Genomic DNA, 144,179 nt, shown 5'->3' on the forward strand with positions numbered 1-144,179 from the left:
CTGGTCTGGATCTCCAGAGAGGTTCTGCTGTGGATCTCCAGCGAAGTTCTGGTTAGGATCTCCAGCCAGGTTCTGTGTCCATGTTCTCTTGCTAGGTTCTCCAGGTTCTCCAGCCAGGTTCTGTAGCCATGTTCCCTCGCTAGGTTCTCCAGCCAGGTTCTGTCCATGTTCTCCAGCCAGGTTCAGTCACCAGGTTCTAGTCAGGTTCTCTTGCCAATTTCTGAAGTCAGGTTCAGTCCAGGATCTTTTGCCATGTTCTCTCCAGCGAAGTTCTTCTGTCTCTAGATTCTGTGTAGGTTCTGTGTCTAGGTTCTGAGTTCTAAGTTCTGTCTCTTGCTGTCTTATTACATCTGTATTTATACCAGTTGATTCAATCCTATCAATCTCTATTACAAAGGTTAGGGCGTTTCTTATCTCCATTCCAGGGAGTAAAGATTATGTAGCTTAAGCATGATTGTTCATAGTTAAAGTGATTAATTACCCGCCTGGCACTTAGTTAAGAGGTTTTATTCCTGCCCTAACTTCAGGGGAAAATCCCTACCTGGGGAAACACCCTTTCTCAGAGACCTTGGTTAAAACACATAGTGCCAAGAAGGTGAGCAAACATATTAAGAACAGTATGCCATATATGCCAGGTCCCTTGAAACAGCAAGCATAGACCGGCTCCCGGCAACTATATAGGCTAGAGGCCTGGTGCATGGGTGGGGCTGGCTGGTTTGCCCTGAAGGGTGTCCTGGATCAGAGTGGGGGTCCCCACTGGGGTGCCTGGCCAGCCTGGATGAGGGGATGATGGCTGTTTGCAGCTGGTCACACACCCTTCAGGGTGGGGGTCCCCACTGGGGTGCCTGGCCTATCTGGGTGAAGGGCTAAGGGCTGTTTTCAGGCTGACTGAAGCTCCCAACTGCTCCTTTTTTTCTTTTTTCTTTTTTTCATTCTGGGCCAGCTTTAGCTCTGGCTCCAGCTCTGAGGCTTCTGCTTCTGAAAGCAGGTATCTGGTTTGTTTCAGTTCTATAATCAAAACTCTGTATCAACTCCAGCTCTGAGATCCCGGGCTCACTGAAAGCAGGTTTCTGGGGTTTTGTTTAGCTTCTATATTTGTTACAATGTTTCTTAAACTGCAAACTCAGAGGCCGGCAAGGCAGGCGGGGAATGTTGGAGTCCTCCGTCACTGAAGCAAGCAAGCCTCATGTTAGTTTCAAGCTGCCTGGCTGCCAGCTGCCATCTTGGCTGGCAGTTAATTTGCATATCTTGCTGATTAGCCAATGGGAAGGGTAGCGGTCGTACGCTAATTACCATGTTTTTCTTTTATTAGATAGGACTAGAAGCCTGATGCATGAAATTCATGCAAGAGTAGACTTTCCTTCCCCTGGCTGCTGACACCGGGTTCCCTCTGGCACCTGGGACCTGGGCTTTCCCCTAGCCACCAGCAGGCACCCAGGACCCAGCTTTGTTTGGAAGGATGGAAGGACTTCCAGAAGGACATCTGGTCTAATTAGCACATTACGCTTTTATTATTATAGATGTTCATTTAGTGTGGGAGTGTTCTACATAGGAGATTTAAGAATAAATGTGAAATGAATTAGTAGTAAAATAAAAAACACCTTTTCTTTTCTGATGTTTTGTAAGCTTTATCGTTAAGCATTCAGTATTACACTTTCAGACAATATTATATTTTTTAGTCATTTTTAAGGTAGGTGTAAAGATTATTCAGATCATGTACTGGATATAGGTAATGTTCATGTCATGAATGGGATTGAATTTCAAAATTTATAGATTGGTGGTTATATCTAGAACAAATTTTGACATAGAAACCATGTTATGCAGGTTCCTTTTGCAGGCCAGCTATAACAATTTAATTATTTTAAAAAAATATATATTTTTAGTGCTCACTTAGGCAGCACATATACTAAAAATATATTTTTTTTATTGATTTCAGACAGAAAGGGAGAGGGAGAGAGAGATAGAAACATCAATGATAAGAGGGAATCATTGATCGACTGCCTCCTGCACATCCCACAATGGGGACTGAGCCTGCCACCTGGGCATGTGCCCTGACTGGGAATTGAACCGTGACCTCCTAGTTCATAGGTTGACACTCAACCACTGAGCCATGCTGGCCGGGCAACTTAATTCTTAATATAACTGAACTGTTTGTTGTACTAATGATGCAATGTAATTTGACTACCCTTTATACTGTTTTCTATGAGAAAATGTTCCAAGTCAGGCTGCCAGCATTTATCTCTCCCATTTCAGGACTGAAACCATAGCAGACCCCTAGAGGGAAAGATGAGTCCCTTGTTCCAATGTCTTTCCTCCTGAGTGGGCTCTTGGTGCAGGGAAAAGAATTCTGGTGTCCAAGTGCTGCTAGGGCAGACTTTAGAAAGGGAAGAATGGAAGGCTATCAGTTGGTGGAGTAGACCAAGAAGAGAAGGGCCTAGTGCACCAGTAATGGAGACACTGGACATGGGACACTGCTTGGTGGGCCATAAGCTTAAGGTGAGGAGGGGGCTTTGGGTGGCTGTGACTCCCAAGAGAAGCAGGAAGAATTTCAGTGGAGCAGTTACAGTGACAGGACCAGAACAGGAGACAGACCCTGACAGCAAAGTGGGAATGACATTGCTTATTTCTGTGCTCTGAGTATCTGTATTCACAAGAAGGGACTGCTGGCCTTCCTGGGGACTGGGTGGGCTCCATGATCTGAGCCTCAAGCTAATGAGGCTAACTATTGTTTTTATTCCCTCTATAGAAGAGCAGGTTGGTTTCATCAAAGAAAATGTTTTTGTTTTATAGCTATAAACTTTATTCTTGGATAGTTCTGTTAGTTGCATGCTGCTTACTAAGGACAGCATTGGAATGAGTGGATAGGTCACTATCACTGCAGAAAGAATCCATATCACTTGCCTTTCTTCTTATTACATTTTTTATCCTGTATAATAAAAGCCTATTATGCTAAGTGTCTGGTCATCCAGTTGTCCATTCAACCAATCAAAGTGTAATATGCTAATGATATGCTAAGGCCACTCAACTGCTTACTATTATGTGCATTGACCACCAGAGGGCAGACAGACAACTGGTCAATCAGTCGCTATGATGTGCACTGACCACCAGGGGGCAGATGCTCCAACTGTTAGGTTAGCTTGCTGCTGGGGTCCGACCCATGGGGACTGAGCGAGATGGCCGGACACTCCCTGGAGCCCTCCCGTGTCCCTCCTGGAGCCCCGATTGTGCACTGGTGGGATCCCTCAGCCTGGCCTGTGCCCTCTCACAATCTGGGCTGAGGGGACGCCCCTCCTCCCGAGTGCACAAATTTTGTGCACAGGATTTCTAGTTCTTATATATGAGAATCAGGTGGAAATTTATTTTGTATAAACTACAGGAAGGACCAAAAAACTTAATAACCTATTTGGATAGTTTTCTTTGGAAATTTAGGGAATTTAAATATTGGAAATGTTATCAGTAAATGTCCAGTGTTAAAATTTACATACATAGAAATATGAAAATCTGTGATAAAAATGTGTATATGCCCTTTTAAAATTAAGCTTAAAAAAATTGAGCAGAGCTATTTGTAGTGCCTGCTTGTTGTTTTTTAAAAACCAGTTCTATATATCAATCACATAGGTGTTTGATTTTTTTTTTTTTTTTTTTTTTTTTTTTTTTTTTTTTTTTTTTTGTTAATCCTCACCCAAGGATATTTTTTCCATCAATTTTCTAGAGAGAATGGAAGGAGGGGGAGGAGAGACAAAGAGAGAGAGAAACATTGATGTGAGAGAGAGACATCAACTGGTTGTCTCCTGCATGTGCCCTCACCAGGGCCAGGGATCGAGCCTGCAACTCAGGTATGTGTCCTTGACTGGGATCAAACCCATGACCCTTCAGTCCTCAGGTCGACACTCTAACCACTGAGCAAAACAGCCAGGGTGGTGTTTGATTTTTAAATTAAAATCTTCTGAGGCCTGGCTATAGGCTTCTCTGGGACCCTGAGGGTCTTTCAGAAATTCCTTGTTTTCTACTTTGTTTTTCTTCCTCCTTTCCTTCCTCACAAGTTGCCAGGCTTGGTTTAGAAAAGGAGCCATTTGTCTTCATTGGTTTCTGTCTTTACATTTTATAGCTTTCATTTTAAGGTTCCTGGCAGGTGGAAGGTGTGGAGGGCCAAAGTGAATCGATCTCATCCTTTAGCTATTTGACTCCAGGGCCAGAAATTAATCTTGGTTCACACATCCGCCATGGGGTCTATGTAATAGTCCCCGTGTGCAGAGGCCCACTGCTTCAGAGGTCTGACTGCTGTTCAGGGAGTGGACATGGTTTCAGGTTGGATTATGGAAAACTAGTCAGGCTCTGGCTTCTGTGTGACCACCCGGGGAGAAGACTAGGTGGAAAGGAGATCCACACTAGGATTTCTGTCAGTACATCAAATTAGCTACCGAGTAATCCCACATCGAAATGCATTAATTTTCAGTGCAGAGGCTGCAGAGGAATGTTTGTCTTTTTACTCACAAGGTTAGCTTTGGTTTCTGTTTTTCCATGGACTTTTGTGGTCCTGGGCAGTCTGTCATCCATATTTCAATTTATTTTTTTATTTTTTTTTAGTAAGGGGAATGGCAATATTTTCAACATGCTTAAAAGATGGATGAAAATTAGATCATAAAGACCTGTGAAATATTTGATATCAAAATTTGGACCAATATGTTATTTCTGCCTTTCTGATCTCTCCTTAATCTTTCCTTCTAAGCTAATGATGTTTATCTTCAGATGGCCATTGGAAATGCTCCTAGGCCCATTGTTGTTACTGTCAGAACAGGTAGGAAAAAGATTTCCTCCAAGCATGTTGCACATGTTTTAAATAATGAAACCTAGGGAAATATATTCAGGTAAGCAATTTGGAGAGGAAGACATTTCTCTGAAGATGAACATGCTCCAATTTTAACGCTAAATTTTGAGAGCAAAAGAACTATAGCAAATAGGACATAGCATGATAGGATGTACTAGTGAGTCCACTCCTTATAAATACTTGTGTTTAAGACATTTTTGCTGAATAAAATAAAAACCTTATAAGTTTCAAGTCTGATGCAAAACAGGGTGAAAGCTTGTGCTTTATTTACCTTAGCATTGAAATAAGACTATGTTTGCTTTGGGAGTTTAGTGAAGAACAGCAAATTTAGAATATTTTTCAGAAATCTAATTTTATTACTTTCAAGGTAGATTTAACAGCTACTAGGATAAAAGGTACGAATAGTAAAAATTTAGTTTTAATGAACATAACTTTTAAGTAACGTATAACAACACTTCTCTACACAAATAGGTCTGAAGTATTTTTATAGTTTATTTTCTTAGTTGTACATACCTCATATAAACTTGTGCATATTGTTACTGGTTATATCTTTCTTAGTGGGGGAAAAATCAACTGTATTCTTAGCTTTTGCCAAATTGTCAAGAATCCCAGGTTGTGTCCATATAATAACTTTTGCTGGATGTTAATTCTCAAAAGTAGAGCTGCTTGAAAATGATACTCTGAAAGATTACATAAAATTTAAAATTTACTTAAAATATTAAAAATGCTTTCAGATTTTGTGCCAGAGAACAATCATTACCATATTCATGAATTATCTATTTGTTTGTATCTCAATTCCAAGTGTTAAACGTTAATTTGTGTTATGCTTTATTCACATATGTAAGTATTTTAATAAGTGATTTCAACTGATTTTCTAGTATGAATGGTAGAGTTTATAAAGTACAAATATACTTATGGAAATTTTAGGACATTTCCTTTTTTAAAAATAACTACCAGTGACTGTATTGGAGGCAAGAAGCTTTGGTTGGCAAAAAATGAAAAAGTTGTTTGGCTTTAACAACAGAAAACAATTCCCAATGATAAAATTTGCTGTGTTCAACTATACACTGGTCAAAGATATAGTGTGTATCAAGGTTCATATAATTAATAGAAGAGCATTTCTTTTTAAAATAATGATACCTCCCCATAAGCTGGTTTTCTTCTTAATAAAATGTGTACCTAGTATTTATTTATAAAGCTTTCTGGTTTATATGGAAGCTGCATAGGGATGTATCCTCCTTTAGCTGTTCATCCCTTTTAACTGTTGTCACTTCATATTTTATGCATGTGTGTTTATCCTTGGGATAAACTTGAGGATCTTTTTTCCATTGCTTTTCAATGGAAGGAAAGAAAGGAGGGGAGAGAGAGAGAGAAACAAAACAAAACACATCAATGTGAGAGAGACACATTGACTGGTTGCCTCCCGCACACACTCAGACTGGGGTCAGGAAGCAAACTGCAACCCAGGTATGTGTCCTTGACTAGGAATTGAACCCAAGATGCTTTGGTGCATGGACTGACACTCTAACCACTTAGCAACACTGGTCAGGGCTTTACATTGTTTAAAAAATGTTTTTCCCCCAAGATAATTAGGGAAAATTGATGATCATATTATACCTGAATTTTGGGAAGGTGTTTGACCTAAACACAATAATATTTTGGTGGACAGATATAGACATGACAATACAATCAGATGACTCATAGCTTGTTGAGTGAGGGAAGTCATGGAGCAGTGAATAATGAGTCCAGGTGTACACGGCACGTGCTAGTAACATCTGCCATAGGTTCTTAGTGACCTCAGTACTGTCCTGTTAAACATTTTAATGACTGATTCAGATGATTATACAGAGAGGTATATTTGTCAGATTTCTAGACAACAAGAAACTAGAAGGGATAGGGTGTGCGCTAAGGTAGAAAAGAAACTGGCATTCTAGAAGTTCTTGACAGACTAAAGGGCAGATTCCAAAACTATAACATTTAGCAAGGATGACCATAAAGAAATTTAGATTCAGTAACCTAGTTGCTTGAGTATATGTCTGAGCAATGTATAAGACGAAGAATTTGGGAATGTAGTGGAAAAGAAGTGTAATTAGCAATATGATATGGCCACTGGAAAGTCTAATGATCACTTACATTACATTATTAGGCATAATTTAGTGTTGGGTCCACAAGTCACGAACATAGTTCACTCTTATAACCCCAGAGTCTAGAACACACGATACTTATGGTGGGTGCTCAATGAATTTTTGCTGATTGAATGAATATTCTATAGGACAAGAGAGTCCTTGAGAAAGGAGACTCTTGGTGGGGATGTGGGGAAGAAAGTTATAGATAATGGAAGAACTTTCTGGTGGAAGAGGGATTAAACTTGTCATATATGTTTGAGGACCAATTAAGGTACAGGAAGGAAGACAGATTTCTAATTAAGGCAAGTTTTATTTCTTAAAACCATTTTGAAATAAATATAGACTTATAGAGGTTGCAGAAATAATACAAAGAAGCTTTTTAAGAAGCAAAATTATACAAGTGAGGAATAAGATCACTTTGGAAGATATAGGGAGAGCCCTACCACTTGATATTTGCAAGTTTCGAGTTAACTATTGCTTTTCCATATCTCTGATTTTTGTCTGACATTCTCCTCAAGGCCATTGCTTAAACCTGAAGTTGTAAGCTTGATGCCCATGACAGGCAGGTAACAAGTGAGCTGAATATCAGGAAACACCTGACTCCCCTGGCCCCTCTGTCTTTTGTTTTGCTCCTTTCCATGTAGGCACTAATAGAGGCACCACTTCCTGTCCTCCAGCTCTGCTATAGGAAAAGCGGACAGGGAGAGCACAGGCTGAAGTGTCAACCGATGCTTAGCCTCAGTGTTGCAGGAGTCACTTTTGCTCATTGTTACCTTGTAGGAATATGGTTCCAAAGTTGCTCCTTTCTTTTTATGAACAGCCAAAACCTTGATTGTTTTTTTTTTAAGTATGTTTTTTATTGATTTCAGAGAGGGGAGAGCAGAGGGAGAGAGAGGTAGAAACATCAATAATGAGAGAGAATCATTGATCATTTGCCTCCTGCACGCACCCCTACTAGGGATTGAGCCCACAACCTGGGCCTATGCCCTGACCGGGAATCCAACCAGCAACCTCTTGGTGCAGGGTCGATGCTCAACCACTAAGCCACACCAGCCAGGCATTGATTGTGGTGTTTTTTGTTTGTTTGTTTTTTAAAGTGGACACTCCTATTTTTTAAAATATTAACACCAAATTAAAAAAAAATAACATGTGTAAGGCCAAATAAAGTACCAGTTTGTGACCGGTGTCATTAAACCCACAGTTCTCCCAAGTAATCAAAATTCAAGGCAAAAGAATGCTGCCACCCCCCATTGCTAGAATTTTATGAAATGCTTGATTAGGGGTTAACTAATTAATTTATTGAGCTATCATGAATTTCCTTGTTACTTTGGTATGTAGGTGAGGTTGATTTGAACTATCATAAAAAGGGACAGTTTAGGTCTAGGGTCGGCAAGCCTTTTCTTACAGGATCTTAGGTCTTCATCACAGCTACTCAACCTGCAGCTCAGTGTGGAAGCAGCCTGGCTGTTCCAGTAAAACCTCACTGATAAAACGGGCAGGTGGTCTGTGGGCCACAGTTTTCAGACCCTGGTAAATATACAAACCCAAACCTTTTCTGCTGCAAAAGTCATTTAATGGGGCAATTATTTCTTTTACATTGAGATAAAATATACCCAAAATAGTGCAGTGTGCGAAGTGTACTGATCCTAATTGTAGAGCTCAGTGATTCTTGATATGTGCAATTTATATCAAGATGTAAAACAAGATCTAGATATAGAACATTCATAGCAGCACCCCAAAAGTTTTCTTCATGCCCTTCCCCAGCCTGAGTCCTCCTCCTGTCAGATCAGAAAAAGTTATTAGGAAAATTTCTTAAAGTTGACATGCTAAGAATATCACATTCTTTTGCGATTGCTTTTATAGAGCAACATGGAATCTATGGTTTTAGTAAATGAGGCATTCAATGTAAAATAAAACTATTAAATGAAAACATTTAAAACTGTATTGTCATTAGAGTATGCAGAGGGGGGCAACAGTAGGTTTACAATTGTTCATATGGAAAATAATACAACAATCCTATATAATAAAAGCATAATATGCTAAGTGTTTGGTGGTCCATTCAACCAATCAAAGCGTAATATGCTAATGATATGCTAAAGCCACTCAACTGCTCGCTATGATGTGCACTGACCACCAGGGGGCAGACGCTCCAACTGGTAGGTTAGCTTGCTGCTGAGGTCCGGCCAATCGGGACTGAGTGAGAAGGACTGGACATGCCCCGGAGCCCTCCCATGCTGGCCAATCTCCCGCGTCCCTCCCCAGCCCTGATCATGCACTGGTGGGGTCCCTCAGCCTGGCCTGTGCCCTCTTGCAATCCAGGACCCCTTAGGGGATGTCAGAGAGCCGGTTTCAGCCCGATCCCACAGACCAGGCTGAGGGACCCCAGTGATGCACGAATTTGTGCACCGGGCCTCTAGTTACTAAATAACAATACAAGAATAAACTCTGTATTTCATGTACTCAGAAATGTAAACCTACTTTTGGCCCACCCTGTATATAAAGTAATTAAAGCCATGGGTGATTGCTTTGAGAAGCTATGAAGAAGAAGAAGGAGGAGGAGGAGGAGGAGGAGGAGGAGGAGGAGGAGGAGGAGAGAAGAAGACTTGGAGAATAGGGAGATTTAAGTAGCATATAAGTAAAGCCTGCAAAGGTGAGCAGTGGAAGCAAAGAAACTTGAGTATTACCAGGAATGCCTAATATGTTAAGCCACATGAGATTGGGGATCACATCTGCCTTTCATTTCTGGCACTCCATACATTATTTCCTAAACGTAGTTAAATGTTGTCAGGAGGTCAGGAAAGCTACAAATGCCTTTGGCGATGGCAACTGGGTGCTTGGGGATGTGCGCCTGCAGGATGGCAGGCAGTGAATGAAGAAGTGAATGGGGCGTGAGAAAGTGAAGGCAGCAACTGAAGGCTTCTCTTCCCAAACATTTGGCTGAGAAGAGAGATGTGGTCGTAGTCAGAGAGAAATACATTGTTAGGATTTTTTTTTTTATTTTAAGATGAAAAAAATGAGTATATTTATATGTTAAAGGGGAAGAATCAAAGGAGAAAGAAAAAGTGTGAAGTTAGAGGAGAAGGGAGACTGAATGGAGCAAGACCCCTCAAAGAAGCAGCAGTGGATGCCCTCCAGAGCAGGGATAGATTTGCTTTGGAAAGAGAAAAGCAAGAAGGGAGCGGGACCTCGGTGCTCACAGAGACATTCCTGGTGGAGGAGAGACTTAGGAAGAGCTCATCTGGGGCCCCTATTATTCTTTATTTTAATAGGCTTCCCTATGGAAAGCTACTCTCGGAAGGAGAGGACACTGTGTAGAAAAGTATATACTTCAGAAAAGCTCAAAATACCTAACAAAAAACCCAAATAATTTATTTCCTAAAAGGTGGGTGGATTGAAAAGAAATTTGAGCAAAAACCAAGCAGCTCTACTATAAATATAACTATATAACTATAACTGTAACTGTAACTATAACTGTAAAATAAATATATAGGTCACAAAAGTAGAAGAGGAGGCTAATTATTTCTCCCAAGTAATCAAAAGGAATAGCAACAACTTTTGGAGAAGAGTAAAAAAGAAATTAAGAAGAAAATGACATGTAATTGCAAAAATATGAACATTTACAAACCTTTTAATCACATAAGGTGGAAAAAAATGACCAGAGGGAGTGTTCTCCTTTATTAGAAGGATAGCAGGAGGGAAAAGGCACGTCAAAAATCAGGGGAGCAGAGATTATGAATAGTCAATAGTTTAAAAGGTAGAGTAAGTTTGGTGAGAAGAATGAGTAATATATTAGAATGTGAAGACCAGAATGGAATGGGAGAGGATTCAATGAAGTTCAGTTTCAATAAACAGCATCCAGTTAAATCCTCAGGGCCTGGTGACTGCATCCATGGTAACAGTAATATTGTCTAATGCCCCGGGAACATCATCAGATGGCATTCTGGATGACTCATGTAGGCTGGGGACAGTGCTTAAGAATAAGGCACCAGACAGTGCCTGTGTTTAACAACAGACACACAAATAGGATGCATGACCTTGAAAATTAAATAATTTCAAACTTGCTAAGTGAAAAAAAATACTTGAAAGAATTATTAGGAAAATAGATTTTAAAATATTTTGTTTGAGGAGAACATTGGAGAGAAGTAAGAAAAAACCTTCTCTTGTAACAGTAGCAAGTCTGGGAGAGCTAATAGGAGTAATGTGAATGGAATTAACCAAGAGTTTGATTTTGTGATGGAAACAGACTTTGCATTTGCTACCGATGGCTGAATCCTCTGGGAGGATTTTATGATCAGTGTTTTACATGGTCTGGTGTAAACTCATTCACTCATTCATTCATTCATTCATTCATTCACTCATTCAATACCCATTGGCTTGTCCTTCAGCAGTAGATTGTAAAGATGTCTCCTTGATTTAGAGCTGTTAGTTTGACTAGGGACTTGGGATTGCTAGTTGGTTCACCAGCCAAGGTTCAGAGGTGAAGGCCAGTCAGTTGGGCCGCAGGTGCTGGTGGTGCAGCTGATCTCTCCGGGCTCTCCTGTGCCTCCCATGCTCTGCTTGGTGACCACGAGACTCTGCAGGCCACACATTTCCTTTCTGGCTGGCTTTTCGTTAGGTGGTCCCACCAACAGTAAGCACATGACAGACAGGAACTAGGGAAGGAAGAAGGGATTTGCTCCTCTGGTTAGCTTCTCATCCCTGACAGTGATGGCACAGCCTGTATGACTTTATCGTGCAACTCAGAGGTCAGAGCTCTGTCAGCTGGTGCCCCCACTTTGGAGGTTTGAGCCCGGCTCTGAGGGGTCCCGCCAAGGTGCCAGGGCACAGGTGCCAGCAGAGCAGCATCCACGCCTCAGGTCTGACTCCCAGCTCCACAGGCTGCACCTACCAGCTTCTCTCTTCTAACCATCCCTTGCCTTTGTTTCCCATCCCTAAGGACGGTCGCTGCTTCCTGTGCTCATCATCTCTGTGAGGTCTCAGCATCCCCCTTTTGCTCGGTCACCTCTTCGCTATCTGGTTAAGCAATTGTTTTTATCAAATCTCTGTCAATTGGTGCGGGTTTGGTCCCCCGATACAACAGGCAGCCAGAATTGCAGCTCCTGCACACAGGGAATGAGACCCAGGTGCGTGTCCAGCAACCCCAAGCTCAGGTGACATTCACTAACCCCATCAGCCTGACATAGGAACTTTTCCATGTGATGATTATCAGATTGCGTGGTTCACTCACATGGGGATGGGAAGGTTATGGGAAAATGAGTATTTACCTCCTCCTGGTCACGAAGGACCCTTGCTCCTTCATTCTTCTGTTCCTGGGCCTCTTCAAGGCATCCTATTTATTCCTCTGTTTTCTGCTTGATTCCTGGTTGCACTTTCTCTCTAGTCCTTCTAGAAGCCATTGTCATCATTTCAGTCACCCTCTCACCAGGACCTTCTACTCACTTACCCTTTTGTCCTCCTGCCATGCCACACAGAAGAACCTAAGCCTGTGCCATTCCATCGGTCTCCTCCCAGTCCCTAGCTAGTAAGTGCCAGGAGGGAATTCACAGCCACTGAGTGTCCAGTGGCAGCTGGGCCCTAAGTGATGCCTGGAGGACATCCTCCATCTTCATTTCCTCTTGGGCTATTTTATATTCTAATCTTTGTTACTCTGCTGCATGCTGACCGTACCCTGCTATCTACTGACCCTCTCACTGGGAGGGAGGCCTCTCCTATCTTTTCTCACACCAGGTTGAATATGGAGCAAGCCCAAGGTCTCTTTCCACCTCCACACCTGCCAGCAGCTTTTCTTACCTGACTTGAAAACATTTTCCTCTTCGTGAGAGGCTAAATCTTCCACTATCCCTTATTTCTTATCACTTTCTACAATTTACTTTTTCTTTCCTCCTCCCTCCACCCCCAAATATAATATAGGTCTCTTAAATGCAATGAATGACTTCAACTGGGGCCTGATGCCTGCTTGCTAGCCCTCATCTGTGGTTTTCTGACACCGCTCTTTTTAAAGAGAATTTTATGTCTGAGTTTGTTTTTTCTTAAACTGGTTTTGAGGAAGAGAGGAACGAAAGGTCTGGCTATTTCTAATACTTTCACTGGAGTTTGGTGTTTCTTTTGTATTTTCTAATAACCAAATTGCCTTGTTGGCACTGTGTAAGGAGGGAGTGTGTGTGTGTGTGTGTGTGTGTGTGTGTGTGTGTGTGGTGAAAGGTAGGAAGGAGTGAAGAAGAAATGAAAAAGTCCCACCTTCCCATGTGCAAGGTGCTTTTGTGTGATAGAAATTAATGAGTGGCTATGAGATTTATTTCCTGAGCTGTGGTGTGTTTACATGCACAAGACTTGTGGAAGATCCCTGTTTATTTGCAATTAGTGTAGATTATCTTGAGCTACAGGGGCCCTGGTTGCTTTCCTGAGGAAAGCTTTAGGAAGTATAAAATGCTGTCTTAGTGGGCTCACTTCCAGGCATGTTTTGCATTTTCAGTGGATTGCTCTCTATCTCTTTTTAAATCCTCATCCATAGAGTGAGGATATTTTTTCCATTGATTTTTAGAGAGTAGAAAGGAGAGGCGAGAGGGAGAGAAACATCCACATGAGAGAGACACATCGAGTGGTTGCCTCCTGCTCGCACCCTGACTGGGGCTGGGGGTTGAACCTGCGACCGAGGTACGTGCCCTTGACCAGGAATTGAACCCATGACCCTTTGGTCTGTGGGCTGAAGCTCTAACCACTGAGAAACCGGCCAGGGTGACTGCTCTCATTTTTGGCAGGGTTTGCTGTGGTGGCAAATGCTTCAGCAAGGGTTTTCCATCTGGGGAGGACTTTCCATCCAGGGATGTTCTTGGCCGCCAGATTCTAGTTTCCTGCTAAAGAAGGGATGCATGTTGGCTTGGACTAGGGGGCAGGGATTCAATAGCAGCAAATTCCTTTCTGAAGTCAGCCAGTTACCTTTATGCCCTTGAACATGGAGCTCTTTGGACCTGCAGGCCCAGTAGGCTATTACTTTGGTGATATGACCCAGAGGGTAGGGACAGTTTGCGCTGTGGTGTGAGCACAGCAGTGAACAGCAGTGGTGGTAAAAAGCCTGAACATCCTGCCTGTCTCCCTGATTGGCCCTATGCATCCCACACGGAACCAGGGACCACTGGTGACTGACAAGGGCTGACCTCCAGAGCCCAGGGTCCTACAGTGCTGCTGTAGGACCAGGGCTGCTCTGTGGGGACAGTGCCCAGGCCTAGCACATGCTGCACATGGGTCACTCTTTATAATGAACAGTGATACAAACACTAACCTAGCATCATGACAAAGTCTGATCTCTAATCTCATATCCTCTTATGAAGGGACAATACATAATTGGGAATATATCATCTCTAAGTAACAAAAGGAAAATAAAAATAGAATAAGAATTAGCCTCTAGTAAGTGAACTGAGCTTGTCTACAACATCTAACAAGACAAAATAGCATCTGTACAATAGATGAGTGGGTAAAAAAGAAGCTGTGGTACATACAAACAATGAAATAGTACTCTGCCATAAAAAAGAATGAGATCTGATGAGAGAATGGATGGACCTAGAGGGTATTACACTAAGTAAAATAAGTCAAAGACAAATACCATATCATTTCACTTATATGTGGAATCTAAAGAACAAAATAAATGAATAGACAAAATAGAAACAGACACACAGATACAGAGAGAAGACTGATGGATGCCAGAGGGGAGGACCGTTGAGGGGCTAGGTGAAAAAGGAGAAGAGATTAAGTACAGATTGGTAGTTACAAAACAGTCATGCGGATATGAAGTACAGCATCGGGGATATAGTCAACAATATTGTAATAACTACATATGGTGCCAGGTGGGTACTGGGAATATCGGGGAAACACTTGTAAAGTATATATGATTGTCTAACTGCTGTGCTGTATAACTGAAACTAATACAAAATAATGGTGAATGCAAACTGTACTTAAAAATAAAATTTAAAAAATTTAATAAAAAGAATAGCGTCTGCAAGTTGACTTTTAAAAATGAGCCTGGTGAGGACACCAGCACCGGAGTTACAGATTTCCAGAGCATCTTAAGCATTTGTCATCTAGAAACAAACAGATCGCCAAGCAGCAACTGAGATCTCTTCATTTTGAAAATGCTTTAATAAGTGTCAACCACACTGTTTTGCAAAATGTAAAGGTACTATACAAATTCTTAATACAAAAAGAATAAATTAAAAGCAGATTTCTTTTTAATTCTGCAACTTTGTCTACAACATACATCTTTTTCATTGATTACAGTTGAACAGAATCCAGTAAAATCGTTTTACATGCTCTACAGTCAGTTTCAGGAGCAACCTAATCCTTTTCTCCCCCATTATTAAACTAGAGTCCATTTTACACAACTTGTAATAAACTATTGACATTGTGTATGAAAAACTTTACACCTAGTTAACTAAGCAGTAACTGGTCATCTGATAGCACCTGGATCGGGTTTGCTATGTTTAGAACTAAACTAATACTGAATGAAAACAGATTGGAATTTTAACTTCTCCAACAGTCACCTCCATATAATAAAATAAAAAATTCACCTGGCTAGCAACAGTCTGATATAGGTGTTTTCACCAGTCTTCTGGCTAAACAGGTAGTTTCTTATACATGTCCACAGTATCCAATGGGGCTTTATATCAGACCAGGCTTTATGGTCCATCTTTTGTTTTAAAGAAATAGGGATCTATAAAGAGCTTGCAAGTGCTTGTGTACAGTAACTCCATTGTTTCCCACCACATTGATCATTCATTAATCATGTCAGTCTCAAAGGACTAATACTTTATGTACACTTCGTAGTAACTGAACGCAGCTAAACAGTAAAACCTGTTTTACTTAATCTCTGTCTTTACTACCAGACTATTGTGATGTTGGTCTGAATTACAATCCCTCTCCTGCTCCATTTCTTTCTGCCCCCAGAATGCAGAACCCAGGTGTTTAGAAAGAATTTTCATCTCTCATTCCCTGTAACCCAACTGGGCTAAAAGCTTGACCCGATTGACTTCAGACTTGATGCTCCATTACTGTACATGTTATAGAACCTTGTCACCTTTTCTATTTCCCTTTTGACTGACTGCTCCTGTTGTACATAGTCCAGTTTGATTATTCACGAATCAGTTTTGGGAGAAAGAAAAATGGCCTGATGTATAATGTTTCCAAGTGGGGAGGGAAAAAATCTGCTCTTTGTAGCTTTGACCATCAGAATAAGGGCAACGAAAATATACCCCCCCATCAATCCCCAGAATCATTTCAACATTATAACCAGTTTTATGTATCCTACAGGGTTTACCCCTAAAGTGTTCTGTGAATAGTAATCCCTTCCGGTAGCTGCTATCACCAACCTAGCTGTGCACAGGGCCTCGCAGACCAGGCCCTGAATCATCCGGATGGCCCAGCGGCTGTGAATCCACATGCTTTGCCCACTGCAGCAGAGGGTGCACCAGGTTATTTTGTTTCATGTCCATCCATACCCTCCTGGTCTGGTGGAGTCTATTGTTATTCTTGGATTACATATACATAAAGAACAAAGATTTTTCTTTTTTGCTAAAGCCAACTTCAGTCCTGTTCTCCCACAAAACTACTCCCACCCTGGCTCCTGTCTCTGGCTGCCCCAATGCCTTTCCGGTAAGTCATTACAAGTGAGGAAAAAATATCCCCCCGCCCCCCCCCACTTGTGCCAATAAGCACAGCATACCACCTCTGTGGAGACCGTGTTTGTGCCATTTTGAATACCCAACTAAGAGTGTGCACTTGTTATTATTATAAAAGTAGTTTTGAGGCCTTTGAAGATTGATGGCTTTCCAGTTGTGTTTTAAGCATAGCTCAAAGCACATGTAAACGTGCAGCTCCCACACCACAACGTTTTTTGCTCTTCTTCCTTCTTTTGGTGCCTGCAGGCAAATGTGCTACATCAGGTGGCTGACGCTGTTGTAGGCATGTGGGCCCCTTGGGAGCTGATATTTTTTTCAACCCTGCTCTGCCTTAGTAGACACATGAGTAAAATCTTTCTACCTAAGGACATAGTTGGGTTTTTGAATAAGAGACACATTGGTAACTGAAGTTGGAGCTGAGCTCTTTGCCACACAAGTGCTAACAAACATAAAATGAGCCACAACAGTTAAACACTTGAATGAATTGCAATGTGCTTTTCCCTTGGTTTCCCGTAAAAAATATAATGAAACACCTTGTGCAAAACAAAACAAAACAAAAAAAAACCAGGATCATTTTACTGGTTGTTTTAATGAGAGAGAACCTCTTTTGGCATCATCACCTTATGTTTCCTACAAATCCCAAAAGGAAAGCAGCTGTGTCCTGGGCTTGGGCACCGACCAGGGCTGATAGCACACTCCGCTGCTCCCCACAGGTCTGTCCTCAGCGTCCAGACTCACGGAGATCCGACTTTCGCATCACATCACTGAGATTTCCAGGCTCTCCAGAGAGAGAAGGTGGACGTTAGGGAGAGGCATAAAGAGGGGAAACAGTTTACAAATGGTTGACTTGGACTTGGGTGTTGTAGCAGTTTAGAATTTGAAAGAGATTTTGTTACACAAAGAATGTCTTCCTCTTGGCCCCTCTCATTTTTGTGTTTTAATTTTTTAAATCTTTGGCAGCATAGAACTGATTGTGATCCTCTGATACATCTCTGATGTGTTGAGCGTCCTGTTTCATTCCTCCCCGCTCCCCCAAGAGCCACTGCCCAAGGAATATTTCAGGTGTTAAGAACCTTCCCACCAGGCGGCCTGTTCCTGAAGTGCCTGGCTGGTGCCTCCTGGCGGCAGGCTGGGCACAGCTTAGCAGACTTTCTGGGCCACCGGCAGTATCTCCTTCCCTGTCCTCTGTAACACTTGTCCACAGGAATTCGAGGCCAGCCAGCTTCCCTGATGGTTCCTGGCCTGGGGGCTGTCATGGCAGGGGGAAGCCATCAAGGTACCATTAAGGACAGGTGCCTGGCTCTCTGTAGGCAAGAGAGCCAGGGGACACACAGTGGGACCGGAACCTTCCATAATGTCTCCTCAGTCAGGTTTTTGAGTTGTGAGGGGATGCGGAGACAGGAGGAAAAAGTGCTGAGGGCCAAAGCTGGTGCAGGGTGACGGTGTGTCTGGGTAAGGCAAATGAGAGGCAGTGAGGTGATCTCAGAATGGCGTTGAGGCGGTCAGATTGAGGCCGGCTGGTTCACACGAGGGTCCCCGGCTTGGCTTTCTCCTGGCCGTACCACTGGACGTCAGCTAGTTCTGGATACAGGGGGGAATCCAGGAAACAGCTGTCACTGTAGCTCCTGCAGGGAATCCAAAGAGAGCAGACGGTGAGTGGGGAGTGGCGTTTACCAGCCTGCCTTCACAAGCGCATGCTGATTTTGTAGGGTTTCATACTGAGCAGTAGTCTGCCCTGTCCACAAAGAGCTAGGCCTGATGCAGTGCTGAGTAGACATAAAGGGGACCTAACACTCGACATCTGTGAAGGAGGATAGTGGAGCTAACGCTTACTTATGCAGTTGGCCTACATGCTGGAGTCGCCCGGGAAATCTCAAAAACCTCAGTTCTGGGCTTCACCCCAGAGGTGCTGGTTTAATTGGTCTGCGGTGCACTGGGTGTGCTAGGTATGGGGGCTTTCAGAGACCCCACGTGATCCCCCTGTGCAGCAAGGCGAGAGCCCCTGCGGCTGGGTTTCTCAGGTTTCCTTTCCCACAGAACAGCTGTGTTGGGTAGTCCTCCCTGGGCCCCAAGGGCTAACCAGATTTTATTGTCCTAGGAGAGCATTTAAAATGTTAGATTTCCCCATAGTGAAACTGGAGTCATATTTTAAACTGAGTTTTTAAAAATGTTGAACCATGCTTACTATTTCAAATAACATGTTTTGTGATTAGAAAAAAGGTATATTGAAAATATCTAAGAAAGTATATAGAAAACAAGAGACTTTTAAAAAGTCTTTCAGGTAGGCAGCACTATGTAGGTTGAGTAGAATGAATTTTTACATATCAAGAAGCGATCACAGAGCTACGTCTACGTATGTTGAAGCCGGTAATCACCACTAGGGATCATGTTCAGGAAAAAGAGCCCCTCTCTAGTGACCCTAAACTAGCTCTTTCAGGGTAAGATAAAGGTCAGACATCATCTGGGTGAAGGTGGGAATGAGCTGGAGTTTGCCCGTAGGCCCTGCCTTCTGGGCCGCAGTCCCAGATGTTGGCGTGGCTAACCTGGTGCTCTGTCCCACAGCTGTGATGTAGCCTGGAGTGTCTTCTGTGCTCATTTTTGTGTTTTTTGCTTTTTACTCATAGTGTGATTTCATTTGTGCTGAATCCTGAAGGGATGAAGCCTCTAGGCCTTTGACCACAGCCTTCAGTTTTGGAAAGAATGTTCCTGTGAAGGACATTGGGCTGTGACTGTGAGTTAGTAGGTCTGTGTCTTGTTAAGGGTGGATTTTCAAGTTTGACCTCCCAGGAGCATATGCCAGTGAGGGAGTTGGAATATCTCTTTAGAAACACCATCGGACTTTCCATAAATGTTAGAAGATTCTCTCCTCTGCTGCTGATTTCCCCGTACCTAGTGCTAGGGTTAGGGTTGGGATGGGTGACAGGAAGAGCCCCCAATCCAATGTGGTTCAAAGAAAAGCAAGTTTAAAGAGCATCTTAAACATGGCCTCAAGAACCAGTTTATGATTGAGAATGATCAGTCATCGTCACTTTTCTGTTTGATTTGCTGACTTCTCTAGGAACAAATAGATGAAGACATTCTGGATTTTGTAAATGTTTCTCATCTGTCTTTTTTAAAAAAACCATGAAAGCTGGGAAATCCCAAGGCATCTATAAGTATACTGTGGGTATACTGTCTTAATGAGAGTCTTGTGCCAGGAACCCCGGTTAATGCTGTTGAAATGTGGCTTCAGAAGCAAAGTAACAAAATCTCTTAATTAGGTCCTAGCCATGGATATCTTAACTAAAGAAATGGAGCATTTGCATGGTCCATGCCTGACTCCATTATAGCCTCCCTGCAAAATTCCTCTTTGCCCTGACAAAACAGACTTGTGCCATTGTGCCTGCGAATTGAGAAACTTTTTGTGGCAAAAGGTGGTTGGACCCCATAGTGGACATTGGCTGTTCCTTGGGGTGAGTGAGGAGGCTGGCGCCCCGGTGGAGTCCCTCTGTACCTTTATATGGTCCTGGTGGCGCTCTCCAGCGGGTGTCACCCCATACCCTCACCCTGGGGTGAGTAAGTGACTCAGGTGGCCCAATGAAGAGTCCTCCAGCCACAGTCACTGGTTCACAGGCTGAAAGCTGCAAGGCCAAGCAGCTTTCACACCATGAAGATGTCAGTTTCCTCCTAAGAATGCAGTTACAGGAGCAGGAAGTGGACATGCAGATGGAAAGAGAACTAGCAAGTCCTGGCTCCTCCTTTGCCCCAAGTCATGAGCCATACCTCACTAGTTTATCAAAGAAGAGTTGGATCCAAGCCATATTTCTGGAAGTTGTAATAAAGTAAGGTTAAAACTTTTCATTAATATTTGTGGAGAAGACACTTAAGATTTTTTTATTTGCCTAAATTCCAAGTAGCCTTCCCCATCTTTTTTTTTCCCCTTCTGATAAGAATTACTTCCCTTAAGTTTACATTTGAAAGGAACAGCCCAGATGAGAACTCCTGGAGAAGACCAAGTAGAACATTTATATCTCAAAGGCACTGGAAAAAGTGTTTTCTGAATCCACATCTTTTACAGTATCTGTCAGCCTTTTGAGATGAATAGGGGAGGTTTGGGGATTGGTAACAAGGATAGGTGGGCTCTGAATTGCTTTGAGTGCTGCATTTCTACTCTTGTAAAGACTAGATTTGGAGGACAAGTACAGTTTTTGATTCCTCAAGAATTGGGTTGTGACTTAAATGAATAAAGCCAAAAAGATCTCAAAAATTTACTCAGTTGAATTTTGGTGTTTTTTTTTTAACAGTCTGATGGGAGTGGTGGAACCCAAAGGAGGTATCTCACAGCTTCAAGGACGAGAAACACAGGCTCTGGTCCCGTGAACCTTTTGAGTTCTCTTTTACCCCATTTGCGAGGGCCGTGGGTAAGTTCCTCTGGGTCCTGAGTTCAGCTCTCTTTGCGTTGAATTATCGGTCTAATTGGCTTCCCAATATAGGCCTAATGGGTTAGTCTGGACTGACACGAAGCTCTAACAGAGCACCAATCACTAGCCCTTGGTTAGTCCGCAGTTCACACTGGTTCAGGCTGCAGTTTTACTTTGGGAGCTGCTGCTGGTGCACACCTAACGCTTTCTCTTGGCCAGTCCGCAGTACCATCTCTCTGGCTACTGGCGGTTTCTGTCAATGTGCACATGAGGTAAAGGAGTAATAGTTCTATGGTTAATGGGAATCTCAGAAGCCAAAGCCGCAAAACTGATGGGCACAAGTTGAGCACTTAAAGCTGTTAGAGGGCTTCCCAACTAACTCCAAGACTCATACGAGGATAAGGTGGTCATGGAACAGGCTAGACTGACACTGGATCACCTGCAACCTCAAGAACATGTTCAGGCATTGAGGTCTTAATTTGGCTCTGAGAGACCAATGCTTAACTAAAGAAATGGAATCTTTAAGATTCTGCCAGAAACCTTATTTTTGGCCATCTGTTTTTTCTATAAACTAGTGACTTTTGTATTATCATAATTGTCTCAAAACCAAAATTTTAAAATTAAAATTTCTGTTGTATGTTTATGTATATATATATTGAAAATAGGTAATGTTTTTCTATTTCTGGGTAGCATTACCAAAATTAGTTTGTAAATAAGCTCTATTTAACTGGCTTAAAGGAAAATAAGCACTTATCAAATTAAGTATTCTAAATGATCAGAAATATAGAAACTTAACCCAGATGTTTTTCAAAGTTTATGCAATCTAGGATAAATATTTAGTAAATAAAAGCTAGTTTAAGTGTGTCGGTTCAATTAAAATAGGTATGTATTCAGAGTTACCAGCTTTACTATAATGCAGAAATACAACTTATATCCTGGTCAAATAAGTTTGGTTATCTCTGTTACACAATTTGTCAGCAAGGAAAATAACAAGATTTGGTTCACTATTTAATATCTTGAGAAATTTTCTTGATTAATCTAAACACAATTGTTAAAAACAAGTGAACAAATATGACCACGAGCTGGTCATGGTCTGTATGTTTCTCACTGGGTAGAAGCTTTTCCCTGTTGCTTTTTTTTTGTAGCAAAGAAATTACTTGAAAACATCATCCCTCCCTGGGGTGCCCCTACTGCTTTGCACAGTGACCTGAGAACTCATTTTGCTGGCCAGGCAATCCAAGAACTCTGCGGAGCCCCTTCTCTGCTCCACAGAGGCTGCATTGCCCATATCGCCCTCAGTCTTCAGGACTAGCAGAAAGGCTGAATGTGGCATCATTAAAACCCAATTATGAAAATGTTGTGAGCCTTGGAAATTCCCTGGACCAAGGTGCTGTCACTGTTCTAGAGAATCTAAGGGTCCTTCCTTAACTTTTGAAAAACATAAGCTTGCTCCCTGTGAAACAGTAACCTGCAGACCCATATAGCTGCCTCATTCCCCATACCCTGACCATCACATTGCCCAATGTGATCTATTAAAATATTGCTAGCTCCCGATTTTCTATTTCCAATAACATCTCTCAAAAGTTAAAGAAGCCTATGCTGAACAAGAATACAGCCTGACCTCTGATTCCTCTCATGACCTATTTCCTAGAGCAGCGGTTGCCAACCTTTCGGAACTCACAGACCACTGGTTGGTGACCGCTGTCCTAGAGAATATGTCTACTGAAAAAGACATAAACTTAAAGGACTCCCTCTTCCTTTGTTGGAAAGACCTTTCCTGGTACTGCTCACCAATTCCTGTGCAGCTAAACGTGAAGGCATCTGTCCCTATTTAAGAGTCACAGGACCGCCGAAACCGGTTTGGCTCAGTGGATAGAGCGTCGGCCTGCGGACTGAAGGGTCCCGGGTTCGATTCAGGTCAAGGGCATGTACCTGGGTTGCGGGCACATCCCCAGTGGGGGGTGTGCAGGAGGCAGCTGATCGATGTTTCTCTCTCATCGATGTTTCTAGCTCTCTATCTCTCTCCCTTCCTCTCTATAAAAAATCAATAAAATATATTAAAAAAAAAAAGAGTCACAGGACCTGAATGGACCAGCAAAGTCAGTGATGATCTCAAATTCGAGATCTCCACGCAGCCAGCAGCAGACAACACTGGATGTAGACAGCTATCCCAAACATGGACCAGGCCAGCAAAACTTAAAGCTTACTTCCAACACTGTTTTCCTCTACAAAAGTCACGAGGGGAGAAATTAATCAGACTATTCTACTTTTCTGTTTTTTCTCCTATTTTCCCTTGATCTTGTCCATATATAAAATGCCCTTGCCTGTATCTCCCAGGTGATTGCCAAGCATGGTAACTTTCTAGGCTGCTGGATTTGCCACCTAAAACTTCCTATCTCCCATGGTGGTAGAGACCCTGGTCATTCCTGTAACCAGTTTATTTTCTATCCCTAATGCCACCATAACCAATACCCTAATTCCCTTCCTGTCAGCTACACAGTATGCTTTTGCAGCCAGGCTCCCAGTGCCTTTTTTTTCCTTTTTCTGATTATAACTGTACTTTTTCACTTAGACACAAGTACCTATGAAACCGTAACACACTTGCAACCCCCAAGTTCTTGTGATTATCTATCTATATCACATCTGCTCCAATGATGACAAAATCTTACCAGCAGCATCCACCTTTGCAAGGAATTTAGAACAATTTTTTATTTCAGGCTAGGAGATTTATTTCCCAGATGCATCAAAACCCTAACCTATTCCTGCCTTGAATGTGCAAATGCAACAAACCATGCAGATGAATCATTAACAATGCCATTTTAGCAGGAGTGGGTTTGTGTCTAGTAGGAATTTATTTTTGTCTGTGGTGGTTTTGCTCCTTGGGCCTATGAATGCCTGTGCCTAGATGGCTGGCACATAACTGGCAAATGTCTCTTACTTAGGGTATGTACTGCACTCCTAACTGTCTACAACCAAACTGAGACACTTCGCTAGTCAACTCCCCTGAATTATCATCAAGTTATATAGGCATTCAGGATTTACTTCTTTTGGCAGATCCCTACTTGCCTGGTTAGAAGCAAGTACAAATGAGGTTATGATCAGAAACCCTTTAAACCATGGGAACATTGCTGACTCTACCAACAAAGGCCTTAGCCGCCCAACAAAAATTCCAAGACTCTCTAACTAAAGTTATCCTTGACAACTGGACAGCCTTAAGTACCTCTTAACTGAACAAGGACACATCTGTAGTCAACACCATTGTACTCGGATCAATACTTCTGAGAAACCTGAGGTCAAGCTCAACCTGATTTATCTTGGAATTTTGACTTATTCATCTGGTTACCAACAGGAGTTGGCTCATGGGTTACAATTTGGTCTCTCTATCCTATTTGTCATTTTATTTTGTATTTTAATTTTTGAAGTATTCAGTTGTTGTCTATCTAATCTTTGTAAAAAGTAGAAAACTTGATAGATTTGCCCAGCGTTTCAAACTGATATCTAACACCTATATCCTAGACAAAATCTCTCTGCCTTGACCTCCACTTTGATCCACTATGAGAAGTTGCTCAAATGTGGTCTTTTAGTTGTTACCAACCCTGAAAGCTTCTCTCACCCTGAGGAAGATGTCTAGTCATGGCATGGTAAAGGAAAATAAACAAAATGGATGAAGTCCATGCAGAAGAAACACCTAGCAATATATGAGTGATCAATACCCCCTAATAGGGACTTGATCAAAAAGTGGAAATGTAGACCCAAACTAAAATGGAGTCACTTATGTTATGGAAAAAAATGAAGATAGTCAACACAGGCTCATCCAGGAAACTTAATCTAATCTTAGAGGAATTTATAGCCCTTCTCAAATCAGCAGAAGACACCAGCCAATCTCCAATCACCAAATCTATTCATGCTCATGGCTGGTCTTCCTTGTTACCCTGACTCAGCTACCCTGGCCCAAATTTACAGTTTGGTTGTTGACATTTCTTGTTGTCCCAATGAGGCTACTGAAATCCACTTGCCATTTCCCTCTTCTATGGTACTAGACACCTGGGGATGATCCTCTTCTGCACCGAGGGACATGTTCTCCATCTAACAATGTCTTTGATCAAGAAAAAGGTACAAGAGGAAGAAAGAAAGCAACGCCTAAGTAATATGGTTCATCAGTGATACTTTCTGCAAAATATCTTGATCAAGAGGGGAAATGTGAGAGCATTTCTATCTAAAATGGGACTGCAGGATAGGAAGTGGAGAATGTCACACATATGCCTTCAGAAAAACAGGACTTAAGAGCTGAGAGACCAATTTCCTGTAAATGCCTGATGAACAGATGACAGAGACTTATCTCCCAACGACTGAATATCCACCAAGAATCTCTAACCTGGAGCCAATAAACTTACTGTGTAGACTCTGGCTGGACTCCACCTTGCCCATAAATATAGCCTGCCCTAAACCCTCAATGGACTCACCTGTAGCTGAATATATCATGCATTTCCAGAATTGCAATTCCTTTGCTATTCCTGAATAAACACAATTTCTGATCGTTTGAGCTTGCCTCAATTTGCCTCCTTATATAGAATGACAGCCATTACGGGCAGTGTTACAATTAGACTAGAGCATTCATTTAAAATGTGTACTTGAAAGCCAGGGCTCCCGAATAAAACAGAATGGGGTGCCTATTTTAACTGGCATGCTAAAACCTCCAAGAGGTGCCAAGATTCCAAAATAACTTCATTTAATGATTCACTGCAAAAGGCTAATAAAAAATTAAACACACAGTGGCACCTACAACAAAAGACTATAGGACTGACATGATTCCTACTACTCCCCTCCATCCTCCTTTACCTGAGTCCTCTCAGTCCTCTCTCTGAACCGCCTTCCCACTATAAAGAGACTGCAAGACCTGAACAAAAGTCTGCCAAGTCAGTGGCCTTAAAGATGCCCCTATACAGGCCACTCCCAAGGTTGATGAGGCTCTTAGGGATTTTCCAATAAACTGCTACCAGTTATTCCCTTAAAACAGCTGAGGAAAAACTAAAATTAAATCAGTGGAAAACCTTGCCAAATTCCTGGTAGATACCAAGGTTACAGTCTCTTCTTTAAACCCCACTTGCTCTGGAACCTGCAGAGTGGGTCCTGGGAAAACTGGCAGTAGCTGGTGAAGAATGAGAATCCTTCCTACAGTTGGCTTTCCTGCATCTCTGTCTATAATGCCAGGTCTATCAGTCAACATGGTTCGTGCCACACTGAAACATTTACTGTGAGGGAGAATGTTCTTCTAGAAATTATGAAATGTAATTATAAGTTTTCCAATACACAGAATGCTAGTATAGCAAACAGTTCACAATTGCTTACTTCTTAGTGTTCACCAGGAATTAAGGATTCTAAGGGTTAGAATTCTAATCAGTGTATCCTAGAAATTGTATGACATTCCTAGAAATCTTATATATCCTGGTATTATGAGTCATAATTCCACTTATTATCTTAAGATGTTGTATATCACAGAAATAACCAAATTTCCCTGTCAATTCCATTACAATGAGCTCTCGTCAGATCTTTAGCAATGGGCGTACCAGGAACTCTTGACCACTGGCACTGTGGGCAAATCAGGAGGTGCCGAATCATGGGTGCATACTTCACACCTGAAGAAAGCTCCACCTGACTTCTGGTCCTGTGCAAAAGCTGGAGACCTCACCATCAAACTGACTAGGAAAAAGGTAGCCAACATCAGAGTAGACTACTTCCCCCCTCCCAAGATGTCAGATAAAGAATGTTTCTTTCCATTCCTCCTTCCATCTCTGACCATTTTTTCCTGCTTCTTACATATGAGGGTCTCCATGACTCTTTTGTCTACTTGTATCTTGCTCAAGCCTGGAAAGCTATTGTTCATGTATCTCAGACCACTGCAAAAGTTGGTAATTTAGCCTCCAAACAACTGCTGGATTTGCCGCGATGCTAGTGATTCTATAGTTCTGCCCATCCCAAACTTCTCCCTGATTTTCAATGCATCAGTTTCTCTGGGGAAAATTTAGCCTTCTCTATTGTGTCAGAGTCCCTAGCCTTGGGGATCCATTTCTTTCTTTCTGGTTAACAACTCCAGATCCTGGGAGCTTTGTATCCAAAGAAAGGGACACAAGGCAAGGGCGTCAGAATAAATAAAACACCTTTGCAGTCTACAGACCCTTAAATTTTACTGGTCTGCATGGTTGTCACCTTTTAAAGTCCTGACCCACAGACTATGCTATGACCAACACCACTTGCTGTACCTGGATTGATACTTTGGGGAAGTTGAGACAAGCCAGTTGGCTTAAAGTGACTCCTTCAACAGGGCCTTTCTTGACCTACTTGATTTTGATTGGTTTGGGTCTTGGGGACCATGGGTCCAAAGTGCACTCCCAACATTGGGAATTATCCTGTTTATAATAATCATAGTAGTTCCCCCTGGTGCGTGTTCTCTCAAAAGCTTTAATGCATAGTCACAGCCACTAACCATCAAGCAAATGATCCCCCTAAGAACAGAATGTCAGAAAAGAAAGAAAGAGAAGGACCACCTGAAAGCATGTGAACCTGATGTCGTGACCAGCGAATGCCACAGAGAGACTGGGCAAAAAATCGAGAGATCTCCAGACTGGAAGCTAATGCCTCAAATTTTGATCACATCTTTCAGCTAGGCTGCAAGTACAATCAAAGGGGGGGAAATTAATAAAAACAAGACAGTGGTCCCAAATGGAATTGCTTACCACCAAACTGAGACTTAACTACAGTTTGGGCTTTCCCATAAGTGCAACCTTAAACCTGTCAATCAGGAATGGCCTGGTCAGCACTAGTGAGGTAACCCGCCTGACAGATCCTTACCATCCCCAAAGGAAAATGATTCTACAATACCCGACCTGCCTTTTCATCTCATACAGCTGCCTTGTTCCTGCTGCCTTCTGCCTATAAAAGTCTTTCATCTGGTACAGCTCCTCAGAGCTCCTTTCTTTTTTGCCCCATCACCATCTATCCCCTCATACCCTCTTCCACCTCCACTCCTGATTACCACACTGTTATCCCTCCCTGTCCATGAGTTCTTTCTTTTTTTTTTTTTTGCTCAATCCCCCTAGTCCCCCTCACCAGAGCTGTCTGCCTGCTATCTATCTATGAGTTTGTTTCTACTTTGCTTGTTAGTTCAGTTTGTTCATTAGATTCCACACATCTCCTTTCTATCTGCTAGGTTGAATGCTATCTGATTCATGAACCAGTAAGTAAAGCAAATAAGTCTTTTAAATTTGCTCAGTCAAATTTTGTTTCACACCATCTTCCTCTTAAAGGCTAAGCCCCTGTTTCCTAATCCCTCATCTGCCAACTCAGGGGACTCACAGTAAAAACTGTTCTGTGTCTCTCTCCTAATTTGCTCAGGATCTTGTCCTGCCCTACTCTTCAGGCTAAAGTCCAGCTCTTTCTCTACAGCAAACAAGACTCTCTGCTGTTTCCCAAACACCCTGCTTGTTTCTGCATCTGTGTTTTTGCCCTTGGAAAAGCCTCTAGGCCTCCACCTAAAGTCTCAGATCACTTTATACATAAATGCTGCACGTTTCTTACTCCCCTTGTATAGAAAATCCTGATAGGTTTTCAAATTGTTGATTTGAACTTAAACTCTTAGAACTCTGGTCTCTAGCATGGTTCCTAGAATATAGTGATGGTTCAATTTTTTTCAATGAATAAATTTATCCACTTCTGAACAGTATCCTCATCTTTTTTGTTAACCCTTGAAATGCTACTTAATTTCAATGTCTCATCTCCGAGTTAGATTCTGCTGGCCCAAGGACAGGACCCAGACCAGGTGCTACTGTTTTGATGCCCACTGTAGCAGTACATTTGATTCGCCCAAGGATCTTGTTTAAAATACAGATTCAAATTGTAGGCCCAGGAGTTTAGCTTTCTAACCAGCTCCAAGATGATGGAGATGCTATTCTATGGACCACATTTGGGAAAGCAGAACACTACAGCATTTGGTAGACTACACACTGCCACTTAAGAATGCTGGGAGGATAGCATAGGAGATTTTCCAATGCTTCTGCTAACTAAGTCTGCCCTTTGTGCTTTGAAACTTAAATTGCATGATGCTGTTCTTTCCATGGACAGAGGTTACTAAACCAGTAAAAGTGTCTACAAGAATCTGCATGTACATAGAGCCTGGGAAGGTCTAAAACACACTCTGGGGTCTTTTCTGGGAAGTCACATAAGAACACCTAACATCTGATATAAAAATATACATATAAACATATAGTTCCACATGTATCTAGAAATCAACATAAAACAATGGCTTCCACACCATGCAGATGTTTCCTTCTGGGGATTATGATATGGGCAAGGGCAACACATATGCAACACATCTGAGATCACACACTCCAAAGCAGTGAAGGGGGAAAGGGCTGTAAGAACAAAACATTCCCTTACAATACCTCTACTCATCAGTACTTTGGTGAGTTGGAGACTCAGACCCGTCCATAATGGGCGAGTGTTCTGTTGCTTCTCTGAACAAAGGAAAGCAGAGGAGGAAGAGAAGAGAGGTCATGTTAAAGAGAGGAACCGACACAGACATGATTTGTAGCTCATTGATACATTGGAAAGAATGGTTGACTACACGCCCAGTGTTAGTGACAAATAAGTCACACAGAACTTTCAACCCCCATGAGCGAGTCAAAAGACCTCTCTATAGTTTTGGTAGAAAGGCAGGCTTTGGCACTTTTTACCCATTTCTCATTTTCTTGTCACATCACAGAAAATAGTTATTAATGATAATTCAACTCAATCTGATGAAAGCGTTTACTTCAAGAACCAAAATACCTTTTTGTTTCAAATTTGTCTTGAGTCCTCACTAGCTATGTGCAGTGAAACCCAGGAAATGAGAAACTGAATAGAGCTAGATAAAGAGACCCTTGACTTTTTTAACCAGCTCATTGTGTGTGCATCTGAGGGGTGCTTATAAATTTCAGAGCTGCTGTCACTTAAATAAATACATTTGGGTCAGGTAAAATTGGATATGATGGAGAAAATCTGGGGATCCAGAGAAAGAGCCTGGAATCTGAAATTCCTTATTTAGGTGAGATGATTTACCAGTGGAGGTACCATAGATACAGAAGATGTCATTTTCTTATGAATTAATCTTGGAGAGACTCCAGGGTCCTAGGCCTAGCAGCTGCCAGACCACACAAGCTAGAGCTGGAGTGTGGATGGTGAATGTTTTCATGATCTGTAATAATGACAGAGGGGAAGTTGCTGCTCCAAAGACGGACCAAGAAGTGGGAGTGGATACAAGAAATTTGAGTGGGCATCAGAATCCCCGCTGGAGGCTTTGTTAAAACACAGACTTCCAGACCCCCTCCCTCCCCCCCAGATTTTTTGACTCAGTAGGCCATGGGTGGGCCTGAGAACCCGCACTTCTAACAAGATCCCAGGCGACAGTCATGCTGCTGGTCTGGGGACTGCACTTTAAGGACCACTGGCCTAATGGAAAGAGACAGGGCTTATGGCTCACAGAGCACAGGGCTGGAGTGTCAGCTCCAACCAGCCATTGTGACTTTGGGCAAAGCACTTATTTTCTCTTAGCCTCATCTATAAAATGAAAAGATGTGATGCTTCCCGAGTGAGGCTGCAGTGAGAATTATATGAGTTCATATATGTTAGAAGAAGCTTCCAACCTTTGAGTAAGTACAAAGCAAGCACTTAATAAACATTAGCTCTCCTACCTTCTGTTAAATGCTAAGGACCCATAAAGCCTGGTTTTAAATTACTACAGATAAATTTGCAGGAACAAAAATGGCTGCCAAGCATGAGAGTCAGAAATGTGGTCAGTGGAGCCGATTCTGGTCCTGTTGTTTCCTGATGATTCAACTCACAGACAGCTGTCAGATTTTCCCAGACACCCCCACAGATGCTCTAGGAAATGAGAAACTGAATAGAGCTAGATAAAGAGACCCTTTAGTTTTTTAACCAACAGACATTGATAGTATATAACATCCGTTTAGTGGTGATGTCTTAGGAGCAACAGAAGAGGCAGGAACTGTGAGCATAGCAATCTATGTGTACCCCTCAGACTCTGCAGCAGATCAGAACAGATCCCTGAGATTATGATGTCGGTCTATGCTGGAAGCTATAAGGAGAGCTGAATTTTGGGTTATTTTGCTATGGGCCACTTCTTAAAGGTCTCAAGGTACCTGATGCCCTTTGTGTGTTGATTAAGTGGTTGGCCAGGACAGAGATGGGATCTGAGCCTCCTGTCTTTTTCTTAAGATGCATCCTGATACCAAGACAGTGAGCATCCTGAGAAGCAGGTAAAACATGGGACCAGAGGCAGCCTAGGGTGCTCACACCGGTCTCTTTCTCCCCTTCCTCCTTGGTGCCTGGCATTCTGAAGTTGTCCTGGTATAACCGGAACTTAAGTCACATGCTGTCTGGAATTCTGACCAAAGCAGTGCAGTTGGACTTGTGACATTCCCCACATCCCTGGGGCCATGGGCCAGCTTTACAAGGGAGTAGAGATAATTCCCCATCTAAAGGACAGCGATGGAAAGGAGAGGGGTAGAAGGAACAGCAGTTCATGGGCCTTCTCTGGAAAGGAAGCAGGTTCCTAGTAATGAAGAACACTCATCATTATTTTCCTGATAAACCCTCTGTTACTAGATTCTCATATTCATTATACTCTTCCTGATGAGGAAGGCTGAGGATCATTCTAGAACCTGGAAGAGGAGGATGAAAGGTCTGATAGGAACTCACCCAGTCTGCCAGGTTAGGATGTGGTGGGGACTGCTTGGGGGCGTTGCTCCAATTTCACTCGATGGCGTCGAGCTTCTCTGGCTTTGAGGTAAGGCAGCTGTATGCAGGTGGTGCAGAAAAGACGCGTCAGACACCAGTCAAGAGAAGCAGCTTCCTTCCAGAGATGCTGGATGTGACCTCTTGCAGGGTCACAGTGGGCAAATAGCCACCCCCTACACCATTCATCTCCTCCAAACCATGCAGCAGCTTCATCCTCAGTTAAGTTGACCTGGGATCCTAGGTCCCCGCTTTGCCACTGGAAAGTGGCCACAGGAATGGCGGCAGCCCCCACAGTAGCAAAGAACCTGACAGCCCACGGACCTTTGAGCGAGTGCTGAGCAGGGCTAGTGCAGAAGGGCCTATTTCTCTGGACATAGGAAGCGACACCTCATGGCATTTGTAGATGTGGCCTCAGTGTCAAAACTGTGCCTTTGTCTTGAACAGAGAACTTCCAGAAAGGTTCTCAGAGCTTGCTGCCTGCCATTTCAGGCTTATAATCTACCCCTTTGGACACTTCAAAGGGTGCTGGGCCTATAATAGCTCATCCAAATCTGACTACTAGGAGTTTACTGACATGGACAGAGTTTTTCCAGTTGGTAAAGTTTAGTAAGAAGTAAATTCTCCTTAAATGCATCCATTGCTTTCTTGGGAATGGAATATTTTTCATCAGGAAACCTCAGATATACTTCTTAACATTTCAGTCTAAAACATGCTCCAAAAGATTTTACCTAATCTTTCTAAATAAAGCACGTCTACTAGACAAGTGCTAATGCTTTGATGGAACATAAGCCCTCCCGGCCCTCTTCGGAGCTGCTGCTTCCAGTAGGGCAACAGGCTCAGCATGTCCATTCATTCACTCTCATGGTGCTCCGGGAAGCTGATGGCAGACTTCACTGGGCTTATTTTACAGATGGAGGAATATGGAGATGGTTCTGGGGTTTTGAAGTCCATGGTTCTCTCATGATTGCCTGAAGCATTTTTATTATTATCTCTGGAGCTTGTCATCAGACTGATGCACCATAATAAATGAGCCAACGGGGATATGAGGACAGAACCAAGGAGCCCTGTGGCCTGGCACACCTGGGAAGCCGGCAGGTCCTTCCTCTTCACCCTGCTCTCTCTAGGCCCCCAGAATCTCCTTCAGCTCCCCAAAGATGACCTGCTATTTTCTGTCTTTAGAATCACCCCTTTCCCCTAATCTTCACCCTCTTTCTAGGCACAAGTCCAGACTTGCAGTCCCTTCCATTTGCTATTGATTCTCATTTCATTCTACTTTTAAAATCATTTTTATTACATGTCAACATCCTCCTCCTTTCTTTTCCTACAGGCAGCATCTTGCCACTGCATGAGTTCTCCTCTCCTTATGAATGCCATGAGCATGGAAATGATTTGGTCCATGCTGGACCCACCGCCCTGCCAGCACCGGTACTGGTACTGAACAAGTGTTGTTATGACTGCCAGGATTCTCTCAGAGAAGGGTGTGTGACTTCTTAAGGGAAAGCATGGTTTCTTCCCTTTGTTACTTAATTCCTCCTGCTCTGAGTACAAAGATAAGGTAACCCTTAATTTGATTATGAAACTCTGAAAGCTCTTTACAAAAATGACTGTGGTTATATCCTAACTCTATTGAAATGGGAGTGCAAGGAGCAGCTACCAAGTGGTCACAGTGAAGTCCAGTCATAGGTCACAGTGAAGTCAGGTGCCGCACTCCAGGCTCCATCAGCCTGCCCCACCGGGGGACACACCTGCCGAGTTTCAAGGCTCCCACAAGCCAAGGCCCTAAGCAAGCCACGCTCTGCAAGGTGCCACCCAGGTCTTTACCTTACCTGTGTCTTAGGTAAACCCCGAGACACCTAACTTCTTTGATTTCTGTCCTCACCAGGAGAAGTGGCTGGAGGGATGGTTTGATGCCTACTGAGGAAGCTGAAGTAGGAGTTGGCCCAATCCCAGGTTGCAGAGCCCCCAACCCTCCACTGGGCTCACAGAGGATCAGATGTGCTGTCCCACCCCCTCCGAAGTCTGTCACTCTTGGCAAAACCAGGCCCAGTATGGGAGGGGTAAAGGGGTGATTGAAAAACCTCAAGTCTCATACATCTCACAGCTAGGTTTCTGGAATCAACCATCTCTCATTCCTCACCGCAGACTCTAAGAAATTCTGGAAGCCCTTGAAAAGAGTCAACAATTTGCTCATTCAGGGCCAACCCCATTCTGTCCCCATTCTCACCTGACGTGGCCTTGCACATCTGGGGCATCCTGGTGACTCTGCTGTGGGCCAGGAAGGTGCTCTGGGAGGAGGTGCTATACTGGGAGCCACTGTCAGAGGAGGTGGAGCTGGTGTGCGACAGGCGGCTGTGCTCCTTGTGCGAGGCGGTGGAGCGCTGGTACCACTGGCGCAACTCATCGGACACTGCAGTGCGCCCCGTGCCCTTGTCATGGGCGCACTCGCGGCCCAGCGAGGGAGTTCCCAGGATCTGCGAGCGTGATGGCGTCAGGCGGCCGGCGTCGCCCTCCTCACTGGCCCTCCAGCTCTCCCGGAACAGGCCGCCCGCTGTGTAGGAATTGGAGGTCTTGAACTGCGCCTTGACACTGTAGTGGCCCTCCTGGTCGCTCTCCAGGCTGCGCACAACCACGGGTGTGGCGCCCCCCTCAATGTACAGCGGGTACTCCTTGATGCGGTACTGCGAGCTGGGTTGGCTCTGGCTGTGCAGGTAGACACCAGGTGCGTTCCCGCCGCCCCCCCTCGCGGCCAGGTTGGGCATGCTGCCCGAGTTCGCTGTGCCCAGCGAGCCCGCCGCCCGCTGTCTCTGCCGCTGCCTGGCACGCGCCTTGGAGGGCGAGTCCTCCGCCAGGGTGGAGTAGTTGGCATTCATCTGCGCTGGGTAATAGTGCTCCGAGCTTGAGTGGCTGGTGCAGGATGAGCAGTCGTCCATGGGGTCTGAGCCATTGCTGCTACGAGTCCTCGGGGTGTAGAAGTCGGGGCTCCCTGTGTCATTCTCAGAGCCCAGGAGCTTGCCCTGGGACTCCAGGCTGGAGCTGCGGTGCCGAAAGTGCAGGGCGAGGCTGTGCAGGCGCGTGGGGCTGAGGTCCACGGACCTGCAGGGAGACGATGGGTGGTGGGTCTGTGAGCCCAGTGGAGGGTTGGGGGCTCTGCAACCTGGGACTCAGGAGAGAGGCTCCAGCAGCTGGGAAACTGAGCTGTGCTGCCCTGGGAATCCAGGTGCTTCCCATGGTTCTCAGGTGAAAAGGAGGCGGGAGAGCAAGGCTGACCCCTGGAGTCAAGCCTAGCCTCTGCTGGGATTTTGATTCCCAGTGGGAGGTAAGACTGAAGACAGCGCCCACATAAGGGTTCCCTCTGAAAAAAGTGTGCCAACAACCAGGGCTTTTTTTTTTTTTTTTTTTTTTTTTTAAGTGGAAAGGAATTCTATAGATACAAAGAGAACCAAAGAAAATGCCTATTCCAGTATTATGTTAAACCAAATGAAATGCCCATTTTTGCAGGTCAAAACAGGCCCTATGGAGACATTTCATATGGTTCAACCAAAGATAATGAAACCCACATACACAGATTTCCATTTCTATGAAGACTCTGAAAGGCAAGGTTGGTGGAACATGGAAAATGACTGATGCAAAAACATACCATGCCACCATTCTGTTTATAACGCATTCTGCTTATCGAAATCCATCCTACAAATATCCATCAATATGGCAGACAATGCTAGGGCCACATGAGAAGTTCAGGGTGGTCCTGTTGGCCAATTACACGAAGATATGAGTTCAGTTCTGACTGTCACCCAGGGGAGAATGAGAAGTTCCCATCATGTGGCCCCCTCATCCCACACCATTCCGTCACTCTCTTCCAGCCATACTGGCCTCCTGGGAACATGCCGAGTTCAGCCCTGTGTGCAGGGCTTTAACCTCCTGTTCTCTACCGTATCCTCAGAGCTTGCTCCCCCCTCCCCCATCCATTCAGGTCTCTGCTCAAAGTTCACCTTGTGAGAGAGAGATTCTCCATGCTTCTAGTTCACTCTAGCCCCTTGCTTGGCTCATTTTTCCTCTTAGTGCTATCACCACTTGACAGATATTTATTATGACACCTAACTGAAATGTAAGTCTGATGAGAGCAAGGGTGTGGTCTGCTTTTCTCACTGCTCTGACCCCTAGAATCATACCTGCTACACGGAGGCACTTTATAAATATGTGGTGCATGAGCAAATAAAGGCATGAATAAAATGAAGGAGAAAAATCTTGCCTGGAGTGCTCTACCTGCTATAAAATGGTTTACCATTTATGGGCGCTCACACCTTCTGTCCTTTGAGGTATGATCCCTACAGACTCAGTTTTTGATAAAATGGAATGGTGGCTTTGGTTTTGCTTCTTTTTAGAAAATGAAGGCCTGATTCATTGGAGCCTCCCTTTTTTGCCCATTCCTTTTGTTCTCTAATGAATTTATACCTTGAGGCATTAAAAAGTCCGGGATAAATTAGGCCCCAGTAGAAAACAACAGGAGGACTTTCCAGTAAAGATCACCTCATCAGGGCAAGGTGGTGTGGCTCCAGCATGCTTCCCTGATAACCTGCTGGTCTTTCCTGCCTGTATCTTGCTTAGGCTCCTTCCATGCGCACTGTCTGCCTGCGATTCTCCAGCTGCCTCCCGGTCCCACTAGGCATGGGCAGTGGGATATGATGGGTCTCTGCAAACGTGGGCAGACTGCTGCCAGCTCAGTTTTAAATCCTGCTTCATTTCAAGGAGAAACGACCTCCCTAGTTCAGGCGTGACTCTAGATCACCCATTATCTGGGCCAGCTGGAGCCAGAGATGTCCAATTTACAAAGGAAGTGGCCCGAGGGCCGGGTGGACTCACCTCGTGGAATGAACGTAGTGGGGACTCCGTACACGCAGGTCTGGTGTGGACGGCATGCTGGACTGTGAGTTCCAGTGCGGGAGGCTGCGGATGGGGCTGTTCTGGAGGGAGCTGCTTCCCCCTCCTGCTTCAGCACAGCTCCCTGTGCTGGGGAAACGCTTGTGGCTGCTGCAAACCAGAGGAAGCCGTGCTGGTCACCGCCACAGTGCCGCACCTGTGCCCAGGAGCTGACTAGCCTCCAGACATCAACCTTGGTGTTGGGTGGGCTTACTCAGGATTCCCACCCCCACTCCCTCCGATCTCCGAGCCTTTCCCTGAGAATCCTTATCCCCGGCCCCTGGGTCCTGGTCAGCCTTCACGGGGACAGGGAGCATGACTGTCTGTAAAGCCACTGTCCTGAACTGCAGCTTCTATTTTCCAACAAACATTTACTTGTCTGAACAACCACTTGGAGCTTAAATGGTGTAATGAAAGGAAATGAGAAAACCAGAGAAACCGACCAAAAATGCCTCTCCAAAACCCTCTCTCCAAGATCAGCCCAGTAATGAGCTGATAATGCACAGCTAACTCTGTAGAGTTCGGCTCCAGAATCCTGCTGGCTGATGGCTTAGGGTTCTGAACCACTTGGGGATTCCTACGAGAAGGCTGTCACTTGCCATTTTGGAATAGTACTGCCCAAGACTTCCTAATTAATTTCCGTGGAATTTAACAACATTAAAGCCATCTGCCAACACGTTGGCTGTGAGCCAAAACCTCCACTTTCCCTTGGAATGACAAACCTGCACCTGGACAGGTCAGCATCCCTGTTGAAAGTCAACCCCTGGAAGGAGTTAGGTTGCTTTGGATTTTGTAATTTGTGGATGCCATTTGGGACAGCCCACCGATGCTTTCAATAGCTGTTGACCATGCCTCCTGTGGCCTTCCCCACCCAGCTCACCTGGAATGACTGTGGGAGGAACGTTTCTTGACCTTCTCATACGGCTCATCTAGCGAGGACTCACTCCACATTTTGGGCTTTAAGGGTGACTTGTCATAGTCGTTGCGGTGATAGTGCATCTGCCTGAGTCCCTCCAGGGACTGGGGAGGAGGGGGCCTGTTATGTGATGATGGTGGCCGAGGAGGAAGTCCCTTGTGAGGGGACTGTAAGGGGGACAGTGTGCTGGAGACCTGAGAGTCTTCTGCGCAAAAATGGAGAGAGAGCAACTGAGCAAGGGTCGTCCTTCCTAGTGACCCCAGACAGGCCCCCACCCACCTCTGCCCCAATAGCAACACCTGGGAGCCAGGCCAGCATTTACTCTTGAAGGCGCCCATGACGCTTCCCCAGTTGCCAAACAAGTCAATCCAGAATAAACCAAACCTAAACTTTGAGCAGCATTAAATGGGAAGAGAAGGCTCAGTTTTGATGAGCTACAAATGGAATAAACCCAAATTTTATTAAATCCCATGGCTTAACGCTTGCTTCACACCAAACAGCAAAATGTCCTCATCGTTGGACGTTTTCTTTCAATAGACAGGACGTACGTCATTTGCTTTGGGGGATTTCAGCTCCATGGGGGTTTTGTCTAGTCTATTAACTGCTATATCCTTAGTGTCTACAACAATTATTGACATGTAGTAGGTGCTCAATAAATCATTTGTTAGAAAAAATGAATAAAAGCATATCTGTTCAGATTAAGGATCTACTCGTGGCTCTAGGTAAGAACTCTGCTTTTTCCAGAACTGTGTATATTGTTTTTAACATGTTCCCATATAATATTTTCATTTTGGAACTGCCTTAGATTCTTTGGGAAGGAGATGGGCTACAACTATTATAAATAAAGACCATGCCCTGCCCTCAGGGGAGTAACGCTCTAACATCAATGGCCGTAGGACTTTCGGAGGAAATGAATTCAGTTAGTCAGGCAAAGAGCTGTGGTCCGGAAGGGATTTCAGCAGTGGCCTGGCAGAGAGGAAAAGGAAAGGAAGAAGCCAGGACCCGATGCAGCTGGCACAGCAGCTGGTGAGGAGGATCAGAGGGTGACAGGGAGGAGCTCTGGTCAAGTGCAAGTGTAACAGACCTTCTGTGGGCACCGAGATAAGCAAGGTGCCCTACTGACAGGGGCCTTTCATTCCAGATTCAGGCGTCAGGATTAGGTCTGAAAGCCACAGGAAAACTAAGCATGGATGTTAGGATGAAAGTCCCGTTTAGTCATCTGGCAGGGGTCGCAAAAGGGTAGGATCCAGGGAGGGCTGGGGAGGGGTTAAGGAAGATATACAGTGGTGAGAGCCCCCGGGACAGCAGCACTGAGCAGAGAGAGGCAGGAAAAAATCAGTGAGCCTTGTGGAGGCCGAGGTGGGAGTTTGAGGGGAACAATACCCAGAAGAAACCTCAAACCCCAATAACCATTCATGTGATCCTAAATCCACTTCCAAAGAGTGTTCTTTTCACAGCCCACTTCTCAGCCCCAAGTCCTGGGCATGTGCTATGCCTCCCCTGCTCCTGCACATCTCAGATCAGTAAAGGGAAGAGCCCCTAGATGGCGTAAGCCTGCACTAGGGGGGCAGTGACACCCCCAGGTAGTCTGGGGGTCTGCAACATGGGGAAGAAGCTAATCATAAATGATGCATCAGAATTAGCCAATGACAATATATAATGCCCCCAACTCCTCGGTTACAAAGGAATCTCATGAAATTGTTCTCATTTCCTCCCCCCGGAGAGACTGGAGTCCACAGAGGCCAAAACCAGGGCTGGATCTCTGATCTTCAAAACACAGCTCCCTGCTCCCCTACAGCCCCATTTCCTCCCCACCCACATAATCAAGTGACCGTAAGAATATTGCAATGTGATTGATAATAGCAGGGCCAAGACGACTGGGTAAATAACCCGCCAGCCTTTCCCCACATTAACAGCGATTATTATTATTGCGATTATCTGCATTAGTCTGACCTGGGTAGACCTTTTATGTTTTCCATCTAAATAGCTACGTATCACTGCCCACCTGAGTTTCCCCTAAGGGGTAAAAAATTAACTGCCACTTAATATATCTCCATTTCATTAATGTCCTGGCCTCACAAGTTTGGGGTTAAATCCGTAGGAACGTGCTCAGAGATGGTTCTGGGTTGGATTTCTTTCCTATTCTATGTCAGGTGTGGACTGGGGATCCGGGTTGGGGTCATTTCTGTTTTTCCTGCTTCCTCCAGGCTCTCCTATCAGTTTTCAATCTTTTATTTGTGATCCAAACCAATGTCTGCCTCTTTTGTCCAGGAATTATGAATGCACTAAAGGAGACTATGTGTGGTGTAGAGATTCTCTGTTTAGGTAAAAATGTGGTTTGGCAACTAATAAAGTACGACTCATTGACTATCACCTTAAATCTGACCTTCAGGCACAGAAAACACTACAATTCCAATAGACATGGTTTACGCAGCGCCCAGCAACTCCTAACCAACTCAGTGACTATTGGGCAGTGAGAGAATTGCAGGGTAGCTGGGGCCATCCTGGCCCAGCTCTCACCGTTACACTGGCCTGTCCCAGGCTACACATAGTTTAACCCAGTTTAAACCAAACCCCTTCCCAGTCTCTGCAACCACCTACCATCCTCCAGAACAAGGGCATCGGAGAGGGAACTGTCTTCACTGCCAATATTTCCATCTGAGAAGACAAAGGCAAAAGTCTGAGAGTTTATCACATTCTTTAGACAAAGGCCTATCTGTAAAAATCCTGTGTTTAGCATGTCCTTCTCTTTCTACTCAGAGAGAATCCATGGAATACAACCCAAATGCTGCCGGGCATTTCTACGACAGCCCCGGCCGCGGCTCATGAGCTCACCCCCATCCCCGACACTCAATGTGCCCATCTTTGTGCTCTTGTTAGACAGGGCACCGCCATGCTGAGTGGCTTTATATCCAACAGGCTGCCTGGCCGGGTTACGTCATACCATGGTCTTGGCTCAGTCCCAGGGCATGTTCTGACTGACCTAAAGGAGGTGAACTGCTATTGATTGTACAAATGTGAAACTAGGGTGAGGAGCTTGGCTTTGCTCACAGGACAACAAACGGCTTCTCAATAAATGTCTTAAGCCATTAGTGGTGGTGGTGGTGGTGGAGCTGCAAAATTCAGCTTCTATCTCTACAAAGCTTATTTTCATAGACCCCATTCAATTAACCATGAGAACATGCAAGGGAGACAGCAAGGTAATCCTCCCCGTTAAACATCTGGGGAAACTGAGGCACAGCTAGGGAGCTGGTTTGTTTGGGATTGCTCAACTCTCCTGGCAACAGGTCTTTGGATACCAAGTTTAGTGTTTTTCTTTTGAAATAAAAAAAAAAAAATCATGCTGCCTGGCCAGTGTTGCTCAGTGGTTAAGAGTGGACCTATGAACCGGATTATAGTGATTCCCGGTCAGGGCACATGTCCAGGTTGTGGGATTGCTCCCCGGGTGGGGCATGCAGGAGGCAGCTGATCAATGATTCTCTTTCATCACTGATGTTTCTATCTCCTTCTCCTTTTCTCTTCCTCTCTGAAATTAAAAAATATATATATCTTTAAAAATAAACAGGCTAAGGAACTAGGAAGAATCTGAATTCCTTCTCTAATTCAAATGGGCTCGTATGATGCAAACATTATTTGAAAGAGGTAGCAAAATAGAGAAGACATATTCTTGAGTAGGAGTGTCCCTGTGTGCACCAAAGGCTTGCAGGTTTGATTCCCAGTCAGGGTACACACCTAGGTTGCTGGTTCGACCCCCAGTCGGGGCGTGTATGGAAGGCAACTGATTGATGTTCGCTCTCACATCGATGTTTCTCTCTCCCTTCCTCTGTCTAAACATACCCCAGGTGAGGATTAAAAAGAAATGGCTGCAGGCTTGGATGGGTCCCGTCACCAGTTAGTACAGATGATGTCAAAATGCACTATGTCAGCATTCCTAACAGAATAGCCCTCACTGGTTAAGTAGATTGCTTAGGGCATGCCAGGAGCTGGGCACTGGCCCACTCTCAGGCCTGGCGCCCGCTCCCAGGGCAGTGAGGGCAGCTGCTGTGGGGAGGGCTCAGCACTGACCATCAATGATGAGCGAGGCCCTCTGGGTGGGTTTCTTCCCAGACTTGATGCGGTTCTCGTTGATGGCATTCTCAATCTCCTGCAGCTTTTTCAGGGCATTCAGATAGGAGGTTTTCCTTTGTTTCTTCAGTTTTTTGCTGACATTGGGGTCGCTGGCGAGGCGGCGGGCAGCCTCCGTAATCTGGGATTGAATGGCAAACTCTCGTTCCAGGCGTTCCAGCTCGGCTTCCTGTGGGAGGGAGAGCCAGGGTTTCACCTCTGTCCTTTCCGCCCACGCCCCCCAAGGCAAGCCAGCCTTCCTTACTCCTGGGGACCAGGGCACTAGGCGCCCAGCAGACCCACTGCCTAATGCAGTGATCCTGCTCCTAAAACCTCTGACAGCCGGTGCGCTGGGCACACACACTTTTGAGACCATGGCCCTTGTTCCACTCTGGAGACAAGGTTGTCTGCACATGGGAGCATCATTGAGAAGCAAGGAGTCCTAATGCTGAGGGCCTGGGGCCTCCTGGCTTCACTCCATGGTCTCCACATGGTTCAGGAAGAGCAAGCCTTCATGGAAATTCAGACCCGTTCGGTTTGAATGGGCACAGGATGCAACACTATTTTCAGAGCAGCTTTCTGTCCTGCTCTGCAGGCCTGCTGATGGGGGCTCCACTGTGCCCCTCTCCCCCACCTTCCCCACACCCCTCTGTCTCTCAGATTTTGAGCCTTCTGTGCTGGAGCCTGGAAATGAGTCAGCAGGGACAAAGATGGAGTGAGCTGTGAGTGGGACTCCACCAGCCAGCTGTGCTGACAGCCCTGGTTCAAACACTGCTCCCTGGCTTTGTGTACGCCCAGGATAGTCTCACAACTAAAACTGAGCCCAGCACATGCTGGCAGCCCAGTCTGTACAGATGGCCGCCTGCTGTGGGGGGGTGGGAGGGGGAGGGTGCAAGTGCATTTTCAAGAGAAAAGGGAGTTTGTTCTTCAGAGAGCAACTCTGAAGCCTGCCAGCTAATTCTGCGTTCCTTCCTTTGAGGGATTTCCGACCAAAATATGCAGGGACAGGTGAGGAAGACGGGGATGCACATGGAATTCTCCAGGAACTAAAGGCATATTTTGCTGACAAGTGTGAAGAAGCAGCTGGTGAGAAGGTGCGGTGAGATGGGACTGTGGGAAGGACAATGGGGCTGTGGGGGGGGGGGGGGGACTCACTAAGGTGAGGTCTCCTCATAAAAGTTGAGTTCCTGGTATCTGCCCAGCACAGGGGAGAGGAAGTTCCCCCAGGTAATTCTGATGACAGCAGATTTGAGATATACTTGACCAGATGGTCTTCTAAATCCCACCCATCCTCGACTCAGTTTTGACCCAATATAATTCTGCCTCTTCCACAGGCTGCACCTGTCCTGTAATGTCCCCTTCTCCACCTCAAGCTACTCATGTTTATTGCTCATCAAGCCGGTGTGAAGACCCAAGTTAAACTTCCTCCATATAGTAGCTCACTTAACCCTGGATCTGGCCCAAAGAAATAAGGACTCTGCAATTGTACTTACTGTACTGAACAGGAAACTGCCAGGTGAAGATTCAGATTTGGGTGAAGCATTTGGTGCAGCCCTGCCCCCAATTCACCCGCCCCCTGCCCCCAGGTGCAGATCTCAGCAGACTGCCCCCCCCCCTTTTTACCCGCTCCAGGACACTGTGTTCTGGTGACTTTACCCGCATGCTAACCAGTGGGCTGGGGCTCTTAGTAACCAGGGATGGGAGGCCATTAAAAAGACACGCAATGGGCATTATTAGAATGTCCTCCCAAGATTAACCTCACAGCTTGCGACAGGCCTATCCTGTCAGATAAACAATGCACACTAAAAGCAAAATGCTTAGGAACACTCAACTAGCTCATCCTACCCTGGGAGCCACATACTGACCAACCTGCGAATGTAACCAGAGGCGAAGGGAAATACTGAGCAGGAAGGGGACAGGGCAGCTGGCACTGTGCGGAATGCTGCAGCTGTTACAGAAAACCTGGGAGCCCCAGCAAACAGAAAATGAGGGTGATGTGAGAGAACCCAACACCAGGAAGAAGGGCGCACCTCTCCCTTGGGCAGGATTTTCTGTTCATCCAGCTTGAAGGCCGTCCCGATTCTTCTTCGAACAATGGGTGGTTCCTCCCCTGGGTCCAGGGGATATTCAACAGGCAGTTTACCTGTCAGCTCCTGCAAATGTGCAACAGCAGGAGGAGAGGCGGAATCAGGGGGCAGGTGCTTATTTCCAGGAGACAGACAGACACACACACACACACACACACACACACACACACACACAACACACTCTTCAAAGCACACATTCAAAATAGTACCTTTATTAAGCAAAATGCCTAAATGAATGTTAATAAGAGTTTTTAAAATGTGATTTCATTTCTCTAAAAATGGATGAGAGCAATCCTTTTTTACAGAACAGATGCACTTTGAAAAGTTCTTCCGAAAGTAACTGTCACATAAACAAAGTTGCTTTAGATTTCATCATAAACCTTGCATTTGATTCATTTGTTAGTTTCCCAAGTGTTTCCTGCATGCCCACTGTGTGCCAGGCGGGGCCACACACAACTCTGATCTTTCTGGCTCCCGTGCAGGGCCCCTGTACCCCATCCTCCCTCACTGATAGCTGAGATTAAAGTGTCTTCCACATAGTCTTTCTTAGGAAGAGTGGTGTCTATATGGAAAATCCCAGAAAAATGCATATGACAAATTAGAAACTAAATATAAGAATTATTCCACTCAGGCCAACACTCAGGGAACAGGCTGAGCTTAAAAGACATTAAATGTACACAAATAAGAGTTTCAGTACAAACTGAAAATAAACCCGTACTTTTGGCACATCTATTAAAGCGGATCTGTTGAGTGTATATTTTGGGGTCTGAAAATCTAATTGTTGTGAGTACGATGACAGTGAGCTTAGTTGACACATGGCCATAGTGACAATGACCCTGCAAACACTAGGTCAGTGGAATGAGCCCAGATTAGAATTGGGCTCCATATGAGGGGCTATGTCTGGGCTAAATAAAGATCAAATCTGAATCAGCAGCTAATCCATGTGGTGGAGCCAAGGTATCAGTTGTGAGGAGTCCCTTCCAGAGAAAGAAAGTCCTGGGAGAGCCACTGTGAGCTGCCAATGGCACAGGTGGCAAAGCCCAGCCCTGGTTTCTAGCCCCAAATCAATACCTGTGCTGCACAGACTCAAGGAAGAGTTCACAGTTCAGCTTCGTCATGAAAAGCTATTGTCTCAGGTGGCCCAGTGCTAGTGTCCCACAGGCGGGAAGCCTGGACCAGCAGATTCCAGATGCTGATCTACCTTCTAAGCCAGTGGTTCTCAACCTTCCTAATGCCGCGACCCTTTAATACAGTTCCTCATGTTGTGGTGACCCCCAATTTCATTGTTACAAATTGAACATAATTAAAGCATAGTGATTAATCACAAAAACAATATGTAATCATATATGTGTTTTCCGATGGTCTTAGGCGACCCCTGTGAAAGGGTCGTTTGACCCCCAAGGGGGGTCACGACCCACAGGTTGAGAACCGCTGTTCTAAGAGGAGTGGTCTGGCTTCTCCCACCGTTTTGTGTGTGTGTGTGTGTGTGTGTGTGTATGTGTGTGTGCGTGCTCACTGGGGTGTGGTGTGTGCACTGGGGTGTGCGTACAGACATGTGCAATGGTGCGTGCATGTGAATGCACCTGGAGTGCACCAGCACTCTGCACCTGAGAATGGGCCCTAGGCCTTTTTGTCCCGTGTAAGCATTCTAGAGGACAAAGGCAAACTGTCTGAGCGTGGAAGGCTCTGCAATCTTCCTTTCTGTTTCTTTCCTTTTTTTTATTGTGGTTCAAATGTTGCCAAAGTCCTATGTGTTTATTCTGTGACATGTTTATCTGATTCCCTCAAAGTCAGTTTATAAACAACATGCACACTGAGAATTCTATATTGTTAGGACTTTCCTTTTTTCACCTGAAACTTATAAAAGGAGGGGAAAGTGGTTAACATGGCAAGTCTAAAGTATCTGTGGTTTTAAAACAAAATACTATGTTTTAAAAAACGAGACTACTGATTTTCCACCATCTGCTTGACGGTCTTTAACTCAAGGCCTCGATTCTCCACATTTAATCCGATTTCACATGTAGCCAGAGCCACATGAGGAAGGAGGATTTCACACACTGTTGTGGGGCTTGGCTTGGTTCCTCTTAAATTCTCGTATTGGTATTTCTGCCAAATGCTTCTGCTCCACCCCATTCTGGCTGCCCCGCTATCTCCCCAGGGGACAAACTGCTCCCCGACATCCTGAGCGGAGGGACACAGTGTGTGGCACAGACAGAGGTACTTCTGCCCAAGATTACAGAGGCGTCCAGAGACCAGAATGGGAGACGTCACAAAGCAATCTGCCTGGGGCCAGAGAGGGTATCCCTTCTGCTCAAGCTGTTTTCTGCTGTCAACATTGTAAGAAGCGAAAGCTTTGTTTTCCTGATAATTGCTTTTAGTTTTAAGAGACACAGTGAGACCTTCTTTAACACATGCTAACTCTGCCCTGACATGTTTCTCCAATTGTCTGATGCTGACTCCCTGCTGGGTTTAGGGACATTGTCTCTATTAAAAACAAAACAAGTCTTTACAAATTATTAAATGCAGACGCCCAAAGCCATACTTCTTAAATTTTTAAAGCATATTCTTTATACAAAATGCTGGTGGCTGCTGCAAACCAGAGGAGGACATGCTGGTCATCACCAGAGAGCCACACCTTTCCGTGGGAGTCTTGGGACCTCAAGGAAAAGCTTGCTGGGGACCCCTCCCTCCCTCCCTCCCTCCCTCCCTCCCTTCCTCCGGGCATGTGCTTTCCTAAGATTTGCAGTGGGTTTGTGCTAATGTGGGTCTGGTTTGAGTTGGCTCCGATTTCAATCAATCCAGTACCTAATTAAGCCAAGTGGAAATGTAATGTGATTTCATTCTAAGCCCCTGGTTCATTTGGCCTGGGGCAAGGCACTATTACTGAGGGCAGGGGAATACAGTCTGGGAGCCTCTTTATACTTCCGATTCTCAACTGTTCACCAGTATCGCTCTGTGTAACATTATATGAACTACAATGGCTCCCTGGAGGGCTCCCGCCCTATCCTGTGCAGGTGCAAGCACATGCACACACATGTCCATGCACACACATGCACAGTAAGGTGTATGGCATTAAAAGTTCAATTCATCAAACATGCTAACAGAGAACTGCAGAATATACAAAAGAAGGTGGAAGTGGACATTCAAGTAATACAACAGTGGCCTGTCACAGCCTCTGAGTCCCAGTGAAACCTGAGACCAGTGCAAACAGGAGCTTGAGGAATGTTGCTATGCATAAAACTTAAAGATATCACTAGGCTAAGACTTCATTTTTTTAAAAAAAGAGTGTCACATCAGATGAGTTTTAAAGGGAATTATATATCAAGTGAAATCCTGTTTCTTTATTGATTCCCAGTGATGCTTTTCAGCATGATTTCCAAAGATATAGTATCTGAAACAGCCTCAAGGGAACAAAAGCCACAAGTCAACTCAGACACAAAGTCTTAGAAAATGGTGGCAAACCACTCCAGTCAAGGAGGTAATAACATACGAGAAAATGCTTTATAAACTAAGGGGCACCGGGCAAACATTATTATTTACAGGTGCTACCATGACTGGTCTCCAGTGAGGTCCCACTTGAGACTCAGCTTGCACTGGTACCCTGGTGTCCCAGGAACGTCACTTCTGTTTCTGATGGGGCACATGACAGGGGTTGGCTATTTCCAACGTTTGTGTGTCCGGAGCTCTTGTTTCCCTCCTATGATCTCTTTGTGACCCACTCCCCTGTGTAAGTCTGTGAAGGGGATGAGGGCTCAGACAATACAGACTTCCCCAGGCAGCAACGGTAACTGCTTACGGCTTCTCGGAGGCAGAGTTTCTTGAGCTCCTCCAGCCGCTGGCGCAGCGTTTCCTCCAGCGCTTCCTGCCGGGACTTCAAGGCAGCCAGCATGTCTTTCTTGGCGGACTGAGAGCTATCCGATTCCTGAGAACCTGTCAATAAACAGTGGGGTTACTAGGCCAGCTCAGTGGGGGACACACATCTGGACCACTAAGAAATTTAACTGGAGCCTACACTGTGGACCTGGGATTTGCCCCAGGAATCAAGAAAGTGTGAAATAAAACAGGTGTTGCAAGGTTCCAAGTGTGAGGAGAGAATTCTCAGCAAGTAGTGGACTTTACAGCTGACCAGAGGCACTGGCAGAAAAATTCACACGTCTGGAAAAGAAGTTTCACTTTCTTGATTATCTTAAGATATGTCAGATACCTGTTTTAACTTCACTAGTGATGTTTAATAGACTTTGTACAATGAAGGGGAAAGTAAAATTCAAGCCAGTAATTTTAATACATAGTTTAATTTTTTCTCCATTCAAAAATGCTGATGTTTTGCCTTGGCTGGTGTGCTCAGTGGTTAGAGCATCGGCCTGTGCATCAAAGGGTCCCAGGTTCGAATCTCCGTCAAGGGCACCGGGTTTCACAGGGTCACTGCCTCAGTCAGGGCACATGCTGGAGGCAACCAATCAATGTTTCTCTCGCTCTCCCCCCCTCTAAAAATTCAATGGAAAAAATATCCTCAGGCAAGGATTAACAAAACAGATGTGTGTGTGTGTGTGTGTGTGTGTGTGTGTGTGTATATATATATATATATATATATATATATATATATATATATTTGCTCAGTACAAAGAAAATGCATGTTTGACATTAACATTTTGGAAATGCAGACATGTATCAAAATAGTCCAGAAGCTAAGCTCCCAAAGATAACCACTGTCATACATTTTCTTTTAACCTGTTTATCTAAGCCATACATTTAAAAAATAAAATTAGATTTTTATTGTGTTTTTTAACTTAATACTATATCATGAGCAAATTCCCTCTTAAGAGCTACACATAGTTTTACAATGTGGCAGAACTATCTGAATGATGATTCAAATAGCAGACTGATAGATATGAAATCTTTGTGAAGGCACACTGTGAACCAAACTAGAGGAAAATAAGCTGACATGCCAACCAGAGAGATGTAGGTTAGAAGAAAGCACACTTTCTTGGCTGCAATGTTTGGATTCTGAAATTTCCTGCAGTGAAGCTATTATACCCTTTCACTTTGCTGGGGTAGGCACGGTGCACTGGCTACCTGGAAAAGGAAAGGCTGAGTATTACTTTGCTTCTCATGCCCATGGTGGGCAGAGTGTTAGACATGGACAGGTTATACTGAGTGTGCCTTCAAAAGCCTCACATGATGCCAGTTGCAACAGAATCAAACAACATCGAACACCTAGGGAGGAATCTAATGAAAAATATGCAAGATCTCTACAACGAAAATTTTTGCTGAAAAATAAATTACAGACCTAAAATAATAGAGAGACGTAGGTAGTTGTGGATTAGAAGCTTGACACCATAAAGATGTCAGTACTTCAGGAATTAACAGAATCATTGCAATACCAATAAAAATTCGAGCAGGACTTTTGGGAAAGGGGGGGTTAGCAACTGTATTTCCATGTAAAGCATTTTTGAACAATTCAGTGAATAACAGATATGAGAATAACCTATCAGAATTCCTAGTCAATTGGTCACTTTCTCCTAATGGTAAAGAAGACATCTCAGAGGGCTTCCAGTCAACATAGATGATGGAAATGCTGTGTTTGCCTCCTCCCACAATCACATCAAAATTAAAACAAAATTCAGAACCTACATGAAGAACCACCTGAAGACAAGATGAATAGAAATCCTATAACTAAACATATATAGAAGAAGCCACAAAGAGATTGGTAAAAGGGGTGGAAACGCAGAACAGGCAGGTCCCACACCCACTCGTGGCAATTAGGAATCGAAAGGGACATCGGCTGCAGAGGTCCTCTCTGAGGAGTGAGTGGCCCCAGGCTCCCTACTCCCTGCTCTGTGGGTGACAGGGGGTGGTGCCCCAACTTCCCCACCTACCCTGCCTTGAGTGTGACAGGGTGCAGCGCCCCAAACCCCCAATCGGCCCTGCTCTGTGCATGACAGGGGGGAGCTCCCCAACCCCCTGATCAGCCCTGCTCTGTGCGTGACAGGGGGTGGCACCGCAACCTTCCCATCGACCCTGCCTTGAGTGTGACAGGGGGCGGCGCACCAACCCCTCAATCGGCCCTACCCTGAGCATGTCTGAGGGTGGCATCACAACCTCCTGATCTGCCCTGCTTTGTGCATGACAGGGGGCGGTACCCCAACTCCTCAGTCAGCCCTGCTCTGAGCCCGATCAGGAACTGCAGGGCAGGCACCTAGGGATTGGGCCTGCCCTCTGCCACCTGGGAGTGGGCCTAAGCCAGCAGGTTGTTATCTCCCGAGGGGTCCCAGACTGTGAGAGGACACAAGTGGGGCTGAGGGATACCCGCCCCCCTCGCCGCCAATGCACAAATTTTTGTGCACCGGGCCTCTGGTAACATAATAAAGGGCATATATGACAAACCCACAGCTAATATCATACTCGGTAATGAAAAGGTGAAGGATTTTTCTTTAAGATCTTGAACAAGACAAAGATATCTACCCTTCACCGTTTTGTTGAACATAGTATTGGAAATCCTAGCCACAGCAATCAGACAAGAAAAAGAAATAAAAGGAATCCAAATTGGAAAGAAGTAAAACTGTCATTTGCAGATGCTATGATACTATACAGAGAGAACCCTAAAGATTCCACTAAAAGACCATTAGAACTGATAAATGAATTCAGCAAGGTAGAATACATAGTTAATATTCAGAAATTGGTTGTCTTTTTATACTCCAATAATGAACTATCAGAAAGAGAAATTAAGAAAACAATGCCATTTATAATTGCATCAAAATAAAATAAAATGCCTAGGAATAAATTTAACAAGGAGGTAAAAGACCTGTCCTCATAAAATTATAAGACATTGAAGAAGAAAATAAGAAGAACCAAATGAATGTAATCATATATTATGATCATGGATAGAAAGAATTAACATTGTTTAAATGTCCATACTACCCAAAGCAATTTATAGATTCAATGCAATTCCTACCAAAATATCAATGTTTCTCACAGAACTAGAACAAATATTCCTAAAATTTACATGGAGCCACAAAAGACCCTGAATAGGCATAGCAATCTTGAGAAAGAACAACAAAGTTGGAGGAATTATGCTACCTGATATTAAGTTATAGTACAAGGCTATAGTAATCAAAACAGTATGGTACTGGCATAAAAACAGACACATAAGTCAATGAAACAGAATATGAAGCTCAGAAATAAATCCACAGCCATATGGTCAGTTAATCCATGGCAAAGGAGGAAAGAATATACAATGGGATAAAGATAGTGTCTCCAATAAATAGTTTTGGGAAAAATGGACAGATACATGCAAAAAAAAAATAGACCACTTTTTTACACCATATACAAAAATAAATTCAAAATTGATTAAAAACAAATGTAAGACGTGAAACCATAAAACTCCTAGAACCAAACATAGGTAGTAGAAGTTAGATATTGTTCTTGGTAATTTTTTTTTCCAATATGTCTCATTAGGCAAAGGAAAAATAAACAAGTGGGACTCCATTTAACTAAAGAGTTTTTGCACAGCAAAGGTAACATTAATAAAACAAAAAGACAGCCTACTGAATGGAAGAAGGTTTTCATCAATGATAAGGGATTAATATTGAAAATATACATACAACTCAACACGAAGAAAACAATCAGTATCAGTCTATTTTGACTCCATTTTGGGCTTTTTTCTCCCTCACCCCATTCTAGTGTGAAATAGAGAAAATATGTAACTGCAGGAGAGTATCATCTTTATGCCTCCACAGTGGCTCGTAAGTATTAACTGGAATAAACAAACAAACAAATGTTGTCAGTCACACTTGGATGCTCTAGTCAAGTTGTACCTCATGTTGGTAAAGAAATCTAGTACCTGTAAGTCGTTTCTTTATAGTGCCTACCTTCCAAACCTTTAATCATTTTGGTACCTCTTCTTTGGATTTTGTCATGCTTCAATCACAGGTTTCCAAACTCAACAGCAATCCTGAACAAAAGTGTGCCTCTTAGGAAGTCTCCATTACCTCATGGTTCTTAGACACTAAATCCACATGGTGTTATGTTCATGCAACACACAGCCAGACAGGGCTCCCCTTTTTGAATGGTTCAGTTCAAGTGCTCTCCTTCCTTAAGTCTATGACCCCGTGCTATCAGTACTATCTCCAAGTTTATATCCATCCAATATCACATACTAAGTCACTTTGAATCTTCTCTGGTTCTCGTTGTCATAGTCACCAATTACATTTGAGAACACAGGAACTACTTATGAGGTATGCTCTGTTCTATCATCTGAAGAATTAATAAGAATGTAAAATAATACTGGAAGGAAGTCATACTTTGGACTGAAAAAACAGGCCTGGGGACACTTGGGTCCAAGAAAGATGAAAGGATCTCTAGCTCACGTGAAAACTTCATTGTTTTCCCCTTTCACCCCTGCCTAGCCTCTCCATAGGAAATGATGCTGGATGCAGTCAAATATAAGAATTAATCTGTTCAAGGATGGCAAAAGTCACACAACATTAAACTCTGGGAGGTAAAGCACAATGTTTTTAGATCATTCTGTCTCTAGTTGTGGGATTAGTTAAGCTTTGGTCTTGAGTTATAGGGCTCATTAGCACTACCTAAATTATTTTATTCATAATAATTAACCTAAATAGCCAACCCACATAAGACAGACTAGATGGCTCAAGAGGCCCTCTTCATGTCTGGCACCACTAAGTCTAGCTCTTTTACTCCTTTATTCTGGATATTGCTTCACGAGAAATGTGGTGCAGAGCACCAAGTTAAATCTCTGCAAACTCAGCCAGCCTGGCCTGGCCATGTGGATTTCCATTTTAGCCATAAGGATACCTGAGTGGAGGGTCAGACAGTTCTGAGTTTGATGAACTCTAAACCACTTACTAGATGTGTGACCTTGGGATACTGACCTGCCCTCCTTAATCTGTTGTAAAGACTAAGTGAAATAATGCATATGACACCACTGTGTGTGCCTGGAATAAATAGGTAACTCCTCAACCTTGGGTGAAGATTTAACATGAGTGAGTGCATATATATCCCTACATGTACATCACACACACACACACACACACACACACACACACACACCATAGAATTAGAGAGAGAAATCATTGAGACCACCTCTTCACCATTGCTTAAGGAGATATGCATTCAGGTTCATGTCAGATTGCATCTGAAAGAGGTTCCCAGTGCCTCTGTTTCTCTAAAGCAAAATTCCTTGCTCTTGGACAAGGGCTCTGAGTTCTCCAGGTGACTTTATTTCAGAGCTTGTGGGATCTAAGCCTGTGGGACGTTACCTGCAACCAGGCAAATATGCCAATCATGAGGAGAAGTGGTCAAGTTCCTAGCGACAATGATGCCTCAGTAACAGTTCCATAGAAAGAAACCAAAGGGCATCAGAGAAGGAGCCCCAAGTGGTCTGTGATGTTGAGGAGATTCCCACGGTGTCCACAACAATCCTCTAGGCATCCCCTGAATGGCACAGCTGACATCCTAAAGGGAGGCCAGCAAGTTAGCCAGAAAGCAGGAGGCAGAGAATCCTGGCTAATTCCCTGAAGAGATAGTGATTCCAGGAGACACCCAATCAGGGAAGGGCCTCAGGGGCTCTGGTCTATGGGGATCTTAACAAACTAAAGGATTGTGACCATGTCCAAAGTGATTCTAGACACCGAAATCATTTCAAATCAGCACATAGACTTGCCTAAAGGTACAGAAACTCTCTGTTACCACGGTTTATCCATTTCCACTTATTTGAACCCACACAAATAGGCAAGAACACCCCAAGGCTATAAATTTAGTCCCTCAGAAATTAAAAAGTGTAAGTCTAATCTTTGAAAGGGGCAGTGAAGGACAGGAAAGAGACCCGGATTTCCATCACAGACCTGAATGTGTAAAGCCTCGGGTTACCAACTCTGGTAGTCATGATGTTCCCTTCTAGAAATGACCAATTAACCTACCTCCAAGAGCCCTCCAAACCTGAAGAATCTATTATTTAATAAACCACTTACTCAGGCAGTTCCCTCGTGCCTCTGGCGGTGATTTTTGCAGCTTGTACAAAAGTATGCTCACATCCAGTGCCACCTTCCCTCTTTCCCTTACGATTCCCGCACCTAGAAAAGACGGGCACCCTGCCAACTCCGGTCCTTCCCCAGTTACTGCGACAATTTGCCTCAAATTGGAAGGGAATGTCTAATGATCAACCAGCACCTAAAGAATTTATTTCGTCATCTTATCAACAGTCCAAAGCAAATACCTGTATGCTAAACAGATTAATCGGAGCTGCCTTTGGGATTATAAAAGTAGGAAGATAGAAAACTACTGGAGTCAGAAGTGGGATCTCAAAACTTATGAACTGACCAAACAGTGGCCAAGTTACTTCAAAAGGGCTGTCTACCCATAATGAATGGGTCAGGAGGCAAAGAACATCAGAGGTGATTTGAATATTTTTGGAAGATATAAGCAATACATAAATACTTTCTAGTTGTTAATAGAAGTTTAGAGCAGTACCAAGTGTATAGGAAAGAGTGACCTAAATATGGTTTGGAAAACATACCTTGATCCTGTGGCTTCCTGAGGCTGAAGTCCACAGCCTAGCAGTTTAGAGGGAACAGGTCTGGGCTTATGTCCCAGGTCCACGACTTACTAGCTGAAGGGCCTGGTAATGTTACATGAACTACATCTCAGTATCCTCTCCTGTAATATGGGAATAAAAACGGGGCTTCTTCAAAGGTTGGGAGAATTGGATGAGATAATATTTGACAGATGCTTAGAACAGAGTTCAGAACATAGGTGCTACGTGAATATTCATAGTTATTTGTATTAAATAGTGTTCCTGGCTGCATACATTCAGAAAACTAGTGAGGAGAAAGGAAAAAAGCAAGTGGATTTTTACAGAATTCCTTACAGGAGCTTCCCACATGTTCCACTTCATTTAATCATCACAAACACAGAGTCCCCGTTTTCATAGAAGTCACCGGGAGGTAGGAAGGCAGAGCTGGGATTCTGACTGGGCTCTGTGTGGGCTATATTGGCCCTAGAATGGAAACACCACAAGGGTAGGAACTTCCTGTTTTGGTGACTGCTGAGTCACCGTAGTAAATGGTGCAGTGTGCAGTCACACCTGCATGTCCAGCCCCGACCCCTCCCACGTGTTGTGCGGATGGACATGCAGAGAGAAGGAAGGAGGAGGTGGAACCAGGGAGGTTCTTCAGATATGCCAATGAAACATGTCTCTGGAGCACCTTCCTGTGCAGGTGGGTGGGAGACCGATAACTAGACCGGATCCCAGCCTTGAGAGCCCTGTCCTAACATGAAAAGCTGCCCACGTGGGGGAGGCAGGAGAGAAGCCCCGGGAAGGTGAGAGGCAACAGCTGCCACACAGGGAAGGAACCCCCAGGCTGGTACCAATTAGACAACCTGGGAGCTGGCGGTCACCCTAGTCTGGTCTGCACAGGTGAGGTGCTCCCTGTGTTTCACCAGCAGGAAAACTAAGCGTCAGATCAGTTCTCTAGTGAGCCCTTCCACCCCAGTTATGGCGCAGTAACTACCAATCTGAATGATACTAGGCTGAAAATATAATCTTGTGTGTGTTTTTGGTTACTTTATTATGTTTCAATGAAAATCCAAACGATTTTATAGAAATAGGCCACCAATAATCTGGCCGGGGAAGAGGAGAAAAAGATCTGATCTCAAAGAAGATAAGTTCTATCAAACAGGGCCAGGAGAGTCTGGGTGACGTGCTCAAGGTCAGAGGTCATTTTCAGTGGGTATCTGGGAATCTTTTGAGTGAGCGCCCGGTGCTGTGGAGGTTTTATTGGTGAAAATATGGTGAAACCTGTTGTGCTAACTCTGGCAGTTTCCGGAGAAACTGCCCCATCCAGCTGGGGAACTCCAGACTTCCCCCAGTGGGCAGCCAGCTCCCTGGGCAGGACGTGTGTGTGTATGTATGTGTGTGTGGTATGTGTATGGGGGGAGGGTGCGCACACACACACACACACACACACACACACACACAATCTCCTCTTCTCCAGGATATCCTTGTTCAGCTGTGAGGGAGAATCTGCTCCAATCTTTCAAAAGCCCCTGACTACTCAGCGCAGGATATGAGCATGCATCCTATGAAGAGCATGTTCTCAGGAGCGTGGCACTCTGGTCACACAGCTGGAATACTGATGACCTGCCCACTGATCTCAGAAGAAAGAAGGGGTGCTTTTTTCTCTGAGGGGGGGAAATTGAAACAAACCACGCCCCAAAGAGGAAAGAAGGCTGTTGTCCTGAAAGTAAGTGAAGGAAATGACAATCTGTATAGGCCTTCAGGGAAAATAATAAAATAAAGAAGGCACATTCCCGGCAGATCTGTAAAAGTCATAAGGACAAATTTTGGCAGACACCCAGGAGTGAATGTGCAGGAAGGGTCTGAATTCTCCTATATGACGAAGAGATATTTATTTGCCATGCACATCATCAATTATGAATCCCACACTTAAAAGATGTCCTGGGAGACCGTATGAAACAACGGCACACCACAGCTTTCAAGGTACACACGTGGTACCTGGAGATGGGTTCAGAGAATAAATGTGATTTTTAGCATGAAAACTGCATGCTTGGCACACTTGTCATCAGGGTCAGAAATTGTAAAAATAAAACAGTTCCTTTGAAACAGTAGAAATGGAAGATCTTTGAAAGGTAAGCACCTTTGATGGTAGCTAGAGTGTCTGGGATGGCTTTCTCACGTGGCCAGATGCCAGGGCTCCGGGCACCTTCACCACAGGGTGAAGAGCACAACTATAATATGAGAGAGGGCAGGGAGAGAAGGGGGGAGAAGAGGCGGGAGGGGGGGCGGGGGGAGAAAAAGAGAGAGAGAAGAAATTGAATAATTGATCATAAAAATTAGCAGCAGCATCTGGTAAAATACCTAGTTGAAACTACTATTTAAGAGTAACTCATACAGTTTCCATTTCTTAAACTGTGAAATCAGGGGCTTATCTTTCTGGCTCCGAGACTGTTATTCTATTGCAATACTGAGAGGGCTGGCCTACACGGGAACAAAGCAACGCCTGTGAGAGCTGATGTGGTATTTCTTTTTCAGTGTTTAAAATTTCATCACTGGAAAATCATTCATTTAGGTTACAAATTGCCATTCTGTTCGGTTCTCTTTAGTAGGCAAATACTCCTTTACTAGGAATACCTGAAAGCATAAATACATCGGTTTAAACCACTTTAGTGGGTTTTATTTCCCCATTATGAGAGTAGAAAGGAACAAACATTTTATCATCTCAATTTTGACTCAGGCCTGTCCTGCTCTAACAAGTCCAGAAACATCCATCCCACAGAAGGAGATTTCACAGCCCTCACTGGTGGCATGGTCCAGCGTGAACACGCCCTTGGCTGTGGCTGCAGGGCTGTGCCCATCTGCAGAGCCCGGAGGTCAGGACCAAAATGAAAGCCCTTGGCATCCTGCTGTCATTAGACCTACAGGGACAGGCAGCTGCTACATAACAGAGAACGTGGAGATGCTGGACAGAGATGCAGGAGGGGGTAAAGTGAGAACAAAAAAGAAAGGATGAAGACAAAGAGAACAACAACACACCAAAAACCACATGACTGATACCAGCATAAGGCAGTGTGTTTTGAGCTGAACAAAGCCACGGCCATAAAGCTGGCAGGCGCCGATCAGACCACTTGTCTGTATGGAGAGATGAGATAGCTGGCATCCTCATTGTTACATTAGTTATTAATAAACTTCCTCACAATGGGAGGAAGTGCTAGCATTCAGAGAATGAGAATGTGTGAGGCGGTGAGTAATGCATGTGCACTGACCCCAGGTGAAGCGATGCCCCAGGCCTAGCACAACACGGCTTTTCCAGAACGGAAAATATCAGAGCTGAGGGGTAACAGCAGACCGCAGGTTGTGTGTGTGTTTTTTAAAACCCGCATCATCACCACATTCTTTACAATCCTGCTGATCACAGTGAAGGTAACTCAACTGCCATCGCATTCCTGTTTATAGTTACAACATGTGTGATTTTGGGAGGGAATGGGTGACTTACGCCTCTACATTTCTTTAAAAAAAGGCTACCTCAGTCTTCTGTTCCATTTATTTAAGAAAGGACGCACAGACATATTTTGTGTTTGGGTGGTTATTGCAATGAGGCACATCGGCCTGCAGAACACTGGGTATTTCCTAAGCGAGTTGGTGGCTGAGAACAACAGCTCATCGCCCTTGGCGGCTGCACTCCCACTGAAATCCGAACTGTTCTGTGCCGGCAGGTCTCCGGAACGGTGCTGAGGACCATCCCACATGCTCTCTCCCACTTTCAGAGGAGCTATGAACAACAAACCAGTTGTCATTTTCTCTGTTTTGTTATTCCATTTTTCTTTCCTCTGTGATCCTTTATAGGATTTCAAGAAATGGGGGTTGGGGAGAGAGGAAAACACCCATCCAAGTTCTCACAAAAAAAGGATTTCAGATACTTGAACTCTGAAAACTCCATAACCAAGTGATGTGAATTCAGAGCTGTCCTCTCAAACTCTATTTGAACCTCCACAAACTGGTGACCTGAAACACCAATGAGCAAAGCAATGCTCCCTCAGGGCAGAGAGAATCCAGTGGCCCCCGCTCCCCCTGCAGTGGTCAGTCAGCAGGCTTACTGAGCACCCACCTCACCGGGCCTGTGAGGCCAAGCCAGGCCGGGCTTGTGGAGAGCAGGAGTAGGGCTCTGCCAGCCTGGCTTGGAGGAGCTGCCTCAACATCCCCTCTTCCAGGGGCCGCTGGGAAACCAGGCCATCTCTCAGCAGATGTGACCTGAGGACAGGATCCTCACACCCTTTGGAAGCCTGGCTACCTGAATCCCTTCACACATGGATTCACAACGTGGGTTCCATCAACTTCCTCAGCTCAGAATCCCATCCAGACCTGGACCAGGAGGTGAGGACCTCATCCCTTTCATTCTGACACACACCTTGCAGCTCAGACTCAGAAGGCTCTCTATGGGTCTCTACTAGGATATGGGATTCCAGGTCTCACACGGGGAGACCTATGTATTACCACCAAAGAAGTAAGGTGTTCTGGCCCCAAGCCTTAATACATCGCTTCAGCGCGGATCTTTTCTATTTGAAATCCTAGCTGCTGGCTCATGGCATCAGTAACTGTGAACCTTTGACTTCTTTAATAGACACCAATGAGGTCTCATCATTTCTATAGCATCTTAGACCTCAGATGCCATGTACTGGACTTCAATAATTTTAGAGGTAATCATATGCCCTTCTTTCAAAAGGAAAATCACCTTCACTTTTCCTACGAAGACAGATGGCCAACAGGTACATGAAAAGATACTCAAAAATAGTATGCAAACTCTGTGAGGAGAGGAGCTATACTTTTTTGAATGCTGTGTATAGTCCCTACCAAATTTTGGGAGCTAGAAAATATGCTTATACCAGAGAGATAATACAGTGTTACGTGGCTCAGTTACACCACAATTTGGGTGCAAAAATGGAAGGATGAATGAAAGATAACAAGAATGGACATGATTTGCAGTAGGAGCCTGATCTGACAAGATTAACGTTTAAAGGTCTAATACCAGCATGACAAAAGTGACACAGTACAATTTGAGGAAAAATGTTGGCAGCAAGTATATGAGAGTTTTTGGCAGATATATGAGAGTTCTTAGCAGGCCCAAGATATCATATATTCTGGGAACATAGACGGTTCCTAAAATGGAGCCATGCAGGATTCTTACTAGTACTCTTCACAATTTAATTTCTGGCTGGCCTGGCCAGGTAGCTCAGTTGGTTATAGCATCGTCCCAATACACCAAGGTTGTGGGTTTGATTCCCGGTCAGGGCACATATAATAATCAACCAATGAATGCATAGATAAATGGAACAACAAATTAATATATCTCGCTCTCTTTCTCCCTCTCTCAAATCAATGAAAAAATTTTAATTTCAATAATCATGTATGATTGACATCAGTCTTGGTGACCATGTTTTTGAATTTGACACTGAAAACAAAGGCAACAAAAGTAAAAATAGACAAGTGGGACTGCATAAAATAAAAAGCTTCTGCACAGCAAAGGAAACCATCAACAAAAAGAAAAGGCAACCTACTGAATGGGAGAAATTAATTGCAAACCACATATCTGATAATGTAAAAAATGTACACCTGAGCCTAACAGGTAACCTAGCACAGATTAATCTTTGTTTAGAAGAGCAATGATGGCGAACCTTTTGAACCCGGCGTGTCAGCATTTTGAAAAACCCTAACTTAACTCTGGTGCCGTGTTACATATAGAAATTTTTTGATATGTGCAACCATAGTAAAACAAAGACATATTTTTGATATTTATTTTATATATTTAAATGCCACTTAACAAAGAAAAATCAACCAAAAAATGAGTTAGCATGTCACCTCTGACACACGTGTCACCTCTGACACGTGTGTCATAGGTTCGCCATCGCTGGTTTAGCGCTTACAACTTTGCCACTATTAACCTGTAACCCCACTTATCTGACTCTGAAATTTATAAAGTGAGTGTAATGCTATCTTGTAACTTGCTGGAACTTTCACAGAAAGACCAAGACTTAGATGTTTATCCATACCTTTACAATCCCTAACTTTGATAACTGCTAGAACTGTTTTTCAAGAACAAGGCCAGGGTATTTTACAGAACCAGGGGGTGAACAAGCTGAAACCACCACCTGAGACCTACTGGAGCAGCTGAAGGGGCTCCAGGGACTCCTCGGGAACTGTTCTCATTATTCCCCTGTTACGGTACTAAAGTCTCCCCCAAGGAAGGACATCTGCCACCATATTTGAATATATGATGTATGTATAACTATGTTTCCTGACTGAGCGTGTGCTGAAACATCCCCACCTATACATGCAGGAAAACAAACAACCTGATTAAAAATGGACAGAGAATCTGAACACTTTTCTAAGAAGACAGATGGCCAACAGGTACATGAAAAGATACTCAGCATCATTAGTCAGTGAGAAAATGCAAATTAAAACCACAATGAGCTATTATTCACACCTGTTAGGATGGCTATTACCAAAAAGACAAGAAACAACAAGTGTTGTCAAGGATGTGAAGAAACGGGAACACGGATGCACTGCTGATGCGGGAAACAGATAAACTGGTGCAGCCACTGTGGAAACAGCATGGAGGTTCCTCAAGGAATTAAAAATGGAACTTCCATATGACCCAGCAATTCCATTTCTGGGTATTTATCTGAAGAAAACTAAATCATCAACTTCACCCCACGTCCACAGAAGCATTATTCACAATAGCCAAGATATGAAAACAAGCTAAATGTCCAGCACTGAACGAATAGATAAAGCAAGAAAATGTGGTGTAGACACACACACACACACACACACACACACACACACACACACAATGGAATATTATTCAACCATAAAAAAGAATGAAATCTTGTCATTTGCAGCAACATAAGCATTATGCTAAGTGAACTAAGACAGAGAAAGAGAACAGATTGGTAGTTGCCAGAGAGGGTTGGTGAAAGGGGTGAGGAAGTCAAAAGGTACAAATTTCCAGTTATAATATGAGTAAGTCATGAGAATATAATGCAAACAATTTTTAAAAATTGTGTATTGAGCACCTACTAGATGTCAGAAAGTGGGCTAGAAGTAGAAAATATCTCAAAATGCTTTTAAGGACCATCCTTTTTTTTTTTTTTTTTTTTTTCTTTTTCCAAAACATGAGGCAGTAGATTAGAAGGAAAGAAGTCAACTGATCAAAGAGGATATCTATATATATAAAACCCTAATATGCAAATACACTAAACGGCGGAACAACCAAACAACTGAACAACCAGTCACTATGATGTGCGCTGACCACCAAGGGGCATGCGTGGAACATGGTGGGCGGCGAAAGTGCGCAGAACTTGGCGGGCATCATCTGCAGTAGGATGGTGGAGCAGGTGAGTGGGGATGTCAGACCAAGGCGGGACGCCGGTCACTGTCAGTGGGGCAAGCCTCTGGTGGTTACTGAAAATTCCTTGCTCCCATGCATCGTGGTCTGCCGGGCGCTTGCACCCCATTCATACCCGAAGCCAGTGCCGGAGCTGCCTCTTGCAACCGCTGCCAGCACCTGGTGCCAGCCCCGATCACCCCTGAGGGCTTCTCAACCTCCCCCTGCTCCTGAGGAGTGATCTGGGCAGCAGGTGTGAGCAGCGGCCACGAGCAGGGCTGCCAGCAGACAGGGGACCTAGGACCATGGCGGGAAGGGCCAGGCGGGGGCACAGAGGATGGGCCAAGATCCGCCCTTGCTCTCCCCCCCACCCCCAACACCCCCTGCCGCAGCCCACAGTTCCTTTCAAGGTGCATGAATTCATGCTCTGGGCCCCTAGTAGGTTATATGTTTCATATTTTCTGAACAAAAGATAGAACATAGGGTCTGGCAAGTGTAATAAAAAGTGTTTAAAACCAGGGCTCTGCTGGAGGAGCAATGCCCTCCCAGTCTGCGGGAGCACATGACTAAAGGCATTTTCAAGAAGCAGTTAAGCAAGAGGACATGAAAGGACAAAAAGAACAGGGTGGGAGCCTCGCCTAGATTTGTGCATTGTGGGGCTTGGGAAGCAGGTGCCTTCCAAAAGGAATTTCTAAGGACTTGCCTCAAGGGAAGGTGTTTCCTCCTGGGACAAGAAAAGACAGAGAAGCAGCAATCAGCAGGCCCAGAAGGAGGGGTGACCAGATTTCCAGGTTCTAGAAATTCCCTTTGTTGAGTTGAGGGATGGAAGTTTCCTGTTTTATGGTCTCTCCCTCTATTGCCCTATCGTCTTTCCTAAATCAAGAGAAGGGGGCCTCCCCTGGGAGCCTCAGCCTCACATTCAAGGATCATTCTTCAGGCTCTAACCGCAGGGTGAGGCAGAGTTGGAAGCATTCCCTGGCCTGCCATGGGGCAAGGCTTACACCTCTCAGCCGACTCCTCTGCCCAGCTTCCTCCCGCTTAGCTGTGCAGCAGATGAGTCAATGCCCTCAAAAGAAGCCTCTGAAAGTGGGGAGCACAAGGTGCCCTAGCTGACTCCATCGACTTACAACAACAGCTTAGCTTGGGGCCTCCATCACAAGTGATCAAACACATGAAAATCACTTCAGCATCTTGGAATAAAGATGCTTCTATTAGGGGTGGGGGCGGACTCAGCAGGGAGGTTTTCTTTTGCTTTACCTTCTAGATTGATGGTTAATTTCAAGCTGATGGCAGTAAGAGAGAGGAACTGCTTTTCCCCTTAAAGTTGCCTGGATCTCACTTCTGATGGATGAGTGAGGTCAGTTCCATGTCAGGAACTGCTCATACCCTCACCTGTAAATGCTGTTAGGCACTACCTTGGTATCACTGGAGGCTGCCAGAGAAAAGGCACCTGAGCAGATGGACCAGGGCACAGGTTTAAAAGTGGGGATACCTGGTCTCAAGATTCTGAGCACAGCCACCTCAGGCTTTTTTCTCTCCTTCAGCAAGAAGAGTAGCTCTCAAAAGAGGAACAAATGTAATAATCTGAACAATAAAGATTTAATTAAAAAAAAAAAAAAGAAGAGTAGCTCTCCAAGTGTGGTCTGGTCCCCAGACTAGCAGCATCAGCATCACTTGAGGCCTTGTTAGAACTCGTTAGAAATGCAAGTCCTCAGGCTCACCCTGGTCCAGTGATGGCGAACCTTTTGAGCTCGGCGTGTCAGCATTTTGAAAAACCCTAACTTAACTCTGGTGCCGTGTCACATATAGAAATTTTTTGATATTTGCAACCAGAGTAAAACAAAGACTTATATTTTTGATATTTATTTTATATATTTAAATGCCATTTAACAAAGAAAAATCAACCAAAAAAATGAGTTCGCATGTCACCTCTGACACGCATGTCATAGGTTCACCATCACTGCCCTAGTCCAAGGGAATCAAACATTCTGGAGCTGGAGCCCAGTTATCTGTGCTTGAACATGCCCTCCAAGTGGTAGGGAAGCACAGGGAGGTTGAGAAGCCCTGAGCTGGATGATCCATTGTCCTCCTGGGAATAACCATGCCATGTTCACAAAGGACCTAGATTCCTGAGCGGATATGCAACCACAGCGGAAATGCACCCCCTCACTGAGAATGAAAATTGAGTGCGGCTCATCTGCGGCTGGATAATAAGGAGATTGGGTGGGTCAGTTCAGGCTTGGAATATGAGACTCTGGGTATTAGCAGGGGTCGGGAGAGTCTAGAAGACAAACACAGGGGTGGGTTCTGACCTGCCCTTGGCCATTCCGCAGGGGACTAGGAGTGGCTGCAATTCCAGGCGGGGGGCTTAGGTTTTAAATGGCCTTCTTTTTGATAAAAGAAGACCACATTTTCTAAGTCTTTACTGTAAACCTCTAGGCCTCAGAAATAATGATTTGGCCTATTGTGTTGATAAAAAAAAAAATGTTAGAAATCCTGAAGCAGGGAGGGTTTTATGGTGAACCCTACAATGATCTGGCAGAGGCAGGTCCAGGTTTTGTGAGCCTGGACTTCTGTTATTTTGGTGGCTCTATTTAGGAAAAAGAATGTGAAATGTATTATGTCGCAGATTTGATGAAAACACATGGCCATGTGAACACATGCTGGGGTCCTCCCAGGGCCTTAGAAACAAAGGCCTGTCCAATGCGGGTCTCTGTAACGCTGCCTCCCAGTCCGGGAAGGGCAATCCTCCTCCTCCCTGTCCTGGCTCTCGCTGGACCCCACCTGCCCAGAAGCTAACTAGGTCACTTTCAGCTCTTCCTCCTCCTGTCTCTTTTCCTTTTTTTGTGTCATTCTGTAGTTGTGTTCAGCCATTAGAAAACAGTTATAGAAAGTGAAACTGAGGTCAGTCGAAGACTTCTTGCTGTCTTTTCATGGCTCAGAAGCAAGGACACACTGTCCCTAAGAACAATCAGACAGACCGTGTGGCCTGGGGAGTGACCTGCATCAGTAACACTTTTCACTAATATTTCCAAACAATTACTGCCTCCCTCTCCCTCCCTGCCCTCCTCAAACCCGTTCTTTTTCCTTCCTCACCCTTTAGTGAATGGTGTCCCTTCTCCCAAAGTCAGCTGGATCTGAACCCTCAGAGCTTTTCTGGCCTTCCCACCATCTAATGATAAGAGGCTTGTCCAGGGCCCGCAGAAACAGATGGAGGAATCGGATCCTTTGACTCTCAGTTTCAAAAGGCGCTTAATCGCTCTCCCGTACTGTACTTAGTGACAGCAAGTCCCTCCTTTCCAAATGAGCAAGAGTATATTGGACTTTTTAAAGTTTCAAGAAGTTCATCTAGGAACACAATGTACCGTCACTCAGCACCACAACCCTACCTGCAGCCCTGCCTGAGTATAATTCTCCTCTAATGACGCACAGTGAACCCCACCGCTGTCCCCGGAGCTGCCACTCCTGACACTCAGCCATCGCTGTCGCAGTCAGAGGGCTCTGGAGGGCGCTCGAGGGCACTTAGATAACCAACCACCCTTCCCACACTGACTGGCTCTGCCGCTCCTCTCCTCCCACCCTTTGATACTTCTGGCACTTTTCTCAGATTCCCATTTGGCATGAAACCTGGGTCTCCAAACTAGAGCCAGCTCCTGGAGAGCCTGCCAAGCTGTCTCCCCAGCTGCTGCTGCTTCCCCGCCCTGGAGCCCTCCAGGGCCAAAGCCAGGCTTCAGCAGGAACTTCTTCCACGTTCTCAGGTGGCTCCCAACCCAAGGCCGTGCCTACCTGATGACAGGAGGCTCCCGCTGCTGCCGCTGATGATCTTCCCTTTGCTCCCCATGTTGGCCAGCTTGGAGGTCTTCAGTGTGCCCGTCTCGGTCAGGTCTATAGCGATCTCACTCAGACTTCGTGCGGCATGGATTTTAGACTAGAATGAGAAAGGCAACCAGGTCATAAAGGGGCACCTGTTCACGCTGAGACAACAGTCATCACGCGCTTGCTTGCAGACCTGAAAATCAGCAAACGGACTCATCTCCCCACCTGCAGCATTTGTTTGTGTCCCCTGGCCCCTCACCAATCACCGAAGCTCTCTGCAGGATCAGGTGTGGCTCAGGAGCTGACATGAGTGGTGAATTTTCTAAACTTATTATTCTGTAGGCTGTACTGGACTGTCCTTGAGAGCAGGGACTTTGCAGGCAAACAGACCTTCCTCCCATTCCCTCCCCTCTTCTCTGCCTGGACATTGCTCTCAATAAATAGTAGTGATTATAACTATTTTGTGTTCAAAGAAGGAAGGAAAATAATTTCAGCTTTATGAGTGACATAAGAGCTTTCTGAAATAAAATCATGGAATTTTAATAAATTCTTAAGTGATTTTAACCTCTTAAATTGCTAGCCATGTGACCATGGAAAGGTTGAAAGACTGGGAAGTGACAGCATTCTATCCCTCTATACCGGTGGTCGGCAAACTGTGGCTCCTTGAGTGTGGCTCTTCCACAAAATACCACGTGCGGGTACACACATACAGTGCATTTGAAACTTCGTGGCCACACTCAAGGGGCCAAAGAGCCGCATGTAGTTCTCGAGCCACAATTTGCGGACCACTGTTCTATACCACCAAGTGTGTGCAGGTGTAAAAGCCTCTAGAACAGCTGCTCATCTGGACACTCCAGTCCCACCAATAAGCGCCTGGCACGGTGCTTTGCTTCTATTTTGACACCTAAATGTATGCGGCAAGTCTTCAGGCTCTGGTTAACCCTCCACTCCACTTGTTCCATCTATTAGCTGGCCCACTTGGCTAATAGCCACAGCAGGTGAGAATAATCAAAGGGGTTCTGCAGTCACAATCACATTCCTAAAAGTCACCGTTTAGAGTCCAGTCATCTGCTGTAGTTACCACCTTTGGTGATGCCATGGATTAGCATTTCCTGTATATGTATTTGATGGTTGTTTGCTTTTTCTCTATTTGTCAGGAAATCTACTTTTTTAAAAAAAAAATATATATATATATTTTATTGATTTTTTTACAGAGAGGAAGGGAGAGGGATAGAGTTAGAAACATCGATGAAAGAGAAATATTGACCAGCTGCCTCCTGCACACCCCCCACTGAGGATGTGCCCGCAACCAAGGTACATGCCCTTGACTGGAATCAAACCCGGGACCCTTCAGTCCGCAGGCCGGCACTCTATCCACTGAGCCAAAATGGTCAGGGCAAGAAATCTACTTTTGTGATAGTGCTTAGGCAACGGGCTTTACCTATACTGTGGACTTTATGAGATCAGCTATAAATGCTCATCTTTCATGTTAGCATGCACGTGGATGGAACTAGGGGAGATTCACACCTGGCACATGTGAAACCACGTCTTTCCCGCACACCAGAGGAGCCGGCAGGAAGTAGCTAAGGAAGCCACAGAGGGGAAGCTACACCCAGGCCAACTCCTACAGTGACATGCTGTGCCCAGGTGCCCCCAGCTGTCTAGCAAAGACGTCGGGACCTCTGTGGCCTTGTCCTTCCCATGGCTCCATGTTAATGCCAACATTGATGAAACACAGTGACTTCTGACCACTGAGAGCTTTCCCCATTTTAACAAAAGTCTGAGCAACAGAGGAAATGACGAGACTTTTTGTTCACCGGCCATGAAGTGTCTTCCTCGTTCTCTCAATCCACATCTCCTTGACCTCAACTTTTGTCCCTGCCTTCAGGACCAGCTCACCTTTCAGCTCAGGGCTCCTTGTTCATCATCAGGTAATCCTGCTGCCAGGCCCTCGCAGCGTTCCCACTGGCAGCAGAAGCAGGAAGGGCCTTTCATCTCAGTTGCCTCAGCTTATCAACAGCACCCATTTGGTTGACTTTTCCCTTCCACAGCACAGAAAGCACAATCTATGACTTCCTTTCTTTCAGCACTACTTTTACTAGTGCCCACGCTTTAATAAGAAGGAGCCCACGCCCACAATGATGTAATAAAAACTCATGAAGACACAGACCAGTTCAGCATGGTGGTGAAGGGCCCAGGCTTGGAAAGAACTGAGTTGGAATTCTGACTCTTCCTAGTCAATCACTGTTTGACCTTCATCTTCAACCTTTGAGCCTCAGATTGCTGCTTTTAAAGTGGAGATCTTAAAACTCACATCGCAGAGTGGTGATGAGGACTAAATTAGAGAATACACATAAAGGCCAATGGAATTGGAATAGTAACAGGCTCTAAGTCAGGACTTGGCAGTGATTTGCTAAATGAAGTTTGATTAATGACTCATCCTGGTATTGTGGGGATCTCACTAATCACATGGAAGACCTTTGCCCACCTCATCTCCACTCCTGCCACACATCAACTTCAGGCAGAAAACAAAATATGGAAAACTGACCAAAGAGACCCTTCCTAAGGGAGACTAAATTCTTAGAAGTTGTAGGAACTGCCCGCGTCTCTCCAGAATGTAAATATAATGGCTGAATGAACCAGTGGAGAGAGATTGCTAAGAGGAAGTGAGTACTGATGGGGAGACTGTCTCCTTGCAAAATCAAGCCTTTGGGCCAACCCAAAAGAAACTCCACACTTCTAAGCATTTTGCTATTAGGGTCTTGCCACACAGAGTGTTATTACTGATACTAGAGGCCCGGTGCACAAAAATTTGTGCACTCGGGGGGAGGGGGGGCCCATCAGCCCGGCCTGTGCCCTCTTGCAGTCTGGGACCCCTCGGGAGATAACGACCTGCTGGCTTAGGCCTGTTTCCGGGTGGCAGAGGGAAGGTCAAATCCCTAGGTGCAGCCCCTGGTCAGGCTCAGAGCAGGCCCAATTGGGGAGTTGGGGCGCCGCCCCCTGTCATGCACAGAGCAGGGCGGATTGGGAGGTTGTGATGCCACCCTCAGTCACACTCAGGGTAGGGCCGATTGGGCAGTTGGGGCACCACCTCCTGTCACACTCAAGGCAGGGTCGATGGGGAGGTTGCGGCACCACCCCCTGTCACGCACAGAGCAGGGCCGATCAGGGGGTTGGGGCGCCACCCTCTATCACCCACAGAGAAGGGCCCATCAGGGGGTTGGGGAGCTCCCCCCTGTCACTCACAGAGTAGGGCCAATAGGGGAGTTGGGGCACCGCCCCCTGTCACACACAGAGCAGGGCCTGTGGGGTGTGGGGTGCTTGGGGCACCGCCCTCTATCACCCACAGAGCAGGGCCGATCAGGGGGTTGGGGCCCCTTCCCCTGTCAGGAACAGAGCAGGGCAGATAGGGAGGTTGTGGCCCCGCCCCCTGTCACACACAGAGCTGCAGGGCGATCAGGGGGTTTGTCACGCTGATCCCGGTGCCGGGAGGCCTCACTTTTACTATATAGAATAGAGGCCTGGTGCATGGGTGGGGGCTGGCTGGTTTGCCCTGAAGGGTGTCCTGGATCAGGGTGGGGGTCCCCACTGGGGTGCCTGGCCAGCCTGGATGAGGGGATGATGGCTGTTTGCAGCTGGTCACACACCCTTCAGGGTGGGGGTCCCCACTGGGGTGCCTGGCCAGTCTGGGTGAGGGGCTGAGGGCTGTTTTCAGGCTGGGACTGAAGCTCCCAACTGCTCCTTTTTTCTTTTCTTTTTTTTATTCTGGGCCAGCTTTAGCCTGGCTCCAGCTCTGAGGCCTCAGCTGCTGAAAGCAGGTATCTGGTTTGTTTCAGTTCTATAATCGAAACTCCGTATCAACTCCAGCTCTGAGATCCCAGCTTGCTGAAAGCTGGTTTCTGGGGTTTTGTTTAGCTTCTATATTTGTTACAATGTTTCAAACTGCAGGCTCGGAGGCCGACAAGGCAGGCGGGGAACGTTGCAGTCCTCCATCACTGAAGCAAGCAAGCCTCATGTTCAGTTTAAGCTGCCTGGCTGCCGGCCGGCTGCCATCTTGGCTGGCAGTTAATTTGCATATCTCCCTGATTAGCCAATGGGAAGGGTAGCGGTCGTATGCCAATTACCATGTTTCTCTTTTATTAGATAGGATTCTGTCAGCAAGGTTTAATTGTCCCCCTCCATGCTTTCACTCTGCCTTTGCTCTAGATAGAATGAAGACTAGCAGACTGCCTCAGGAGAAGAGAAAAAATAGGATAGATATTTGGATTGAAAGCCAAGGCAAGGAATCTTCACTCTGAGTTCAGAGGAAAGGGTCTAATACCTACTCTAAATAATTTGAACTTTCAAATGTTTTCCTCTTACGTCTACAAGACACTCCCTGGCTCTGGGCTACAGAGGATGCAGGGATGCAGCTGATGACATTTCTGATCTTTGGGGTCAGCACATATGAGTTACCAATTGTAATTGGTGCCTGAACAGCCTCTCATTCTGAATAAGCCACAGGAAACCAAGCAATAAAGCTTACCCTTCACTCTGTCTTTGGTGGTGGTGGTGTGTATATAAGACAGAGAGAGGGGGAGGGAGGGAGAGAGAAATTGATTGGTGTCCTTAAATGATTTACACAATGGCCCTGAAAGGAGAAAATAACTGAGTACCAGGGGAAGAACATGAGACTTCTTGGCTACCCACCCCTGCTGACTCAACCCACTAGACCGCACTTGTATCTGGGTTTGATAGGCATCACTTGGGAGGCCTAGCTTTTCTACAGCACTTCAAAGAAAGGAATGGTTGGCATGGCCCGATACAGTGGAGTGTGTAGCAATGGATGGTTTGCCAGCCAATACTGGCTGCTCAGAACTCTCTGGAAGCTCTTCATCCCAAGCCTGTCAGCCTTCACTCATCCAGACGCCATTCTGCCCACCAACAGGAATCACATCATAGCTACATAAAGAACAACATTCCAGAAACAAAGGGTGTTGCAATGTAACTCCTACAGGGAGTTTTATCATCTCTAATTTAATTTGAGGAACTTTCAGAGAATTTAAACTTTCCATAAGTGTTGGTCAGGCAATAGCGTGTTGGATTAATAATGATAATAATAAAAGATAGCATATCTCCTAAAGCAATTTCACAAACATTGTGTCTTCGGACCAATCAATTTCAATTAGGAATTTCCTTTCCTGTTCTCTAATTGGGGAAAACAAAGCCATGATGAAAGACTTGCCCAGGGTAACAGAACTGGAAAACAGGGTCCTTGGACTTCCATGTGGGGGAACTTGTTCCTAATTGATCCCTGCAGGATACTGGTTCCTATGAGAAGTGCAAAGGCTCTGAAGGATCTGTGTGCATTTAAAGCCTACCGAGAAAGTTCTGCTCTGGGAGTGTATGCATTTCCTTCAGTCAGGGGTTGCTGAGAAGGAAAGCTGAAATTTTCCTAGTGCTGTGCATTTGGTTTGGCCTCTGAAAAAAACCTCTTGTTAACATGTTCTTTGATCATTACTTTTTGAAGTTTACTTATTGCATCAGTGGGTTGACCAGTAAGCCTGATGAATGAGGCTTCTCTACCTGCACAAAGATCACCTTTCAGAATGTGGCTCTAGTGCCCTAGGAACAGCTTCCTGAGTTACTCAAGAGACTATCTGAACAAAACAAACAAACAAACAAAAAACAGCAGGGGATCAGGAGAAGAGTTCAAACAGCTAATATATGATCCTTAGGATGAAATACTCTTTCACTTTCCCCTGTTCAAAATTGTGGTATCAGTGTTGGGGGTCTTCCTGCAGGAGGAACTAGCAGGGGGGTTTAGGAGGATTGCCAGACTCTCTATCCCTCACCCCTCAATTGCTGAACAACACAGAGGATGGAATCAGCGTTCTAAGGTTTTGATCTCCAGCTCCTACCAGTGGAGGACAAAATGATGACACCCACCCACTGACTCAAGCTAAAGCATGAGTCAAACACTTGGGTCTTGTATTTTTTTAATATACTTTTTATTGTTGATAGTATTACAGATATCTCCCCATTTTCCCCTCTTTACCCCCTCCCCCACCCCCTACCCACCCCCCAGGTCTTCACTGCCCTATTGCCCGTGTCCATGGGCTATGCATATAAGTTCTCCAGTTTATCTCTTCTTGTTCTAACCCCACATCAGTCTGTTCCATGCCTCCATGCTTTGGGTCTTATTTTTTTGGTCAATTCATTCTGTTCATTAGATTCCACAAATAAGTGAGATCATGTTATATTTGTCTTCTTCAGATTGGCTTATTTCACTTAGCATAATAGTCTCCAGGTCCCTCCATGCTGTCCCAAAGGGTAAGAGATCCCTCTTTTTTACAGCTGCATAGTATTCCATTGTGTAAATGTCCCACAACATTTTTATCCATTCATATACTGAAGACCCTGTATCTTTTAATCTAATGGGTCCTCAAATTCCTATGCCAATGCCCATCACCACTAGAAGAGCTGTGGAATACTCTCATAATTCCTAATAAGAAAATTGCTTAACCCTATGCCCATTCACCACAGAAAGTGAACAAAAGAGGGGTCAGGAAGAAGACTGAGTAGAGGAGAAAAGCTGTTACAAAGGAGACAATGACTGGGAAAGGCATTGGGAAAGGCATTGATCTGAAACCAAATTACACTTTAAATGATTACTTTCTTTCTCCCTGTCCTGTTTTCTTACTATCCTTCTCTTACCTCCCACTCTACCCCAGCTCTCTCCCTCCATGCATCTCCCCAAGCCAGGGAAAGAGCAACTCCATCCAGGTGGAAAATAAGGAAAAGAGGAACCAAAAGGATCCAAAAGGACACCGATCCAATGACTCTTATGCCCAGTAAGCCTAGGATCCTGCCACCTCCTCCCCTGCCAAGAACTCAAACAATGGGACAAAACCTCCCACAGGTGGTGGTACTGATTAGGCCAGAGGCCAAAGTTGGCATTGCTTGTAGCTCTGTATTCCACCCCATAGCCCTAACCCAAGGCAGCAGGATCCTGAGAAAAGTGCAGAGCTCACATTCAAATGGCTCTTCACCTGAGGGGTAATGAATGGGAGTGGTTTGCCAAGGGTGTGTGTGTGGCGGGAGGGGGGAGGGGAGGGACGCAAGGGGAGCAAGGCAGACACAGCTGAAAGAGGGGGCAGAGTGTTGATATAAGCTGTGTGTGAACCAAGGAGAAGTCACTCTCCCACCCACAGAATATGCACCCGTGCCCCTGGAGCAGGCGGAATCTCCCGCTAAGGATGACTGTTTACCAAGGCCTGAGGCTCCAGGTCGCCTTGAGGGAAACAGGGCTGCTGCTTTTTTTTTTTTTTTTTTTTTCATGTTTCCAGCTTTGCATTTTAAAAAACTGGAGTTGGCAGTTAATAAGCCTGGAGGGTTTTCATAGCAATTATCCACAACAGTTAGGTGGTGTCTATTAATTGAGAATGGTTACTTTATTTTCCCCCTTGAAAAGAAAACAATATGCCACTGTTTAAACAGCAAAAGGGGCTTCACTGCTAGCTCCTAGAAGAGGTTCTTGAGGTTCAAAGCACGGTCAGATTCCTCAGAAGGGCCCTACCTGACTATATTCAATGGCTTGAGTAGCGCCAACTGTGGTTGGGCCAGAGCCCCTTTTGATCAAGTTGCAAGAAATGTGCCGTCTTGAAGAGCTCATCTCACTCTTCCTATAGTCTTAAAAGGCAGGTCTGTATCTGTGCACATCTCAGGGCAAGGGACACAGTGCCACCCTCAACCATCCAATCCTCAGTCCCTCAGCAATGAGACCCAGACAAGGGCTCTCATTTGCCCTCAGCTTGGTGACAGTCTGCCACAGCAGAGTCCCTCCCAGGCCCCGGACAAGGACTTACCTTACTCTGCTTCCTGTCCAGGTAGAACTGGTGCTGGCTAATAGCCATAGCCCAAATGGACTTGATTAATGCTGGGCACGCGTACCACGTGTGCACTGCAATGCCACTGTGCCCAAACGTCCTCCTCGTCACAGAAGCTCTGGGAAAGCAAGAATCAGAAGGGGCAACATGTTTATGATGATGAACTCCACTGATGGGTCAAAACTGTTATTGAGAACCCACTGGGTCCTAAATGTCCTGTGTAAAGGTGACAGATGAGCATGCCCATGTGCATGCTTTGGGAAACCAGTACCAAAGGCCTTATTTTTATTTTATTTTATGAATAAAGAGTGTATCTAATGTATACAACAAGATGATCTGATGCACATCCCACAGGGAAATGATTACTACAGCCGAGCTAATGAACATACCATATCCTTGCATAGTTACTATTTTCTATGTGATGAGAACACCTAAAATCTACCCTTGGAAAATTTCCAAGATTATACAATACAGTATTAGTAACCATAGTCACCATGCTGTCCATTACATCCCTAGACTTATTCATCCAACATAATTGCAACTTAGTACCCTTTGACCAAATCTCATTTCCCCATCTCCCCATCTCTCCTGGTAACCACAGTTCATCTTTCTGCCTCTATGAACTTCATGTCTTTAGATTCTACTTATAAGTGAGAACATGTAGTTCTTCTGTGTCTAGTTGATTTCACTTAGCATAATGTCCTTCAGGTTCACCCATATTATTACGAACAGCAAGACCGTCTCCTTTTTTAAGGCTGAATAATATTCCATCGTGTAAAAATACCACAATTCCTTTATCCATTCATCTGTCAACAGACACTTAAGTTGTTTCCATATCTTGGCTTTTGTGAATAATGCTAATCTTTTGATTTACTGGCTCCTTTGGGTTCAGAATGGGGCCAAGCCTCTGCCTTATCTGAGATAAGACGGGTCTCCTTTCTGGTCTTCAGCTCCTGGTGTTGAACCAAGGCAAACTTCAGAGACAGGAAAAGCCTCTGACAATATCCTTTATTAAGCAGGCAATGCTGCCTATGGTGAAGGATGATCAAATTCTGGTCTGATCACCACAGGCCACAGCCTGTGGGAGGTCCTAAGGGGATCAGGGCTTATATTACTTTAATTCAATGGTCCTTGAAAGAGCTTGTCATTAATTTCAAATACATTCATAGGGAAGACAGGGCCTTAGAAAATCAGGAGAGGAAAGGTAGAAAGAAATGAGCCCAGCCAACCCCTTCAATATCCTGCCTCCACATGTACATGTATGGGGAAGACAAGGAGTATATACACGCATGGAAATCAGACTTTAAAAATGAAAGTGGAAATACAGGTCCCAACATAACTCACCATATCAGCAGCATTGGGAGGGAGACGGGGAGGGAGGTATACGACCATGTTCCTCAGTGAAGTGTATTTTATGGTAGATTATTACAAAAGTGTTTGCATGCAAATGTGTGCGTGCGTGTGTGAGAGTGTGTGTGTGTGTGTGTGTGTGTGTGTGTAGGGCAAGGTGATGGGACAGTGGGTGGGGTCTGTGGTTTCTGATGTGTATATGTCTGAAGAAAATGTGTGTTCTCAAGATTAAGATATCTAATTTGGAGGAAACTTGGAGTAGTCAGGACCTATGAATACTTTTTTTTCTCATAGCATATTTTCCCTTGAAGAAAATTTAGAGCTGCTCCTGTCACCTTCCCTTGGGGGCTACAGCTTTAACAGTAGGTCTTCTTCAGACCCATTTCTAAGGAGAAATTCAGATCTGGGGGTTAGTTGGTGATGCTGATTCCAGGCAGGGTGTTTTTCTCTTTGGTTAAAAAGGGAGAGTTAAGAGAAAATGCCAGTGCATGAAAGGCAGTTGAAGATAATTTATCTATAAACTTAAAAAGGAACTGTGGTCTATAAATGTATAAATTTAAAAATAAATTATAAATTTTTTAAAAAAAACCGTCATCTGAACACCTATTTTGGCTTCCTTAGCAATGGCCGCTCCTGGGAGTAAATACTTTTTTTTCTTTCCTAGAAAAACTGTGTTAGAAAGGAAAAGTAAGTTGCTATATATTTTAGTGAAAGCAATGAGAGTTGTACCAGGCTGATCTCTTTCAGATAAGGTGAGAGAGAAAGAGTTAAGAGGCCTTCTGGTCTGGGTGGTTCCAAGCTAGCCACAGAGCATCTGAATCAGACCCTCTGAGAGTTTTTCCTCCTGCTTCATTATTAATTTATCTCTTCCCTGCATCTTTCCCTCCAGGCTCTTCCCACCCCACCCACTTTTCTGTCCTGCCTAAACCTTAGAAAGGAACTGTTTTCCGGGCAGAGAACAGCAGATATAATGGTGGGGGAGTCAGGACAGCGGTGCAGGAAAATAAACCCCACAGCACTTCTGTGACCCCACCCGTGCCCATCACCTCCGTAATAAGCCTATGCTCTGAGGGAATCCCTTGTTCCCCACATGCCCCATGGATGACATCTTCGTATCTTCACAACAAGATTCTCTCCTGCACTTCCATCCTATTGCTTTGGTTCTGACTCACTTCCTGGTTTGGGGTGGGGGGATGGGGGGGCTGGTCATCCCTATGGATGTCCGGTCAGATTTGTTCTTGCTGCTCTAAACAAACAAGGCCCAGTAGCAGGATGATCCATTGAATTTAAGGAGCACCATGAGGCCCTGAAGAGCCCTTTCTGGCCTCTCCTGCCTCCCCTGCCCCTCCCTGCTGCCTCGGGGCTGAGAGAGGCTATTTTCCTCCTGGGGACAAGACCTTGCTCTGTGCACAGGCTGCCTGGGCCCCTCACTTTCTCTCTTCTCTTTTGTCCACCTGACAGACATCTGTCCTCCTGAGGGCCCACCTCAAGTTTTACATCCTGGTCACCCTCTGAGGTTCTGCTCAGATGGGTCCTCCCTGACCAGCCTGGCTCCTGGTGACCTTGAGCATTTATGTTTTTTCCATCTGCCGCTTGGTACTGCTACCTTGTATATAGTGTAGCAGGAAGGTGTGTGAGCGTTGGAGTCAGACTCCTGGGTTCAAAACCTGCCTCTACTCTTACTAGCTGTTTGTAACTTAGAGCAAGCTGCTTCGTTTCTCTGTGCCTCAGTTTCCCAGATGTAGAGGAGGAACACTATGGTGCCTGTTTCCTGGAGTTACAGGGAGGGCCAGATGAGATTAATGGGAACGAGTGTTGAGAAATGTGCTTGTACACGGTGAACACTCAATAAATATCACACTTCTTCTTCTGCCTGTCTCTCCAAGTGTGCCAGAAGTTTTCTAAGGGCCGTGGACCTGTCTTGGTACCAAATACTGAAGCTACACAACTAATATGAGACTGATCACCTTCATTTCATAGGCTAACAGCTCACATAATAGTAACATGTGAGGTTTGGACCCTTTCCTATACCCTTAGGCCTTGGGGAATGGAGTTTAGTATTGTATCACAGACAGGGCAATAGACCCAGAGAAAACACACACACACATACACACACATGCACAGCATGTCCAAGGTGCCTGAGTTAGCAGGACCCCCAACAGAGCACAGGCTTGAAGAGGGTCTAGTCCAGGGGTGGGCAAACTTTTTGACTCGAGGGCCACAATGGGTTCTTAAACTGGACTCAGAAGAAGGAGCTGCGGCTGTGTTTCCTGACATTGCCATGTTAACACTGCTGCTGGTGAAGGAGCGGAGGGGAGAGCAAGAGAACCCTCCGCTCTTTCGGCTCCGCGGGCCGGATAGAACAGCCGAGCGGGCCGGATCCGGCCCGCGGGCCGTAGTTTGTCCACGGCTGGTCTAGTCCTATGCGTGGCCCCTTAAACTACTCTTCCTTAGCTTTATTCTGTCCAGCATCCCCTTTCTGCATCTGACCCACGGTGGCAACATGCATTTCATTCCTTTTACGTAAGTTTCCCCTCCTTCCACACTCCTAAGACAGGTCTGGTCAGTTTACCTGGACAAATAACTGCGTTCCATTCTGGTTGTACCATCATTTCCAGCATTTCCCCCTCTCCCTCACTCCGCCGGCACAAGCGGATTCCTGCTCTACAGAGGTGCGTCTCTGGACTCTAAGACCCCGAGAAGTGCCAGACAAGGTGTTCTTCTGCTCAATGCTACCACCTTCACCCGGCTGTGAAAACAAGACTCTCTAAAATGTTCTCCGTTTGCTTCTTTAGTGACCGTGGGGCACGAGTAAGCTCTTGCCCTACCTGAGGGGCTGTTTCGCACAGATTATGCAGCCTGGCCAGCAGCACATCAGCCCCACCAGTTATCACGAGCCTCAGGACCCAGACGGTGCACGAGCCTCAGGACCCAGACGGTGCACAAGCCTCAGGCCCTGACCTGCGCCCTCTCTGCCTTGTGGTCCCAGCCCTGCAGGAGGCACAGCAGCTTTTTCAGAGGCTCAGGGGCCATGTGGGAGTGAGCTGGTGCCAGATCCTCATTCCCAGGCCAGGGCTGGGGGATCCATGGCACAGAAAACCCACATCTGCCCTCTACAGAGTCTGATCTTCCGGTCTTCCCAGGACTGCCTTCTGGCTGTAAGTCCATGTTTTGGACTTACCCGAAGTGATTTACTCTTCGGCAGGCTTGCTTTTGGGGAATTTTGCAGCTGCTTCTGGACTGCCTCACCTCCAGGACTGCGGCAGAAAAAGAGGAGAAGCCGTGGATGCCTGCTGCCCCTCACCTTCCACGCAGGCCGGCAGGGCAAACCAGGGCCCTAGTGTTTGTCATCTGACTTAGCACAGCACTTACGCTAGTGCCGCCTGGGACACGATGTGAGGTACAGAGAAAAGGAACTGCGTCTTCACATCCATCCACAAGGCTGACACCCTCACACCCACAGCTCCCGGAATCCAACAGTTTGGCACAACTGCTTCACGTGCAGGTCACCCTGGGTGCGGACTTTCCTACCGGCCACACCCTCAGAAGCTCTGACAAGCCATCCTTCAGCTTTTCTTCTGGCAAAACTTCCTAAAAAGACTCAGTCTGCTGCCCAGTTTAATTTGGTGTTGGTTACGAAGAGCTAGGAATCTTCCCTAAAATGCCTGGCTTAGAAAGACAGCTCCACATGCATGAGCGCTAACATGTGCAGGAAATGAGATGAGCGAGAATGGCTACTTCACACACACACACACACACACACACACACACACACACACACAGACACACACACACACTTGAACCCACCGCATTTATTGACATACATAGAACAAAACAAAGCTTTACTGTCCGGTTTCAACTGTTCTCCACGATCACCCATCCTCTCCCTGCCAAAATGAACAGCGAGGATGGCAGCACAAAAATAGGATCATTCATGCTGGTGGGCCTTGCCCTCCCAGACGAAAGGATTTTCTTAGCTTACCTGCGTGGGTCATGAACTTCCACGGAAAACTTCTTTTCTCTGAAATACAGGTTTTCCAACTGCCTCCACTGGAATATCTGGACAGAAAGCAATGCAGTTTAAGTTCAGGAGCGCTTGGTTCATGCGGCTGCAGTCCTCCCTTTGCCGCTGAACTTCTGCAGCTGGCAGTTTCCTTATCAAAGCAGAGACTGTACAGTTGTTTTCGCCTCCTCCGCCTCTTGCTTCACACACACACACACACACACACACACACACACACACACACTCTCCAGTTCAAAACCTGGCAACGTGGGTGTGGATTTTCCTGCAGGTTCCCGAACGAGAACAAAACAAGTTCTTTTCAAGTCATTGCCGGCTGCTCTGCCTTTGTTGAGTTCTCTAAGACAGTTCCCAGCTCCACAGAAGTTTCCCTCCACGGCGAGGGGCGGGGAGAGCAGCGCGGAGGCAGGCTGGAGGCTGGAGGGACGGAGGAGCTGCACAGAGCTGGGAAGGAAGCAGTAGCCATCTGCCGGAGGGCTGCCTGAGGCTTCCTCCCTCCAGTGCTGAAATGGGAAGGCGCTCAAATTCCCAGCCTCCCATCGGGACTCCACTTCCTGCCCACTAATGTGTAAGAGCTTGGACTCACCCTGGTGACGAGGCAGCTCAGGAAGCCTCCTGAGGAGGGCGGGGGCTGCCTTGACCTTATTCTGGGCCAGGCAACTCAAGATAACAATGTGCGCCTGTCAAGCCCATACTTCTTTCTGTAGCACAAAGAAAGCCAAGGGTCCCGAAGCTGCCAGGACACAGCAGCCACCAGGGGGTGCGCAGGGAGGGGGAGCAGGGGAATGGAGGCAGTTCTGGAAAGTGGGCAGTAAAAAGAGCTCCTCCTCAGGCCCTGGTGGGCATTTTTCCTTCCAAGAGAGCACCCCTTAACTAAGAAGCTGACTGCAATTACTGGGAATAATTAAGGCTGCAGCACTGCTGGGGGCGGGGGGTTCCTTTTATAAGATGAAAAAGAAAGTTACTTAACCCTCTGGGAAATGTCAAAAGAGGTTGGAGTCAGGCACACATTACTAGTATTTATATTTGTATTTGATGCATACCGCATCCCTTCTATACTATTAGACTTAGAACTGGAGCTTATTTTGCTCAAAGGAGGGTGAAGCAGGAATCCTCCCGACTCCTCCCAGGGGCATATGCTTTTCAGGGTGTCATCCTAGACCCAGACTCCTGTCGTCTGGGGCTTCTGACCCTCTCTCACTTGCTCACGGTTTCTTCTTAAAGGACTGGAATAATAAAACCGATTTCTAGGATCTTTTACCCTTTGAGACAGCAGGAATGGACCTGCAAATCATTATGCAAAGTGAAATAAGCAAATCAGAGAAAGACAAATCTCACATGATCTCACTTGTTTGGGAAATCTAATAAACAAAATGAATTGACCAACAAAATAAGACCCAAAGCATGGAGGCATGGAACAGACTGATCTTGGTGTTGGGGGAGGAGGTGAGAAGAGATAAGCCAAAGAACTCATATACCTATATGCACGGCACATGGACACAGACAATAGGGTGGGGCCTGGGGGTGGGTGGGTAGGGGCTGGGCAGAGGATGGGGGAGGGGGAATAGGGACATCGGCAATACTGTCAATAAAATATATGTATATATATATATATATATATATATATATATATTCAAAAAATTTAAAAAAAGATAAAAACAAACAAACAAAAACGGCTTCCAGAAGGGCTGCATTCTTTTCTCTTCAGAACCTGCTGGGCAGAATTTGATACTGTTCTATGTACCAAGGAGGAGGACCTCACTATCCTGAATTAGAGCCACCTCCGTGGCCCACAGCTCATACAGTACATGTCACCATAAAGCCAAGGGAAGCTATAATTTCCTTCTCCTTTAGGGGCGGTTCCAAGTGGGTGCAGAGACATTTCAAGGAAAGCAAGTGACCAAAGCCCTGCACAGGCTCCGACAGCGTGTGCGGGGTACAGATGAAACGCCGCCTGCGCAGAGCCTGGAGGACTCAGACGACTGGGCTGAGCCTCAGGCTCCTTGCTGATGCCCTTATGCTAAATCCCTCAATGAAAACCCTCACAGCTCCTCTCTGACCCCCGCTTGTCAGACACTTGTAGACAGTCCACTTGAACTTAGCCACAGCCAGAAAAGCACCAGAATCATCGGATCCCTGATACTGACCTCATAACCGGACAGAGCACACGGTCCAAAGTGGCCAGCACACAGGCTCTGGAGTCTGACTGCATCTGTGCGAGTCCAGGCTCTCCTACATCCAAATTGTTTTGCTCTTCGTCAAGTGACAAGACTTTCTTTAGCCTCAGTTTTCCCATCTGTGAAATGGCATTAATGGCCCCTTCTAGGTACAGCTCACTGGCACAAAGTAAGCACTCAATGAACTTAGATCTTATCATGATTCCTAATTATTCTGACTTCTCCCAAATCCTGGGACATAAACAAGAGTAACTCAGAATCAAAATTATTCTTTTCTTAAATTTCTTTTTTTAAAAAAGCTGGAAATATTTTATTACATTAATAGTTCAGTATTCCTCCTCCTATGCTCACAGATGGTGTAGTTTTTTCTGCGTTCAGTGGGTTTCTTTCTGTAGGTTTCCAAACTGTTCTCGTCTCCTGGTTAGCGGACATCAAAGAGACCAACACTAGGCTCAAACCCAATTTCTATCAAGCTCTCACACTGGGGTTTAACAAAATACAATTTGATTGTCTGCATGCTGGGAATCTCTAAGGAAGTGTACAGAATTATTTCCCGCCCCCTCTCTCTTCCCTTTCTTTTGAAGAAAAGGGTGGATGGAAGATGGCTGGTCTCTGAGGGGTCCCTCAGCCCTGTGCTGCCTCCACCATGGCCAGGACCACTGCTATTGGCCTGTGCTCAGGAGGGCCCATTTGGTTTATTGCTCTGCTGTCACCACGCTGAAATTCTCTGTAAGTTTGGATCAAGGGCCCTGCATTTTCATTTTGTGCCCAGCCTACAAACTACATCCCTGGTCCCCATCTTTGGTCCTGGATGGCTCTGGTGCCACAGGTTCTGCCCTGGGGTAGGCAGCATTCGGGGTAAGGTGCCCACCCAGAGCCTGCTGTCCCCTCTCCATCAGGAGGAAAGCAAGTAAACCTGGTGTGTGGGTGCCTGCAAACACCTCTCTTGGGCCTTTAATTTGGAGTCTCCGGACCTGGTAAAGAACCCCAGCCAATACTCAGAGTGGCTGGCTCCCTGGCAGCTCCTCCCCCCCCCCCCCAACTCCTTGAAAAATAGAACAAGCCAGGCCTTCCCTTGAAGTGCTCCCCATGTAGTTGGTGTGGAGAGCCGAACTTCTGCCAACGGCCCAACCAAACCACCCGGCTCTGCTGTGGGCCCTTGATCCACCGCCACTGCTGCCTCCCGGGCTCCTGTCCTCGGCACTGAACCCTGGCTGCCTGGCTCTGGCCTCTCCCAGGGTGATGTCTGCAGACATTTTCTAACAGGAGGCAGAACCATGGCTTTGCCTCATGTCTGCTCAAGCAGGGGTTCAAACAATTTTTTTTTTTTTTTTTTTTTTGCAAAAGAAATACTAGAAAGAGAGGTGGAAGTGAAGTGACTGAATGGACAGTTTTTCAAGACAGGATTGCACTGGGACATTAGCTGAATCCCTGGAATCAGGGGAGATGCCCCTGTGGGCACACCGGCCTGACCCTTTCTCCTCACTTAGCGGGGATGTGGGGCCGGGCAGCAGGGAGATGAAGGCAGCAGGATGCAGCTGTGCCAAGGGGCTGGCCACCAGATGGTCACTCCTTGCTATAAATGCTCTGTCTCCTCATGGAGCACAGCTCAGAGGCCCTGCCTGCTAAACCCTCCTCTGAGGCTGGCAGGGCAAAAACAAGAAGCAAACAGACAGACACTTGGCCTTGCCTCCCTTTATGAACAGGCCACGCTGGGCCCCAGAGGTGCTGGTTGGGCAGCTCCTGTGCATCTGTGTCACTTTAGGAGAGCCTTCCTGGCTCCCTGCAGCTTCTCAGCCACCAGGTAAAGACACCCATGTGCTTTGTGACTCCAACTGAAGGCCCATCAGAGACACACACACAATCGTCATTATGACTGTGCTAGTTCCCTTAGGATTTGGGATTTGGTATAATCACTGTGGCCAATTATGCCCAACAAGCTAATTAGAAGCTCAAATACATGGGTCTACAAGTAATCAAAGGATTTATTAATTAATACTTATCAAATCAAGGCCATTCTAATAAACTTCATGGGGGCATCTTTAAAAGGTCTGTAAACACCCCTTCTTTGATCTTTCAGCATCCCCGAGAAGAGTGAGTGGGAAACTTGCTTCTTGGGGAAAGTGAGGCCAGAGAAACTGCTTAAGGCCACACAGCATGTCAGTGAAGGAACCAGAAATAGGAGTCAAGGGCACCTGCCCATTACTCGAACCTCTAACATGCTCCTTCCACACGGGCCCACTAATTAGTGGGAAGAGCTCTTACTTACTAATGGCTGGTCCACTTTATGAGTGGAATGGTTTTTACAAATAAGCAACAATGTGACTATAAGTAGGAAATATAAAAACCCAATCTTTTTAGTCCTATACAGCAAATTTTCTTCCCTTCTAAGAGACCTGGATTTCCTTCTCTTCTTAGAGACCTGGATTGCTCTGGTAGTCTACTCAGGGATGCCTTAGCTTTCAATCAAGGACTAACAGCAAAGCATGAGGATAAAGAACAGCCTTAGTAATTTGCTTGTCCTGGTTCGAGTGTAGAGAAACCACTCGGAGGTGGTTTCATGGAGACGAGACGGTGTCTGTCACCGCCTTTGGGACCAGGGCTGGTATTGGATATGGAGTTGTAATTTCTGACCCAGACTTGTATTCCAAAAGGGATCCCAGATCTTCCACTTCCCCCTTTTGGGATTCAATGTCCTTAAGTCTAAAATAGGAGATGGGAAGCGTTCAACCAGGAAGAGCAAAGAAACCTGGCTACTAAATACCACCTTCCAGCCGTGAGTGTGAAGGGTGTATGTACACACTTCATGGGCAGACGTGGTCACTGGTCCTATTAGCTGGGCTGCTGGATTCCCACATCCTGTGCACGGCTGGTGGTCGGGACAGGAAGGGGCTCATGTTCCCTCCCACCACCGCCGGGGACAGAGAAGAGGCCTTGACTCCATGAGACTTCCTCCCAGCAAGTGTTTACTGAGTGCCGGACAGCACGTGGGTGGCGGGTGGCGGGTGAGTGCGCAGAATGAGGCGGAAATAGTCTTGAGAGCAAGCTCACTCTAGTGGCTCTGATTCTTGACTGGGACTTCAGGGAGTCTTGTCTTCCTCCTGTCCCTGAGGCTGAATCATCAAGCCTCTTAATGACCTCTCTCTGAGTAACTTCCTGCTTCTCCCAGAGGGACCGTTGCACAGAATGCCAGGGACCATCTGGCCCAGCTGCCTCCTTCGGCAGATTAAGAAAGCCCGAGGGAGAGAGGTTAAAGGACCAGCACAGGTTAAATTAGGAACTGATGCTGGGACCCACTCTTGTGACTTCTGTCCTGGGCTTCTTCTTAACTCACCAGGAAGACCTGATGATGAGCGAGGACAAAGCTGTTTCAAGTCGATGATTAAGTCAATTATCACTTCTTCAAAGGCCCTTAGTCTGCATGATGCCGAGTGCTTTCCGAACACCAGCCACGAGTTGTCTTCTAAGAAGAATTAGACTCATGGCCAGCAATAGTCTCCGGGCCCGGAAGGAAACACATGTACTAGAAAATGTACTTCTTTATGTCACTTCTGCTCTGTTCACTTTCTAGAAGGGCTGCCACTCACTAATCTCGGGGTATATTTAATCCTTTGTAAGCCATAAGTGTCTATAGACGCGAGTTGTGGACCTTCCCCACAAACACGCGTGTCTATACCCACAAGCCTTGCATATCAACTCTGGTTGCCCAGTTTTAAAATCAGACTCGCTAGGGACACCTCTGGGTTTGTAAAGAAAATTATGGTAACTTAATTTCGTAAATATTCCAGTGCATATGGAAGAAAGGGGGATGGTTTCCATTTTGGACACATAGCAGCTCACTGGTTAAGCCTTCAGTAAATAAAAACGAGTTGCCACACCCCTTGAGGGCTACAGGACAAAAGAAAGAGTGGATGGAGTTTAGTTAAAATGGAGGTGCACCACAAAGAAACCCAAGCCTGTGTGCTCAGAAAACATTATCAGGTGCACCCTGACAAGGCTCTGCTATTACAGCAGAACCAATTCTAGGGAACAACAGAAGCACCTATGTGTTTTTAGTGGGCTAGCACCGTACCTCAGAGGTTTTGTATCAGTTACATAGGCACGCAATATATTTTAATTTACGCTTAAAGAAGAAGCTAGGCCCTGGGGTTTTAGGGAATATCTAATGCCCCATCCCCTTTCCAACTACTCAAGTAGTAGTGTCTACTTTGTATGGGCCTATGCTAGTAGGAAGAGGAAGGACTTGCTGCCTAATGCATATTTATAGTGTAAGAAGCTCACAATCTAAATCTGGTTGGGAGGAGGCAACATCCACAAAGCAGACAGTATTCATGATATATGGTAACTTAAAGTCATCTTAGTTAATTGAAAAAGACACAAAGAAATGGAAATATTCTGTGCTCATGGACTGGAAGAATTAACATTCTTCAATTGCCAATGTTTCCTAAAGCAATCTACAGCTTCAATGCAATCCCTATCAAAATCTCAAGAGCATTTTTCACAGAAATAGAACAAAAAGTACTAAAATTTGTATGAAACCACAAAAGAACCCAAATAGCCAAAGGAACCCTGTTTGTTTGAAAAAAACAAAACCAGAGGTATCATAACCCCACCCCCAACTTCAAACTAATCTACAAAACTATAGTAATCAAAACAGTGTGGTATTGATTGACAGATAAACAGACACACAGACCAATGGAATAGAATTAAGAGCCCAGAAATAATCCCATACTATAGGAATTTGTCTTAGTCTTCCCATCTTCAAAATACTACTACTAATAACAAGTTTCATTTTCATAGGTCTGTTGTATTAATAAATTAATACTGGTACATATAAAGCGTGTAAAAAGGTAGCCAGTATATTTACTCATTTGCACTTTGTAAGCAAATTACCTGTGAACACAGTCGGCCTGTGTTGGAGGGCCCGATTTGGTTCCCAGTATAGCCCATTCCATGCAATACTGAGCCATATTACAATAGGTACTTTCTTCTCAGAGTGAAGGTGATGGCAGTCAATATGTTTATTTTTTATTATTGAGTTAGTGGTCAATAGATTCTAGCTATTATTATATTCTTTCCCCTCCATGATTTACATACCAGTATTATTCTTAATGAAAAAATTAAGTTCTGAATACTTAATTTTTCAGCCCAAAGTACAAGTTTGTGTAATTTTCTTTAAAAGATGGCTAATATGGTACCATGGGCATTAAAAAAAATGTTTTCTGTTCATTGGATTTATTACAAGGCAAGCATGAGCCAAACCCAGGTTAGCATTCCGTCTGAACTGGTGTTGGAGGAACTGTCTTTGGGCTTCTTGGTCCATTCTCATCCAGCCAAGTCCTGGGTCCACTGTAATTCTGGGCTGAGTCAGCTTTGACCATTTTCCTTCTATACTTTCTAATCTCAACACCTTCACCCTGAGGAGAAAGTACCTGTTGTAATACGGCTCAGTATTACATGGAATGGGCTCTACTGGGAACCAAATCAGGCCCTCCAACACGGGCCAACTATGTTCACAGGTAATTTGCTTACAAAGGGCAAATGAGTATGCCCTTCCTTAACTGCACTGAAAGGGAGGGCAGGGGGGGGGGGGGAGGGGGTCCTGGCATCCGTTGTCTTCTGAGAGGGCCACAGCCCCAGCAAAGAAAACAATGGCTACTTTTTCCCACAGCCAGACCTAATGGGATCAAGATGTCCCTCTGGCGGGCTGCCTCCTCCTCACTGTCGGAGGACATAAGGTCTACACTGATTTGGTTAATTCAGTGACAGACACCCAGAGCGCCAGGCCTTGACACTTTCATGAATGGTCTCTTTTTAACCCGTCAAAAACCTTTCAGCTTTGGCTTGATGAGCCATTACTTCTAGAGGAAAAAGAGCAAGAGGGTGAACAACTCCTTCACAGGCCTGGAGAGAAACAGGCCCTTTTATTTCTCCCCATTGGACTCCACTTCCTTGTCTAGTTCTCCTGGGAGGGCTTCTCCCCATATATGATTTTATTCTGTGTACGTTGGCTCTCCTTGCAGAAAGACATGCCATAAAGCTTTGGCAAATGTGAAAGGTTTAAAGAGAAGCTGAAAGTATTTTTCCTTTCTCATCCTCGGCCTACTATTGTCGTGTCTACTCTCCTCAGCGTGGCCGCCGGGGAATACAGGAGGGCTAGTGCTCACAGGGAGAAGCCTGCAGTGAGTTCCCCCTGGGGTCTAGCTTTGGGCTTTCCAGCAACGAGCACTGTGGTCAGGTGTGTGGCTTACCCTCTCTGTGTGCCAGGCTTTCTTTGAAACACCCTCCAAGGCCAACTACACCTGCTGTGACTTGTGTCAATGGGAGGCTTCAAAGAAGGAGTTAGTTTGAGGCATATCTGCCACATCTGAACTATGACGGGCCATTTCACCGGAATGGCGAAGACTCTCTCCTTTTGGCTATGGTAAGGTTTTTTGTTTTGACCATTTTAGAGGGCAGACTTTGGGGGAAGCATATGTTTTCTCTTTTTTGGGGGGTGGGGGGTGTTGGCAATTGTCAGTCCTTTCATGCATGGCAGCTCTGTCCAGAGGTATGGCGTCACAGTAAGCCCCTGATTTCCCAGGGCTCCACGGAAGACAGGGGTAGAATGGAGAATAGGTTGGCAACCGGCTCTATGTAGAAACAAAGGTTATCATATACTCATGACTAAAACCTGCATAATCAAGCTAAGAAAAAAAAAGATGAAATGCCAATACTTTACCCTAATGATATTCGTGGGAAACAAAGCTAAAAGAAATTAGTAAGCCACGAGGCTCTCTGTGCATAATGATTCAAGAGTAGCTCGTGTACACTTCAAAACAGCCAGTGCTTCAAGAGTTGGCCCAACCTGCGGGGGAGGGGAGGGCTTGCAGGCGTGGTTCTGTGGGTACCCAGAGGAGGGCACTGCCTGCTGCCACAGACCTCAGGTGCTGCTCAGCCTCTCTGGCTGCAAAGCCTCTCAGAGAGCGCGGAGGCCGAGTGGGCACCGGGCCAGGGCTGGCAGCTTGCTTTTCAAGTCAGGCCGCGCCGAGACACCTGTGGTCTTTCTGGCTGCTCTGCAGCAAGGGCTGGAGCCAGCAGAGGTGAGCCCGAGCCAGCCCCACCTCAGCCCTGACTTTCTGCGGGAGGGTCCCACCCGGCACTGGCTGGAGTGCCGGAGAGGCCACCTCTGCAGCTGGGGCCCTGGTTGAATTTGGAGATTTCTCTCTCAGGATCCTCTTGCTGGAGCAATTGTGTATCTGCTCCACCATTTTTCCTTCCCAGAAAGAAGAGAGATGTGGGCATGTTTTCTAGAGGTGAGGATTTTAACTCTAGAATCTCTGTTTCCAAGAGGACTGCTCTGTTTGAGCTCTGATTCATTCCTGCTTCCGTGGAGGAATTCTTTCGTGGGCAGGACAACTCGGGAGCTGTGACTCTGAGGAAGGCCGTGAGGGCAGAGGCAGCCATGGCGCCTTCTACTCCCCAGGCTGCCCTAATCCACTTTCTTTTCACCACAGTTGTCCCTAACCCCCTGACTTCCCAGCCCCAATCCGTGCTAGTTCTCCCAGATATTCATATACGTCCTCTGCCAAAGCAATTATTATTCCGTGTTGCAATTCTCTATTTTATTCAAATGCCTTCTGTGCCAGACTTGGTACCTTGAAGGTATTCTCCTGGAACCTGGCCCAATACCTGGGGCATGTTAAGCACTCAATAATTACTTGCTGAGTGAATGAATGAGTGAAGAGCTTTATGAGGTAGGTATTACCTCAACTGAAGTTCAGAGATGTTAAGTCACTTTCTTAAAGTCACACAGATGATAAATGGTGGGAGCTGGTATCTGAACCCTTCTCTGTTTGCTGGAAATTCAGGCAACTCCCATGATATGAGGAACCATCAGTGGTTGAACCTAGGCATCTTGTTAAAAATACATTTCTAGCCCTAGCCTGTGTGACTCAGTGGATAGAGCATTGGCCCTTGGACTGAAGGGCCAGGGTTCCATTCTGGTGAAGGGCACATATCTCAGTTATAGGCTCAATCCCTGGCCCTGGTCGGGGTGCATGCTGGAGGCAACCAATGAAGTGTCTCTGTCACGTTGATGTTCCTCTCCCCTCCCCGCCCTTCCACTCTCTCTAAAAATCAATGGGAAAATATCCTTGGGTGAGGATTAACAACAACAAACAAACAAAAACATTTCTAAACTGCAAGGCAAGTAGCAAGAGGGCAGCTGCCGTTGAGTGCCAGCTCAAGAGCCCCAGCCGAACTGCAGTCCTTCCTCCTCCAGTTGGCTCTGTCTGAACAACACTGAGTTGCAAAGTGAATGGGGGAAGTCCAGTCTGGAGTCTTGGGGCTCCTGGGCTCAAGCTGGAACCTCAGCCCTGACCTGGAGTGACTCCTCACCACTCATTTGCCTGGAGACAGCCTCCGCACTCTCCCGGTCCCACCTGCAGGGCTGGTCCCACCTACAGGGCTGACGCTGAGCCTCATGGCCTGTTCACACCGACTCCTTCCTGGCTGTGTTGGGCTTTGGTGTTACACCAGTTCACACTTCCAGGAAGGTCAGTTCAGCCTGGGTTTCCCCTTTGAATCATGCAGATTTTTTTTTAAAGCTCACAGATCTTGCTAAGTATCGCACAGCTCAGCAGAAACAAGCTGAGATCTTCCAAGACAAGTGAAGGCTGCCAGGTTCAACAAGCAGCAGTTCCCAGCCTAATGTTTCCCGCTTCTAAGAAAGACAAGGTGGCCAGATTAACCAGAACTGCTCAGCAGTCTCTGGACTCTAGAAATTCATTCTCAGTGTCATTGCTGCTAGTTCTTTGGGTCCATTTGGTTTAAGAGACAAAAAAGAAAATTAAGGAACAGTCCAGATGGACTGGTAGGGAACTCTGTATAGACTTTTCATTTTCTCATCAACAATCTTAGAGAAGCCCTCATGCTTCCCTCCTGCCTTCCCCTCCCTTGCAATGTCTCACTCTCAAACCCTTCCTTATAGGGGCTTTACCAGTTATCCATTCCAATTGGGCCACTACACACACATACGGAGATGTCCTCAACATCGGTGGTGGGTCACAACAAGCTACTGGATATTCTGCCCTGACTGCAAAACTGTTTATTGAGTATCTACCTCATATCAGGCACTAAACTAGGCAGCGGGCATACAACAGTGAAAAAAAAATAGATAAAAACTTTTATATGTTTTTGTGAGGGAAGAGGTAGGCAAATACATAAGAAAACTCTGCAGGAAGAAGGTCAGAGGATAAGAGGTTCCAAGGACACACACAGAAGAGGCCAGGAGGGGGCTGTCCCTATAAATAAGGTATTTGGGAAAGGCTGCACTGAAGTGACAGCTGAGTCGCTAGCAGAAGACAACTGGGGGGCAAAGCTATGCAGCTGAGTGAGGAAATACAGCGGGTGCAAAGACCCAAGGCACTGCACGTGCTAGGTCATTGCAGAAAATGCTGACGTAAACATCAGAGGGCAGTGGGATAGTACTCAGCCATAAAAAAGAAGGAAGTTCTGATTCATGCTATAACATGGGGGGGGGGGGATCCTTGAAAACATCATGTTAAGTGAAACAAGCCAGATACAAAAGGCCACAGGTTATGTTTTCATTTATATGAAATGTCTGAAACAGGCAAGTCCAGCGAGACAGAAAAGTGGGTCTGTGGATGTGTAGAGCTTGGGGAGACACAGGAAGTGACCAGGAGCTTTCTTGTGGCCTTTAACTGTTTGTACTGGTAAATCCCAGCCTGGATAAATCATGAATCATAAGACGCTCTTCAGTTCAAACTCAGTAAAATGGATTACTTACAAGGAGCCGGCAGGCAGTCCCGGACAAAACCCCCGGATCCCGTGATGCCTCTTCTTCCCAAGAAGCCTCCTCCCATATATACCACCCAACTTGTCTGAGGTCCTCCCACCAGGCCCTGCTCCCCGATCTCCATGGGTGTCTCTGCAGATGAGCCTGAAGGCTCTGGGCCCTCATGGCCAAAGCAGCTCAGGGGGCTCCTCCCTCTGCTACATGACCCTGCAGTCTTTCACAGGGGCAGCTGGTGAGCTTTCTAGAGTAGTCAATCATAGAAAAAGAAAATAGAATGTGGTTGCCGGGGGCAGGGGGAGGGGAAATCGAGGAGCTGTTTAGTGGGACAGTTTAAATTTCTCAAGATGAAAAAAACCCAGGAGATTGTCTGCACAACAATGTGAATGTACTTAATACTACTTCACTGGACACAAAGATGGTTCTGATGGTAAGTTTCATATTATGTGTATTTTAAAAATGTAAAACCTTATGGTTTAGATGACTCTAAAACCCCTCACCCCCAATGGGGGTATAAAGCTTTCAGGAAGATAGAAATTGAGGGAAAGGGGGCGAATGCCCTCCGCAAAGCTAGTGAGAGGGTAAATTCGGGTCTCCTGGAGCACCTGAGCAGTAGCTGCCGACATTGGGGACAGCTAAGGCTGCTGCCTGACCCCTGCTTACTCATCGAGCTGAAGGGGGATATGAGGAGCCTACCTGGGAGAGGGGTGACTGGAACTTTAAAGCAAGCTTGGAGCTTTCTGGCTCTTATAAAGGACTGGACATGCTAATTTCTTAATACAATGCATCTTGCTACTTAAAGTGTGGCTTTGCACTACCTGGGAGTGGTCTGAAAGGTCACGGGTCCGACTGCATTTGTATCTAGGGGGAACACATTTAAAAGAACGGTGTGAGATCCAAGCATTTTGCCTTTTGAGTCCCAGGTGGTCAGTGTTCTTGTCAGACTAGCAAAGTCTTCGTTTGTTTGTTTGTTTTTTTAATATATTTTTTTTATTGATTTTTTACAGAGAGGAAGGGAGAGAGACAGAAAGTTAGAAACATCGATGAGAGAGAAACATCGATCAGCTGCCTCCTGCACATCTCCTACTGGGGATGTGCCCGCAACCCAGGTACATGCCCTTGACCGGAATCGAACCTGGGACCTTTCAGTCCACAAGCCGATGCTCTATCCACTGAGCCAAACCGGTTTCGGCAGTCTTCGGTTTTTAACCAGAGAAACCAACTGTGTTCCTAAGTTACTTGGTTCTTTTTGGAGTGGGTGGGGCCACTTGATGCTGAGGTCTGGGATCCAACAACACTGCTTGATTTTGATTTGCTTTTTCAAATCACATCCAAGGCCAGCAGCGTTCCCTGAGTGGTGGGACTCTGGGACCACCAGTGATTTAGAAGCCAGCGAGTGTCAGGGGGGCTGCTGGCTTGTCTGCTGGGGTGTTATTTGCATGTTATAAATATCAAATGTATTTGACCCCGACAGTCCTCACAATCAGCGTGGGTGTGTACCGGGGCCTTTTCAGCGTTGTCACATGTGCCTGCTCATGCAGGGAGGCGGAGTCTGAGGCCAGGCACTGCTGTGGGAAGTGGATGAGCCCTGGGCAACCTCCCCCCACCTCTCCCACAAAGGGACAGCTGTGTCTGTCTGGGGAAGGGAGAAAAATGACTTTTGGTCATCAAATCAAATCTAGCTCGGGCTTTGGGTGAACTGGAGAACAAAGATAGGCCTACTTGGAAATTAGCGTTTTTTTCTTGCTACCACTTTCTTTGGGGAACATGCTGATTTTATTCTTCCTTTTATCCATTAGTCCTTCCTGGTGGACAACGAGCTTGGCCCTCACTGCATTCCTCTGACTTGTTTCTACTCTCAAGATTCTCTTAGCTGCGACTCCTGGTCATCTCTCACTGCCTTGCTGATGAGGACATGGGCCAGAAAGCGGCGTGCCTTGCAGAAGTGGAGCTAGAACTGCTCTCCCGACTGCCAGGGCAGGTATCTTGCCATTGCAATGGACAGGGAGTCTGAGGTGGGGGCAGGAACGTGGCACCCAAAGGGGTATGCCAGAACATGCAGCGTGACAGTCTGACACCAGCACAGCCCCTGTGGGGACAGCTTCCAAAGGAATGCAACAGGAATACAGCAAGAATACAAGAACAATGCACGCCGGTGTCCTTGGAAGTGTGGCTTACGCAGCACCAGGCTCCGAAAAGGCCTCCACAGGAGCCCGTGGGAACTGAGGGACCCTCGGTTCCCAGGTCCAATGACCAGGGAAAAAAATTTAATCCTCTTAACAAAGAGACGTTGTTTGCTCTTCTCGGCGATTCACCTCTCCGTTCAGTGTAAAAGAGACTATAATGATATTTGCTCTGTCAAGGGCAACAGCACTTTCATCGTGGGAACAGGAAACTCTTTGAAATGTAAACATGTTCAAGATGAAGAAAATTAGACTGTTTCTTGTGTCTTAGAGCCTCCATTTCACAGACATAAAAAGAGAGGCACAAGAGAGGTTAAATCGGTTGTTTACCACAACTTTTTTGAATACACAGGGAGGTGAGTTCATAGCATCAGAATTCCTCGTAGGTGGAGACTCTGAGATTTACTCTGGGCCTTTGAGTGGATATGGAGGTGTAACTGCTGTAGGGAAGGATTTGATTGTAGCACAGACTAAAATATCTTCCAACAGTGACACAACAGAGTAAAATCACAGAGGAAGGGCCCAGTTTCCTGTCCCTAGAGAGTGGTCCTCACACTTCATAGCCTGTATCTGAGTCACCTCCAGAGCTCATGAGAGCACAGCCTGCCTCTGAGTTTCTGAGCCCACGAGTGTCTGGTGGGGACTCGGAGTTTTTAATTCTAACATGTTGCCAGGTGATGCAGCTGCCACTGGTCCAAGGGCTGTGCTTTCAGAACCACTGCTGGCAAACGGTGCTGTGCTGACCTGCCTCGCCATGCAGGGCTGAAGGAGTCTTTCTCTTTCCAGGAATTGCCACCTTGCCCAAGGTCACGACCTTTCCCCATATGGTCACCTACATCTAATGATTGCTTGATGCTGAGCACAGGCTTGGTTCCCAGTCTCACGACAGTGGCTCTGAGGGTCATTCCAAATTCAGAGTCTCATTCAAGATTTCATTACAGCTCAGCTCTCTCTGCAGAGTCCTGCTTCCTTCCCTGTCCTCACTGGTGTTAGGTCCAGAGCACTGCCCAATGAGCTTCCAGGGTGTGAATCCAGCTCAGACTCTGCTTCTCTGGGAGCCTGGCGTGCTATACTCTTAGAAGAACTTTTTTTTCAAATATTTTTTTATTGATTTTGAGAGAGAGAGGAAGGGGGAAGGGATAAAGAGATAGAAACATCAGTGAGAGAGAAACTTCATCCATGGGCTGCCTCCTGCACACCCCCTATTGGGGATCAAGCCCAGAGCAGACCTGGCACACAACAGGCATCTGGTCATTCTCATATGGGACCATTTTACTGGAAAAGGGTTTCTTATTAACACCCTCTACTGAAGTTCTAAAGCTTCAGCTCAGTGCTGTCAGGTGACTGCAATTCTTGCATGGAAGGGGAGCTGGGGGGTCCTAGTTCAGAGAGAGAGAATTCAGCTATGCCTATTACTGGAGAAGAGCATGTCTAATACAGTATTGATGCTTTGGGAAGGGAATGCCAATTTTCTTAGAATATGATGGCTTTTTTCTTTCTTTATTGTAGAGTTATTGTGAAGTCCCATGTTTCACACTATTTGGTAGATGGAAGACTCTCTATGTCCCCCACGCGCACCCCATGATTCCTCAGGCAGGCTGCTCTTAGCTATGAGGCAGTACCTCCTAGGTGACCCATGGCCAGGGCCTGTCACTCACAGGCACAGAACCCTTCCAGGTCCCTCAGCAGAATGAGATCAGAAGGACTGATAGGGAGCAACCGCTGAGGCCTTTGATCCAACCCTGAGAAAGAGCAAAGGCTGCAAAATGCTAAAGGCATTAAGTGGAGTTTTTCCTCTCTGGGGTTCATAGTGTGTGCTTTCCAAGAGGGATACAGATAATGGGATGAGGAAGGCACCCACCCAGGACCGGCCAAGGTGGAGGACTCAGCAACCCCCAAATAAGCCAAGTGCATCCAAACAGAAGCTGAAAACTAAGTCAGCAGTGTGCTTAATGGAGTGCTTAGTATGCTGAATAATTTAGCAGGCGAACTCTGCTGGGAGTCAATTCACAGTTAATGGAATATTTCCTGTAAATATTGTTTTCTCTTCCTGTCTCATCATCTCAGACAGTTCAAAAATCTTTACTAACCTGTGGGTGACAGTAATGCATCAATTCCCTGAGATAATACTCCTGCAGCCTAAATACTCTTGGGAACCAGAGGAAGCCACACTGGCTTCTTGGGGACGGCAGCAGACCATTTAGTCTCGTTCCTTCTCCTAATGCCTCAGAGGGGACCCACAGTGCTCCTAATTGTGCATCTAAGTGTATATAAAAGCGCCCCTAATTGCACATCAAATAAATAAGTAAATGCTGTCTGCTGAATGCAACAAGGACCAGCACTGCCATTCCTCCCCAGTGGAGACAGCTCATTAAATATGGGCTGGTGAGTGTGCTGCAGCCGTAAGTGATGCTTTGCAGATACTGAACATTCCTTCTAGGAGGTTTTGTGGAGTTCCAAGTTTCACACTATTTGTTCTTTAATGCTAACAGCCACAGACACAGCCTGCAGGAGTGGCCTTTATTCTAACTCTCTTGGCGCCCCGTTCGAAAAGCATTTCTGTCGTAATTTATAACAGTTTCTGAGGATTTGATGGCTGGTCAGTTGGAAGAGTGCCAACTACAAGGACACGACAGGAAACAGCTCAGTTTGGAACCGGTGGGGAGTTGAGTCTTAATTGTGGGAGAGACTGACCTTCCAACACCTTTGGTCCCAATGGTGCAAAGAGGCAGGTCATCCCAAAGATCAGAGCTTTCGAAGTGTTTTAAGGCTTTGACCTAAGGAATGCAGGTCCACTTTATTTATCTCTGCCCCATGTGACCCCAGTTCTGTAAGAATTAATAAACAATGCCTCTTCAACATACATCACAAACTTTTCATTCAAATGCTCTTAAGGAAGAAAAAGGGCAAAGTCCTGCTTGTACAGGCACCACTGCCTAAAGTGATGGGCATCAGTTCCAGGCATGTCACCGTGGCCACTCTACACAGCTGGCATTCCCCTTCTCTTCCCTTTCCTCCCCTCTTCTTCCTTCCCTCCCTTCCCCTCCTCTTCCCTCCCCTTCCCTTGCCTTCTTTTTTCTTTCTGGCCTTGGTCTCTTTGCTTGGCTGTAAATGTAAACACTTCTAGTGCCCAAATGCCAATATGGCAGTTTCATTATTCCCTGAAGCTAACAAGACTGTAACGTGTGAAATAAAGGACACCCTTCTTACCCAGCATTCCAATTCTACACACATACACATGTTGAAATGGAAATTGGCAGCTAGGAGAAAATAGGGTAAAATTATCTACGCAGCTGTGAGATGTTTTTGTTTGACCACTGTGACCTTCCTTCCACCTTTCACCACTGCTAAACCAAGCAGTTGGACACACAGATCCTGCCATTCCCGAATTCTAATACCACACTCAACAACTGTGCATAAAAGCCATCAAACCATAGCTATGGGAAGGAAGAGAGGTGAGCTGAGATAAGCAAAAGGAAGTTCCAGAGTGTCTTATAGCATTTTAGTAAGCACAGGAGCACAGAAGCGGGGAGACAGGCTGAGAGGGGAAACATGGGTGGGTGATGAGGAGAAACAGAAGGATTTAGTGAGAGGTGATGGGACGATATTGAATAGCTTATAGGAAATTCTGCAACCTGTCCTCGGATACTGTTTGGGGTTCTGCCTGAACTTTTTAAAGAACTCCTACATGCAAGCAAGGGCTAGTATTCTGAAGCATGTAAATATATCATAGATTTCCTTATTTAAAGTCCTACTTACTGATTGGCTTTTGCAGGGCTAGTCTTGGGCACATATAGTTCTAAACTTCTGAAGTTGACCTGGAACGACCAAATGTACACAGAAGCCAAATCACCTTATTTGGGTGTTCCTCCTTGTCTGGGTGTTCCTCCTTGTCTGGCTGTTCCTGATGTGTGCCCGAGGGCAGAGAGGCTGGTTTTTTTCTAACAAACATCAGCAGCTTGCATGCTGGGCTGTACTTCTGCAAGGCTGGGCGCCCGTTTGTTTAGAAGGCTAAGGTAGCATATGGGGTGTGTGATTGTGAGGGGATGAAAATGCACTCTCCATTCCACCTGTGAGGCGCCCTGTGCTTGACTCCATCTCTCTCATAGTCACTATGGGCTTCAAAATGAGGATTAAGCAGTTTAGGGTAGACTCTGCGACCAGAAAGGCAAACTATACCCCAACCAGGGAACCTGGAACCAGCTACTGCCCTGCCCATTTCGGGACAGTAATTAGCCACCCATTTTATAAGTTTGTTTTTGGTGGGCCATCTGGAGCCACTTGAGTGAACTCTCACAGGAGGTTGCTGAGCTGCCTGGCGTGCTCACGGCTTGCTGACGCTCCTAGAGCTTTGCGTGCCAGGGGCACCAGAGGTGCCTCAAAGCCCTGAGGGGACAGGGAGCAGGCCCACCCCTGCCACGGTCTCTCTTTGAATTGTTGGCTCTTTGTTGTGGTACCATGTGGCAGCCCCAGTAAACGGGTCAAAGTGTAAGGCAGGACTTCTGCCGCAGAAGGGCCTCCAGGTGCACAGAGCTGGGCGCCACTCCAGGATTCTTGAGCATTTCTGGGGGCACAAGACAGCTGTGCCTGGTCTGAGGAAGGGGAGTGGCACCACCTGGAGGGCCATCCTTCACAGGAGCTGGCCCACCTGAGCCCTGTACCTCCGAGAGCCCCAGCTCTCCTATGCCGCACACCCTGCAGAGGCTGGCTGACCCTCCCGAGGTCAAGTCTAGAAAGGAAGCATCGACGGCTGGGTGGTGGTGTTCCTGGCCAGCTCCCCGTGAGAAAGGCTTTCTGAACATTCAGTGGCCGGGTCAGAGAGGGGGTGAGTGGGACGGGGGGAGACGGTGGCATCTATACATTCAAAAGGTTTCATGTGATTTCTGATTTTCCTCCGAGGGTAAGCATCACTGGCCTGAAGCACTGAAGGCAGCCCTTGGGCACTTTACATGTGATTCTGCATAGGTAGTTACCGCATGCATGCCTCTCTCTGTGTTTACAGGTCTGGAGCCAGGGCACACACGCTGCTTCAGGGACCCACAGGTGCCTTACACGACCTTGTTATGATGGTGAAGATGCTGATGCAAGAACAACAAGCACCAGCATGGTTCTTCTTGAAGCTGTGACTTCTTAATTTGGCTCTGGTTTAGTCTCTCATTTTGTCTTTAAGTCACATCCCAGGTCTTAGCAGAGGCAGGTACGCCTTGGGCTAATGAAACTTAGACGTTTCTTCCTCTTACAGGCTTTCAAAGGCCTGCTTTTAATTTCACACTCAGATTGTACATTCATTTCTTAAAGAGCATTCCCCAAATTATATCAGGTTCAGGCCATGCCACTGGACCGCCTCTGTGTCTCACAGGAAAGTCATGCTAGGGACCTGAAATCTAACCCCAGCTCCTGGTAATTTTCCCCATGTGCTGAGTGCCTCTCTCTTTCTTCTCTGTGCAGTCTCTGGTTCAGTTATGCATTGAAAATTCTTGATACTCTTGAGCTCCAACTGAGAATACCCAATGTCCTGTTATCACAGCTACCCTGATGTCCCAGCAAGCCTCAAGCTCTGTATGTCCAAACTGAACTTATTGCCCCTTCTCTCATATCCATGCTTTGATTGGTCAAGAAGCCTGGCATCATTCTCGATTCCCCTTCTGCTCTGACTGCCACCCTCTCCCACCATACACTTTGGTCAACCATATGTACTTCCTAAACATCTCCCTCCATTTTCCCTTATCCATCCCATTACTGATAGCCAACCCCAGCGCCCACCAATTCTGGCCTCCACCACTGATAAAGGCCATGCTTTGCAAGTCTTGTCCTGCATTCCTTCCACCCACCTCCTCACAGCTGCCAGATGCTTCCATGACAATGAAAATCAAAAATGGCCACTCCTTGCTTCAAATGCTCAGTGGATCCCAGGGCCTTGAAGAGGAAATCCTCCTAGCAAAGCCTTCAGGGCTAGGGGAACGGCTGCTGGGCCTCCTCAGCCCCCTCTGCAGTTGCCTCCTCTCAGCCCTTGTTCCAGCCTCAATGCTGCATATCTTCCCCACCAGGCACCCAGTTCTCCTTCGTGTGCCTTACCGAGCGCGGGCTCTCAGCCCACACATCTCCCCAGCCCATCTGTCCATCTGCAACACTTCTGTCCACCCTTTAGGACCCAGCCCTGCTGTGCTGCTTATGAAGATGTGTCTCTCCCCTGTAAGTCCAGGAGAGACTCTGTCCCTTAATTCACCACCAACCCTCACAAAGGCCGGTTATAGCACTAGTACCCGAGGCAATTGCCACACAGCCCTCTCCTGGTAGCCTGGGCAAGCTGAGGATGTGACATGTTTCTTGTTTATCTCAGCACCCTTCAGTCTGCTTGGCACAACAGCTATACAATGAACATTTAAAAATGAGTGAAGGGAAGAAAAAAAAACCAAACACCGGAAATTGCTGCCTCGTACAACCACTTCAAAAATACAACTAAAAGACAAAAAGGACATCATCCAGAACCACAGGAAGGCTGGCTGAGTGGAAATTCTACAACTAGAAGGAAAGAGAAAGGCACACTGAGACTGAGAGGAGCTGTGGAAGTAAAGTGCAGAGGTACGGAGGCGCACGCGGAAAGGGCTCGCAAACGAGGATGCGATTGTCTTTTTCAATCGGGAGGGAGACACAAGCTCCCAACTGCTCTGAACTCCAGTTCCAGGCGAGTCTCTGGAGACATACGGGGAGAAACTGGACTGTCTGGCATCGGTCGGAACTCGAGGGCAGCTTTCTCTCAGAGGTGCTTGCAGCGATTACTGGGACACTGAGACTCAGGGCCACTTAGGGTAGGACTGAGGATCAGCCATAGCTGTTTGCTCCACCCTATTGATTCCCTGAGAGCCCACCCCACCCAAGCTGTGTGCAGAGGCTTTTGCATATGAATGGCCTGGCCCTTTGCAATCTAAAATTGCTTAACAAACTGCAGCTGGGTCAGAGAGACCCAGAACATCCAAAAGAAGGTCCAAAGCCCCACAGCAGCTTGCATTGCTTCACAGCTGGGCCTCATCTGGGCACCTCCAAACCCCAAACAAAGAAGAGGAATCTGCAGATCTCTCCATAGCTCCTGCTGGGTAGCCTCAGGCAGAGGCTAAATTAGCACCTCCTTAGAGATCCAAGAGCCAGTGTAACCAATGGTCAGAGTGGGACCATCCAGATTACAACTCCTCAGATCCATAAGGGACACATTCAGGGGGCATACTCAGTGAGCACCAAAGCCCCACTGAAGCAAGTCTTGCCCCTAAGGGTATCTCTATCACAGAAGTTCTCCTGCTGTAGACACAGCTGATTCTCACAGCCAATTGGCCTGGAGGTCAATTCCTCCCAGTGATACCTACAATAATCAAGGCTTACCTACAACAAGACTGTGCACAAAGCCCACAAAGCGGTACACCAAGAGTGCCCACCTCAGGTAATTGCGGAGGCTGAGCCACTTGGTCCTAGCACACAAAGCCACTCTATCAACACAGGGAAGCATAAAAAATGCGGAGACAAAGAAACAGGTCACAAATGACAGAAATGGAGGAAAGCAAACTACTGGATATAGAGTTCAAAACCATACTTTTAAGGTTTTTCAAGAATTTTCTAGAAACTGCCGATAAAACCGCCAAGTGAGACCATCAATAAATCTAGTGAGACCCTTGAGGTTATGAAAAAGGACCAACTAGAAATTAAGCATACACTGACTGAAATAAAGAATATTATACAGAGTTCCAACAGCAGACTAGAGGATCACAAGAATCAAGTCAAAGATTTGAAATACGAAGAAGCAAAAAACACCCAACCGGAAAAACAAAAAGAAAAAAGAATCCAAAAATATCAAGATAGTGTAAGGAGCCTCTGGAACAACTTCAAGTGTACCAACATCCGAATTATAGGGGTGCCAGAAGAAGAGAGAGAGCAAGATATTGAAAACCTATTTGAAGAAATAATGACAGAAAACTTCCCCTACCTGGTGAAAGAAATAAGACTTACAAGTCCAGGAAGCGCAGAGAACCCCAAACAAAAGGAATCCAATGACCATAGCAAGACACATCATAATTAAAATGCCAAGAGCAAAAGACAAAGAGAGAATCTTAAAAGCAGCAAGAGAAAGAAAGTCAGTTACCTACAAGGGAGTACCCATACGACTGTCAGGTAATTTCTCAACAGAAACTATGCAGGCCAGAAGGGAGTGGCAAGAAATATTCAAAGTGATGAATAGCAAGAACCTACAACCAAGATTACTTTACCCGGCAAAGCTATCATTTAGAATTGAAGGTCACATAAAGAGTTTCACAGATAAGAAAAAGGTAAAGGAGTTCATCACCTCTAAACCAGTATTATATGAAATGCTGAAAGGTATCCTTTAAGAAGAGGAAGAAGAAGAAAAAGGTAAAGATACAAATTATGAACAACAAATACACATCTATCAACAAGTAAATCTAAAAATCAAGTGAATAAATAATCTAATGAACAGAATAAACTGGTGAATATAATAAAATCAGGGGCATAGAAAGGGAGTGGACTGACTATTTTCGGGGGGGAAGGGGTGTGGGGGTGGGGGAAGAGACTGGACAAAAATCGTACACCTATGGATGAGGACAGTGGGGAGGGGTGTGTAAGGGCAGAGCGTGGGGTGGCAACCGAGTGGAGGGAAGCTATGGGGGGAAAAAAGAGGAACAACTGTAATAATCTGAACAATAAAGATTTAATTTAAAAAATTTAAAAATACAAAAAATAGTGAAAATAAACATTAAAAGTAATATAGTAAAGTATTAGAGAAATCTATTTACTGTTCAGGTGATTGGCCATGTTATACCCCTTTGCTTCAAATAAAACTTGTGTTCCTCTAAAAAAAATAAAAAATAAAAGAAATAAAAATGAGTAAAGGAAAGAAGGAAGAAAGGAAGGAAGGAAAGAAGGAATCAGCATTGACCCTGATGGCTTGGTTGTCCCTCACTGGCAGGAGACTTGAGAATCCCAACTACTTCCTCAGAGGCTACAGAAGAATAGTTTATTTTAAGTAATAACTCAGTCTGAGTAGAGCCAATATCCTAAATAAATATATTGACCTTTTAACGTTTTTGAATGTTAAATGACCTGGGCAAGCTCCACAAATGAGAGTAAATGGTCATACTCAATGGCTGATTATTTACACCTCTGACTTCCTACTTCTTATCTTGAAACCTGTTTTAGAGTCTTAAGAGCCTCTGAATTTATCAGTTATAATTTATTGAGCCCTTGGAATGTGTCATACCCAAGTGTTATCTTGTTACCTCTTCAATCTTCATTAGTACCTCAATTAGAGAAACAAAGCAAACTTAAACATATTAAGAACTTAAACTGAAAATGTATGGGTACTTGTTAACATGTCTTTCAAAATGCTCCAAGAAAGAGAGGAGGATTCAACCGCTGGATTTTAATGAACTCGGCTATGGAACTGAAGTGTCCACGTTGGCCTTGGCCTTCCACCCGTGTGGGCAATGAAGAGCTGGATAGAGCATAACCAGCATTTTGGTAAAGGATCTGCGAGTATTTATTCTTGGTTCTTGAAAGCAGAAAAAAACCACCATGCAGGTTGAAAAGAGAGGACAGTCAGTATACAAAGAAGGAGGGAGTGAAGAGAAAACTGGAGGAGAAAAAGCACAGGCATTTATACGGGAAAGAGGCAGAGGGGAGCAGGAAGAAAGAGACAATGTGACCAAGAAAAACAGAGGGAAAATAAGAGCACAGGGTCCAATTCCCATTTCACAGCATCCAAGTGCACACTAGAGGGTGTGGGGAGAGCCCCACAAAATAACAGGCTCTGAGTAGCCAGATGCCCACTGAATGGTTCCCACGACAGAACTCCTTCACATCATTTGCTCGCGATCTTTTCTTAGAACTTAACTGACTTCTGATGAATTGAGTGAAAATCCTCCCCAACACGGGCCATTTCCCCCATTCAATTATAAAGAGCTGGCTGGGAGTGGGTGTAACAGGATAGACGAGATACGCTCAGCTGTACAGTGTGCATTTCAATCCTGGGTGTGGCTAACAAAGCCTGGAGAGCAATCTGGAATGACATAATGGATCAATATTGCTTTCTCTCTCATACAGCAAGTGTGGTTTTGAGACTTTTGATATGTATTTCAGGGTTTAAACTATATACCGGCCTCTCTCCATGATCTTCTGCCAAAGGATCTGAATGACAGCTCTTGCCTCAGAAATATTTTTCCCTTATAATTTTTCAATTTGTTCTGGTCTGAAAAATGTGTGTCAATGAAAACAGAGAAAAACTCAAGCACTGTGCCCCCTTCAAACATTCTGTTCTGTGTTCACAATGACTTTGCAGATCCCTCTCTGCTTTCCTTTCTTTTTGGCAAATGACCTGATTTTCCCCAGATTTCTGATCACTTCTGACCAGCCATAAAATATTTACCGGATTTGCAGGAATGCTTCTCATGTTTCATCTCTTTTTGACCTACAATCTCTTCTTTTAGCTCTCCTACACACGCACACACACACACACACACGCACACATGCACGCACGCACGCACACACGCGCGCACGCTTTGGAAAAATATGGATTAGTTTCAGGATTAAGAATGACCTTCCCCTACTTTCCCAAAGGCAAAACACCCCCAGAAATTAAGGAATAGGACAATCCCTCAGAGTCCTTTCGCCCATTTCCTTAGGGAGAGCTGAGTCAGTCTCACCTTAAATAATTATAACTGCTTACTTTCCTAATTGGTGGGAAAAAAACATTTACCCAGGAAGCTCAGGCTAGATTTCTGCGCAGTAATTTGCACACACTCACAGTAGCAAGGGCGTGGTGAGCCCAGAGGCCCTCAGGCTGCACGGCATAACATTTTACTCACTTTTCCTCTGTTCCTCTCTGTCTCACAAAAGCGAGCACGTACCTTCCGTGGCTTCACTTTGTCATGGTAGTCATACTGGAAGATTCCTTTGTAGCTCAGTCCCAGCCACCATGGGATCCCCTGCTTGTCCTAGGACACCAACAGGATATGCGTAAGTATGGGACAGAGAAGATAAGCACAAACAGAAGACCTCCTGGTTCATCTCAAGACAAGGAAATGTAAACTCCTTGAAGTGAACGGAGCCCATCTCTCCACACTTTACCTTAGCAGATGTGCCCAGTCATCAGATGATGCTCAGGGATAGGAACAGGTGCCCTAGAAAGTGCCCTGGCCGAGGACCCAGCTCGGTTCCTACCCAGCAGCACAGCCACGGTCCTTCCCCCTTCATGAGTAAGTAGCAATGCCTTGTTCTTTGTTCTCCTGAGACGTTAGGCTTTCAGTGCTGGGCACCACAAGGGGAAATCTGAGGTGCTGAGCATTCTAATAAAACGGCCTTCTGAACAGAGAAACTGTCATCAGCTCAGAGCTAGAAAGGACCATGGAACAGGGATGACCACTCCTCAAAAAAATAATTTAAAAAAATTTTAGAGCACTTTTAGGGTCACAGTAAAATTGAAAGGGACAGAGATTTCCAGCCCACCCCCTACCCCCACACATGCACAGTCTCCCCCACTATCAATATCCCCCCAGAGTGCTGCATTTCTTACATGACAATCCACGTCACCCCAAGTCCACTACATTAGGGTTCCCTCTAAGTGTTGTACATTCCATGGGTTTGGACAAATGCATACTGACACGTATCCACCATTATAACATCACACAGAGTATTTTCACTGTCCTAAAAATCCTCTGTGCTCCACTATTCGTCACTCCTCCACTCCCTCCCAGCTCCTGGCAACCAGTTTTCCTTTCTCCGAATGTCATAGAGTTGGAATCATGCAGTAGCTTTTTTAAAAAAATATGTTTTTATTGATTTTTAGAGAGAGAGAAAGGGAGAGGGAGAGAGAGATAGGAACGTTGATGAGAGAGGAACATCATCAATTGGCTGCCTCGTGGACAGCCCCTACTGGGGATGGAGCTCACAACACGGGCATGTGCCCAAACAGGAATCACACTGGCAACATCTTATTTCCTGCGTCAATGCTCAACTGCTGAACTACACTGGCCAGGCCATACAGTAGCTTTTTAGATGAGCTTCTTTCACTTAGTAACTTATATTTATGATTCCTCTAATTTTAAATAAGAATAAACTACAGCAAAGGGTCAGTCCTGCTCTACTAAGGCCCCTTCCCTCCCCCCAGGAGGGCAAGGGCGGGCGAGCAGGTGCTCTCCATGCAGCCCTGCTCACCCTAAGAGGACAGCAGGGTGCCAGCAGGATTGTGTGACTCGTGCTCTTGGACAAAGCAGCAACACTGAAGCCTAGACGTTCTGAGGACTGAATTAGAAACACCAATTCCCTCTGTTTGCTCCTTTAACAGAGACCTCTTGGCACCAGACTGTAAGCTGTAATTCTACATTCAAGTAGGATGACTGAGCTGTTAATTCAAGCTCCCAAATGCTAGGAGCTGACAGGGGGCCTATCAAGCAGCCTTTCCCCAGATTTGTCCTAATTGCCACATCGATGAATCACCGAATACACCCCATTGTAAATGTCTTGAAAACTCAAAATTGGCTTCATGGTTTTCAAATACCAAATACTTGTGAGGCATGAGTTATTTCAAGGTGAGCATGAAGCTAAAGGGCAAAAGAAAGATATTTTGAATTTTTAGAAAAGTTTCAGGGTATAAGATTTCTTTAAAAGTTTTTTAAAGCTATAAAACCCCGGTCCCTGCCTCTGCACTGCAGTGGTTTCAGAGAACAGGACATCAAAGAGACCCAATGCTGTGGCAACGCTAAGTTGACTAGGTAGGGGTTGTCACCACACCATAGGATATGGCATCTGCGAGGCCACCAAACAGGGGGTCTTGCTACGGTGGTTTAGGCTTGTTGGATTCCTGTTTGTTTTCCAAGAAAGCAGGAGAGCATTTGCTTATGCCAGGAGATTCCAAAATCCAAACCCACACGTGCATTTGGCACTCTGAAAGTCACAAGGCCTGCTGCTGGTTTCTAACACTGCAAAGAAGCGAGCACATTTCTGAAGTTTTATTGGAAGGCAGAAATCATAGATATCAGAGGCCACCTTTTTGTCAAGCTCCAGGGCTGATGAAGAAATGGAACATGGGTGTAATAAGCAAGTAAAAGACTAGGTGAAGCCTTATCTTAAAGACTTCCAATCTATCTATTTCAATCCATCTTCATCATTAACAGTGAATCTCTATAGTCTTTCAATAGCTAGAAGATTTTTGTGGGGGTAGTTAGAGAAACAAAATTTTTAATCTCTATTTCAATTATAAGCGATGGAGATGAGATCAAACTAAGAACAAACAGAGAATGTGGTTCAGGAATTCCTGAGTTCCTGGTTTCCATTCTTGAAAGCAGCCCCCTGGCTACCTATCCCCAAAGACTATTTTCACAAAAGAGAAAGACAGTGTGCTTTCTGTGAAATGCCTCTTGTAATGTCAGGAACTATTGTTGGATCCTTATGTTTCCTTTGTGGTAACAAAGTGGAAATGGGCTTAGCCAGCACAGTGCATTTTGAGCCTCTTTTCATGTAAAACCCAACTGACTGCCCACTGACTTCAATGGCCACATTCCAGGGCACGGCCTTACACGGGGTAATCTCCTTAGAGAATTCATCTTTCTCTTTTGGGATCAGAGATAGCTCAAAAGATTACATCACATTCCTTATGACATGCTACAGTTTAGGCTTGAGAAGGGCAGGGATGGTTGTGATGGTTCTATGAGTTCTGTGAACGAGATGAAGAGGGATTAAGAGCTTTTGCTGGGTCCTGGCTGGGGGCATGAGCTGGCTGGAGCATTGCCCTGTACACCAGAAGGTCACAGGTTCAATTCCTGGTTGGGGCACATACCTAGATTGTGGGTTTGATCCCCAGTTGGGAGGGTGTGGGAGGCAACGGGTCGATGTTTCTCCCCCCCCCCCCCCCCCCCCCCCCCCCCCCCCCGCCTCTTTTTTCTTTCTAGAAATCCATGGAGGCATATTCTCAGGTGAGAATTAAAAAAAAAAAAAAAAAAAAAGAGCTTCCATTGGTAGGAGGAACTATGGTAGGACATCAGGAAGAACGTAACCACTTCAGGCTTTAAGAGATCCTGAGCTGAGCTGAGTCCCTTCATATGCCTCAGAACTGGGCTCCACAAAGAGTGTTCCAATACTTGTTCCCATGATGGAAATGTATACATTCAACTACTCAATTCAATTTTCAATAAACACTCAGTAAATCCATGTGCCAGGCACTACACTGGGTTCCAATAATATATAACCAAATGCAACACAGTGTTTGCCATCAAATGCCTGCAGTTTACTGGATGATACAGGCAATTAAATGCATACCAAGGACATGCAAAGTGTGCAGGCTGCACAGATGACACAGATGAATAAAACATGGCACATGGTCTAGTCTACAGAAATTAAAAATACAGTTGGGCAGAAACAAGAAAAAAGAAACTAATAGAAGAGCAAGAGAATCTCAGGTTGTCTGGTGAAAGTATCTTGAATTCAGAACTGTTTCCTGCTCTTTTTTGGCCTGGAGGCAATGACTTATTAAACTTTTCATGTTGGGGTAAAGGAAGGAAGGGAAATTATGCTTTCTCATCATAGGAAAGGACACATGGGTACATCATTATCTATTATTTCAAAGAAGGGATCCCAATATGGGATTTATGAATAAAGTTAAAGAGAATTTAGAATGGGGTCCATGTCACATTGGACTTGTCATCACAATATTGAAGGAGACAGATCCTGTCTTCTTAGTCCTTCATTCCATTTGTCAGCTGACAACCCAGTCCACCTCTCAAGTTGCCTGTGTGGCATTTGACCACCAAGAAAAACACTGTTGATTCCGCTTAAAGTTTCTGTTCTCTACAGTTCCATGTATTTCGATGGAATCTTCTTACTGAGAGGCTCTGAGACCCTGATCTTCCAGGGTCCTTCTGAGAATGAAAGGAGGTAGGGATCTGTCATACCCACTTTTCAAAAGCAAAGCTGAGTGTTGGAGAGTAACTGAATCCAGTCCTACTAGCCTAGGGAAAGGTTGCTCTCATCCCTCTGAAGCTGCAATCTTCCTGACCAAGTCCTCCCCAACCTCCATGCCCCCAAAAATCTTCAAGAAACTTTTTTTAAAAATGAGATTCTTTTTTAAAATTTATGACAGGCTTAACAACCATCATCAAATGAATTCACTTACCTTCACTGCATAATAGTGAACCCCGTAGGTTGGGAGAGACTCCACGATGCTCATGTAGCTGGGAAGACAACACACACACATGGGGTGGTTATTTGGCAGAACTATCATGTACATATTTGTGTGTGTGTGTGTGTGTGTGTGTGTGTGTGTGTGTGTGCATGATAAAGTTCTTGGAGTGATTATTTACTTGGAAATTAACTTGAATCACCCCCTTACCCCCAACCCCGGAGATATGGCTTTCTGAGAAGAACTGAACACTCTGACATAACACGATCTCAGGAGCACTGGGGGCACTTACTTCACAATAGCTTGACCTCTGGTCTGGCCATTCAGTTTCTTATAGTGCTCAATCACTCGGTCTTCACTGCAAGTACAAGAAAAGGGCTCTGTTATCACACTAAGTCAACAGCTGAGCACCTGCTGAGTGGAGATGCTTCTTCTGAGCCCCAGAAGCTCCTGAGAAGCTCCAAGGAGCCAACAACTCCTGGAAAAAGGATTTGTCCTGAAGTGGCATTTCCAAACTGATTTAAAAAGTCCATTTTCCCCTCAGAGGATTCTCACTGTCTTTATCTTGGACTTATCGTCACAGAATTAAGATTAGAACTCAGGTTTTGGGTCAGTTCCTTGCAAGACATGATTCCATGAGAGAAGCGGAAGAAGTGGGGAGCAGGCATCTCAGTTGGAAAGGGCAGGGGACAGGGGATGGGAAGAGGATCGACTGGTCGGTGGAAGGCAGAGCACCAGAACCTCACCAGAACATCCACGCCTACCTCCCCTGCATCAGATGTCAAGGTGGGGAGCTTCCATGGAGGAAAGGAAAGTTTTGGAATTAGGGCCTAGTTAACACAAAGCATGAGGCCAAGAAGAAAGGCTCAGAAGGAACGCCCTTTTTATCTTCTGAACATGTAATTCCCAAACAAGAAGAGATCAGCTCTTGCCTTGGGCGCTAATGGCTAGCCAAACACTTCTTTGACAGGGTGGAGGGCTAGAGGGGCCTCTCTGATAAGTGTCTCTGGGCCCAGCCAGGTGGGAGCTGTGGCTGCTCCTACTGTTGCCTTTGGAAGCACAGAGATAAGCTTGCGAGTCTCAGGGGAGGCACATTCCACCTGCTAAGTAAGGAGTCAGGTCCAAAAGCCTAGGCCTTGTGACCTGGCATATGGCCTTGGAACCTTATGACGGACTGAGATCCTAGGGATGGACCTTCAAGATCTCAGTGGTGGATCTTTTTTATCTACTATTAACTTATCCCAGAACTGATCTGCAGCCTTTTTCACCCCTTCTTTTCCAGCTAGACCATTTCAGGGGGTAACATGTCCTATATCAGTGATGGCGAACCTATGACATGCGTGTCAGAGGTGACACGCGAACTCACTTTTTTGGTTGATTTTTCTTTGTTAAATGGCATTTAAATATATAAAATAAATATCAAAAATATAAGTCTTTGTTTTACTATGGTTGCAAATATCAAAAAATTTCTATATGTGACACGGCACCAGAATTAAGTTAGGGTTTTTCAAAATGCTGACACGCCGAGCTCAAAAGGTTCGCCATCACTGTCCTATAAGTTCCTTACCTTCTACTTAGGGGTAATTTATTTACCTTTCACTTACTATTTTAATCTTTATGAATATCTCTTCACTCTAGTGTTCTGAAATTTGGTGCATGTAAAGTGGTCTGACTCTTCACAAGAAAGTGCCTTCATATACACCAGGAACTGGGGTCGGATCCTCTGAGGGCCCTTCCTCTAGCTGGAGAGCTGTTCCTGTGGCATCTGGGCACCTTCTGTCCTCAAAGGGAAGATGCAGCCTCTTTCTCCTCAGCACCCACACACCATGAAGGTTCTGCATGGAGTGTGACAAAACCCTCTTCTGACAGAATTCTCTAGAAGCATCCTCTTTGGGTAGACACCAGCCTCAACAGACATGCAGAGGTGGGTCAGGACATCCCAGGGTTGCCTTTCCAGATTCCTCCCCACCTACCCATTGAATCCACACTGCTTTGGCACGTTTCCTACCACATGATCTGGAATTTTGTGGGGTTAACTCCTAGATCCGGGGTCAAGCAAGTCAGTATATATATGAGCCTATTTCCTTCTTAGCTCTGAGAGAGAGGACCTGGCTGAGCTGGAGAGATGAAAATCCATATAGTGCTGCAGCTCTGAACACAATTGAGGCTCAGGGAAAACACCACTGAGCCAGAAACACTGCCTGAATGCCTGACCATGGGTTCTCAACGTGCCTGACAGCTGCAGGGCCCTTACCCTGTCTCTCCTGCTGTCTGAGACCATCTGTGAGGCCACAGTATCTCCCTTCTCCCTCCTCACCTTCCCCATTCCTTTTGCACCAATTGAAACACTGTGGTCCCATGTGCCAAACAGCTGACCAGGAACATATCCTGCCTCCCACCCTGCTCTGGCCCCTCCTCCGGAAGTTACAGATGGACCAAGGGCTTTGCAGTATCCCAACTACCCCAGACTGATGCTAGGGACTCAAGGGAATAATTATCAGCCAGAGTAAACAGAATAGTAAGACACTATTTGGAGGACAAGGCAGTTCATATAGAAAAAAGAGAAGTGACTGGAGCTAGCTGTGCCCTGACCCTGGGCTGGGTCATGTCACTAAGTTAAAGAACCTCTGCAGAGGAGGGGTCCAGGAGACACGGGAGATGCAAAGGCAAATCAGGTGATAGAGACACAGTTTCGTGTCTTGGAGGAGCCATGGGCCTGCCCTTGTTTGAAGCAAAGGAAGATGTCTCCGCCCCATGCGGTGGGCTAGCATTCACAAACTAGGCACTGGAGAGAATCCGGGTCAGGGACCTGATCCTGACTGGTTCTGTGGCCCTCAGCATATAATTTTATGCCCCAGATGCCTCCCTGGAAGGGGAATCACGTAGAGTGAGAAGTCCTAGTTTGTTAAAGGCATGGGGAAAACTAGCAGAAAGATTACTGCCCTGTTACTTAGTGTTATGATATACCTCTCACTACTTTCTAAATTGCCTTATGTAACAGTTTACTTTCTCCTTCAAGTACAGTCACATTAGGCTGGTATGGTTCATCCCATTTCCCAGGTGGGGAATCGAGGCAGCAGAGTAACTGGAGCTCCCCGCGATGCAGGGACTTGGCCGAGGTTCTAGACCTGCAGCTCTGCTCACCGGGCCACGATGCTTCCCCTCACGAGTGGGATGGAGCTCCCTATGGCTTATTTAGGCCCAAGCTTGTCCATTGCATCTGCAAAGGCCAGGGAGAACAGGAGGGCCCCGAAGAACAGCAAATGCACATCCTTCATTTCGGAATGATCAGGCAATTCGAAACTATAGGCAACTTGATGGAGACTGTAATGTGAGGCGTGAATGAAGGCCTACTCTAGCTACAAAGGGTCATGGTTAAGCCTGCAGATGAGAGGTGACGCTGAGGCAGAGTGGGAAAACGTCTATTAAGCTTGGGAGGCTGGCTCTGTCTCCAGTCTACATCTATTAGAAGCATGATCAGCATTTATCCCTTTCCTGGCGTCTCTGCTTTTTAAAAATTGAAATAGTTAGGCTGGAATGTTAAAGCCAACCACAACCAGCCAACGATAATGAAATATGGTAAAGGCCCATTTGTTAATTGGTGTTTTTAAACAATTCATCATCAGGATGGCCCATGCTACTGGCTTATTTGTTTATCACCTGGGTTGTAAAGCCTGAGGGCATGTCCCTCCCTGGTCCTGCATCCTCAGGTGCACTGAGATGGTGGCCAGGTGTCTGTGGGTCTAAACAGGGATGGGGGAGGTGCTGGCATGGCCACAGAAACGGAGGGGTGTTCTCAAAAGACAGTTACAGATGTGGATGGAGAGGAAGATGTCCTACTGACCAAAGAGAACCTGTGAACAGGAAGGAAGGCGTTTGTGTGTCAGAGATATAGAGACACAGAAGGTTTGGGGAGAGAAGTGTGTTAGAGGGGAGAGAGGAGTTCATAACTCTGAAATAAGCATGGGGTATAAAAAATGTTTGGAAACAAATGAATGAGGAGCTATCTGAGAAATGGATTAGGCTACAAGCAACTCTGATTCCCAAACAACCCACTAACATTAGTCCCTGCCAACAGTTCCGCTCACATTGTTAAACCCTTATGTCTCTAGCTCCTTCACCACTGGTTTCCTGAAAAGAAACAGCTTGGGCGGGGGTGGGAGGGAGCAGATAAGGCCCAGGGGCCTACAGAACTGGGGAGAAGGCAATAGTGTTCCAGGAACACGGGGACGGGATGCCATCTGCTGGGGTTCACAGGTGCAGATGGCCAGGCTGGAAGTCCGGGAGCTGACACATGCAACAGATTCCATCTTTGACACGATATAAAGCCACTAGTTATCAAAGGAAGAATGGCAATGAAAGCATTCAGAGGGATGAAATCAGGGTGCCAGCCCACATAGCTCTCTCAGTTCCTGCCCAGCTGCCCATCCCGGGCCTCGCGGGGAGAAATGGCTTGTACTGGCGTTTACTCCTGTTGTGCCGTGCGTCAGATCGCCCCACCCCAGCCCAGGAATCCCTTCAAGCCCCCGCGGGACTGGAAAAGCGAGAGATAAGATGAACTGTGAGGAATCTGTAAACTTTACAAAGCACATCACAGAAGTGTTTGTAAGAGTCACGTTATAGTTTATCAGGATAGACTTGTTCTGGGATTTTAAATTGTGTTTTATAAAAGCAGTTCCGATGCTGTTTGGTAAGGAGTCAGAAGGAATATGGGGAAGCTGCACTGTGCTTTTCTAGGGACAGGGTCAGGGTCCATGCGCCCAGCAGAATTCAACACAGGACCCAGGAATGCAAGCCCCGCTCCACTGTGACCCAACCCCCAATCTGGGCACCTTTCAGACACCCGACTCACTCGGAATCAATAGTTTCAGGCCTGACAGATGAACTATGGTTTAATGTTTCATGGCAGCTAACACAGGAGACATGAAACATTGTGGGGAAATGAAAGAATCAATCTTGCTCTTCTGTTAAGAAAAACCCCTGCAGCCCTCCCCCAACTCAAGCCCCCGCACATCCTGCCATCAAAGAGGGGATTCCACAAGGAAACCCAAGCAGCACATGAAAGGATCTCCAAGGAGGGAAGCTTTCAACGGGAAACTCTAGAGGATTTTCTTTTTTTAAAATGAAAGAAAATGGGGAAAGGAAAGTGTCACACATACTGCGTCATTCAAATAAATGCAGAACCGGGTTTCACGGAGACCCCAGGCATTTAATATACAATTGGGGTCTGGGGTGACCCTGCGTGGCCGGGAGGAGGCTCTGGTCGGGAGCCTCACACACCCCGAGAAGGGCTCGCTCCTGGAGAAGATGCCTGGGAGAGAAGCAGCTTACCAGTAGGCCAGGGAAGGGTGCTCCTTCAGGGCTTGGGTGGGAAGTGCTGGCAGCTTCTTCAAGTCGCTCCTCACCACCTCATTGCTGCAAGACAGGGGCGGAGACAGAGGGAATGCCAAGAAACTCACTCACCCTCCAGCGACCATGCACCAGGCCTCACGGTGAGACCGCACATGGGTTCCCCTTTAATGAAAAGTGGTGGAAGGAAGGAGTGCTTTCCTTATATGTATTTACTTATTTACTTACTTACTTACTAACTTACTGAAGAGGAAAAGCACACTCAACATGCAGAGCCCAGAGCTCACACGTGGCTGTGGTTCCTTCTCAAACCCTGCACACAGACCGAGGCCCTGAGTAGCCCGAACCTGGGAGAAGGGTCACCAGGGCCTGCCTGGTTTGGGGCGCTGCTATGGGCTCCTGGGGCTCCAAGGAGGGGCCACCTGGCGGCTTTTCCCCAGGGAGTTACTCCTTCACTAACACACATGCCAATTTTCTTTGCTAGGGTTGACCACACGTTAGAACCTGCTTTCTGGAAGATGACAAATAACTTAGAAATGGAAATTACTCTGGAAATGTGAAGTAGACTATCTGGTATAGTCTGCTATACCAGAGGAGGAGGTTAGGCCCCAGAAACTCTTTTTCCCACACACTCGCATGTTCTCAGATACAGATGACACATTAACTGCTCCTCATGTAACCAGTGCACTTCAAATGCTTGGCTCCCCTCTGGACAGATTTCTGGGTGTTTGCGCCCACTCTCTACCTCCAGAGGCAACTAGTGGTATCCACTGGGGGAGGTTCTATTTAAAGGGTGTTTCCCTATACCGGTCCACCAAGGCCTCTCAGAGTCCATGACGCTCATCCTTCCTTGGACCACAGTCTAGCAGATTCCATGCTGCTCACCCCAAACAAGGCAAACACTGGCCACAGGGACCTTGGGCAGTAACATCTAACAAGCGGTGAGCTAGCAGCTCAATAAGGAAATACGAAGGAAGGAAGGAAGGAAGGAAGGAAGGAAGGAAGGAAGGAAGGAAGGAAGGAAGGAAGGAAGGAAGACTACAGTCATAGACGGGAGCTCCTGAGGCATATGGACAACAACTCCTCCCCTCCCCCCGCCAATGCTCAGATGGCTAACTGGAGGACGTGTCCTCCCGAGTCCCCACCTAGCTGGGAATGCTGCCCACAGCAATGGAACAGCAGTTGCCCTTCCGATACCAAGTGGCACTGGGCAAAACCATTCCAATACTTTCAGTTCATGTATGTGGTGACAAAGAAACACATGTGTGGTGGGTGGTGACATTATAGCTGTTCCCAGAAAGGGCATTTTTCAGGTGGACTAAGAAACAGTGGTAGTGGGTGTTTGCAAATTCTGGCTTTGAACAACCACCCAGAAGGAAAAGTTGAACTTGTTATTGAGTCAATAAATCCAAGTACTGGAACTGTTTTCATCTAAGTGGGAAGGCAAGAATTTGTCAATTAATAACCAACAAGCTGGAGGCATTTCTGGAGCCCCTGCTATGTGGAAGGTATGGTCGGGGTACAAAAAAAAACCCCACAAAAAAAATCCCCAAAAACAATGAGCCAAAGTCCTCAGCTAAAAGGGGCTCACAATTTAGTGTGGGAGGCCAGAGGAAGGAATGGCCAGGTAACTGACAATATGAGCAGTGTTTGATCATGTAGATTCAAACAAAATTTAAAAGTTCAGAAGAAAGAAGGAGCCCCTATGGACTCTGGTGTAGGAATAGGCTTTGGAGTAGGGTCTGCAAGGAGAAAAGGGGAGGACTGTCATGGATCTCCTCAATGGAATACAGCAGAGCATGGAGGCCATGTAATCTGAACCAAAGGGATCAATTAGAGTGGATAGTATATAAGAGGCAATGAAGCTAAATAAAAAGATTAGGCACAAAATTTTGAGGTCCTGCACTGTCAGGCTGATAGAATTCAAATTGATCCAGTAGACAATGTCAGCCACTGGAGGTTTCAAACAGGTAAGCTCCGGGGTCAGGAAAATTCAATTCCCAAGCAGGGTTTGGAATCTTTATTCATATGCTGTTAAGGCACAGTTAGAGCAAATATTCGGTTCACCAAATACTTGAGAGCCCACAAGGATGAATTTCTGGATCTTCTCTCCCCTATTTAGCTATAATAGGGTCCCTGAGAGAGGGGAGTGGAGTCACTGATTCATCAGTGCCTAGCATGGCACCTTAAATGTCTATCAAAAGGCACTTTTTAGGGATGAACTTTTTAGGGATGAAACTGTGAGAAAGGCAATGAAGCTGAAGTTTGAGCTTGGCTTTAGTCACTCTCATCACGTCTACAGTTTATTTGGGGAAGGAAGGAGTTGAAGGAAGAAGGGATTGTCTTACCACCAAACACTAGTTTGTTGGCAAACAAATTTCCCTGATGACAGGCCCAGGTTTGACTTCCTCGCTGGAGCTTGCAGTGGGCTCTCAAGCTTTCCCCCAGGGCGAGGTTACACAGACAAATACAACAAGAAATCACTAAGGCATGAAGCCCGTCCAAATCCATTACGTTCTGGAAGGGATCCATAGCCCTTAAACCTTCCCCAAGGACATCGATGTAGAAATGTTCTATTTGCCTTTCTGCTGTCTGTAAACATCTGGAGTAACTGAGAGGTAGTCAGTCCTGTCAGGGAGCCGGCCAAACTCTGTGGCCGCAGTACAGAAAGCTGCCCCAGCGGAAGACTGATCACTCTATCTCCAGAGACATGAAGAGCTAAATCCTAACAAATGTGCTGAAAGCTCCCAGCTTCCTCTCTCAGGGTCCCCTACTCAGCCACCACCCCCCCAGAGTTCAGTGCACCTTATAAATGCCAACTTATAAAACACCCTAAACAGTGATCACTTCTTAAAGAAAGGAAAAAGGGCTCTGAGACAGTCATTTGCTAAACCGGGAATAAAACTGAAGTCTTCTTATTTTTAATATTAACCAGATCTTATCCCAAACATCTGGGTAGTTATTAGTGCTGCCAGCAAAAATGTGGTCTCTCGGTGTCTTTGATAGAGGGGGGTTGATGCTGCATCTTTTCTACTGCCTGCACTGCTCATAAAACACGCAGAGTTCCCATGATCTACAGCAGGTAACACTAAGATTTCTATCAATACCTCAAATAGGAATTTACCACAGATAAGAGCAACAACAAATTTCACTGAGCCATCATAACGTGAAGAAATAAAAACGTTAAATTTGCTAGGAGGATTGCAAAATCCACAATGTGTTTGTTTTCCTACAAAAGACGAGGAAATGCTGTTCAGAAGATTCCCTTCAGATCCAATGAGATTTCATAATGGGCAGGATAAACCTGGGGCACAGGGGATATGCTCAGCGTGGAAGAATCTTCCCCGAAACGAGTGTTTTTGAATGTGTGCACTGGAACTGAAACAATAAAGAGAATAGGCGACCTTGAAAGTTATAGCAGTGTGACACGAAGGACTAACCTGAAACTCAGAAACGGTAAGTTTGTGCTAGTGCAGTGATGGCGAACCTATGACACGCGTGTCAGAGGTGACACACGAACTCATGTTTTTGGTTGATTTTTCTTTGTTAAATGGCATTTAAATATATAAAATAAATATCAAAAATGTAAGTCTTTGTTTTACTATGATTGCAAATATCAAAAAATTTCTATATGTGACACGGCACCAGAGTTAAGTTAGGGTTTTTCAAAATGCTGACACGCTGAGCTCAAAAGGTTCGCCATCACTGTGCTAGTGTCACACTAACGCCTCCATATTTTCTGAGCGTATCATGAGGGTAAAGTTCTCCAGGGAGAGATATTTCATAAGTAAAAAAGAGTATTACAGCTCCTCGCTATCCACAGCTCCTCGCTATCCACAGCTCCTCGCTATCCACAGCTCCAAAATCTGCAAAGTGCTAAGAAACAAACAACCCGCTTGGTGGCAACCTAACCTGTCCCGCAGGATGACCCTTGACCTTCCTCTCTCCCATGTGGTCGCACATCCGTGCTGGTGCAGGAGCAGTAACCAGTCCCTGCCGGGGCGGGGGGGGGGGGGGGGGGGGGGGTGGCGGGGATAAGCAATATTGACTTTCCTAAATCCTCCAAATTTCTGAATTCAAAAACATTGGAACCCTAGTTTCAGAGATGCACTGTGGACCTGGATTGCTTATTCAATGGCACAATGGATGTAGAAAACGCTGAGTATTTTCTCTCCTTTCCTTTCCCTCTCTTCTTCTTTTGTGAACCTAGAAAAAGTTCAGATTTTAGCAAAGAAAATGAGAACACCTGCCTCTCTCTGGAGACATACTGTCTTTCAGGTGTATAGTGAGGGTTCCCGAAGCTGGTGGCTAGGGATGCTATCGGGACGCCTCTCCTGCCACTGTGTGACCATTTGCAGACAAAAGGAAGCAGCTGGGGCCCTGAGATTTTTCTAGCATAGAGCATTTTTCTAGATTCTGGGCATGTTTTAAGGATACATATGCCACACTAATTTACCAATCATAGAGGGCAAAAATTACAAATGTATTGATGAACTATGAGCCTTTATTTCTGATGCTAATTACTAACTTATTTAAGGAAATATTTCCTCTTTGATCAGTAAGTTTGGTTTTTTAGGATTTTGTGAATTTTTGTGAAAATTTTTTGAATTTCTAACATAGTTTTACATTTGTAAATTTCAAAACATGTTAAAAATTTTATAAATCTATAATTTAAGATAATAATTTTACTCAAATAGACAAGAAGAAGCAACTAATTTTCTACAACTTCACCCTTTAGATTGGGAATCTTAATTCTGAAAAACTGTCATAGTATCATAGCCATCAAAATTTGACATTGATATTAAATTCTTAACAAGAAAGGCAATTTATCATAATAAAACATTTCCTCCTTATTTTATGCCTAAAATCCCATGGTATTTGAAGAATATTATCCTGCAAAAGACCCTATCTGAATACTTTTCTATACTTAAAAAATGTGAATTACACACTTGATAATCTCAGTAAAATAGACTTTCCTGCACAAAACAAAACTTTCTGTCACAATTTGTAACTTTTCCACTGAACGTTTTGTTTCAAATTTCCATCCATTCTGTTCCTTTCAACAGGTCTGGCTGCCTTGACAGGGCCCAGCAGCTTCTCCCCCAAAGTTGTGAAGTCACTGGAAAGCATCACACATCCTTTTCTTCTGTTTTTGGTAAAATAATGTATGACAATTATATAAATTTAAACTCTTCCCACAAAAACTCTTCTTTGGGCTGATACATGTGTTTCAAGCTTAATTAATTTTTTTTCTAGGAAGTTTACAATAGGGAAATTTGCAGGTTTGGTATTCAAGATATTATGAGGTTATGCAAGTTGTATTCCAAATGTTGATTACAAACACAAATATTTTTTACTAATTACTGGTATCCAAAAGTCTCAGCAAATGAATCTCTCTATGTACTTAGTGTCAGCTGTTTTCTTTCAAGAGGCTACTTTAAAAACTGTAGGAAAATATACCCCAAATGATCAAATGGCCTATAGTAATGATTTAAAACTGAGCTTGCTTTGAGCTGTAGTAGTAAAACCACTTATGTAAAAGTGCAAAGTAATGACACCAGTAGACCCGGACTTATAGATGGTGATTTATAGACGGCTGCTTTAGATTAAGCGACTTTCTTTCATGCTATCTGTTAGCTGGGCAAGAAAAGAACGTTGGCATCTTTTTAAAAGATAGCAATCTATACAAACGTTTATGTTACCAGAGTCTTTAGAAGAAAACTAGCTCTCTGCTTTTCCTGTCGCTCTTCTAAAATTCTACCTTGGACCTTCGACTGCCTCAATGACATCTAGTTTGACATAAAAGGCCTACAAACCTGGAATTTTCAGATACCAGTAAACAAAGTTTCGTTCACATCAATTCACAAACACTCTTTAGAAAGGCAGAACACATTTCAAATAAAAATAAAAAATAAAACTCAAGAGGGTGTCTTTTGGTCACAGAAATTTCATTTAACTTTCCAGATTACATGGTCCAATGGTTTACAGAAGATAAAATATTAAAAGGTCTGGTTTTGTCTTCTTGGGGAAGGGCTATATTTGCTTGTTTGCTTATAACTGCTATCCCAGAGTACCAAGAACATGCAGTCTGTGAAAGAGAAAAGAGACTTTTCAGCACAAATAAATACTCCATCTCCTCTTCTGAAATGGAGGTGAAAGGCAATTTCCTTTGTTAATGAAGGACTGCTATTCATTTCTATTGACTGAGTAATGCATTGCTCTATTTCTAAAAGCATTTTCTTTCTTTCTTTCTTTCCTTTTATTTATTTATTTTTTTTAAGAAATAGCATTAGAAACCTGCAGGTGGACAGATCAGAGATACAGTAAGGTTTTTTTACTGACTACTGGTTCTGAGAAGCCGACTTGGATGAGCATTTAACTTTGTACAGATATCATATACACTGACCCCTAAGTACTCAATCACAACTTTCCTTCTTTTTCTCTGGTCACTGCACTGACTTGGAATAGAGCCTGCAGATGTAGGCCCTTCCATTGCCTCGAGAGCACATGACAGGCCTGCTGAACAGGTAAGCAATCTTCACATGGAATTGCCTTACTATCAGCCTTTCTCAGGTGCTGTTTGCTTACAGGTCCTAATAAATCTTGTGCTGGTAGAACCCTGTCGTAATGATTAGCATCAGTACATCCGGTCCTCTGTAACAAAGGTATTTCCAGATCCCAGCAGCTGGCCCAGAGTAACAGAGCTGTAGTGATCTGGTTTCAATAAATCTTGTTAACAAAAAATTCTACATAACAGATGTCTTTTACTAGTCCCTGTTAATGTATGGGGGGGGGGGGGGGTTAATATCAAAGGGAGAGTAATTTGGGCATTTATTTGTGCTGTTCAGCATAAAGTATTTTTTAACCAATTCACCAATTTGGCAAAATGTTTAAAATGATTTTTTTCCCTTCCTTTTTGGTGGCACACTTTCAGAAGAGCTGACAGAAAGTAAAGCGAGTCGATTCTCAAAGTCAGGGTATAGAGTTTGGCCACTAGGGTTTTCAGTTAAGGTCCTGTCAGGGGAAAAAACTAAAACTTAAGTTCTTGTAACACTTCACTTAATACAGTGTAGCAATGTCTTCTATTAAATTAAATTAGAATGTAGGCATATAATTTAATGTCCCGTTCAGTTTCTTAAATGAGGTGTTTCCTGCATTTACCTTTTTAAAGAGAATTTTCTACAATAACCCGAAGTTTAAAAATTTTTTAATAGGAAATGGCAGTGCTAAGCACTCAAACTACTTCAGAGTTTGTGCTGAATAAAGTATGTGTAAGTCATAAAAAATGTAGTTGACTAATGTTCAGCAGTGATTATCAAATGAGAACATTTTGTTTTTAAACTGTGTTGACCCTTCTCAACCTAATATTTGACTATAAAACTGCCATGGTTAATAGTTTTTAGGCGTCAATTGTTTTTAAACAGACATGCCAACTCTACTGATTTCCTGATGGTTGATGGACATTCACTTTACTAGATATACACCAGGAAATGAAATACAATGACTACATACTATGCTAAGGAAAATAATACAAGAGAGAAAATATTGTTTTTAGATAAGACTATTTCCTAAACTTTTAATGATATCCTATAAATTTGTCCACCATGTGTTAGAATGTATAACATATATTTCTTCCTATTGTGGGCAATTCTTATTATCTATCTATACCTGAGTCATTTTCTTTCAGCAATGCTGAATGCAAGAATTCATTGTGAAGTTCAGTAGGATAAGGAAGTGAGCATTTCCCTTAATTAGAAAAGGGGGTGCTATGTAAAATGAGGCTTCTGGGGTCTGCTGAGCTCAGAGTCCAAAAGAAGAAACAGAAGAGCCTGTGGTTTCATGAGGAAGAGGATTCTGATTCTGGACTGTCTTTCTGCGGTTGTTTTCTGTGAAGGCGGCTCAGCACTTCTGACTTCTCTCTTTTGTAAAATAACCTTCTTCCTCTGCTGCTTCAAGGCAACTGGTCCCGTGATTTGTAGATTTTTAGTACTCATTTTCCATAAATGCACTTTGTATATATTCATATATACAATATATGTAAGATGTAAACAGAATAACAGTGTCCTGAGCAAAGGTAGCTTTTTGGGAAGTTATAGATCAGGACCCTCAGGCTAGAAAAGAGTTACTTTGCCTTTTTGGTGCAACCATTAGTTCAAAAGGTTATTTGATCCTTTGGGTTCTAGAATATCTTAGAATTATGCCCTGGACCATCCTATCTAATAAAAGCCTAATATGCTAAGTGTCCGGTCATCCGGTCGTCTGTTCAACCAATCCAAGTGTAATATGCTAATGATATGCTAAGGCCACTCAACCGCTCACTATGACATGCACCGACCACCAGGGGACAGACAGTCGACTGGTCAAACAGTCGCTATGACATGCACTGACCACCAGGGGGCAGATGCTCCAACTGGTAGGTTAGCTTGCTGCTGGGGCCCAGCCTATCAGGACTGAGCAAGATGGGCCGGGCATGCCCTGAGCCCTCCCACAGTCCCTCCCCGGCTGGCCAAACTCCCGCATCCCTCCCCAGCTCTGATTGTGCACCAGTGGGGTCCCTCAGCCTGCCTTGCGCCCTCTCACAATCCAGGACCCCTCCGGGGATGTCGGAGAGCTGGTTTCGGCCTGATCCGCAGGCCAGGCTGAGGGACCCCACTGGTGCATGAATTCATGCACTGGGCCTCTAGTGTATTATAAAAAAGGCTTATCCAATGCTCTGTGTGTTCTACACTCACATCTCATTTTATTAATGTTATTCTGGAAAACTTAATATGTTTACAGGGTATGTATACAAGTCAAAGACATTCCATTAAATACAACTAAGGCTGTATAGTCCTGTGTGAATTATTAATAGAGCAAAAAATAACTTGTTTAAAACTAAATTAAGAGATCATGACATCTAAAACACCTAATTGTGCAGCCACCAAACCAAATGTGGTCACCTTCAATGTTCTGGGGAGCTTTCTGAATGTGGGCGGGAAGAGGCACCAACAAGGAATTGAGAAGGACTTCTCTTGTCCCCAGACTCCAGGCCCCTCGAGCCTACTCACCTGAGCCTACTCTCCGTGGGCCTGCCACACAGTGGGTGTCTGCGAGGAGGCAGCCCCACACAACAGATCGCCTCCACCTCGGGAGGGGGTGGGCACTTGTGTGGGAGGGAAACTGACCTCTGGATGAGGTGCCTGACCTCTCCCTCCCCTGACAGCTACTTCTCTCCAGGGACAGCTGCTGTTCCAAACAAACTGTGAGGCTGCACTCTGACAAATGAAGCCAAACCAGGATCCTCTGTTTCTCTGAAGCCCACAAGCTGGCATTCCACAGGCTCATTAGGGGGCCATGAACTACTGCCAGGCCAGGCCTGCACTTCCTCCTCCCAGCGGCCCCTGTGGTCCACGTTCCCATGCTCTGCGGAGCCAGATAATGCTGCCCCCGGTTCACATTCCATCCTGCCAGGGTGCTCTCAACAATAAATAATATTTACAGCAGAGGTCAGAGCTGGCAAACGAAAAGGGGGAGTGGGAGACCTCCACAGTAAGTAGAGCAGACAATAGAAGCCACTGGGTCTGGGAACTGTGAAACCATTTCTCATGGGATTTCAGAAACCTCTGCAAGGAGATAAGAACTTACTCTTATCAAAACCTCCAAACTCCAATACCAAATGAAGGGTGTCAAAGGGTAACAAAGGAAAATCACAAAAAAGTGTAGTTTTTGTATCCTAAAAATGTTTCATTCAACAAATTCAGTGAATGGTGATTGGCCACTTACAGTGTTCAAGGTCTTCTAATCCTATATAATAAAGAGGTAATATGAAAATGGACCATCACTCCAACACACAAGATGGCCGCCCCCACGTGGACACAAGATGGCCAGGAGGGCAGGGCAGTTGGGGGCAATCAGGGGAGCAGTTAAGCATTGATCAGGCCGGCAGGAAAGTGGTCAGGGCAGTGGTTCTCAACCTTCCTAATGCCGAGGCCCTTTAATACAGTTCCTCATGTTGAGGTGACCCCCAACCATAAAATTATTTTCGTTGCTACTTCATAACTGTAATTTTGCTACTGTTATGAATCATAATATAAATATCTGATATGCAGGATGTATTTTCATTGTTACAAATTGAACATTATTAAAGCATAGTGATTAATCACAAAAACAATATGTAATTATATATGTATTTTCCGATGGTCTTAGGTGACCCCTGTGAAAGGGTCGTTCAACCCCCAAAGGGGTCGAGGCCCACAGGTTGAGAACCACTGGGTTAGGGGGTGATCAGGCAGGCAGGCAGGTGAGTGGTTGGGAGCCAGCAGTCCTGGATTGTGAGAGGGATGTCCGACTGCCCGTTTAGGCCCAATCCCACCATATTGGGCCTAAATGGGCAGTCGGACATCCCTCAAGGGATGGAGAGGGTGCAGGCTGGGCTGAGGGACAGCCCTCCCCACTGTGCACAAATTTCATGCACCGGGCCTCTAGTTAGACTGTAAAAAAAGCCTCAGTTGAAAAAAAACAAAAACACGGACTACCTCTGCCTTATGGCAAGTCCTTGGAAAACCTAAATAAAAGGGGCTGGAGATCTCCTTATGCAAATATTCAAACTGAGCTGAAGGGACTGCCTTTTCGAGTCATAGGTCAGCACACCGCCTCCCACTGGCCAGACCCAGTCCTCTGCTTTGTGAACTAAACGGGTTATATGTTTAAATGGTTGGGGAGGGGGATAAAAGAACAATACTTTGTAATACATGGAAATGTATAAGAAATTAACATTTTAAAGTCTATAAAGAAAGTTTTATTGGAACACTGCTGATTGTTTGCAGCTGCTTTTGCATGTAGAGAGAGGGATGTTAAATAACTGCAATAGGACTTTATGGCCTGCAAACCAAGATATTAACTGTCTAGCCCTTTACAGAAAACATTTGCCAATCCTTGTTTTAGGTTATCAAATACTTTTTTTGCTTTTGCTGAGATATTTGCATGAGAACATATACCTCATGTTGTGTTGGAAAGCTTTAGAAATGCACAGGAGAGGAAAGAGAAAGCAGCTAAGAGCTGAAGAACCAGTCAGAATGAACTTGACAAAGCTGGACCAGTACAGGCAGGCCACCAACTGAAGCAGTTAGTGCTGCATTTACAGACCAAATGCTCTAAAGCATGAGAAAAGTCAGAATCCTATGCCTCCATGCTCTGTTCTCTTGTACATGTGGTTTGATCTTTCCACCTCTAGACCTTGATTCCAAGGAGTTGGCTATCCTGGACTCCCCTCCGGAGTTGGATACAACAGAATCCCAGGAATAAGGTCTGTCTCTGAGCAAACAGTCCCATCGGTGGGTGGCTACAACCACCTGCTCCGTGAAGGCTCCAGGAATGACCCTGACAGACTGGTGAGCGGGAGGTGCCTACAGAACGATGGCGGGACTGAAGTGTGTGCTTCTCCAGGCTTATGAACGCAGCACGCAGGCTCCGCAATGCGAGGCTGTCTCTGTTGCCTCTAACATGATATATGAAGGAAGAAAAGAAAAGGCGGGGAGGGGTATTATGTTGTAACACTTTCAGGAACACAACCCCCCTGTGGGGTAGCATTTTGTCACGTGAGGGTCAGGAACTAAAACTGAGAGAGGAAAATAAAGATGCCAACTTCTGTATTAGGTCTTCCAGGGTTCTCTGCGGCCTTATTCACACCACAGTGGTGATTCAGGGCTTCACAGAGACACTCGGACAACTGGCAAACCTCAATTCCATGGCCATGCGTGACACAGGGTTCTCATTTCAGCCTTTTAGTAACCTCTCAGCTTATTTAGTACAGAATATCCTATCATTGTATTTTGTATACCTGACGTGTCAGTTTCAATAGACAAGTTGCGAGCTGGATCTCATCATAAATATTTATTATTATAAAGTGTCTTCCTACAAAAGGAAGAATACTTTCTTTTCTTTTAAATTTTTTTTCAATTCTCACCCGAAGGTATTTTTCCATTGATTTTTAGAGAGAGTTGGAAGAGAGAGGGAAAGACAGAGAGAAATATCAATGTGAGAGAAACACATTGATTGGTTGCCTCCTGCACAAGTCTTGACCAGGGCCTGGGCCTGGGAGGAGCCTGCAACTGAAGTATGTGCTCTTGACCAGAATCAAACCTGGGACCCTTCAGTCCACAGGCTGATGCTCTATCCACGGAGCCAAACCGGCTAGGGCAGAATACTTTCTTTTAATAGAGATGCAATGAAATGCATTTTTAAGCAAAAAAACTTTTGTAAACTTACCTAGAAAAATCTCCCTTCGCCTCCTGTGGAAGAAAAAAATTCAACATCTGTGAAACATTCCAATTCCATGTTAAATACTTTAAAATGCATTCTATGGTCACGGCAACTCCTCTACTGAGTAAGTGCAGCTTATGCTGCCATGGTCCCATCTACAGAAATATAATTAAGAAGGGGCACTTGCATGTGCCACTGAAATATAAGAATCTAAACTAAACTTCAGAAACTTAGATACAAAGACTGTGACTAATAATGACAAACTGCAAGTTTCCACCGCTGGGCCCTGCTCTTCCTTTTTCTACTTTAATGAGTTTCAAACAGAGTGTGGGTCTGGGCAGCACTGTCTGTGTGTCTGTGCTACTCGTGGTTTTGTCGTGTAGTGTGGCTATATTCTGAATGTACTAAAGACTTTTGGAGCCAGGGAGGGACCGTGGAACCTTTAGCGAACCTAGAATGCCTTGAACAAAGTACTTGTTCAATAAATCTTTGTTGAAGGGATAAGCTGATGACATAATTTCTATTCATCCTGCAGTGTTGCTAATATCACCAATGTTGCTCATATTTGATACACCTCTTTTTCACATAAAATAAAGGTCTTTTCCTTGTCTTTCTAGAGAGCATTCGAAGTGACCGTCCTGTCAATTAATTCTTGCTATTTACTTGGCTTTCTCCAGAGTGGGGGAGAACGCCAAGCTGAAGAAAATGGGGCCCCAGAATGATCTGTGTCCCTCAGGCTCAGGTTACACACGTGATTTTCCTTTGTAGAGATGCTGTCTGAACATTTTGAAATACCAGAGCTCTTATTTACTGCCTTCGTGTAGTCCCACTGGTGGACGGCTACTACCACCTGCTCCGTGAAGGCTCCAGGAATGACCCTGACAGACTGGGAGGCACTTCAGCCACATATAGTGTCCCTAATAATTATTTTCCTGCTGTGGCTAAGCTACTGGAGGCCCCAAGCTGTGGAATGGCAGCTGGCTTTGCACTAAGTCTTACTCCTCTGCTTCTGGGTGTGGTCAGGCGGGGAGGGCTACCTACCTGTAAAATGTAGGAGGCTAATTCAAACACTACCTCGCTGTCCACATCAATCAGCTCCTGCAAAGAAACAAATGACAAGGAAGGTGTGTTAGTCAGCAACTTCTCCCTAAAGAAGTCGCCGTTCCCTAAAAGGAGCTTTTCCTGAGGGGCTCCCCAGAATCTCAAACACACATGAGCATCTCTGGGTCCTGAGACAACACCTCTGAATTACTTGGTCCCAAGAGCTCCCGACATCCTTTGTAAGGCTCTTGGCCAGAATGGACCCAGTGGTGCTGGGCCTGCACAGTTGTCTCTGAGGCGTCATCTTTTAATCTTCAGGAGAAATTAAGGAGTGGGTCAGTCCCCAGCTTGTTACAAATCTGATTAGTCAATGGAGTAAGGTTGCTTGATAATGAACTGCGTTTTCTTTGTAAACTCTACTTCACAACCAACAGTAAGACTTTATTGAAGGAAACTTTATAATGGGATTGTGACTCTTTAAATTAAAATAAATAAATAAAAGAATACACTTCCTTGGTCACCACTCTTATCTCCTGCACTCAGGAGTGTGAGGCAGCTGTGGGCTGCCACTGCAGCCAGTTCGATGGGTCAGCTCTTTCTGGAGTTCCAGTGTAAAAACACTCTGGCCTACTCATCCTTTCCCCAAATATTTAAACATGATCTATGGACATGGTCTTAAAGGGACATAAAGCTTTTGGAAAAAAAAATATATATATATATTTCTTCTATTTAATATATATTTTTCAATGTGTATATAGTTCATATCTCCTTTCTAAATAGCTTTACCAAGGTATAATTGATACACATAATTAGCTGCGTGTGTTGAATATCTATAACTAGATTGAGTTTTGACAAATGCATACATCTGTAAAAGTAATAAGCATATTTATCACCTCCAAAGTTTTCTTTGAGTCCCTTTGGGTGTATGTGAGTGTTCTTTTTTCTTCTTTTTTTTGTGTGTGTAGTATAAACACCTAACATGACACCTACCTTCTTAAAAAATTAAAGCGCACAACTCTGTATTGTTATATAGAGAGTGTCCCCCCAAAATGTATACACACACTTTGAATAATTATAAAGGTAGTGTTTATTAAAATACATTTTATTTTCAAAATTGAGCTATGAACTGTTAAAGCGTGTATACCTTTTTTGGGGACACCCTGTAGTTCAGATCTTAAAGATGAAGAGAAATCTGGAGTCCATCAGCATCCTTCCTATATAATAAAGAGCTAATATGCAAATGGTCATCTCACCCTCGCACCCTCATGCCGCGGCCAGGGGACCTGAGGCCGGGCTGGGGGACCTGAGGCCACACCCCCCACCCTGCGGGGCTTGACGGGGGTGGGGATGGCCAGGACTGGGTCTCGTGTGATTTTGAGGGGTGCGCAAGTGGGCGGGGACTTGACTCTGGGTCCCATGGCGTGCCCCAGACTCTGACAGGAGGGAGACTTTCATATACATTTTACTAATTTTCTTTCATCTCTGACACTTCTATTATAAAGGGCAAATAGCAATATTAAAATATTTCCTCTAAATAATTCCCTTTTAATGTGCACAACTTTCATGCACCAGGCTACTATTGTAAGAATAATAGGAAAAGTAACCAATGTGATACTTCTGTTGTGAAATTACTGTTATCTTTCTAACATCTCTAGATCCTGCCGTGAGTGACTGGAGCACAGAAAGTTAGAGTGAGGACAGACTTAGACACAGCTAGTCCAGCCCCTGCTTACACGGAGAACAGAAGTCCAAAACTGTAAGGGACTTGCCCACAGTCAGGAGGCCTTAGTGACAGTGATGAGGCTGGAGACAATCCCAAACTTCTTGTCCAGTTGTGACCTTCCTGAGGGTGTGCTCCCCTAAACCAAGTAGGACACCGTCTTAGCCAACATATTTTCAGAACCACAGCTATCATTAATGGTAGCTAAAACAAGAGTTACTTTTCACTTGAATTATAAACTAAACTCCGATTCATGGAGCTTTCTAATTTTTTGTGTGTGGTCCAGAATGTGCCCCTGCGCAAAACAATGCACTAAAGCAAACCTGTATCTTTTGTGGGAAGGGCATGGTTCTGCCTCCTTCGGGCTTAGGAATTTCAAAGATGAGTAGTAATGTTTGCTACTGAACTGCCTTAGAAGTGTGGGCTAAGAGAACTAACAAGAGTAGATGGAAGAAAGGGGACAATAATTCTATACACTTAATCGGCTGAAGGAGCTTTAAGGCTGCTGTCACTGACACAGACTGGCAGTGCTGGGATGTGGAGGAATGCCTGGAATCGAATTTCTGGGATTACCAGGTCCCATGAGAATGTAAATCCCTTAACAGCATACAAATGATTTAACAGAAACACTGTCCCGGGTCTCCACAGAGGATGATTTCTACTCTATGTTCATTTCCATTCCCACCAACCAGCTTTCCAAAGTCACTCACGTGCACCTGTTAGTGTATTGGGATGTGTACTTTTCTATCAAACATTTACACCTACACTGCAGCCAGGGGCCAATGGTGGGCTAATATTTAACACCCAAGGTGAGGCTTAACTAACGTGTAACTCAAAACCAACCAAGAACACAGCTTTAAGTTCATTATTTGACTCATTTGCTAAATGAGAATGTCTCCACTGCGGGGAGAAGCAGGGTGCGGAAGACAGACAGAGGTCTTTTTTATTTGATTTGGTTTTACACAGTCTATTGTGCAGTTCCCAGAGAAACTTCTGGACACTAATCTGTTGGTGAACATTAACTATAATGTACTATTATTCAGAGTAAAGCTACTGAAAATGCACAATTAAATGTCTGACCTGATTTACCCAAGTTCTTTCTCATCATATTGGTCCTCAGGGTAAGTGGGAACTAGTAAATCTAAGTGGGTGAGTTTTCACCTTCTCTGACCTTGACCATCTTCAATGAAGATAGGAAACACAGCAAGTACCACAATGTGGCCAGGTAGAGGAAAAAGGATTAACAAAGGCAGTGGCCCAGACATCCCACACATTTGCAAAATCTGATGGAAAAGAGAGCTGCATTATGACTTATCACTTCTACTTATCATTTCTACTTAATTTTGAATGCTTTCAAGAATCATCTAGTCTAGTGGTTGGCAAACTCATTAGTCAACAGAGCCAAATATCAAAAGTATGATTGAAATTTCTTTTGAGCGCCCAATTTTTTAAACTTAAACTATATAGGGAGGTACATTGTTATTAACTTAATTAGGGTACTCCTAAAGCTTAGGAAGAGCCATACTCAAGGGGCCAAAGAGCCTCATGTGGCTCGCGAGCCACAGTTTGCCAACCACGAATCTAGTCTATGCTCAGAGAAGTCAGGATAGAGATCTACATGGTGTGTGTGTAAGAATCGGTCTGGGAACGGTGGGAAGACATGTTCCTAATTGTGAGAAAATACTTCACTATCTTGCAGTCTCTGTCAGATTCCCTGATGTCTACTATAATAAAACTTTTTCCCCTTTTACACCTGGCCCCGCCACTTGATTTTATCTTTAAAATTCCACTATGACGGCACAGAGCTCTAGACCAAGCATGTCAAACTCGCCCATAAATAAACCAGGCATGCGGCCCACTGGCTGCAAATTTGACATACTTGCTCTAGACTTTCTGCCCACACCCATTTCCCATTGGACTTCAAAACCTGGAAGCTGACTTCCCCATGGAGAAGAGTGAATACAAGTTTCCAGAGATCCTCCTCTTAGATACTATATAACATGGAAAAGACGACTCTACCTTCTTCTCATCTGACTTCTCTGGCAACCAGAGGTGGCTTCTTCCATGTGTTTCTGCTCAAGCAGAGAAAATAAACTGAATGGGACCAGAAAGAGTGTGTGCAAAACCCTCATACTTTCCTGGATGCTGGGTTTTTCTTGACTGAGAACAAAATGGGAAAGAAGGAGGGGGACCAGGAGAATACCCTTCAGGGGAGATCCATGGGCATTTCTCACCTGGCACCACCTAGGCCCCAGTGGTGTGACATCCCTCTGTGCCCCCAGTGCTCTCAGAACCGCCTGAGGATGGTTGTCAGCAGGGCTTGCTGAGCTGAAATCTTGCCTGGGAATCTAGGGTGCTCTGGTGGCCATGTGATATTTAATCCTGGACCTCACTGGTAAGAGGGGGGTACGGGTAGAAGGGAATGTGATGTCTGGTAGTTATTGAGGCCATTTGGTGTGCATTTGGGGGTGTCTGTCTCACGTACTACTGAATAATTTGTGCTGCTTTCTTTAAACTTTTGAAAGATGGCAGGGAAGGTCAAAGCGTGACTATCTGCAGGTATGTGCATGTGTTCAGAGCAGGCTGGGGACGGCTTCCCTTCCTCCCAATCAGCATAGCTTTATCCCAGGTGACTAGGCAGTTGGAAGGAAGAGGCCTGAGGTCATTTGTTAGCAGCATAATGCCTAACAATTCTCAGAAAGATTTCCACCTTGGGGTCTCCAAGTGTTCCAAACAAATAGCCCCACGAGAACCCTAAGTGGCAGGTGTTATGGACCGCCTCCAAAAGTCCTGAGAGCTGGAGGATCTCATCATGCTCCCCTGGCACCAAGGAACGTGGTAATGGTCTTTCCACTCAACCAAGAATCTTAATGAGAAGCATCCCTCCATGGTCAGGAATCACAGAAATTCCAACTTTCACGTAAGATTAATGAGATAATTATAAGAAAATATGACTGATGACCATATTGTAGGTTGAGAAGCTTCCAGTGAGGATGACCTTTGCCAAGTCCATTCAGAATGACGTACAGGGATTGCCCAATGGTTTTCTGAATGAATCCTACCAACTGTGTCCTCCTTTCTTCTCACCCATAAAACATCAAAAGAGTATCGTTTATTTATGTCCTCCTTAAGATAATTTCTATGCTCACCTGAACATTCCAGGTTCTAGTTCTAACCCTCAAACAGCTGTGGGACTGTGAATAAATCAATGGTCTTGAGCAGGGGTCCTCAAACTACGGGCCGCAGGCCACATGCGGCCCACCGTAAACATTTATCCAGCCCGCCGGGTGTTTTGCCGCCACTGTGTGCATAGGAATTTGTTCATAGTTTTTTTTTAAACTATAGTCCAGCCCTCCAACGGTCTGAGGGACAGTGAACTGGCCCCCTATTTAAAATGTTTGAGGACCCCTAGTCTTGAGTTTCACCTTCTTCCTCTGTCCAACGGAATAACGATTTCTTTTCCAATTATTTTACTGAGTTTGATGAGGCATAAATGTAGATGTGAGTTGGAAACTCTAAGACCCACTACAAATATGTCTGTATTATTTATTTTCATTCACTGGTGTTTATAGATCATCTGAACACCACAGTTTTGCCACTGCTCTCCAGCACTTTTGGTATAGATAGAAATCTTCAATGAGCTATGTATTTTTTAATGAGGTGGGCAGCATTGTGTGTGTGTGTATATCATCCAAGAGGGTTCTGATGCCCACATTTTGCCTCCTTGTGGCTGTGTAACTGAGTTCTTGCACAACTCATAATGACTACAAGAACTCGCCCCCAGGCAAACAGGAGCTGTGGTGCATGATAAGACTGATGTGATCTTGCACAATTCCTCTTTCTAGCCCTTTGCCAGTTTTTCATCAGTCAAGTCACTTCATGTTTGTCTAATGACCCACTGGGGTACATGCCATTCATGCTGGGCCCCCAATCTCCTTTTGTAGCTCAAGGATGGCTCCTGCTGTCCACTGCACACAGACCATTTCATGACCCTGAGGAATCTTTTAGAGGTCATGGGCAGCCAAAATAATGAGTTTGTTTGTTTCTAGAGTTGAAAATGAAGGGCCTTCTCTTCCTCTCTCTGTGATATGAGCACACGCTACTCCTGCAACAATCATACTAAGAGATAAGGATTAGGATACTACTAGCATAAGTCTGAGAGTAATCTTTATGTTGGTTCCTTTGTCCTGTGGGACTTGATTCTGGGCTGGGTTTCTCCCATCTTCAGAGGAGATGGTATCATCTGTTCATTAGCAAAGCCCTTTGAAGATCTTAGATAAAGACCACTTATTTCAGTCTTGTCAAGACTGATGGTATTTAGACTAAGTGGCAAGCATTGCCAAGGCTGATTATTTAAGCTCCAGTAATACGTGAAGCTCCCAGACCAATGTGAAAATCTTGAAAAAGAAGGTTGGACAAGACCCCTTCCCCCACCACACCTAACACAGGAATTTTAAGCCTTTTCTTTTCTGACATGATTTGCTTGCTCTCAGTGGGTACGGGTAGGCACCAAACTTGATAATTTCCCAGGAAATATGTGAATCTTTGCTCCCTGGGGTTGGAAAGTAATCAATCAAAAACAATTTACTGAGCATTGACTATGTGAGTAGTTCAGTGACCAGTCATGGAAGGTGATCATAAAAATTCAAAAATTGCTCCTGCCAAGTTTTCCTCCAACCCAAAGAGGCACATTTCCATTATCTTCAGATGGTGACCATGGGTCCTGTTTCTTTGGCGATCATTGTTGGATAAGGGTTGGGGTAAAGCATAATTAACATTTGACAAATACAGTTACAGAGTGAACAGTTGATCCCTGGAAGTCTGGACAGGGTCATACAGCTCAAACATGAGATTCATAATTACACAGTTAGTTATTTGACTAGTCCCTCACTTCACCTGACTGAAATCACATAAGTATCAAATTACTCCTACAAGGAACTGAGTGGAGACAGATCTTTCAGTGTGGCAGCCAATTTTCTTGCCTCTCTGTGAAAAGTGTTGGGGGCTGGGTCTCAGACTTCCCTTATAACTTTAAGTTCTATATTCTATGGGAATCCTTTTAAAAAAATTAAAGAGACACTGACATTTTATGTCCTAGCACTAATTGTTTGCAAGGCTATTGCAAATTATTGTGGTGATTAACTTTTGACATCAATTTCACTTTGTCAGTGCAGAACTCAGAGCAGGCAGGATTTGATCCTGCAGCCCGAAGGTGGGGACAGAGCTGAGATGAGAATCCATGTCCACCGAACCACGCCCGTGTAGTGTGACATGTCCACTGTCTCCTGGGAGCCTGATTGATGGGCCTCTCCTTTTGACAAGGAGGCCACATCCAAAGAGGGAGAGAACCAGATGGAAGGCTTGGCAGGAGAGCTCTGCTTTCTCGTGTCGCTTCCCAAGGAACACATAACATCCCCAGGCACAATTCCCAGGGGAGTTTGCCATGGGACCAGACAGATTTCTAAATGAATCTCCCCATCCTCTGGTCATAAATTTCCTTCCTGTCACCCACATGTCACCTTAGCTGAGTTAAAACACATCAGAAGTGCTGTTGGAGCGTGTGGGCATTGGTGGCCCCATTCTGTACTCCCTCCTGCTTCACTCAGACAGACAATTACAGCCCTGCTCTCTCATTACTGGAGTCTATTTATCTGCCACTTGGGTAGGTTAGCACTGAACTTTTCTCTCCTTTTGTAGGAAATAAGGGGGCTGGAAGCAGGGAAAGTGAGAGAGAAACCCAATTTGTGCGTGGGTCTAATTCAGCGGTTCTCAACCTGTGGGGTCAAGACCTGTGGGGTGTTGAACGACCCTTTCACAGGGGTCGCCTAAGATCATCAGAAAACACATATATAATTACATATTGTTTTTGTGATTAATCACTATGCTTTAATTATGTTCAATTTGTAACAATGAAATTGGGGGTCACCACAACATGAGGAACTGTATTAATGGGTCGCAGCATTAGGAAGATTGAGAACCACTGGTCGAATTCTTCCTGGTGAAGAAAGAGTGGAAGGTAGGAAGGTGGTATTTGTAGTTTGGGAAAAATGATAAAACAAAAACCCGTTTCTCACTTCTCTGCTGTTGAAGAAACCCAAGGTTTATTCCCAGGAGATGAACAGGAAGCTAGAATGAGATGTACTGAAAGCCAAGGATTAAAAGGGCATCTATACCCTGAATGAAGGCCATTGCCTTCCCTGGGCAAGAAGAGGGGGAGGGTGTCTCCTCTGGACAGAATGAAGAGCCACAAAGAAAGGACACTGATATCGGGGGTTTACACTGAAAGACCCAGCTTGCCAATGGATCCCTCCACAGGGACACCCACCAGGGGGTACCAGTCCCTCCTGGGCCCTGGGAGCATCAGTTAGCTTTTAAGTGCCTCTCTCATAAACGTCCACAAACAGACCAGGGTCAACAGATTATCAGTATCAAGAAAGTCTCCTAATGAGAGACACAAACCACGATAAATAAACAGAAAAAAAAAGAACTAGAAAGAACACACATGATAATTAATATTATCAGAAAAATAAGAGGATTTTAGATTCAAAGACAAGAATAGAACAATATACATGCATAAAAAAGAAAAACCAGATAAAATGAAGGAAGTCTTGGAAATTAAAAACATGACAGAAAAGCTTAAAAAATCAATAGAGGACATTAAAGATAATATTGATGAAATCTCCTAGAAGATAGAATAAAAGACAGAGATGAAAAATAGGAGAGATGAGGTTTCAAAGCAGGTGACTCTGAAGCAACACTTGTGATACCCTGAGAGAAAGCTTCATCCTGTATGTATTTACATACAGTCAAACTTTTGATCAGATATAAAGGTAGAAGACTTTTTCAGATTTGCAAACACTGAAACATTTTCCTTCCCATATGCACTTTCTCTGGATTTCTGGAGGATGTTGTCCGGTGAAATGATGGTGTCAAACAAAACACAGGAAGACTCAGGATTCAGTAAACAAACAACCCACCATAGAGCTGGGGTGCAGGATGGGGAATGGATGTCTTTCATGAGGTCTATGAATGATGCCACATCCAGACTGGAGCAAGAGGACAGAGGGCTCCAAAAGGGAGGGCCCAAGAAAAACAACAAAAGGCAGAAACAACCAAAACCAAACCAAAGAGAGCTGGTGAATGGCCTGAAGCATTTGGAAATTAATATCGGTATGCATTTAGGAACCTGTGGGAGCTTTTAGGGCAGCAATGATGGGGACATAGAAATGAAACAAGTAACAGCAAGGCAATTATCACCTTTAGGTAAAACATCTGGTTATCTAAAAAAGAATCACAAACATAGGATGCTGCTTGGATTAGTCATAATAATGTAATGCTGACAGCTGTGCTTTCACCCAGAACTGCGCTACCACCACACTGGGAAAATGGGAGAGGCAGAGTGTAGAAGGTTGTATAGGAGACCTTAATCCTCACCTATCCTAATAGGAACTCAATAAACCTAAAATGGATAAATCAAGGAATAATGCCCTGTGCCAATTATTTAGAAATAGAGAGGCAAATACCAGAAGAAACAGCTAAAATGGTTGAAAGTGGTAGGACTGGGGGTGGGGCTCTTTTCCATAAAAAGCCTCTTAGATCCATTCGACTTTTAAACTGCCTCATAGGTGACTCTACGAGTGAGTGATGTGCAGTGTCCTGTCAACAGCCCTGCCCAGCTCCTGCAGACTCACACCTACACCTGCATTTATGGAGTCAATCCATCTCATATTTGGTCTTCCTCTTTTCCTGCTGCCTTCTATTTTTGCCAACATTAATATCTGTGTTATATGTTACTTTGATAAAATAAATATTTATGCTTTGAAAAGTGAATGAAACAGGGACTCAGAAGAAACAGGAATCAACAGCTTATTTAAAAAAAAAAAATTATTATTAAGAGTATTACAGATGCCCCTCTATTTCCCCCATTGCTCCTCTCCACCTGGTTCACCACCCTATTGTCTGTGTCCATAGGTAAGGCATATATGCATACAAGATCTCTGGTCAATTTCTCACCTCTCCCCCTCCCCCCTTCCCTTTGAGATTTGTCAGTCTGTTCCATGTTTCCATGCCTCTAGTTCTATTTTATTCCAGTTTATTTCAATCATTAGCTTCCTTGTTGGTTTATTTTGATTTTTAGATTCAATTGTTCATAGATATGTATTTATTGCCATTTTATTGTTTATATTTTTATTTCTTCTTCCTCTTCCTCCCCTTCCTTTTAAAGAACATCCTTCAACATTTCGTGTAATGCTGATTTGGTGGTGATGAACTTCTTTAGCTTTTTCTTGTCTGTGAAGCTCTTTATTTGACCTTCAATTCTAAATGACAGCTTTGCTGGGTAGAATGATCTTGGTTGTAGGTCCTTGCTATTCACCACTCTTTTCTGGCCTGCAAAGTTTCTGTTGAGAAATCAGCTGACAGATGTATGGGCACTCCCTTATAGGTAACTAACTGCTTTTCTCTTGCTGCTTTTAAAGATTCTCTCTTTATATTTAATCCCTGGCCTTTTAAGTATGATGTGTTTTGGTATGGGCCACTTTGGGTTCCTCTTGTTTGGGACTCTCTGGGCTTCATGGACTTGTAAGTTTATTTCTTTTATCAGATAAGGAAAGTTTTCTGTCATTATTTCTTCAAATAGGTTTTCAATATCTTGCTCTCTCTCTCTCTTCTCCTTCTGGCATCCCCATAATTCAAATGTTGGTATGCTTAAAGTTGTCCCAGATGCTCCTTATTTCTCCTTCTGGAGATTTCTTCCATTCTTTCATTTGTGATATGTTTCTTTGCCTCCACATTTTAGCTGCTTCACTGTGTTTGTTTCTATATATTAGGTAGAGTTGCTATGTCTCTTGGAATTGGTAAAGTGCCCTTTTGTAGTAGGTGTTCTGTAGGGTCCAGTGGCTCAGCCTTCCCAGTCACCTGAGCTGGGCACTGGTAGGTGCACCCCTGTGTGAGCTGTGTGCACAGTCTTGTTTGCTATTCACCACTTGATTGCTGTTGGCGTCACTGGGAGGAGTTGACCTCTAGGCCAACTGGCTGTGAGGAGTAGCTGCAGCTACAGTGAAAGAGCTGCTGTGCAGGAGACACCCTTAGGGAGCAGAACTTGCTTCAGTGGGGCTTTGGTGCTCACTACATCTGCCCCTTGAGTGTGTAGCTTGTGGATGTGCAGAGTTGTAATCTGGTATGATCTGAATCTGTCTACCAGTTGCACTGGCTCTGGGGCCTCTGGGGAGGTGCAAAGTCAGCTACTGCCTGGGGCTACCCAGTAGGAACTATGAAGCTATCAGCAGATGGCTGTTATTTGTAATGGGCTTGGAAATGTCCAGGTGAGGCAGGCTAGTGCTAGTGCTGGGTCTTGGGATTCTTATTGATAGATATGGGGCACGCTGACATCAGCTGCTACTTGTTTAAGAGATTTTAGGAAAGTCTGAAGGCTGATCCAGGACAGGCCATTCATATGAAAAAGCCTCTGCAAACAGTTTGGGTGGGGCTGCAAGTTCGATGGGGCAGGGGTCTCAGGGAATCACCAGGTAGGAGCAAATAATGTAAGCTATGCTTATAGAAACTCAGATATGGTTGTGAGTCAGCTCTGTGACTGGGGGAGGTCCCAGCACAGGAACAATGACCCCTGCGAGCACCCCTGTCTGGGAGAAAGCCACCCCTGAGATCCTGTCCTTATGCCAAACAATCCAGTTCATCCCAGTATGTCCCTGTTTCCCCCAGTGCTGCCACCCAGAGCTGGAGCTCAGAGAGAGTGGGACCATATAAGTTTGGCCCTTTAAGAGGAACTCCCTGGGTCTCCAGCAGCCTCTGTGTCACTCAGCCCCAATCCCCACTGGTTTTTACAGCCCAAAGTTAAGGGGACTTCTCTTCCAAGCTATGGAACTCTGGGTTAGGGGTCTGGTGTGAGGCTGGGACCCTACAGCCACTAAATCCTTCCCGATTATAAAAATGCCGTATGTTGGACCAGTCCATTTCGCGCCTCTGCCCCTCCTATCAGTCTCTACCAGTATGTATTTTCTTCTTTACTCCTCTAGTTGTGGGACTTGCACTTCAAGTGGTTCTGAATGATGGTTTTTCTGTATTTCAGTTGTAATTTTGATGTAGTTGTGGGAAGCAGCAAGTACCAGCATTTACCTACACAGCCGTCTTGGTTCTAAACAGCTTATTTTATTGGAACAACTTGGATTCCAGCATTCTGTAGGACTCATTCCCCAAGAAACAGGAAGGGAGCTGATATTAAACCTGTGCTGCGTCAACTGAAGCCTGTGGTATCAGCATCATCTACAGGTTATGTCTGGCACCACCCTCTGGCTCCAGGGCAGCCAGAGTGACTCAAAGAAGATCACAGCAAAGATAAACACCTCCTCAAGCCTGCACCCAAGTGAGCACTTCTATCTCCACAGGAGCTAACAGAGTGCCTGGCGGGGTGCTCTCCTCATTCATGCTTTATCTTGCTTGATTTTCTCAAGAAGGTTGTGGGTAGGTTCTTTTAATATCCTTGCAAACCAAAGTGGAAAATTAAGCTTGGAGACACCACAGAAGGTGTCCACACTTATTGCATTTACTAAGAGGCGGAGCTGGAAAGGGAACCCAAGTCTGTCAGACACCAAACCTAAATGCCTAATTACAATCACTGTGCTACTGGAACTCCCAAGGTCTTTACATGTTTACAACTGTGCACATTAGGTCACATCGGGCCCTTTGTCTCTGAGTAAGTCCCATAACCTCCCTAACATCAGTTTCCTTCCTCTGGAAAGTTAATGTGTCCTGCTCAACCTCACTCATGAGGTTCAAATAAAGTAATATATGTGAACACTGTAAAAATAAACTCTAAGTGTCGATTTATGCAAATTAAAACTTTATTTTTGATGACAGGGAGGGAAACAGGTCATCCATGATGCTGTTTGGTATTCTAAAGAAACTGCAGAACAGCCATCCCTGGGTCATTGGCATGACCAAGCTCTAGGATAGCTCCTGAGACAAGGTGGCTGAGGTTCTGAACTGACACCCTTCCCCATGTCAGTAGGCAGACTGCTGCTGTGGGCACCGTGATCATAAATGAATGCATCATCACCTTCACTTGGGAACCTAGTATTTCGTTGGAAGGATTTATCCTATTTTTATTTCCCATGAATCTCAGAGTCTAAAAGCACTGTGGTCTTCAGCTCCAGCTCAGCATTTGTGACCAGACTGAACTGAGCAACCCCGAGAGGGAACCTTTCTCTCCCTTCACCCAGCTGCCTGAACAGTAAAAAAAAATATTAAAAGAAAGTGTGTGTGTGTGTGTGTGTGTGTGTGTGTGTGTGTGTGTGTATGGTTATGGGTTGTTGAAATCCCCAAACACTGGGTTTAGTCAAAATGTGAAAATATAGTCAGTGGTTTGAGGTATTTCTGTACTTGCCTGGGTTGAGTGTGATTTCATCAGGTCAGTGACTTTCCAAACATTTACTACCCACGTCTGCCATCTGGTGGACAATGCTCACTTTTTATTTCTGACCATTTTCAAAGTGTGCTTACATTCATTAAACAAAAAGCAGCAGTTACTCGTACAATCTGTAAGGCATATAAATTTGATAGTATGATTTCCACATTATAATGATAAAACAAGGGCTTGGAGAAAGGAAGGAACCTGCATGTTCCTGGAACTACATTTAGTGACTTTTCCCTCCATTCAGCAAAAACTCAAAATACTTTAGTCTTGAGCCACTGGGTTTGAGCCCCGTGTAAGCCCTGGCTCAGTAGCTGTCACCAAGTGCGGTCCTTTCATAGAACTGAAGTTGATCACTACCAGGCCCTCGTTAGTTTGAATATTTGCATATGGTAAAACTATTCGGTACAATGAAAGTGCTGAAGTACTTCCAGAAGAAAAAGTGATGGCTGACACACCATTTCAACTCTGTGTGTTTGTGTGTGAATGGTTATGGGTTGTTGAAATCCCCCAAAACTGGGTTTAGTCAAAATGTGAAAATATAGGCAGTGGGAATCTCCTCAGGCTCCTTCCAATATAACCACTGACCGTTTTATAACACGCGTACTTGCTTTGAAGTTCTCTGGATGCCAGGGCATCTTCCACTCTGAGGAGAGTATGCCCTCCAGGGCGCAGGTGACTGAGCTCAACCCCAGTTGAGACTGCCATTCAGTAGATATGTGACCTCAGGCGAATCTTACAACCTCCCTGTGCCTCATATTCTTCACAGAAAAAAAAAGAGATAAAAAGTAGTATTCCCCTCAAAGGTGTTGTGAAGATTCAGCCACACAACTTCCGGAAGGCACTCAGCAACCAGCCTGCCATGTAAGACCTGAGCGGGTATCACCTGTCTTTACGTTGCTAACAAGCACACGTGGCGTGTGTGCTGAAGGCTGCAGTAGTGAGACACAGGGTGCATGCTGAGACACAGAGGGCCAGCAGAGTGGCTGTTCACTTTAAAAATGTTCTCCTAGTGATGGTTCTCAACCCAGGAAGGGGAGGGGTGTGCGCTGGAAATGGGTATGGGCATGTGGGTTTTCCAGTGAAAGGAAACACTATTAGCATATATATCGGGGAACTGGGTATAGAGCAAGGGACTGTCCCACCCAATTAAGAACTGTTCTTGAAGAGACATTCCTCTAAAGAAGATGTACAAATGGCCACTGAGCATATGGAAAGATGTTCAACTTTACTATTAGGGAAATGCAAATCAAAATCACAATAAGATAAGACCTCACACTATCAGGATGGCTATTATTAAAAAAAAAAAAAAAAAACACAAATAAAAAAAAAAAAACCCACAGAAGATAAGTGTTGGCAAGGATGCAGAGGAACTGGAACCTTTATCCATAGTTGGTGGGAATATAAATTGGCGCAGTCGCTATGGAAATCAGTATGGCAGCTTCTCAGATTAAACATAGAATTACATGTGATCTAGCAATACCACTTCTGGGTATACACCCAAGACAACTGAAAGCAGGGACTTGTACAGATATTTATAAGCCCATGTTCATAGCAGCATTATTCACAATAGCAAAAGGTGAAAGTGACCCAAGTGTCCACTGATGAAGGAATGGATAAACAGGCTGTGGTATATCCAGATAATTAAATATTATTCAGCCTTAAAAAGCAAGGGCATTTTGACACATGCTGCAACGTGGATTAATCTTGAGGACATTATACTAAGTGAAATAAGTCAGTCACACAATAACAAATACCAGGCAGGACAAAAGTAGGTATATAGTTGTGAGTACATGAAACACAGAGTTTATTTTCATATTATTACAGACAGTCCTCTGGTTATGTCAGACTCGACGTACGCCATTTCATGTTATGTCTCCATCTCCCATTTATTTATAAAAAAAAAAGTTCCATCATTTTGACGTATCTACATATGTGCTTTATGTTTTTTATTATTTATTTACAAGTAAAGGTCAGGAATTGTTATCTTTCTTTTAAATTTTTTTTTACTGTTTTACTTCATTACTGCTGTGTATGTGCTCCATGTGAGTGACGTAGGTGCTTATGTAGGTGGGTTCCGACTTACGGCAAAAATCGCATTACATCGCGCTGTAGGAACAGATCTCCGATGTAACCCGAGGACCTACTGTATTTATTATTATTGTATTATTTTCCACACAAACAACTGTAAATCTGCTTTTGCCCCACCCTGTACTGTTTGATTCCACTTATATGAGGTACCTATAGCAGTGAAATTCAGAGACCAAAGGTAGAAAGGTAGTTACTAGGGTGTAGAGGGAGGAGGAATGAATTAGTGTTTAATGAGTACAGAGTTTCAGTTTTATGAGATGAAAGGAGTTCTGAAGATGGTGGTAATGATGTAAATGCACTCAGTACCAGTGAACTGTACATTTATCAATGGTTATGATAGTGAATTTTATGTGTATTTAGCACAATTAAAAACAATTTGTCTCACCCTAAGTCCAATAACATCTCTTTGGGAGATGCTGCTAGAAAGTCTAAAAATGGTGAGAAATAAATGCATTTGGTTTTAAGTTCATCCATACTAGTGAGACCTAAGATGACTAGTGCATTAGTCATACTTGTCTAGGTTCCTCTTTGGACAAGTTGCCAAGTTAAGGAGGCCCCTAAGATCAGGTTAAAGAGCACCTCAAGGAGCCAAAACCACAGTGCTGGGATCAGGAGTCACACTATTACACTGGTAGCTCTAGTTTCATGAAGTTGGCATTTATTTATAGTAATTAATTTATAAGTTACTCCTACTAAGCCTTAAAATCACATGAGAGACAGCAACTTGGGCTTTCCAGCTTCAAAAGATACTTTCAGATTCCAATGGGAAACTTACCTTGTAGATACAGGACTTAGCATTCAGGAAGAAGAGCTCAATGGTGGCATTATCCTTTAGGTATGAAATGCTTTCTATGTAGAACCTGGAAGAGAAAAACCACAGATGAATCACTGAAGCACCAACCAAGCAGTTAATATACTATTCTCCGAGCTACAGGACTTGACATGAGGACCAGTGCTCCCAGCCCTAAATGAACACAAGAAAAAGGAGTGATCAGTTATTTTCATATGATTCCATTTATAGGACCATCAGGCCTGATAGCCCTTACCGTGGCAAAGAACTGGCTCTGGTATCAGCTTCTCAGAGTGGACTTACACTCGACCATCTACTTTCTTTTTCCTTACCTGCTTTCCATTTTTTTTGAAAAAACACCACTATTTGTTTTCAATACAGTACTTTTTTGTCCTAATCACTGTTGAGCTGGATTTTTAAAAGATAGTTTCTTCTGCTTCATCAAAACCAGGGGCCATATTTCTCTGAGAAATGGTTATGACCTACCTTCCTGCAGGTGGTGAAGTGTGGTCTGATTTCTGCACATGCAGAGGGCTGTGACACGTGTAACACTGTAATATTAATGTATACTAAGCCAAACGAGAATTGAATTTTTATCCAGATGGAGCTCATGGATTTTTTTTCAGGATGAAACATGCTGAAATTATTTAAGTTTACATTAAGTGTGCCTACACATTGACTTTGGAGTTTATTAAATCCCTTAATTAGATAAGGATCATCTGCACTAAGAGAGTAGGCACTGTGATGAGAGGGGAAAGAGGAGATGATTGAAATGCAGAGCCTTGGAGGAAGCTCTGAATGGGTGTGACAACTCTTGGGGGGCCCTGGATACTTGCTGCACAGAAACTGGGGATACCAAGAGGGGACTGCGGGTGAGAAGAGAAGAAAAGAATGGTATAATGTTCTAGAACAGCATTACAAGATGATGGAAAGGATCCTGGGGAAGAAGTCAAGAGGCCAGTGATCTGGTCCCAGTTCAGTGTGATTTAGGGCAAGCAACATAATCTCTCTGGGCTTCTTCCCCAGATTGTAAAAGGAGACAGCAGGACTTGGTCAGTAGTTCTATATCTAAGAAATCTACTGCTTTTAGGTACAGGAATCTAATTCAGATTAAAACAATAACAACAGCAAAAAACAACAAACCAACATTATATAAAGCAAACAAAACGTCCATATGCTAGGTCAAGTCCACAGCCCACCAGTTAGCAATCTTTTGTCTCTACATACTGACTAAACAATGTGTTCCATCATTTTTCAAATGTGCATGGAGGCTATTGTAATACATTACAGATTCATTTAAATTTAAATTCACTTAAAGTATTATAAGATATTTCCAATCAACAGATATCAATACAATTACCATCATGTAAGAAAGAGTCTACAGAATT

At 45.0% G+C, this 144,179-nt stretch overlaps 1 protein-coding gene across 6 annotated transcripts; it reads right to left on the bottom strand.

The window, feature by feature from the left end:
• Positions 1 to 15,068: 15,068 nt before the first annotated feature.
• LOC118659681 (FERM domain-containing protein 4A) lies at positions 15,069 to 113,547 on the bottom strand. 6 transcript variants are annotated; one of them, XM_036315931.1, is made up of 17 exons: positions 113,464 to 113,547; positions 108,425 to 108,490; positions 108,127 to 108,184; positions 103,868 to 103,954; positions 78,769 to 78,845; positions 73,416 to 73,554; positions 65,539 to 65,680; positions 47,634 to 47,767; positions 43,781 to 43,903; positions 41,712 to 41,940; positions 40,248 to 40,304; positions 37,611 to 37,851; positions 36,674 to 36,841; positions 34,038 to 34,906; positions 31,775 to 31,871; positions 29,456 to 29,532; positions 15,069 to 18,247 (listed from the first exon to the last, which is right to left on the bottom strand). In XM_036315931.1, the coding sequence occupies exons 3-16, from the start codon at positions 108,178 to 108,180 to the stop codon at positions 29,463 to 29,465; spliced, it is 2,487 nt and encodes an 828-aa protein (XP_036171824.1). In that variant the 5' UTR covers positions 108,181 to 108,184; positions 108,425 to 108,490; positions 113,464 to 113,547; the 3' UTR covers positions 15,069 to 18,247; positions 29,456 to 29,462. The 6 variants fall into 6 exon arrangements, with proteins under 6 accessions (XP_036171824.1, XP_036171826.1, XP_036171825.1 ...); XM_036315933.1 differs by lacking the exons at positions 29,456 to 29,532; positions 103,868 to 103,954; positions 108,127 to 108,184; positions 108,425 to 108,490; positions 113,464 to 113,547 and adding an exon at positions 79,049 to 79,386; XM_036315932.1 differs by lacking the exons at positions 29,456 to 29,532; positions 103,868 to 103,954; positions 108,127 to 108,184; positions 108,425 to 108,490; positions 113,464 to 113,547 and having other exon boundaries at positions 78,769 to 79,386.
• Positions 113,548 to 144,179: the final 30,632 nt, after the last annotated feature.

The sequence above is a fragment of the Myotis myotis genome, unplaced genomic scaffold (genome assembly GCF_014108235.1).
Source record: "Myotis myotis isolate mMyoMyo1 unplaced genomic scaffold, mMyoMyo1.p scaffold_m19_p_68, whole genome shotgun sequence".
NCBI classification, from domain to species: domain Eukaryota; kingdom Metazoa; phylum Chordata; class Mammalia; order Chiroptera; family Vespertilionidae; genus Myotis; species Myotis myotis.

Bases quoted from the DNA above. Each gene is read 5' to 3' on its own strand.
- LOC118659681 (XM_036315931.1), bottom strand. From the start codon at position 108,180: ATGAGCATCGTGGAGTCTCTCCCAACCTACGGGGTTCACTATTATGCA. The intron at 37,852-40,247 runs GTAGGTGGTTGC...ATTTTTGCGCAG, and splicing joins TGCCCTTGTTCTGGAGGATG to AAGACTCTCAGGTCTCCAGC. The intron at 34,907-36,673 runs GTGAGTCCACCC...GTCTCCCTGCAG, and splicing joins CACTACGTTCATTCCACGAG to GTCCGTGGACCTCAGCCCCA.